At 36.2% G+C, this 144179-nt stretch overlaps 1 protein-coding gene across 1 annotated transcript; it reads left to right on the top strand.

The window, feature by feature from the left end:
- Positions 1 to 34668: 34668 nt before the first annotated feature.
- Positions 34669 to 137967, top strand: TTC29 (tetratricopeptide repeat domain 29). The gene is made up of 11 exons (XM_070948667.1): positions 34669 to 34757; positions 38222 to 38305; positions 51443 to 51666; positions 57277 to 57462; positions 67793 to 68005; positions 70147 to 70232; positions 102197 to 102288; positions 106586 to 106709; positions 109559 to 109796; positions 137613 to 137676; positions 137926 to 137967. Coding segments are annotated over exons 1-11 (1401 nt in total). The 3' UTR covers positions 137927 to 137967.
- The last annotated feature ends 6212 nt before the right edge of the window (positions 137968 to 144179 follow it).

Below are 144179 nucleotides of genomic sequence, written 5' to 3'. Positions count from 1 at the left end.
ATATACTGTAAACACTCAGCACTATTTGATGAGATTAAGCTGCTCTAAGACCTTTGGTTCAGAATCAGAAACATGCAGGTTTACATATAATTAATGTCTGTGAGAAATTATCAAACTCTGCCTGGCTCTCAACATCTACCAATCTTTGCTCTGATACATTATTTGCTTGCTTGTAGTCCCGTTCTCTCAGTAATGGTGGGGGGAAATCCAAATTTAGTCATTTCCTGTTCAATCTTACATTTCCAAAAGGATGCAAAACACTCAGCAAGTACTAGGAAAGTTTAAACTTGGCTAAACAAAGTCAATTTCAGCCATAAATTATTAATCCAGTCCTTTCCTAAACTTAGTAAGCCTGCTTCCATTTATAAAACCACGTTGGAGATAGAACAGACCACACATTTTGCTTAGATATTCTCCAAGCTAATGCTGAGTTTGATCCAATTCTGCACCATATGTAGGGAGCCAGGGAACTTGGGGAAGGAATCCAGAAACTATTTGGACAATGAGAGGTGCAAAATATGTACATATATGTTAAACTGGAGAAGACAGGCAGGAAAATATGAGAAACAGCCTCAGACTGACTCTCTCTGACTCCCTGGAGAATATGGCTATGCTATCTATTCTGTATATTGTTCATTAAAAATCCAGTAAAGCTATTATAAAAATACTTAAAGAAAACAGCGTTTGTTTTTTCAGAATGCATTTGCAATTATTACAATAACAGCATTCACATTATGTGTCCAGTTTTAGGTGGATAATTTCCATTTTAATTAAATCTCAACCATAACTACACATTACTAAAAGCCTTGAGTCTGTTTGATTGTAACTATCAATTGCGAGAAATAGTGCATCGTGGGAAATAATTTTTGAATCAACAGACCCCAAAGGGCTGACGTAAAGAATGCATCCAATATCTGGGACTCATGATTCCCATGAGATTAAAATTTGGCTAAATTATGGTTGCTTCAGTGCTGCCGGCTGCCATACTGCTACAGTCAGCTGCAATCATGTGATCATCATTTCCAATGCTTCTCATAACTAGGAGAATGAATGGGGAAGCCGGCAGGAAGTTGGAAATTGCTTCTGCTTCTACTGCTTTTTTGATTATCCAGGATCGTTCTGTTTCTCTGTTTAGGTAAAAAAATATCTCTGAAATGATGACACAACCGGTCAGGGGTTGCTTGGTAAAAGTTAAAGAGAAGTGAAATAAGGAAATATTTTCAGTTAACTCCTTCCCTATTCTCCTTTCCTATTGAGCAAATTATTCCGATAAATAATTTGCTGCATTGGATCTTAATCTTAGATTGAGTTTGTAAACAGAAGAAACAAAGAGCTCAATTTTATGAATTCTACATTTTTCCATAGTTTGTGTCTAGGGATATGATTCAAGTTTATTTAATATCATCAAAAGCTACGTATAAAGTAGACTTTGGCTTTGGAGTATATCTGTCCATTAGATAACTTAATACTAGGGATGGATCATGGTTATAATTCCACTATAAAGAGTTATAAAGCAGAGTTTTTCCTTTGCCAATATGCTTCCTAAATTCAGTCAGTCTAACATTTAGTATATAAGCCTAGGAAAATTTTTACTGATTGTGCGTAATAGATTGATTGGACAATCTCTGCTGCTCTTCCTTAAAGCATGAATATTTATTGTTATGTGGCAATCATTTGAGAGTCTGCTATTAATGTAAATGCAAAGAAGAGTCTGAATTGGAACCCATGATTCAAGATTGTTGCTAACCAATTCAGTAGTTTTGCATGATAAATGCTTTGTCACAAATGAATCATAATTTAAAAAATTAATTTAGTAGTCCTATTTATATCTAACTCAAAATTAATCCCACTAAGTACAGGAGAGCTTAATTCCAGATAGTGTATGTGTAGAATTGCAGAACGGATAATATAATAATAATAACTTTATTGTCATTGTACGTGTATACACAGTATACCCATACAATGAAATTCACTTAACACCCAAAGACCAGGTCCAACACACATAACAATCCCCAAACACACTCCCACCCACCACAATTCTCCACCCCTAACCACCCAAACATCCACACAACAGACCAAATAATGCTGTCCAACAGCTCACTGATGGTGGCCCTTTAGTTCATTGTTGAGTGCAATTATAGCTCTGGGATTAAAACTATTCAGAAAATGTGTGGTCCGAGTTTTAATTGTTCTGTATCTTCTGCTAGAAGGCAACAGTCCAAAAAGATTATAAGCAGGATGGGAAGAGTTATGCAACTTCCTCAAACAGCGAGATTTGAAGATATCGTCCAGGGCTGGTAGCTGGAGTCCGATGATATTCTGGGCAGTTTTAATGATTCTCTATAGAGCTTTTATGTCCACTGCAGAGCTACTCCCATACCATGCAAGAATGCCGTATTTCAGGACACTCTCAATGGTGCTGCGATAGTAGGACAGAAGTAGATGTTACATGATATATCTACATGATTTTAAAATTTCAGTTAATTACCTATCACAAGTCACTGAAGTCAATAACCAAAATAATAAAATTTGACTTCAATTAACAGAAAATATTCAGTTTTCAATTAATTTGAAAGACTTGTAGTCCTTTAATTGGTTTGATATCCTAGAACAGGATATATAAAAATACCAAATATCAATATAAGATTAAAGTAAAATATATAATAAAGTAGGGAAACAATAAACCCCCCAAATAAAATGTTTATTTGAGTAAAAATATTCTGCCCTAGTACCAAAAGGAACAAAATGTCAAAGCTAATCTTATCTCCTTTAGAAGGGTATTTCAAAATTGGCATTGCTGCCAAACAAAATTTCTTACTATATGCATGTAGTGAACTCAGTATGCACAAAAAGCAGCATTATAGAAATAACACCCATTATTTAAATCTCAGGTCATTTGCGAAGTGTTGACAATTTGGACTAATATCAAGAATAAATAACCAGCTAACAGATTTTTTTTTCAGACTAAGTGACAAATTAGAATTCTAGCAGGTCTGACTGATACCTTTAGGTTGCTAAAGCATTGAACACTGGAGCCAAATATGTTTGTGAAACCTGATATCCCTTCAGAGAGTAAATAGAAGTATTAGAGGCTGATGAATCCCTGAGAGACCCAGGCCTTAATACATAATATAAACCATAGCCTCTTCCATCTAGCTCAAGAGGCTCTGAGTCAGAAGTAGAAGATAGAAAATTAGGTAATGAACATGGTGAGGCCTTCATATACTCAGGAAATTGAGTAGCACAAAAGTGCAGGGTTGGGTTTCTTGAAAATAAGGACTGTTAGCTATGAATAAATCTTGATTGGTCTCAAGATTTCCTCTCTTGATTGGGAAGATATTAGTGGCCAAGGAACAAATTGAGCAAACTGTTAGAAAAGTATCTCTAGTTTAATATCTATGGAGTTATCCACATCACGGTTGTCCAAAGGTGTTTTTTCAAAAGGCAACTGGACTTTGTTTTTCCTTGAAGACATTTAGTTTCTCATCCAAGAAGCTTCTTCAGTTGACTGAATGGTGGAGAATGGAAGGATTTATATTCCTTGCAGGCATCTGGTCTTTAGCACTCATTCTGAGAATTGTTGAGGCCATTGATGTTTATCTGTGTCCTTAGGGTCACCTGAATAGTGCAAATGGGTGTGGAACCTTCTTAGAACTGCTAAAAGTCCATAGGTAACTTATGATTGTTTACCTTTGGATTTTGTACTGAAATTAACAGCCCAATAGTCCCTGGAAATCTTTCATCCAAGTACTAAGCAGGCCTGATCTGCTTCTTTTTGAGCCCAGAAAAGGTCAATTAGAATTGCTAAAATAGTAATTATAAAAGTACTGTGCTAGCAGCTGTTGTAGGGTAACTTGAGATAAGGACTCCAAACTGAGAAAAAATATTCCCCATTCATGTCTTATAAAATAATGGGTTGTGCACTGCAATGCATAATTTAAATATATAGATTTGAAATAACATGCAATAAAATTACAATAAGCAGAGATATAAAAATAAAAAAAATGATTCAGCACAAAAATACAAATACAAAAGCTTGCAGAACCTCAGATCTTGTCTTGTGCCTCAGGTATGATCATGCTAAGCAGTTGAATCTTTCCTTGACTTATAATGGATATAAACATAATTGGCTTCCTTAAAAGGTTGTAAATACAGAAAATTATAACACCGGATCCTTCTAATCACTAGGTGATAGAAGAAAGATTTGATAGAAATGGCCTATGCATTTAAGGGGTGAGTTTAGGAGTGGAACAATATTCTGAGCTGAAATTGCAAATCAGGAATGAATACTTGGTATTATCAATTCTTTGTGAAGTTGTTCAGAATAACAGAGGGACTATTCAAAGGAGAATCAATAGGAAAACTTCCCTGAAACAATCTATATTAAAATATTAGGAACACAAATAGAGTATATCTGGGCTCAGAGGTATCCCAGATGAAAAATACAAAATAAAAAGGAAAGAATCTGAAAGCATGCTTGAGGCAAAGAAGAAGTAAAATCAAGGGTGAGTTGGAAGAGAATAGGGTTTTGGTTTTTTTTAGTATTGCCTGAAATAGATTTTCTTTAAGACAATTGCCTGTGCTAGTATGCTTTTGGCCACCTATTTAGTTCCAAGTCAAATAAATAATGAAATAAAAAGTATAAATAAAATAGGTTGCTTGCAAGGTCTCTTTTCCCCTAAACATACGTTCTCAAGTAAACAGAATAAATAGACCCAAGTTCAAAATTATTTCAGAAAACAACATGTTGCCACATGCCATTCCTTCCAAGAATCCTCCTAAATAAACAGGGGATAGCTATGGTCATGTTGGTATCAATTCTGGCCAACTATGTTGATACCTGCAAAAAAAGTCTTCTCCCCCAAAAATGCAACATCTTGCAGTGTTTGGTGTAATTGGCCCTGGAAATCTGTCCATTTTTGTTTCCATTAAGCAGTATTTCAGGAATGTATTCAGGGAGAAAGTGTTCTGTCTACATTTAGCACCCAGTTACCACAACTGGATTGCCACTGCTCTATCGGAATGATAACTTAGGTCTTTCATTGCTGTATAATATTAGGTATGTGACTTGCTTTCCGCATCACCATTTAAAGATTTATGCACTCCTGACAGTTCTTAGAATGTGTGAATGATTTTAAATAGCAGAAAAAGATATGAACCCAGATTACGAATCTATTATAGCATAGGTATGAGGACGTTGAGCCCTGGGAAAGAGGAACATGCTATGACAAACGAGAAGTTGCTTTCCAGGACAACGGCAGGTAATAGATCAATCATTCCCACACAATGTTTTCAGATGCAGGAATGAATCTCAGATGGTTTCTGTCATTAATGAACAGTATAATGTGTAAAGCACTCCTATATCATATTTTTATTAGAAATTTTTAAAACAGATAAAAAATAAGCATGAGAATATATAGAAAACAACATGAAAATAAAAAAAGATAAAGTGCAATAAATAAGAAAACAAATGTTTAAAGAAGTAACCTCTGATTTTCCTTACGACAGTTACAAATACACTTGTCCCATATCAAAGTTATATCACATATCCAATTCTTCCTGTATTCAGCCTTTTTCAATCAACATGAAGGAACATTTTTCACAATTCACAATCTCGGAATTATATGGTGAAATGGCCCTTCTGTCTATTGATCCATCTGTCTATTGTAACTCCATTTCAAATTTCAGGAGAAATTAATACATTTCAGCAATTACATGTTCATCATTTGCACATAATTTTGTTTTAATTCCATTACATGTTCTGTTCCTGTTAATTTTGACTATATTAAGCCTCTCACTTTATTGTGGGTACGAAAACCATTGAAAAGCTTGCAATCATCTGTTTTCTTGATTTTAACTTAACTCCGTTTTTCTGTACTAGCAAGTCTTAACATGTTTTAATTTACCCATGGTCCTTTTTTTCTATAAACCTTCTTGTACTGAAGCCAATAAAGATATTTTCAGAAACAGCCTGTGTCTATATCTGTCTCATATTCTTAGTATGGTTCTCCTAACATAATGATTTTTTAAAGTCTACGTGTAAAGCACTCCTGAGCTAAAACATTAGGCGGTATCAGAAGTATTAAAACATGATTTTTCTTATGATCAGGTGGTTCAGAAAAGATGCTTGTATTGTATGTATCTTGAAAATAAATGTATCTGAGACTTAGTCAGCATGCAATCTTTTATCATTAGGTACAACTAAGATTTTACTTGGATTTTCCTCCCTCCTAATTTTACCGGTATGTATGCCAAATTTGGCCAATAGCTGCCAAAGCAACTTTTATGTTTTCTACAACCACTTTCCCTGTTACTCTCTTCCTATATTCTCATCTCCAAAGAGTTTTCCAGTTGTATTTCTGCTCCCCAATGTTTTATTTACACTCGAAGGGACCTTATGTTTCATGACTTTCAGCTGCTTTTTCAAAGCTCCAGGCTCAAACAGAATAACTTAGTATTAGATGACCTTTTGCACTGATTTTGCAGTCAAAGCTAAGGCTGTAGGCTGCCAAAAGCAGTCTCTATTATAGCTGTTCTCATTATATGTACTTCCTTCCCTGCACAGTAGACAACGACTTTCAGAATCATCATGCCATATATTAATGGTGATAAGAGGGAAATTCCAGAATAATTTAATTCTAGTCCTTTAGAAATCTTCATTGACTTTCATGTTCATTTGTAAAACAATGTTGCATACTCAGTCTAAATGGCATGTGCACAGAGGTCTACAAAATCAACATGCATTGGCAAAAAGAAATCTGATTTAACAGGCACAATGGGAAGAAGGAAAAGAAAACCCTTTTATTTTACTTCCTGCTGCTCCATTTTAAAAGATATAGCACTAATATAATTTTGCCTGATTTCATTGCAACTTTGTGTTTCATAAATATTCCTTACAAACCCTATAAACAGAAACATAAAGTTACAATCCATTTTAGAGAATATATATCTTTCAATATAACTGCATTTAAAAAAAATAAAACTTCAACCTGTGATAAGGACAAACTGATTATTCCTGGCCTACTATAGAACTAAGTCCTATTCATTTGGACTCAAAAGTCCCACAGCTGTGTTCACAACAAGCTCAATCAAACTTAGTTCCAAGGAAACAAATACATGAGATGGAACAAAGGTGGAATATAAATGTACTAACTAAATAAATAATACAGGGCTTCAGAACAAAGATTTAGAAGTCCTGGGAGGAACATATAGTGTGTGGTAATATCTGAAATAAGGGTCAGTGCCTGAAGTGTAGAAAAGGACAGATTCTGCATTCTAAGGTCCATAGTCAAGAGAATGGAATTTCTAGTTTACATTAATACTGGTAATGGAATAGTATTCTTCACCCACCAGAGGCTATTGAGTACCTAACTAGTGTGGGGCAAGCCATATGGCCTACATACAAGGTTCTAAACTTTAAAACTCTATTGCTGTTAACTCACTGTCCAAACACAACACTCTCCAAGCAACCACAAAAGCCTGTAAAGTCCCAACTAGTATAAATTCATAACAATAGCAAATATCACTTAGACTTATATACCGCTCCATAGTGCTTCATAGCACTCTCTGAGCAGTTTACAAATGTCACCATATTGCCCCCAACAATCTGGGTCAACTGTACTGACCTTGGAAGGATAGAAGGCTGAGTCAACCTTGAGCCGGTCAGGATCTAACTTCTGGCAGTGGGCAGTTACCTTGCAATACTGCATTCTGCACCACCACCGCTCCATATGGGTAATATAAATAACAGAAAACAACGTGTTCCATTCTGGTTTTCAGAGATCTTATAGACCAATTGTTGAGTGGTGAGCTATGATGCTTATTGACAATAAGCAATGATGAATGGCTGGGCTTTTAAAAAACAGAGCTATTACATTTTAGTATGTTGGAATATCTACTTGGTCTACTACTAGATCTACTAGAATGTATAAAGATGACTTCTTAGAGACACTAGAAAAACAAAAAAACCCAAATTGGGATCATTTTTAGACTTTGAGTGTAGAATATAAGAAGCCAGGCAGGCTAACTCATTTGTCAAGCAACAATATTCAACACCTACTCTTTTCTCATTCTTTGCCCACTCTTCTTCACATCACCAATGCCACAGCTTCTTTTTCTTACTTGTTGTCACCAGAACAGTCATCTGAGATGGAGGAATTAGCTTTAGCCTTTAGCCTGAAAGAATTAGCTTTAGCCTTTCCTACCTATGATTTCTTCCCGCTGCTCAGTTAGAAGCAGAACTTGGTAAGCAATTGAAGCAAAAAAAGAGAGCATATGGCTGCAGGGTGCTGTTAGTGAGCTGTCTGTAGAGGAAGGATCACTTTTGCCATCCTTCAATGCTATGCTGGATACAGAAAAGCATCTTTTCAGTGGTCAACTTGACAGCTCAGGAATCTGTCCATGGAACAAGAAAAAAAACTACCTTTCCCTCCACAGTTTGCATGAAATGGGCATTTTCTAAATGTATAATCAGCAGATCCGGAATTGAAGAAATATATCTGAGTTTAGCCCAAATCTGGAGACAACTTTAGAAGCAATTAAATTGTTGCTATTTGGGTACTTAAGATAAAGTCAGTAGCTATGCCACTTGTTCCAGAGTGTCCTTTATTCTATACTTGCACACTTGCTAATATATTTTATTATCCCTCCATGTTCTCTTATCCAAAGAAAACAAAAATATATGACAGTACCTTAAGAAAAGTCTCACTGCTCAGAGGGGAAAGACATACTTAGTCTTATAATAAACTGATGGCTTTAGAAAATGATGAGAAAATTCTTCCTTCTTGAAGACAACAGAAATGAACTATTAATTTTAATAGGGATAGCCGTTTTGTTCCTGGGGACATTCAATTAGTAAATGAGAAGAAAAGACAGTCTGACAATTCAAACAGAGAATTCTGATGATTCTCGGTGCAGTAGTAAAGCTTTCAGCTTCACGCTGAAAGCTTTGATACTTATCTGCACTTGCTTTTTTAGAATTTTAGAATAGGTCTGTGAGTGATCGGCAACCAGTCATGGGAGAATGAACATAGCAGGAAGTCTAGAAAAGTATGGACTTGGGGAGAACTAGGGAGTTTGTGCTTTTTCAATGAAACTCTGTACTTTGTGTTTCTGACAGCTTTCCTAGCAGTGGATGGAAAGGCGGCTGCCTAACTTGTTTTTCTATTGTCTGAGATAATGTATGAAACTAAAGAACATAGCTACACGTTTGTTAGACAGTAGTAAAATGATCAAAAACCTGTTTTGACTGGTAAATTGAACAACCGAGGAAGGAAATTACAAAGCAAACATTTCAAAAACCAAGCCTTCATTGTTGCAGTGCCTGAGAGGAAAGGAAAAAGATGTAATTTTGTCATGTAACAATTTATAAGACAATATATCATCATTTTCAAGATGGGCTTCATTTATAAATCTAAGAGTTTTCTCATGTTCTTTGGACATAATGGTGAAATACATCTCATGTATGCAGGGCAGAAGTAATGCAGGTGACTTAAGTCTGGAACCAGAAAATATTGATAGGAATGCTTTGAAGATATTTCCAAATACCATAGCATTATGATGGGAAAGAGAGGGGGAGGGAAGAAGGGAGAGGGAGAGAGAGGGAAGGAGGGAGGCAGGGAGGGAGGTATTAAATAGTGCCAAAGTGCAAAGTATAAGCTTGAAACAATACCAGTTAAGACTTACTTGGCCTAATGCTTCTATTTCCTTAGCAAAGTGCCGATATCCTCCAGCAATAATTAGAAGGTCCAAATTTTACGCCAATGAATTTGCTGTTCATTTACCAAAAGGAAAATTATATATTATAATTATACATTATATAATATTATATATAATTATAAATTATATCATTGCTATAACCTTTAGTTTGATAAAGAACTCCAGTTACACCACTTCAGTTCTTCTGAGAAACTAATCTATAATTTTATAGCAACAAAACTGAAGTTGCAATATTCTGAGATTCTGTCTTGTACTGTAACTTACTTTGCATTTGTATTTCCGGATATTCACATAACAGAACACTTAAGATTTACCTCTCAATATAATTTGTTATTTATTAGTGAACCTTGGAACCATGAGTTTTTCAGAAATAATAATAAATGTAAGGCTTATTCAAAAGAATGCTTACAGGGCAATCTAAGTCAGAGTTCCAGAGTAGCCAGAGTAGAACTCCATGAGTAAAAAACCTGGTTGGATGATCTTGTAAAAATGGAATCTGCTATGTTACTATAATTATGATGATCCACTCATTTTCTGCCAGCAGAAGGCAAAGCAATATTCGAGCAAAGAGACAACTGCTGTCAGTTGCTCCTGAGAAAATCAGGAGCTGGGAAAGCAGAAATGCAATAATTAAATCATGTTGCTATCACAGCCTTGATGACAAGATTGTATAAATTTAAGTGAATCATCTCCCCCTTGCCCCCCTACAAGAAGAAGGAGAAGGGAGATGTTCTCTAGATTGTAATAATTGCTGGTTGCTGAGGGAAAAAGCATCAAGGCCAGAGCAGTCATGGTTCCATGCAAGCACATCCTCTAATTATTGAAAAATCTGTGTAGAGTCTCAATGTTAATCAGTCTCTGAGAGATTTCAGCTTAGTTTTATGTGGTTAGTGTAGATTTATGGCACTTTTCTTTTCTGGTTATTAAAACTGATATTTCACAAGAAAAGATCCTTCTCCAGACAACTGTTAAAATGCAAAGTTTCAGTCATAAAAGAAAACTGCAGAATTATTCCAAGACTATTCCACAGAGGTACCAAATAAGGAGAATAAAACACATCAAAGGTGGAAGGAGGGGTTGAATGATAAAAAGAATAAAAATTAACTGGATATGCAACAGTTGGCTTATAGACCTCAAGTGTTGCAGTGTAATTAATTTCAATGCTTGTTACAATTACAGTAATAAACGTACCATGCACAAAACACAACATGAAGTGCATCATTATTAACAGATGAGTAACAAATTATAGTATTTGTATGAACATGCAATTGGAAAGAGTCATATTCTTTAACAGGATTCATCAGTTTGAATGATAGAATTTAACACTTAATTTATCAGTCTTACTGCTGTTAACATTAAATTTATGTTAATTCTATAAATTATAAAAATGCGTTAAGACAATGGATTCCTCATTAGTGTAGCCCCAAATGATGGGCTATGTTTCATAAATTGGGAAATAGTATCATTACATGATTTAATGATAAGTAGGAATCTCTTTTGTGTATTGGGGATGGGATTTTTATCTCTCTGCTGAGGAGGAGGAGAGAGAAACAGTAATTTTGGAGTTGATCAGGACAAAGTTGGGGGCTGCTGCTTTAGAGCAACAAACGCTAATTCTTGTTGATTAGATTCCTGCTGAATCTAAGAACATATGAACCAGTGGTGGGATTCAAATTTTTTTGTTACCGGTTCTGTGGGCGTGGCTTGGTGGGCGTGGCTTGGTGAGCATGGCAGGGGAAGGATACTGTAAAAACTCCATTCCCTCCCCACTCCAGGGGAAGGTTACTATTATATACTGAGGGTAGCAATAACGAGGCAACTCGGAACATCTAACTTCATTTATTTAACACTAGAACTGACAGAACAAACAGCTGAGGAAATGACAGCCTTTTATACCCGGCTGTCAAATTAACTAACCAATCCTCAAGCACGAAAACTCCCGCGCTTGCTGCAACCAATCAGGATGCGTGCTCCCGTCATCAGGCAGCGCGCCGGACACAACAGTTACTGCAAAATCCCATTTCTTACCAATCAGCTGGGACTCGGGAGGCAGAGAATAGATGGGGGCAGGGCCAGTCAGAGGTGGTATTTACAGGTTTTCCGAACTACTCAAAATTTCCGCTACCAGTTCTCCAGAACTGTTTAGAACCTGCTGAATACCACCTCTGATATGAACTTGGTGGTAAACATGTGGCTCTCCAAGCAATGCTAAATTATAGCTACTAATAATCCAGGTCAGCATGGCCCATATTAAGGGTTGTTGTAGACACAAATCCAACCAAAGCAGTTGTGATTTGTCCCTTCCATGGATCATCTGAGAAGAACCTAGTCTTGTACAGTGCTGCAACTGCAACATTCTAAAATTCTGGCAATTAATAATCTTGCTCCTATCAGCTCCTGAAACCATAGGACAGAAGCTATGGTTGCTCATGGAAACTCAGGGTCAAGCTACCTATGACACCCTATGTACCAGAGTCCAAATTTAGGGTTTTATAAAATGCAAATTGCTTTAATTAAGGTAGAGGTATCTAATCTACCAGAAAAAGATGTATGAAGAATAAGGGATTCTTCCCAACACAAATATTATATGTAGAATTATTAGAATAATAATTATTCTATTAGAATTAATGAATTAGAAATAATTTAGAATTATTTTCAGGATTATGGCAAGGAAAGAGAAGATTCAATGCTTCTCTACTCCTGCTGAGATCTGATTAATTATCTGATACAGCTTGGCTATTTTTTTTAATAAAATGCATGTTAGGTGTAATTATCACACGTAGTTTGGCCCTTAACTATATTGTCAGGGAAGAATTTGGTAGATCTAGCACAGAGGTGTCAAACTGGCAATCTGCAGGCAAGATTCGTCACGCATAGGTGATGCCCACCCCAGCTCCACAAAGAGGGAAAACATCATGAAACATCACATGACAGCAACATGATACAGCGAGTTTGACACCCGTGATCTAGCAGGTTGTTAGGACTTGTTGGTTGTGTAGCTTCAGAAGATCATGGATTCCAAGTGGAAGCAGGGACATACACAGCAATGTTCATTTCCTTTCTCCAAATTAGTATCTGAAAACCTTCAATTAAGGGAAACGGTTATTTTTTTTCCTGAATGTTGATATGGACAGCACAGTCTCTTGAACTAATCAGTTAAAATACACAGCAGCAATGATACCTCTGATATTAAAAACTCCATTGCCATTAGCATTGCCATGTTTTAAATGCATCAAACTAGTTACATTTTTTAGTTTATTTTATAAATAAAAAAGTATAGCTGAAAGCATAGAACAGTAAGCTTTGCATGACAAAAATGCTTGTTTCACGCTAAACAAGTGACTATAATTTAGAATTTCTAAAATATATCTTCAATGTTATTCCTTTAATTTCTTGCAGAACAGTTCCTCATAGTCTAGTAGAGCTATTCCCAATTCTCAGAAGAGAATAGAAGGCAATAATAAGTAAAAATAATGCTGTTTAATTCGATATCAAAATCAGTGGACAAAAATAAGACTAACCTAGGTTTCAAATTCCATTTTAACCAGAGATTTGTAGGAAATAATTCTAGCCTTAAACTAATTTTTTTTTTTTTTTGCAATATTCCAGCTGCACAACTACATTCCAATAGGAATCACGCAATATGTCAAATGGGAACCCATGGATTCTACCTGTGGCAGTTTGAACAAGGAAATGCATCTTGGAGACGGAAGAAATTATTTCCTCTGGGAACTGCAGCTCTGTTTTAAATGGGTCATGTGAATGCAAAAGTTGGAAATGCTGCACGGTTAAAAAGCAGTCCTATGTAACTGTGAAACTACCTTTGTTCCAGACACTCAGCTGTCAATAAAAGCAATCATTCTTTCCAACACTTTTATTATAGGAAAATAAGGTTTTATTCTTATTTTTATTCAGCACAAAAATATGAGAAATCTCACATTAACTTTCTACTGCAAGAAATGAGATTGCTGCTTTATGATACTTTACCTGGTAAACCTCTTTGCTTTAGAAATTTTCATTAATCCCAAGCTTTTTGTGCATAATTTATGTTTCTTTTGTTCTAACCCGTACCAGTTGGGCTTCAGGCAGGGGTACAGCATGGAAACGGCATTGGTCGCATTGGTTGATGATCTCTGGAGGGCTTGGGACAGGGGTTGCTCCTCTGTCCTGGTCCTATTAGATCTCTCAGCGGCTTTTGATAACATCGACCATGGTATCATGCTGCAGCGGTTGAGAGGGTTAGGAATAGGAAGCACCATGTTATGGTGGTTCTCCTCCTTCCTCTCCGACTGTTCGCAGTTTGTGTTGGCAGGGGGGCAGAGGTCGACCTCGAGGTGCCTTGCTTGGGGGGTGTCACAGGAGTCGGTCCTCTCGCCCCTTCAGTTCAACATTTATGTGAAGCCGCTGGGTGAGATCATCCATGGTTTTGGGGTGAGAGTCCATCAGTACGCTGATGACACTCAGTACATCTCCACCCCAGACCACCCCAATGATGCCCTTGATGTGATGTCCCGCTGCCTGGAGGCCGTGTGGGTCTGGATGGGGAGAAACAGGCTCAGACTCAACCCTTCCAAGACCAAGTGGCTGTGGCTTCCAGCGTCCCGGTAGAGTCAGCTGGTGCCATCGCTGACTATTGGGGGTGAATCTTTGCCCCCCACAGAGAGGGCTCGCAATCTGGGCGTCCTCCTGGATGCACGGCTGTCTTTAGAAGAGCACATGACGGCCGTGGCCAGGGGGGCTTTTTATCAGGTTCGCCTGATCCACCAGTTGCGTCCCTTTGTAGATTGGGACGCCCTACGCACAGTCACTCATGCCCTTGTCACCTCCCGGCTGGACTACTGTAATGCTCTCTACATGGGGCTCCCCTTGAAGAACACTCGGAGGCTCCAACTGGTCCAGAATGTGGCTGCGCAGGTGGCTATGGGCGCAACGAGTAACATCCCTCCTGCGTGAGCTGCACTGGCTCCCAGTGGTCTTCCGGGTGCAATTCAAGGTGTTGGTTACCACTTTTAAAGCGCTCCATGGCATAGGACCAGGATATTTACGGGATCGCCTTCTGCCACCAATAGCCTCCCACCAACTAGTTCACTCCCACAGAGAGGGACTCCTCAGGGTGCCGTCAGACAAATTATGCCGGCTGGCGACACCCAGGAGGAGAGCCTTCTCAGTGGGAGCTCGTGCCCTTTGGAATGAACTGCCCCCGTACTATAATACTGTACTGTACTAGTACGTACAGAGATACGTACTATCTCTGACCTCCGGGTTTTTCGCTGTGGCCTCAAGAACCTACTGTTTCGACAGGCGGAGCTGTCTATTTAAGTGGTTTTTAAATTGGAGTTTTAACTTGGGGTTTAAATTTTGGCTGAAACTGTTTAATTGATTTTAATTATTTTTAATGATGATGTCTGTATATTTATGTTTTTAATTTGGCTGTACACCGCCCCGAGTCCTTCGGGAGAAGGGCGATATATAAATAAAATTAACATTAACATTAACATTTTATTAGCTGTTATCTAGTCAGCTTGAATATTTTATTTCTCTTATATCTTATATAAATGTTGGTGCTTCACAAGATTTTGTTTTCATTTGCTAACTTGAGTATAAAGTAACATAATTCAATATTAGAAGCATATGCCAACATTCAGTATTCAGTTTTGCCTGTTGCTGAATTACTTTGTTTTTATTGTTTACTTGCTTGTTAATGTGCTAAAACTGACTTCATTCTGATTTTGCCATGTTCTTCAAAAACAAAATGTTAAACTCTTTTTTTTTAAGGACCCTTAGCCCCAACACTAACTGCTTAACAAGCATGACAGGCCTTAATTAGTTACAGGTATTTGTTGTGAGGATTAAAGAAGTTGAAATGAATAATCAAAATAGATGCTTTATACTTCTCACATTGAGGATACTGCATAAAAATATTTGTACAGGAGGAAAACAATATATACATTATTCTTCTATTCTGTGGAATAGAAAAGATAAACTGAGGAAAAGTTGTGGCATTATCAGCTGTTAAACACTGAAGTACCCAGCTTGATCGTGCATTCAGTCAAGAATCTGCCATTTTAGAGCAAGCAGAGGAAGCAGAGATGAAAGGATAGCTGTAGAAGTGAACCCAAAAAAGAACTGTAATCTGTAACACATTTCCCAGGGTAATGAACATAAAATGGGGAGTAGAAAACATTGGTATATAAACTTTTTTGAGAATTTGAACGCTTTACTATTACAAGTAGTTCATGACTTACAATAATTTATTTAATTACCGTTCAAAGTTACAATGGCACTGGAAAAAGTTACAACTGATCCTCATGCATAAATCCAATATAGCATTCCCCCAGTCATGTGATCAGAATTAGGTGCTTGGCAACCATTTTCTAGAGAGCACAATGACCTGAAAACATTCCATGGTGCAGTATTTTGTTGCATGTCCTATGATTATTGAAAGGTTGATTTAAAGTTTATATTCAAATGTCTATTAACATGAATGTATGTCAACCCTTGTTAGGTTATGTTCCATTTTTAAAGAGTAGTGATAGAGGTTTAGTAAACGAAGACAGTATTTTTCTTTGGTTATCTAATATCACAGCTTTTGTACACTGAGCTCATACATTGTTTGATGCTTATTAAAAGTTTCTAAAAATTAGGAAAGTTTTTTTCAAAGTGTTTATCTATGATTGGTTTTACTAATTGGAAAAATAATACAAATAATTTACTAATTAAATATAAGGCAAAAGCATAACACTTGACAAACAAGTAACAGGAAAACCACAAGGTTTTTGGCTGTCTTCAATCCTGCTAAAATACAAATTCAGCTTAACATGCAAAATTATTGGGTTAAACTAATTAAATATAAAGACTTTTGTTCTCCTGAGTGGGTAATTTGTATGTCAATTTTTTTTGTCTCTCATGGTTTAATTAAATGCTTGCCCCATGGCTAATCAGTATAATTAATAAAGCAACTTTTTCATCTGATATATAGAGAATATTAGGATGACCTCTGTTAAAATATGAGCAACAGATATATGGCAAAGAACAACAAATATTTTCTCATCCATAAGTATTACAATGTTAGGCAAACTAAGATATTCATACTGGAAGAAATATGATTAGCATGAGAAAAATAGCAAAAGTCACATGTATAATCTCAGAGCTTTAAAATGGCATTATATGTAGAAGGTCTGCAATTTAATATACAGAGAAAGTTGGTTAAAAAGTAATATTTTAAGATTCCAGTCTTTTAAGAATACAAATCTTCCAAAGCATATTCTCTTAATTTTTTTTCATTCTTAAATTAATATTTTTCTTCCCTTCCTTGTGTTCCTTCTCTGTCTTATTCCTTCTTTATAGCTAATCACTTTTTAACTTTGGTGTAGGAGAAGGCTTCCGAGAATATCATAGGCAGACAAGAAAACAAACAAATTGATCAATGAACAAAATAACCCAGAGTTGAGGCACAAATTATTATTGGGCTCAAATTATCATACATTGGATACATTAAATGAATGCTAGTTCTTTGGAGAAGGCTCTAGTGCTGGGAAAGGTAGAAAATAAGAGAAGAGATGGGAAAGGTAGAAAATAAGAGAAGATGATAACAAGCAACAAGGTGGATGGAGTCAGTTTCAGGGGTGACGTGTTCATTGCTGGAAGAATTGAAAAACCAAATTAGGGACAGATTGTCATGAGCAAAATTATATTCTCACTAAGAGTCAACATTGACAATGGAACATAACCGATCTTTATTGCTAACTCATCTTTCCTGATTTGTGATTGTATGCAGTAAAACATTTATTTTTCTCAATTGTTAAATTGGTTTCATTTAAATAGCTTAATTTATTCATTTTGATCATTTCACATGGAACATATTTTCAAAACAGTTCAGAAGTGGTAGTTTCAATGAAGGACATTCGAGCTGGAAAATAATAATAGTATGCTGGTGACAATGATTTTCTCAACGATGTTGATTCCTAGCATGTATTTGAGATCCTTCTTACTGGAAATTGTTCTTTATGATCCAGATAATGAGCTGCACAAGTTTATTATGATGAATGGAATGGAGTTCTGTTTTTAATAAAGGCAACCTGATTTTGGAATTGAATTCATTAAGAGCTTCCCTCCTTCCAGTTCTGTATACTGCTGTTCAATTTATTGTTGTTAGTTTTAAAGAGGGCATTTTTCTTCCTGCCATTAGAAAAATGTGCTTTTTTAACTACTCTGGGTAATGAAATTTTACTTACCTTTTCTCATTCAAATAGAACTAAAGAATTGGAACAGAGTATTTAAGCTACTGAGTCCAACTATTTGTTCAGTGCAGGAGTACAAATGAAAGCGTCTGAGATAAAATGGCTTCCAGTTTTTACTTGGATACATTTCGTGGTATCATATTACCCACCTCTCAGTCATCTTTTAAGACTTTAAAGGCTAAACATTGCCAGCTCTTTCCATCTCTTCCACAGAACTGAGTTTCTAATCTTCTGATCGTACATCTTGAACATAGTTTCTATGATCTATAGCATTGATGGCTAACCTTTTTGCTGTTGCGTGCCAAAAGTGGGGTGAGGGTGGGGGGGTTGCGCACATGCATGTCCACACCCATAATTCAATGTGTCATGCCCCCCGTGCATACGCGCACAACCCCGTGCAGTCCCTCTACTTTTGGCACGTGATGGCACGGTGGGCTCGGTAGGCCTGGGTTTTTTGCCCTCCCCAGGCTCCAGAGGCTTTCTAGGAGACTGGGGAGGGTGAAAACAGCCTTCCCCACCCCATTGGAGGCCCTCTGGAGGCCGGAAACAGCCTGTTTTCTGACTTCCGGTGGGCCCGGAAGGCCTGAAAATCAGTTGGCTGGTGCGCGCATGCGCACTGGAGCTGAACTAGGACAACACTCGTGTGCCCACAGATATGGCTCCATGTGCCATAGGTTCACCATCACGGACCTATAGTAATTTTTCTAAATCCTATGCTTGGAACTGTATTCTGGGTAGTTCCAGACAAAGCGGAACAATAGCTTCTTCCAATTTGAAAATCATATCACTTTTCATACAATTGGATTTACTTTTTTTTTTTTTTTGGCAGCCACATATCTTTGCTGTTTAGCTTGCAAAATTTCTTCATGCTATGGAATCAGATCTCCTTCACTCTACAGTACTTTTGTTTGATGTTTCTAAATGAAAAATCTTGCATTTTATTTCATTTTATTGTTTTATTTCAGTCTTCTAGGGAATTAGCTATCCCATTCAATTTGTGTTGTCTGAAAATTTGGTAAGCATTTCATTCATCTCTTCAACCAGGTTAATAATAGGAATATTGACAACTAGGACATCCCTATGTCCACATCCCTTTCCAATTCGATATGAGTACGCTATAAATGATTTTTCAGCCAACTATGTATCCAATGAATTGTTATGCTATCCAGAGTTTATTAAAATTATGGAATACTATTCTAAATTAGTTGCTGAAATAAATAAGTAAATCAATGTTTGTAGAGTCTATAAGCCTCCTACAACATCCTATATTTATTTATTTATTTATTTGTTGAGTATGTATTAGATAATATATATAAGTATAAGCATGAATGGAATACATAAAATGAATACAATTAAAGGGAACATTAGGACAGGGACGGTAGGCACTCTGGTGCTCTTATGCATGCCTCTTACAGACCTCTTAGAAATGGGGTGAGGTCAACAGTAGACAGTCTTAGGTTCAAATTTTGGGGGTTTTGGGATGAAACCACAGTCAGGTAGTGCATTCCAGGCATTGACTCTGTTGCTGAAGTTATATTTTCTGCAATCGAGCTTGCTCCTGTTTGATTTTTGAACATTTTTAAAGATAGTTCCTTACACTGTCAGTTTTTGTTACGAAGCCTCCTTTCTTTGAACTGGTTAATCCTCATCTTTTCTCATCAATGTGGCACTGACTGCTCCAGTCCTTTGACAACTGTTTCTATATCTGTTTCTATATCTTCACTTTTGCTTCTTAAGGCACCACCAGAAAGGCCTTTGTTTCTTCTTATTCCCTTCTCAGGCTGTTAAATTAGCCAAGTGCAAACACGTTAAAAGAAAAAAAATGGGTTAGGGATCTTCATTTAACATCCTGTACCCCACTCCAATTCCCTGATGAAATCCTGTACGCTCTCTCTTCTCATTATACTCACTCTTTTTGGAAATTGTCATACAGGTGGCTCTTATCCTCTAAAATATTAGTTTATGATGCTTTGTTTTAAAGTAAATGGTTTTGTGCTGTAAGCCATCTAGCACACAGTACCACCGATTAGCAATGGGAGGAAGGTGTTTGAAAAAAACTCTTCAAATAAGCATTGAGAGTTCTTGAAAGAACAATCTGTCCTTGTCTACTACATGTGAAGAGGAGAAAGGAAGAAAGCTTTTCTTTTTTCTCCTTTGAAAAAGGTTTCAAAGCCAGTAAATTCAATTCTAGTCCTCATCCTTGCCTATTTCTAGTTCTAGTCCTTATAGCTGCACCTGAGAGGATTTTCAAACAATTACATCTTAGTGTCTTTACTTGAGCTGAAAAGCCGTACTTACAGTTATTCACACCTTAGTTACTTATCATTTGGACCAGGGGTCTGCAACCTTGGCAACTTTAAGCCGGGCGGACTTCAACTCTCAGAATTCCCCAGCCAGCTTTGCTGGCTGGGGCATTCTGGAAGTTGAAGTCCGCCCGGCTTAAAGTTACCAACGTTGGAGACCCCTGATTAGGACTATTGCAATGCACAGTCTGTGCAGCTGCCTTTGAAAACCATTTGGAAAATTCACTAGTTTCAGAATAAGCAGCTCCTATGGAAATGGAGCTACTAGGTATTTTAACGCAACACCTCTGTTTCTGGAACTTCACTGGTAGCCATTATTTTCTGGTTGCAACCTATAAAGCCCTACATCACAGGAGACCTGAATGTCTTCAGGGCAGTCTACTACTCCAACTAGTTTCTGCCCGTCCAATAAGATCTGAAGAGTGCATTCTCCTCGGGGCCTTTCCTTAAGACAGTGCAATCTACAGAGATACTATGTATGAACCCATTTTCACGACCCCAGTCCCCTATCTCACATTTATGTACACCTGGAGATACCTATTAAGATTTTTGAAAGCCATTAAGACCTGATTTCCCAAAAGCTGGAAATTTAGCCGTGGAGAGTGTAGTCCCCTGCTGTAGTATAGTTTGATTCATCCTTTTCATACAAAAAAAAAAAAAATCATTATCTTCGTTCTTGTTATTTCTTTATTATTTGAATGCATATTTTAATCCTTTTGCTGGAAAAGGTTTTGTGAATTAGGATGGCACAGAAGACTTAGTAAAAAAAATTTCATCCACTTTTCATATGTAGTTCTTTGCATAGCATTCCTAAGGGAACGTTGCCCTAAACAAAACAAAGCAAAATGTTATTTTACATGCTTTATATAAACATAGGTATCATTAATAATAACACTGTATTCCTTTTTAAAGCCCGAGTTATTTAAATTTTGAAAAATATATAGCTGTTATAGGTCAGGGCTTGGAAAGCATTTATTCGAATTACTTTGCATTTCTTGTGATTTTATCATAAAAACAAAGTAAACACCCATTGCAAATACATAGAGTAAAAGCACTTTGGCCTATCTTGCCATTTTTGTTCATTAATTCTTGAAGTAGACCTTCCAACTATCTTGCCTAAGGCAGACAAAATCTCTGGTTCTTTATGATGAAGAAGGGAAGAACATTTTGAGGACAGACTATAGGTTTATAATTACTATTCATTTGTAAATTATTATATTTCTTCTTTGTTTCAGCTTTCCCTCACAATTTTGCTGTAAGTAATGTAGGTTATACTACCATTGTTAAAACAAATAATCCCATGATCTAAAATTAAAATAAATTGAAGCTTAGCACCAGATTTACCCTCACATATATGTATTATAGGCACACGTATGTGTATATAGATGTGGAGTAAATTGGGCAGAAACTAGCACATAAATGAATTCAGATCTTGAAAACTGTTTATTCATAAATTGCTTAAGACGAATTCTAGTCTAACAATATCAGCAATTTAAAGAAAGTATTATCTTCCTCATTGTTTAGAAAAAATAATAGCAACTTTATAATGTTATGTTCTGCATAAAAGAATAATTAAAATAAAACATCCATGGTATGCTTTCTAGGGTGTGTCAAATTTTTCAACTTACCATTTCCAAATGTTAGGAGTGCTCAAAAGTTGTGACATGCCTTGGGAATTGTAAATATATTTTGATTACTTTAATGTAATTTAGATGTGCTTGTTATGTAACTGCATAAATATCATAACTTTTAAACATTTTGTTTGTTTCATTTGATGAGTTCACCAAAAACAAAGCTCAGTTGTAAGGATGTCTATACTTCCTTAGAAAAACTTCTATAGATTATAACTTAGTTCAAAAAAGGCATGTGTATTTACAGAATAATCCATAGCAGGGGTGAAATGTAAAATTTGTTACTAATGGTTCTGTGGGCGTGGCTTGGTGGGGGGGTAATGTGACTGGGTGGGCGTGGCCAACTTTTTTTAAAAAAAACTTTTCAAAGCATTTTTTCTAATGCTTTGAAAAGCCTCTGCTGATCAGGCAACTCAGCTGGGATCGTCAGAGACTTTTCAAAGCATTTTTTTTACCACCTCTTCGGCCAAGAGGTTGCAGGAAAAAATGCTTTGAAAAGCCTCTGATGATCCCAGCTGAGCCGCGCGATCATCAGAGGCTTTTTTTTTTTACTTTTAAAAGCATTTTTTCATTGGAAGAGGTTGTAGAAAAAATGCTTTTAAAAGTAAAAAAAAAAAGCCTCTGATGATCGTGCAGCTCAGCTGGGCATGGGGGGGGCGCAGGGATTTTTGCTACCGGTTCTCCGAACCACCCACCGCCATGGCTACCGGGCGATCCGGTCCGAACCGGAAGCATTTCACCCCTGATCCATAGCCAAAATTATATTTATGTTTCCAAGAAGGAAAAAAGAAAACCATGTGACTAAAAAGAACAATATACATTTAAGTTTAGATGCTTATTTTCTATACAAATCCAGTAGTTTATAAATCAAAGAAACAGCACTGGCAATAGAATTGTTGAAAATCCCTGTGGATTTTGCACATTGTGAAATTGGTTTACTCGCTTCCCAATGTCTGTGCTAATATCATAGTATCATTTTCTGTCTACAGAATCCCCACATTTAACCCAATTATTTTAAGTTATATGGACAGAAATGAACTTATTTTTAAAAAAATTAATTAGCTGCCAATGCATACACTGTATAATAGAAGTTCCAGCAGTCAAAATATTTTAAAATATATTAACAAAGCACACAATATAGTAATTATATGTGTGTATATATAGACTATAATGAATATATGAGCTGTGGTGGCATAGTGGTTAGAGTGCAGTACTGCAGGCTACTTCTGCAGTACTGCAAATGGCTGCCAGCAGTTTGGCAGATCAAATCTCACCAGGCTCAAGGTTGACTCAGCCTTCCATCCTTCCGAGGTGGGTAAAATGAGGACCCAGATTGTTGGGGGCAATATGCTGACTCTGTAAACCCCTTAGATAGGGCTGTAAAGCACTATGAAGCGATATATAAGTCTAAGTACTATTGCTATTGCTATAATGTTCAATAATAATATACTATCAAATACTTGACCATATTAGATTCTTGATCAATGTGTTTGCTTATTCCAAAAGCAAACATATCAATCAAGAATCTAATCAGTAGAATGTAGTAGAATATAGATAGATTCCATCATCCATTATATTGTTGCATGCTAAGTAGAATGTGGATCTGAAATGTTGATGGGAGATTAGGTCTTTTTGCCTATTTTTCAATATTTTAATATTTATCAAATTTTATTCAGCTCCCAAATTATGTGAGGTTACTAATGTTGTGTAGAATGTCTGCTAGACAGTTTGAGAACCTGTTATCTGGAATATATGGTAGGGCTATGCAGAGTAAGTATCTGAAAGAAAAATGTTATAAAGCATTTAAGAGTGAACAAAAGCCTTTCTCTTCAAGAGAGACTCCCCTAGCTGCTTTGAAAGCCTTCCTGTTATCTGCCTGTTTAGGAGTTTGCACAGCTATTTCATTTTGCTGGTTGCTTTCCTTCTTCAAAGAGAGCTCCTTCATTTGCACTAACCATGTTTGTGAACCATAGGAAACCCTTCTATTTGTGTTTTTGAAGTTACACAGCTGTTAGAGATTTTGGAGGCATTAAGTTGTTACAGGTGCTGGGCTATAAGTCAGGCAAACATGAATTGTAATTCTGCCTTAGGCAGAGAAGACAGCTGGGTGACCTCAGGCCTAGGAAGAAGGAAGTGGCAAGCCACTTCTGAAAATGTTTACAAGAAAACTTCATGGATCTGTCCATGTATTTGCTTAAGAGTCAAAACTGACTTGAAGGCATGCACACGGGACAAGTGGCACTGCTAAACTAGCAATCTGTTTTATGGGAAGTTTGAGGAAATTGTTGAAATTGATACTATTTAGCTCTGCAAACTCTAGGACTCCAGGTGTCATTTTTTTCTCTACAAATATTACATTTAAAAATGAGTTTCTTTTGATCTTAGATTAAAAAGTCATTAAAATGATTTAAGATATACTACACATATCAAAGAATACTAAGAGTTGGTTGCAATTAGTTTGATATAGGATTTACCACTTTCTTCATTTGTGTCAGAAGCATCACAATTAAAATAAGGCACAGTATAGGGCATAAAATTTAAAATACAAAATTAAAATATGTACAAATTAAAGAGATTTTGCCCAGAAACTAGCAATATTAATTGCATTCTGTCACGCTTTCATGAGGTCCTTGAGTGTATGCTGATCAGGACACAAAGGACAGGTAATATGTATGTGATGTTTTCTGCATGTCACCACAACCGGAAAGAGCAGAATCCACCATTTGTTCAGATCATCTCTGGATCTTGCTGCACCCATGTGCAGTCTATAATATTCCTTGTGACCCTCAAAGGAAATGAAAATAGGACTTTGACAAAACAGGACAGGAAGAGAATTGCATTTTTGAACTTTGGTGTTGGAGAGGAGTCCTGAAAATACCATGGACAGCTAAGAAAACAAACTGATGAATCATCGAACAAATCAGAATCAGAATTTCTCACTCTAGGTACAAGTGACCATGGTCGATTTATCTTACTTTGGAGACATTATGTGAAAACCCAACTCTCCAGAAAAGGCTCCAGCACTGGGAAAGATTGAAAGTTATGAAGAGGGCGACAACTAGTTAACAAGTTTGAGGGAGTCAGTAACAGTGGCAATGGGGCCACTGTTGAAAGACCTGAAGAACCAAGATAGGAAAAGATCATCATGGAGAAAAATATCTGGTTGCCAAGAGTCCACAACATTTGGATGACAACAGTGGTGGGTTTCAAAAATTTTTTTACTACCGGTTCTGTGGGTGTGGCATGGCTTGGTGGGCGTGGCAGGGGAAGGATACTGCAAAATCCCCATTTCTTCCCGATCAGCTGGGACTCCGGAGGCAGAAAATAGATTGGGGCCAGGCCAGTCAGAATTTTTACTACCGGTTCTCCGAACTACTCAAAATTTCCACTACCGGTTCTCCAGAACTGGTCAAAACCTGCTGAAACCCACCTCTGGATGACAATCAGTAAAGGATCAATATATAACTGTTATTTAAGATAATAAAACATATAAAGGGTTTTTTCCCCCCCTTATAGAGGACAATTTACTGTTAAATAATTGGTAAATGAGAATAATAATGTAATAAACTGTTAAATAAGAAAATGTTGGATAGAGGATTAAGCACAAAAGATATGTAACCGATCAATACACTTTCTGTAATTGTAATGGATGATAATTTTTTTGTTTTAAGTTTTGTTTAAAAATAAAAAAATTATCTATCTATCTATCTATCTATCTATCTATCTATCTATCTATCTATCTATCAAACTGTTATTTATTTTACTAGACTTCTATGCCATGCCATCCATGCCTGACTCTGACCTCCTAGATTAGTATGAACATTAAAAGCTGAACGTAACAACACAAACACAAAACAAAACAAAACAAAACGCATAGTCATATACGCTGGTGATAAATAAACGCTGTTCATTGTTGATCGCAACTGAACCACACAGGTATGACTAGCGACGCTGACAACACCTCAAAGCAGCAGCTTCAACCATTTGAGGCACCTTCTCCGAAGGTGGACTGAGAGGTCCACGGATGAAAGGCGCCTCAGCGGAACCCCACACAGCACTGAAACAGAAGGCTCAGCTTGTGCTGGGCGGAGCGTTCGGGAGTCCCGCCCCCCCAGGCTCCGCCCCGCTACCATAGTAACGAGGAGGCGTCCTTCTTCCCCTAGGGACGCTGGCGATCAGGCCGGGGGTTCGGGGCAGCTCCTGCGTGGCCCGTTCCGCCCTTTCCCCGTCTTCTTCTCGAGTGGATTGATATAAACCGAGGTACGTGTGTGCCGGCGCAGCGTTTAGAAATGGGGTGGGCGTCTCTGCGCGTAAAGATCACTGTTGGTCAGCAATGCTCCTCCGCTTGTGCCCCGAGGGAAGAAGGGAAACGCGACGTGGAGCCGTTGTAACTATCGGGGAAAAGAAAGCATTGCTGGAGGAAGGAGGGAAGAGTAGCTACTGCAACGAGTGGCTTCTCTTTACTTTGAGGATTCGCGGCCTTGAGGCACCGGGAGCCGAGTGGGGTAAGCGGCTCCTTAATGGGGATGCTGAAGGCTTCTGGAAGGACGGCATTCAGATACTGCAAACACGCGTGGCGCCATTACAAACACGAAGCACCTTATCGGAGTTTCCACGAAGGAGGTGGAACTGCCAGCCCGGGACTGCGGCTCCTGAAGAAAGCGTAAAGGGATCGTTCTCAACTTTACTCAACTTCACTTTCCTAACGGTTGATTCCCTGAATTAAGGTCACCCACCGACCATCTGCACGGGATCTTTCCAGCAAGGGCTGCAATGCCTTTTCTTCTTCGTTGTAGGCAGGATGAGATGCTGACCAGCATCTTAAGGCGGCTGTCAATATTTTAAAAACATCTCCAAGCAAATAAAATAATACATATGGGGTGTTCCCCCCCCCCAAGGTTATATTTCGTACCCATAATCTTTTAAAAGAGCATTGACTGAAACTACCTGACTTATTGTGGTTTGCCTAATAAGTCAGTTGACGGGATAATTTTCAGCTCAGTCTTACTTAAGGAATGCACTACATTATGGACAATAGTTGCTTCCCTTTTGCCTATCTAACTTGTTCAAATATATGCCTAAACTTTGTTTATTTTATATTTTGGAAGGAAAATATAGAAAATGCTTTTAACTAGAAGTTTTTAGGAATGCGGTCTTCTTGGTATAAACTGAGAGAACAAGTAAAAGAGCAAAAGAACTAGACATCCCCTTCAGAGAGTCTCAATATCTCCCCCCCCTCTCTCTCTCTGTTGTCCATCTCAAATAGATGGCTCTAGGCGACTAACAATATTAAAAATGATAAAATACATACACAACAGAACATAAAACTCCAGCAGCTGGAAAAAAATGATAAAAGCCATAATCAAACACTCAACACAACCAAGGATCATGCTGATAACAAACCTTTCCCTTTGGCACAGTGGTTTAATTTCCACAATTAGATTGTCCCAACTAGAAGTTCAAACCACTAGCAATTTCTCAAGATTAGAACATGCAACATTGTCTTCAACCTGTCCCCAATGTTTTGAGAAGGTAACCTCCATCCACATCAAAAGGGGTGATTTCCATTTTCTGATAACACAAGTTGGGCTGTCCAATTTATCTGCTACACTTTATTCCATTGTAAGTAACTACCTCCATTCCAGCTGTGGCGGGAACAGTCCCTCCCCTTGAATTGCTCTCCTGAAATGAGTTGCTTGCCCCCCTTCTGATGATACTTTTTTTCTTTATCAAGTTTACTAAACTTCGTAGTATTACCAGGTGATACTGGCTGAATTCTAAAACCATTTGTTTGCCAGATGTCAACTACAAGAGAAGAGAATTAGACAAAAGATCTGTCAGTGAAAACCACCCATTCCTATTGAAAAGGAGCCATTTGACTGTAGTTTGTCAACTGATGTTGCATTTTCATGCTTTTGATATGGTCAGTTGTCTAATTAATAAAGTTAAACTAAACTACAAAGAGAAGCTATTGATGCTTGTTTTCACAACAGGAGTGGGAGGAAAAAAGTAGAGGGACAGCCACAAATTGGCCTGTGGAAACACAGCCCATTCAGAACCCCAGGCATCACTATTGACTAAGTAGAAGAAGATGTTGAAGTGGAATTTCTTCAGTTGACCTCATTTCCTGCCTGTTTATGCATATGATTGAGCAGTTTAAGGTTGCAGTGTGGAAAAGACCTAAGATACTGCCTTTATTACAGCCAGATATCCTAAATGAGCATAGAATGCCTTTTGAGATTAACATTTCTTCTTCTTTAATCCTATTTCTTTGTTTTAATGAAGAATAAGGCACATGTCTTGCTCTTTGCAGACCTTAATGTTATAGCTTAGTTTTATAATTTTAAGTATAACCTCACTGTATAAGAAACTGAACAGTTTGTTAGATGTTCTTCCCTTCCAGTGGTTTTTTTTTTTAATTTGATTTATATGCCGCCCTTCTCCGGAGACTCAGGGCGGCTTACAGTGCGTTAAGCAATACCCTTCATACTTTTGTATATTTTATACAAAGTCAGCTTATTGCCCCCACAAACTGGGTCCTCAATTTACCTACCTTAGAAAGGATGGAAGGCTGAGTCAACCTTGAGCCTGGCGAGTCGAACTTACTTTAATTGCAGACAGCTGGTGTTAAATTACAGTGCTTAGTCTGCAGAGCTATCCAGGCTCCATTGTAATAAAAGAGAAGTACTGAACAGTACAAGCGCTGTTTATAACCAGTTTGGTTTCTCAGGGGTGTGTGTAGGTGTGTATTAGCTTTAATCCAGAGATGATTTGTCAATTATTAGCAAAACATTACACATATTTTTAATACATGTGATCTGTTTCTCAAGTAAAGGTAAAGGTTTCTTTGTCCAGAAGTGTCTGACTTTAGGGCACAGTGCTCATCTCCATTTCTTGGCCAAGGGAGTCAGCATTGTCCATGGTCATGTGGTCAGCATGGCTATACACCAAAGGGACACAGAACACTGTTACCTTTCCACCAAAGTGATACCTAATTATCTACTTGCATTTGCATGCTTTTATCTACTTGCATTTGCATGCTTTTGAACTCTTTAGGAGGGCAGGATAATTTTGCTGTAGTAAAGTTATAAAATTGCTATGATTCCTATAAATTTAATCATGATAGCTACAGAGGTAATATTTAGACACTTCTTCCTCCAGCAAAGGGATAAAAATTGTCTTCCATTAAAGCATCAATGAAAACAATCTATAATAAAATAATATTCCATAACAAAAATAATGGAACTATAATAATGTAATAAGAATATTACTAACTTTAGTATACATTTATGAATGTAGGAACTTATTTCCCTTTGGAAAGAATTTAATCATCACAGGGACACTACTAAAAAGATCCCTACATTGTAAACCAAATTTATTAGGGAGATCTGGCTGTTTTTGTTTTAGGTGGGGGATTAAATTTTATTTTAACATATAGTGGGTCCGAGTAGCATTTTGAATAATATTGGATAATATGTTACCACTTTTAAATACATTGTATAGTTTGCCTATTCTGAGATGTTTACCTAGCTTTCATTTGACATCTTATATTTTATTTGACTTCATTAAACTATGGTATTAAAGTTCCTTCATTAGTCTATATTATTAATGTTCCTTTAATAATATCATCTAATTATTTGTCTATATCTTTTTCTATGCCAGCATTTGCATTTTAGTCTGAAACTGAATACATCATCATTTTTTCTATTTTGATTCTATCTCATGGCAAATATTCTGTTACATGGACTTTTCCTATCAGAAAAATCTAGATCAGACGGATTGTCCTGTATCTTAATAGTGGGCATCTGGTACCCATTTGGGACTAATAGAGCCACAGAAACAACTGATTTTGGCTTTAATTCCCATTTTCTTTCCTGGGAAATAATAGTAAAAGACACTTGAATGTTGCAGCACAATTATTTAAATCACTTAATTGAATTTATGTACAATGAATAGGTTTGCATGCTACTGTATTTGATTCTCTGATAGAGAAAAGAAATATGCCTTTTCCATCATCCATTCTAGCCACCCATCTTTTCTAATTATTCCACTGTTCCAGTGAAAAGAAAGATGGCCTTTGCGATATATGGTGAGTTCACAAATGAGGTCATACAATCTCTCTATCTTATGCTCAAGCCCTAAGAGAAAGTTATATATAGAGTAATCTTCTGGGCAGGTGGATGGCCTATTTTTTTCTCTGTCTCTTGGTATGTAGACTAATGGCTTTCTTTCTATAGTATGTGAGTCAAGAATAAAGGATGGTCAAAGGTGGAAACCACCAGTACTGACTTGCCTGGTCAGGTTTAGGGCCCTGTTAACTCCAAGGTAACACAGTAGAAAGCAGTAGGATAGCCTAATAATATTCTTCCACCTAGGAATATAGAATAGAATAGAATAGAATTCTTTATTGGCCAAGTGTGATTGGACCCACAAGGAATTTGTCTTGGTGCATAGGCTCTCGATGTACATAAAAGAAAAGATGCATTCATCAAGAATCATAAGGTACAACACTCCCAACACTTAATGATAGTCAAAGGGAACAAATAAGGAATCAAATCACATTAGGAAACAATCAATATAAATCATAAGGATACCGGCAACAAGGTTACAGTCATACAGTCATAAGTGGGAGGAGATGGGTAATAGGAACGATGAGAAGATTAATAGTAGTGCAGACTTAGTAACTAGTTTGATAGTGTTGAGGGAGTTATTTGTTTAGCAGAGTGATGGCGTTCGGGGAAAAACTGTTCTTGTGACTAGTTGTTCTGGTGTACAGTACTCTATAGCGTTGTTTTGAGGATAGGCATTGAAACAATTTATGTCCAGGATGTGAGGGGTCTGTAAATATTTTCACAACCCTCTTTTTGACTTGACATATTTCTTCCACCATCATTGGTTGGGGACTTCTTGGGTAGGAGGTCACAATTAGAGTGTCCTTCCTCCAGATTTGACTGGTGTGCCTGTTGCAGTCTTACTGATCCAGTAGAACCCATTAGGCATAGTAGTTTCAAGTATTGAACTAGAGAGTTCTAGTCATCCCTTAGATATGAAAGATATGAAAGTTGGCTGGATGACTTTGGGCCCAATCCATCTCACAAGTTGTTGTTATGGGAAAAATATAAGGTGGGAGTATTATGTACATTCCCTTTAGCTGTACAAAAAAAAAAGATGGGATATTATACAGGTGATTTGCTTAATGATCGCAGGTAGAACTGACATCATACATCGGTGTGGTGCTGTGAAATTTCACTTTACAAATGTCACTTAGAACTTCAGGCACAAAAGACCAAGTCCACATGCGAAGGTTCCATTTAGTTGATTTATTGCTAAAAACATACACACAGGAATCTTCTCAATTAACAGCCAGCACCGGGTTAAAGCTAGATAAAGATCAATAGCACTTGAGAAGGGCTGGACTTAGTTTACTTATCATTACCTAGGGATTCCAGGCCGATCTCTCTTTTCACTCCACCTCCAGTTCTGCCATTCCTTCTTCTACAGCAACAGAGTTGTTGCTCTCAATTGTAGTCAATAAGTGAGAACTACCTATGACAATTGGTTAGCTCTTCAAGTTAGTCCAGATAAGAAGCATAAATATGACTATTGTATTGCTCAATTTCATATTAATTATAGCAGAGTCAGAAATAAATATTACTCTATTGTAAAGTTACACTAATAGAATTTTCACCCCTTCCTTTTCTTTAACTCTCGGGAAAATTAGGGAGGGTTTCTTCTGAAATGCTTCCTGAATCTACTCTCCTTCTGTGAGCTGAAAAATCTTTTACATGCCAGTTGTCTAGTTGGCAGCTCTTTCTTCCATCTCCCAAGGTCTTTCCACAACCCATTACAGTACATAATACAAATATTATGGTTCATGCATCAATTCAGTTCCAGGTACTGGAATCTAACATATATACCAAGAATCCTAATTTTAACATGTCTAGCCTTTTATAATTTAACAGACATATTTTGGACTGCCTCTTCCAACGTGTATCAACCTAACTGACTAGAGCATTGAGGGAGAAAATCTTTATGATCCCACATTTCTGAAAATAAGGAGAGATAAGACCAGAAGGAGCTTAGTGGTATGTTTTCGCTGGTATTTTGGAAGGATTTTTCTGCACAGATCAGGATTATTCTTCCTATGGATGGCTTTCAGACTGTATTGAAAACAAGTTTTTTGGAAAGCACTCCAGTGATTTTCACCTACTGTCCTAACCCTATTGTCCTAAGGCCATGTAGAGCCACGAAGATTTGGGTTTACACTCCCATGCACTGGATTGTCATAATAGATATATTCTTTCTATGATGAGAGTATATATTATTATTATTACGAGCCTCAATTATGTGTTGCTTGTAACTTGCTTTTACCTGCTTATTTTGTTTGTGTATAATATGTTTTAAACCTTTTATTTTATTTTATTGCCTTTTATTGTTGTGTGCCATTAAAATTAAAATTATAGGGGGGTTATAAGTCTGTGAAATAAATATTTTTAAAAATCCTATTTTTCCTATTTTTCTATGTACACCTCTATTTCTGTCTCTCTTTGTTTATATTTTAGTCTTACTGTGGATGGTTTAATTTTTCTTTTCTTTTCATATCTGGTATACTATTGGGAGTTGTGAGTATTGCTGCAGGATATCAATTCAATAAATTGAATTAATAAAGAATATTTTAATTGAAAAATAATAACAGCTAAGAAATGTTGCTGTCCAGCTGCTACATGGTCCATTAGGATACTGAGCAAGAAGAATTGTCTAAATTACAATAGAAAATAAAAAGGAAAGGGAGAGAATGGCTGTGGAAGGAAGAGATTGGAACTGCCAGCATTCCCTAATTTCAGATAAATTTGTGTTGGTCCTGGAACCTGCCTGGAATTTTCTCATTGGAGAAAGATTTGCCAATTCTGAACTAAATATATTACTAATTTTACATACACACACACACACACTTTTTCCATCATTTAAAACCATATTTTTCTTCTGATAAATTTGTTCTATTTTTAAAATGAAATACTATATCTTTCCTTGCAATAGTTCTGACAATTAGTGAATATCCCTTTGGGATTTGTTGAGCTATATTTCTGCCTCTATTAAATGTTTGTGTCTTCAGGCCTGCCAACAGGATTTACAATACCTACATTAAACTAAATTTAAGAGTAAGGGTACTCCTGCTGCTAAGATTGTCAGATCACAGAGGTATAAAAGGAAGGAAGTGGCAGCTGCAACTTTTAACAGTACAAAGGATAAGCTAAGTATGTTGGAAAAATAGTGCAGTATCATGTATAAAAATAAAGAAAATCCTTTTACCATTTATGAATTCCAAAATGATTGACAAGTCTACTTTGTTTTGCTCTGTTGTTGATGTTATTCTGCTTAAAATAAATGCTGATTCAGTTTCATACAAGACTAATAATAATATTATCTTATTATTGCAGGGAATTAATTGATAATAAATACTCTTACATGCACTAATTTTATCCATAATTTGTTATTTTTAGTGATAGCTACAATTTAAGTGCAGATTTTTATACAAGTAGATATATCGTACCACAAATCACCTAAAATTTCCTTTATTTTGATCAGTGACCATTGTAACAAAAAAACCTAGACAAAAACAAAAGCAATACTGTAAGGCAACAGGGTAAATAATAAAAAATAATAATACAAAACCGAGATTATTGGGTCCTTGTGAACTCTTAAAATTTGGATACTTAATGTACAGATACTCATTGATTTACAGTCATTTGTTTAGTGACCATTCAAATATAATGACTTTGAAAAAAGTAACTTATGACCGTTTTTCACAGTTCTGACTGTTGCAGCATTTCCATAGTCATGTGATCAAAATTCAAATGCTTTGCAGTTGGTTCATATTTATGACGGTTGCAGTGTCCTGGGGTCATGTGATCACCTTTTGGGCCCTTCTGACAAGGAAAATCAATGGGGAAGTCAGATTCATTTAATAACCGTGTTACTAACTTCGTAACTGCAGTGATTCACTTAACAACTGTGGCAAGGAAGGTAGTAAAATGAAGTAAAACTCACTTAACCATTGTCTCACTTAGCAACAGAAATTTTGGGCTCAATTGTGGTCATGGGGATGGTAAAACAGACATTTATTAATCTTAATATATTAAATATTAAACTTAATAATAGATTAAAACTACAGCTCAGGACTAAAACTAATAATAGCAATAATATCAAATAAAACAGAGGAAAAAAATTGTGGGTTTGCTCATGCAGGTCTTTACCTGCTCAATTTTCCATTCTTCCATGATATATTTAAATCTTAATTAAGTATTGACAAATTTAGTTCTTAAGTACTGACAAAATTGATTTTATAAAAAACATTTTATAACTTTAGTTCTTCACTATCATAATTCTAATTCTAATGTAATAGAAGCTATACCTCAAAGTTCAACATGCTTCATAGAAAATGTTCGGGTTATAGAACTGCAGGGGAAATGTGTTTAAATGAATTAATTGAGAGCAAGGGTGTCTGTTATTTAGGAATGTCAAATGGATAAGAGGTTAGGCCAGAGGATGAATTTATATCTCCTTGATTATATTATGCATCATTTATACTATTAGTCAAATTGATGCTATTATATACCCAGATACTACAGTCATATCTTGTCAGATGGGATTTAAGGTGTCTTAATGTATGTCTGAATATTTATGTCAGCAAATATTTGGAATAAATTTGGAATGTCTATGCAAATTGAACTATCTGATGCTAATTTTTGAAATATTCTATATTTATTTAGTTTCAAGATGAGTTTCTTTCCTCGAATACCTATACAAAGTCCCAGATCACATCCAAGTATGGAGGATATGAGATGCACTTCACCGCCTCTTGCAAGGTATACATTTTTTTAAAAAAATTATTACCTTTCTTTTCAGTTCATTTGTGATTCTTTGACATTTAAAATTTAATAACAGAATAATTATAACACAGTAACAATCTTGCTAAAATCTACAGTTGCAAATAAATGTATACAGATACAAAAAAAATTAATATAGTAACCAAGTCAGTAAGAATCTAAATTATGTATTTTCATGCATCGTTGCGCCGACATTCCTCACTCTTGGGTTATCCTCTTTTCGATTGGTTCCACTGAGTGCTTGTCAAAATCTTTCTCTCCCTCTGCAGTATGGTTCCGCCCCCACCATCTGCACATGCTCAGTCTTTTTTCACTCAGTCGATGTGGTAGGACTGGAGTGCTTTCTATTGTAGTGAATTTGACTTATTATATTACTGAATACTTACATTTATAAATTTAATTGGTGTTTTCTAATCTAATAGAGGGCTGCTGTAGCTAAACATTATTCTAAAAGGAATTGCCTCGCAAAGATTTTAGGCGCTCAGGGGCTTCCCGTCGCCTTGCCGCTTATTCTTTAGCTGGCTTGACAGCACTATAAAGCTGAAATTAATTAATTATTTGCGGCACTAAGGGGCTGCTAGCCGCCTTGCCGCTCAATCAGCAGCGATCTGCTTTGGTTTGGATGCTGTCTCATTTGTTATTCGCCGCGGTGTTAGAGCTGTTAAAATTCAAAATGACATTTTGAAATTGCACTTGTTATAAATAGCTAGTAGTTATTAATAGTGCAGCATATTATGCTCTAGAGCAGTGAGGGCAAACCTTTTAGAGACCGAGTGCCCAAACCGCAACCCAAAAACCACTTATTTATTGCAAAGTGCCAACACGGCAATTTTACCTGAATAATGAGGTTTTACTACCTAAAATAATGATAAGCAATGCAGCGTTCAGAGTTCTAAGAGAAACGTGATAAGTGCACTTTTATGCCGCTTCATTTTTTTTTCTGCTTTTGAAATATTAAGTTTAGCAACAATATCATTTCTCTTTCCCTCCCTCTCTTTCCCCCTCTCTTTCCCTCCCTCTCTTTTCCCTCCCTCTCTCTCTCTCTCTTTCCCTCCCCTTCTCTCTTTCCCCCCTCTTTCTCTCTTTCCTTCCCTCCCTCCCTCTCTCTCCCCCTTTCTCTCCCTCCCTCCCCCTCTCTCTTTCCCCCTCTTCCTCTCTTTCCTTCCCTCCCTCCCTCTCTCCCTTTCCCTCCTCCTCTCTTTCCCCCCCTCTCTCTCCCTCTCTCCCCCCTCTCTCTTTCCCCCCTCTTCCTCTCTTTCCCTCCCTCCCTCTCTTTCCCTCCCTCTCTCTCGACCCCTCTCTCTCCCCCTTCTCTCTCTCCCTCCCTCCCCCCTCTCTCTTTCCCTCCCTCTTCCTCTCTTTCCCTCCCTCCCTCCCTGCCTCCCTCCCTCTCTCTCTCTCTCTCCCCCTGCGGGAGAAACACGATGGAGCTGGGCTGGGGTGACAGTGCACATGCCCATAGAGAGGGCTCTGAGTGCCACCTCTGGCACTTGTGCCATAGGTTTGTCATCACTGCTTTAGAGATTTAATTTACATTTTCTATTTCTTCAGACAGCTGTTATTGGGGATAAATTTTATTCCCTCATTTTATTTGTAACCTCTCCGTTGCAACTGTTGTTGATTGTGATGAATTCTATAAAGCCCATTATTGTGAGATTTGGGACAGTATTTTGAAACTTTACACGTATATACATATAAGTATTAAAATCAGATTGCTTTTATGTTTTTTTAGTATTGTATCTATATTTATACTGCATAAATGTCAAATCCATAGAACATCGAAAAATAATCCACATTTTCCAATAGAGAAATTATATAAGCCTTTGTACATTTCTTTGGAAATTAGAGGAACTGCTGACACATATCAAGTTTGCACTTTTTAAAAATGCTGTGTTGTAAGTTTTATTTTATAAGATTACTAAAAGTAGTTAATATTTATAGAAAGAATAGTTTCTTTTACTATACCAGTTGTTCGTAATGAGCAAGAAAGCGAAAATATAACACAGCTCATTTTTGCTATATTTTGTCAGAATAAAGAACCTTAAAATATGGATAGATGGGAAAGAGTAATAATGTCATACAGAATTAATATCATGAAACTTAGTTCTAAATAGATATAAGTCTGAGATTCCTTACCAATTTCTTAACATTTTTCACTTCAAGGAAGTTACACTTGGATCTTTTTTGAATTGTAAGACCATGTTAATTCTGAGTATACTTTATTAGTTTGATATATTTCCATATGTAAAGATCTATGTACAATGTTGTAATAATCTAACTGTGCAGATCTGATGGCAAATAAATTCTGTTTTCCTTAATTTGTCAATTTATGTTTGCATTACATACATACAGAGTGTCTCAGAAAATTAAAAATAAAGTGGAAATGGAAAAAGTCATACAGCATAAGTGCACAGGTGTCAACTAGAGAAATGTTTAAATTGAGCTATTTTTATACCCTAAGATGCCCAGCAATATGACTTTATTGCTTTAAGTATGCTTAACAAAGAACTGTAGTCTATTGGATATTTATGACTGAGATGCTTGTATTCATACATATTTTTATCTCTTATTCAGGAATTTATAGTAATCTATTTAAAGAATATAAACCTATGAATTTTGTGTAATTTTTGATTATAAAAACATTTTTTTACTTGCTATTCATGTTTGAATCTGCTACTTGAAGACCTATGGCCTCCTAAAGACTTAGTATGGCTACTCTGAGGGCTTCATATGACTCTGAAATAAGATGGGCAAGAAAATGATTAATATTTGCTACACCACCCATTGAGCTTCCATAGCTGAAGGTTGAGTTGCACTTGGGTCTTCTCAGATCTTAGCAATGTGTAAGTTACACTATTTCTGTCCAGGAAAGGTTGAAGTTAGCATAGGCCCTTGTTTTCACAGCAACCGTTTTGGCCTTTAATTAAGGTAATTTAATTTTAAAGCTATACATTTGCTTCTCGAAGAAAAATGCAATTTCATCTAGAATGAGTACATTGCTTGATGCCTTTTTTTCCCTTGAACTTGAGATCACCCAATAGGAAACCTTCTATTAAGATTTACACACATCCAATGCTCTGCCACTATTCTACTTTGTAATTTGTCTAAGACAATATCCTTTGGCAGTTATTTTCACTTAAGAAAGCAAATTCATTCTGCATGCCCTAGACAAGTATAATAAGCTTTGATAAGTGGACAATGAACATGAAGGCAGTGATTTTATCCCCCTAAAGCTACATTTATTAATCTACAAAAAGCAAAGATTTGAGATAGATTTGGATTAAAAAAATAAATTATATTTGTACATGTTTATAATATGCTTGAATTCATCAATATTTCAATACATACCTGCCTTTCTCTGAGCAAGGTTTAGTTCCTAATACATGGAGCATATTGTAATATTAAGCCATCTTTCAGTATTCTTTATTTTTTAAAAAATTTAGGATGCATCTGATCAAAGGAAAAAATGCCATAGATCGTTATTTGGCCATGCATATCAAAGGATTGTCAAAACAAGAGGCTGCTGCGTAAGTAAGATCTTTTTGAGAATTTTATCCTGCAACTTTATTATTTTCTTTGTTTCTAGTGTTATTCATTGATATCCGAAGTTCCTCGGGCAATTTTCAGAAGAACATGGCATTTAAAAATTAAAATTGATATTAAATAATTATGTTTCACACTACTTATCTTGCATATATTAAAGGTGTTAGATCAGTGTCTATGTTTGGTAAATGATTTACTGAACCACTAGTGCTTTTACAGCATTTGATTATCTATTAGCCATTAAAAACATATATTTTTCTTTCATGGATGTTTGCAAGCCGTTCAAGGATGAACTTTTATTTCCAAAATACAACTACTATTGCAAAATTGACTCTATGAAATTCACGAGTGTTTTGAAAGATAGATTTAAAAACTCCTAAGAGAAAAATAATTTCATGCAATAGCAAAATAGATAATGCATTGTATAACATTTTAAAACTGGGTGTACTGTAACATTTTAGTATTACTAATTTTCAAAAGTGTTTCTTGTTTGCTTATGCTATTAAAATTATTGCAGTAATTCATTTTCTGTTCAGAAATTGCTACTTTAGCCACTGATAGTCACTGCAGATTAAATATGATCCTGTTTTTAAGCATGCAAACTTGGAGCAGCTATTTTTTTATAGTCTCCTGAATTTTCTTTTTATGGTATTATTTTCATTATACACTCTGTCATTAAAAATAAGTCATTGCATTGTTTTTAAAACAAGCTGGAGTTTAAAGGGTACTCTTGAACCCTAAAGAACTTTCAAAAAGCTCTGAGTTGACATAATCAGTCATATAATAGAAAGCCATTTCTTTTGCGGATTATACAAGTTTTTTATGATTTTTATGAACTCCAATGCCAGAGCTTGAATGTATGCTTCTTTGGTTTCTGGAAAAATAACTTGCATGGGCCCATCAATAAACTATACAACTCTGGCCCTCTGCCTTTCCCCTCTTGCTTTTTTTGATAAGAAAATCTTTGATGGAGTCCCAAATGATTCCCTTTGATCATGCTTCAGGTTGCATATTATGGAGGACATAGGGCAAAAATGCTCTCTTATTTAGAAAAAAAATCTTCAAAGCTTTTGATGAGAGACTGCTAAGGGTACCTCTGTGCTAATACCTGCACCACATTGGGATCAACTATAGACTTGATTATCTCTCTATATTTTCTGGTTTTGTGAGCTCGCTTTATTTTTGACTCTGCTATAGTTTTTATAGTTGGAAATTGAACAAAAGTGATACATCCTTTGCCTTACTGTAGCTTTGTAATCTTTATTGGTGGCATTTTTCCCACTGTGGTAAATTCTTCCCTCATTCTATCTCCTAACCTTTATCATTGTCTCTCTCTACTCCCACCTATACAGCTTCAGTGTCTTGTTCCTATAAGCCTACTTTTTATATAACTGTTTAGAATATGTCTCTCCCACTTACCCAGTCCAGCCCCTGTAGCAACATGCAACAATGATCACACCGCTGAGAAAAGAATCCAATTGCAAAGTCGCCAATGTGCCATCATTTTACCTTCACAACTCATAGCTTTTTCAATTCGAAAGGCAAATTGCATCAAAGTGGCTGGGACATCTTTTGCAGGCTTCTCATCACAGCAGTGTCAAAATAATAATTTGGGGTTCCAACATGAGCTGGGGTTTCATATCAGACAAATAATAGTATGAATAGTTCCTAACAATAGACTGTAGTTCTGTAAGATCATGTCAGCCTTCACTAAAAAGATTTTGTTTCCTAGAAATATTACAGTTTACACATTTCTGCTTAGAAGTATTTAATTTAATGAGATTTATTCCCAGGTAAATAACTATAGGATTACAGATTTAAAACCATCCCTGGTAAATGTATTGAAATATTCAAACTCAACCTTTTTCTTTTTGCAAATAAATTATTCAAATAAGAAATGTATAGTTGTCCACCCATATTTTGATGCAATGGAGTAATAGATATAATTATTCTTCAACATATCTTAGCTGGTATATATTACACTCAGGAGCTGAGACTTCCAATTTTTAAAAACTTTCTGGACATTTTTCTTTAAAAAAAAAAAAGTCTTCACCCAGAACAGATTACACAATAGACGTGGAAAACATAACATCCAGTTTGTTACGGCCTGGATGTGAAGAAATAATAATAATAATAATAATAATAATAATAATAATAATAATAATAATAATAATAATAATAATAATAGTTGTTGTTGTTGTTGTCGTTGTTATTATTATTATTATTTATTAAATTTGTATACCGCCCTACTCCCGAAGGACTCAGGGCGGTGAACAGCCAAAAGATAAAATACATATAATACAAATGTTAAAAAACCATTAAAATACAATTAAATAATTTGGCCCAGAAAACAAAATATAAAACACCCCAAATTTATAAGACAAATTTAAAATTAAAAAAAATTAAAAACAGTTTAAAAAAGAGGTAAGGCCAGGCCGGCCTGCTGGAATAGGAATGTTTTGAGGGCACGGCAGAAAGCGCACAGGTGTGTAATACTCCGTATCTCCAGGGGGAGCTCGTTCCAGATGGCAGGTGCTCCCACAGAGAAGGCTCTTCCCCTGGGGGCCGCCAGTCGACACTTTTTGACTGATGGCACCCTAAGAAGCCCCTCTCTATGGGAGCGTACTAGTCGGTGAGAGGCTACTGGTGGCAGAAGGCAGTCTTGTAGATACCCCGGTCCTAGGCCATGGAGCGCTCTAAAGGTGGTAACCAAAACCTTGAAGCACACCCGGAAGACCGCCGGGAGCCAGTGCAGCTTGCACAGGAAGGGGGTCACATGGGAGTGCCACGTCGCTCCCATAACCACCCGCGCGGCTGCATTCTGGACCAGCTGGAGCCTCCAAGTGCTCCTCAAGGGGAGCCCCATGTAGAGAGCATTGCAGTAGTCCAGGCGGAAAGTGACGAGAGCATGAGTGACTGTATTTAATGAGTCCTGATCCAGAAAGGGACGCAACTGGCGAATCAGGCGAACCTGATAAAATGCACTCCCGGCCACAGCCATCAAATGCCCTTCTAAAGACAGCTGTGAGTCCAGGAGGACACCCAAGTTGCGAACCCTTTCCGTGGGGGCCAACGACTTGCCCCCAATAGTCAGTGATGGCACCAACTTACTATATCGGGATGTCGGAAACCACAGCCACTCGGTCTTGGATGGGTTGAGCCTGAGTCTGTTTCTCCCCATCCAGATCCGTACAACCTCCAGGCACCGGGACATCACTTCAAGGGCATCATTGGGGTAGTCCAGGGTGGAGATGTACAGCTGAGTGTCATCAGCATACTGGTGGTACTTTACCCTGAAACCACAGATGATCCCACCCAGCGGCTTCACATAAATGTTGAACAGAAGGTGCAAGAGGATTGACCCTTGTGGCACCCCACATACAAGGGGCCTCGGGGTCAACCTCTGCCCCTCTGCCAACACAGACTGCGACCGGTCGGAGAGAAAGGAGGAGAACCACCGCAACACGGTGCCCCCCACCCCTAACTCTTCCAGCTGGTGCAGCATGATACCATGGTCGATGGTATCAAAAGCCGCTGAGAGGTCTAATAGGACCAGGAGAGAGGAACAACCCCTGTCCTGAGCCAGAATTGTAAATTCTGTAAAATGGGAGGAAAAAAAATCAGATTTTAGTCTGAATAATCCTCTGTTTTTTGCTACAAATCAGATTTTAGCTACAAATCTGCATTCCCTTAGCTGAAATTAATTGACATTGAATTTCTTTCTCAGGATGCCCCCAAGCAATTAATCTATTAATGTGGATTAAACATTTGATAACTAGTCAGCTAAGACCTGCTCCATTAATATATTGTATATCTTTATTCAGGAGCTAGTCTTGTTGTCACACACATGTATGAATGTAAGATTACAGTCTTACTTGCCTTTGATAAAATTACTGTCTCCTATAGTCATCCAAGGTTCTTTTTGCTCAGTGCTGTCTTAATTACATTTTCCCTATTCCCAATGAATTAACATCTGTATCTTAGTTAGGTGCATTGGAGATATATAGTATAATATCCGCTAGTTTTTTGGAGCTTAAAAGGTCCTTAAAAGGACCGTGGGGTTGTGTATGAAGCCAGGAGATCCTCGCGGATGTCTGGCTACCAGTCCGTCTGTTACTCATTTAGCACCACCCAGGAGGCACGTGTGACTTAAGGATTGCCACGGACGAGAGTAACTTTGCTTTTTTTTCTTTCTTTTTAAATTGTTTTTATTGTTTTTAACCTGTAAAAATGAAGTGTTTTAATACTGTGTGTGACCAACCATACGCTAAATAAATAAATAAATAAATAAATAAATAAATAAATAAATAAATAAATAAATAAATAAATAAATAAATAAATAAATTATAATATCCATGCTGAATGAGTTCTCCCCAATCTTGGATGCTCTCAAAGTCCCTTCAAAAATTGCTATTATAATATCTGATATGACAGAAAGTAAAGAACATGTATACTTTTTAGGAATAAATTAGTATCTTGTGTCATTAACATATTTTGTCTTTATTGGGTTATTTTTCCCCTATAAAGGGAAAATGTTTTTTGAACTTCTATAAACTTCAGGATTCCTCAATTCTTGTACATTTTTGACTACAGAAAAATGTACAGTTTGTTTACTTTGAATCTATAGGATATTTTATCCTATTATATCCCATTCAACTCATTGTTGAAGTGATACTGTCCAGAAAAAAAACCATAGACTTCATTATAAAGGATGTATTATTATTTTTGAATGCATTCCAATGTTAATATTGTATATGTATATATTATTATTCTGTCTTAGTATTTTTTTAGTGATCTTGCTTGTTGTGACTAAGATTCTGTGTTTTCACTAACCAACTTTCTTTGGAAGTTAATGGCTCCTTTGAAACAGAGAAAGGAATACAGTTCTATTCAAAAACATGGACACTCTATGCCTTGGTATGATGTAATGTTCTTAAGAGAGTGCTAAGGAATATGATTATGGAAGAGATAAATAGTTTACTTTCTTTTTAAAAATATGCTATGCATTTTTGTAATATGGAATATTTTCTTTGAGAGATTAAAAAGTTCTAATCAACTTCAGTACATTATGTAGAAGTTCCATTTTCTAAACTCTGCAAAAGAAAGTTTCATATTTAATGGGAAATCATGAATAATTCCATTTATTATCTACTTCTTCCTTTCAAAGAAATGATCTGGATAAAAGGCGGGGTGAATAATTTCAAAAAATGCAATACATTTTTAATGGGAAGGTGCAAACTACAGATTCTCATGACTATTAGCAAGTGTAGAGGAAACAGAATTTTACTTGCAAAAACTCATCAGATTCTAGGAAATATGAAATAAAAGTCATACTTTAATAAAGAAGAGTATTGAATGTTTACTTATTTACATACATTGTTTTGCTAAGTTTAAGTCTATAGTTTGTTCCTTTCATTTCTCAATAGTTCATCAGTACTTGGCAGGGAATATAAGGACAAGTAAATAGCTGTGCTTTAAGTGTGCATAGAATACTATGGAAAAGTTCATTGTGAAGTGATACTAAATACCAGTAGGTATTTGCTTAGCTGGGAATATATAGAGTAAATTTTCTGGGCTACACAGAAATTCTGCTTTTTAATCTTCCTGAACTCGTTTGGACTCATTTTTGCTCCCTTGTATGTTACAAAAAGAATTCAACAGGAAAATCTAAGAGGAACTATCTTATTGGTGCACTGCATATCTAATACTTTTTTCTGTGATGTTCGCTTTACATAGTACAATAGTCCAAAATAATCCCCTTTTAAAAAAAAAAACAATACTGCATCTTTTTAATATAATGTTGAATTTCAGTGAAAGAGGCTTTTAAGGATGCATTGAAGATGGTGGGGAGGCCTGAATCTGTTGTAGGACCAGATTCCTGTTCTCATAACACTGAATTTAAACCATAGACCCTTTGTCCATCTTGTCTGCATAAGAGAATGTAAACAAGGACTTTTTCCAGAATTCATAGGAAACTATAATTAGTTAAATAGTTAATACCAAAACTGATACAACTATTTCCTCAGTGAAACAAAGACGTTTCTTTCTGCATATGAACCCCAATGAAGTGCAAGGCTTTCTTTCCAAAACCATAGTTTTTGAATTTTCTTTCTGAATTTCAGAGGGAGATTCCAATACGAAATTACTTAGAATTCATGATAGTTTTGGACTTAATTAAAATTATTGATTTCTTTTTGGAAGCATGATTAAATAGCCACTGGAAGGACTCAGTTTAAAACCTCAGTTTTAAACTATATTTTAAACTATAAACTCTATTTTGTAAATGAATTGCTAAATGAAAGTAGAAATACATATACCTAGGCTTTGCATAGAAATGTTCCAGAATAAGGCTGTAATATTACATACAGTTATAGAGAAGTAAAATAGATTGAATTTGGTGGGATTTATTATTTTCTGGAGATAGGATTGCAGTATGAATATTATACCATATATTTCACATTTTTTCAGCATTTTGAAGAGTTTCTGCCCTCAAAATGCTTTTCTCGTATGTGTATGTGTCTACCATCCATCTGGTAAATAACATGTAAAATAAGATTTAATATACAAAGCTTTATGTCACAATCAAACTTTAATCTTTCTTTTCAATTTTACAGAGTTACTGATTAGTAAATAAGTTGGGCTTCTTTTAAGTGAACACATTTAGAAGTACAAAACATTTGTCACATTAGGAATGAACAAAGCTGATTCTGGAGAAATATTTCCTGAAGTGTAATCAAAAAATAATAATACAGCTTCTTCTCACTGTCTCAGAGCCCTGTATATTTTAAATGGGCTTAAGATATTAATATACTGACTATTTTTCATACATATATCTCAGTTAATAAATTGCTACTATAGAGAGGTTTTTTATATTGTAACATTTATTGCTTTATGAAGTACTACATTTACTTATTTAATATATTGTATAAAGTAATACAGACTAAAATTTAAATTTTGGTTGAAATTGAGATTTGTTTCCCCCTGTATCTTGTAAATAACATTGTAAATAGGTACTTTAGGTAGGCGCAATAGTACATATGGTTTCACATAAACATTAAGTTTTCTATAGCCATCACGTTTCAGTTACTTAAAATTAGAACATTCTAAAACATGGATAGCAATAATATATATTTTGCTTGCATTGCAAACAGTAGATTGCTAAGATTATGCTTATGAAAGATGTCAATTTGGCATCTACATTTTGGTAGTAGTATTCTGCATTCACATGGTTACAAAAACCAAAATAGTTATAAGTATATTATTAATATCCATATTTATACATTTAATTCAAGTATCATTATCTTTCTTCTGAACCATAAATTAGGCTAAATAACCATTCAAGTTAATAAAAATATGTTCAAAATAAAATTTTATTATGCAATATTTAGAATTAAAATAAAAACAACTGGAATTACTCTATGCTGAATTCCTTACCATTTTACTAACTATCTTAAAACATAGAGACATTTCAATATTTTTGCTAAAAGTTTTGCTTTTTCAATTTTATATTTGTAAAAGTAAAAAAATACAATATTTGGAAAATGAAACTGATTGTTCACAATGAGAATAAATACCCAGTTAAGAAAATATCCAGTATATGTTAAAATATTTCATTACCTGATCAAACAGCTTATTACATTAATAAATATTTATTTTTTAAAATGCTTTAAGTAATACTCCTGCCACTAGACTTTCAATAAAATTTGAACAACAAATTCATTCTACTATTACATTTTTAGAAAGTTCTATAATATTCTGCAAAGATCAATCTACAAATATAACACTTATAAAGTTAAGGATTTCTTAGTGCAAGCTAAGAATTTTTTCCAATGAAAGAATATTTGTTACCTGACAAATATGTAATTCCTGAAATGTTGACTATGTAAGAACTTGAATAAATAATATGTTTTATAATAGTTTTATCTCGTACTTTTCTGCAGTTTCATAAGTATAGAAGCTTCAAACTTATATCTAATGACTTGGCCCAACTTTTTAAAATTAGAAAGTACAGCATTATCTTTTTATTGAAAAGTCTTACACATGTTGGCAAATATAAATAATTAAATTATGTTCATACTTGAAGCAGGGGAAAAGAACAACATACAAATTGCAATTAAATAGACAGAGTAAATAGCAGTGATTCTGTTTTGGTGATGCTCAACCCATTTTTTAAAATAATAAACTCTGAAGAGACTGGTATCAGATGTATTGACAACCAATTTGGGTTAGTGGTTAAGACACAAGGCTAGAAAGCAGGAGACCATGAGTTCTAGTCCTGCCTTAGCCATGACAGCCAACTGCGTGATTTTGGGCCAGTCTTTCTTTCTCTTAGCCTAACTCACAATAACTCAGGTTATTGTTGTGGGGAAAATAGGAGAAGGAAGTTGTATTGTATACGTTTGCTTTAAAAATAATAACAGTGGCATACAGATAAATAACATAAGTCAAGGGCTGAGATGCATCAATATACAATGAAATTTTAGTTTGCACAACTGTAAAGTAAAGTTTGGACAGCATATGAACTGCAATACACTGAGTTTTGACAGCATATTAACTATTTCCTTTGGACAATAAATCAGTAGTTGCCCATCCCAGCAAACACAGTAAGATCTTTATGAGAATATCTACACTGTCTGCAACGTGGCCTTTTTATTATTATTTTTACAAGTTTGCCATCTTCTCCATTCTAGAGGCTGACCAAGATTGTACACTAAATTAGAGTGGTTTCTTTATATATTTGCATTTTTAACTTTGCCTTAAAACTAAATTAGCAGGAACATCCACAGGAAAGTAATACTTTGAGTATCAGACCCAGTGTATGAAAACATTATATATTTGTTTTAGTTCCACAACTTTCATTTTATTTTGAGTATTGCTTGAATAGTAATATGTAACTGCAGTATTGCTATGTTTCCAGTAGAGGCCCCCAGAGGCCATTATAATTATTGAAAAACTGTTTTGGGAGACAATTTTTGTGAACATTAATTTCATTAAATGTTATTGATTTATAAAACATAATTTTAAAATGAATTTTCAACTTTAGCTGCATATTATAACTAATAGGATATTATTGCAATTTGGAAATGAATGTTTACCAACAGGACCATAACAGTTTATGAGATTTTAATAATCAAAAATCTTTTGCACGTACCTTGTGGTATATTACTTTATTTTTAGTGACAGCTCCATAAAGCTCTATAAAGTTTATCCTATTTTTGTCTTTTTATTAATTAATTGATAAAATGTTTACATGCAAATGTAAATTCTGATTATTCAAGAATAAATCAAAATCTAAAATTCATATTATGACAACGCATTTTATGACAAATATTTCACAGACATTGTTTGATTACAAACTACAACCAAGATTACATCACATTAATCAAAGTCTAAAGAAATAATATTTTTGCTTTAGTAATATATCTGAAACGTATCATAGACTGACCTCCCACATTACATAAGCTGTAATATGTTCATTATGTAATGTAGTAAATATGAACTCTTTTCAATTATTTAAGAAACTTTAGTTAAACAGATCCTGACAATGTGATGACCTTATCCTGACCTTAACCAATGACCTTAACCAATGACAGATAGGCAGCCCAATTTTAAGACAGTGTTTGCAAATTCAAGGTTACATGCTAATAAACTAGGTTCACTCATGTGAACAAGGTAAATGATCTACAAACAAGCATAGCTGGGTTCAAAGAACTTCCTAAATCAAAAGCAAACAATCAAACATAATAAATTGACTAGTAGTTGATCTATTAGGAGAGTGCTGTATTTTTTTAAAAAGCCAGATGATAGGTGAATATTAGAAAAAGACCAGGTTAAAAGAAACTACACTGAGACATTTTCTGTCTTATTTATGAATAATTTGTCCACCTAGTTATTTATGTTAAGGATGCCTTTTAAAGACCTTTTCTATTTTCTACTCACCGACACTTCAGTTTTGAAGCCAGAAGCATAGGAGGAAACTCCTAAAATTGTGAGATTTTCAGCTTGTGAGGTTTTACTTTTGGAATAAAAATTTTTTATGATGATCTTTCTCAGTGAGCACAGAATTCCCTTGCAGTGAGTTTAGGCTTTAATGGAACACAAAATAAAACACCAGAGTTTCTCCCAAAGGTGCTTTTTCAAGAGGCAACTGGACTTTCTGGTTTTTCTTTGAAGACATTTAGCTTCTTGGATAAGAAGCAAAACATCTTCAGAGAAAAGCCAGAAAGTCCAGTTGCCTCTTGAAAAAGCACCTTTGGGACAACCATGAGCTGGATGAGTAAGAATCTCCATAGACACCAGAGTTTCTGAATACCGGCTTTTTTCATCTTGCATATCTCCAACACTTTCAGTGTATTGCCTCTGATCCTGATGTATAGCAATAGCACTTAGACTTATATACCGCTTCACAGTACTTTACAGCTCTCTCTAAGTGGTTTACAGAGTCAGCATATTTCCCCCAACAATCTGAGTCCTCATTTTACCGATCTCAGAAAGATAGAAGGCTAAGTCAACCTTGAGCCTGGTGAGATTCGATCTGCCAAATTGCTGGCAACTGGTGGTCAGCAGAAGTAGTCTGCACTACTGCACTCTAACCATTGCGCCACCACAGCTCAGTATGAATATGGTTCCATATTTAATGTTTAATATGGTTCCATATTAAAATTATGGAACCATAACTGTGACTTGCATACAATGTTTGCTTTACAACTCAACATGGCTAGAAAACGTGGGAACTTCACAGTGACACAGTAGCTCCTCTGCTAAAGAACAGCCTTCCCTACCAGACATACCTTTTATGGGGTTTGGTCACAAAAAGAATGCCCACTCCCACTGTGTTTGTCTCTCATGCTTATTTTTTACACCTTTCTCTTGCAATTTTGACTTCTAGTTTAACTTCTTGTACTAGCTTGTACTATAAAAAACTATAATGGTTTGGTTCCTTTTAATCTATTCCAAAGTAAATAATTAATATTTTTTTATTTATGGTCTACAATTAATTATAAAAGCAAAATGCAAGAGATAGGCTGAGTAAAAAAAAGAGTATAGTTACACAAAATTACATTTACAGTATTTACAATACCAATTTCTTTGATATTTCTTACAGAATCCTCCATGTCACAATAATTAAATATCTGTATCTTTTCGACTTACAACCATTTATTTAGCAACCATACAAAGTTACAACAGTGAGTTATGACTGGTCCTCACACTTAAAACTGTTGCAGTTTTCTTTTTTCTTTTCTTTTTTTTGAATTTTTTTTTTATTTAAAACAAAAACCAAATATAAAATCACCATCATTCAAATACAATTACAAAAGTATGTTCATCAGTAAGAATTCTTTTGTGCTCAATCCCTTATCCCTAAATACCAATTATTTAATTTCTCTTACTTAACAATTTTATATGTTATACTCATTTAGCCATTGTCTAACAAAAGAAAACATTTCATACATTTTACCATTACATTAATTTCATATTTCATCTTTCATCTCCATACTTTATTATCTAGCCATTGATAAAATGGCTGCCCTGGTAGCGCAGCAGACTAAAGCAGACTAAAGTACTGTTATTAACATCAGCTGCCTGCAATTACTGCAAGTTCAAATCTCACCAGGCTCAAGGTTGACTCAGCCTTCCATCCTTTCTAAGGTAGGTAAAATGAGGACCCAGATTGTGGGGGCAATAAGCTGACTTTGTATAAAATATACAAAAGTATGAAGACTATTGCTTAACGCATTGTATGCCGCCCTGAGTCTCCGGAGAAGGGCGGCATATAAATCAAATAAAAAAAAAAAAAAAAGTCCCAAATCAAATAATATTGTTTATCTTCCTGTTCTCTAATTTCAAATGTCAATTTACTCATTTCAGCACACTCCATAATTTTTTTAATAACTTCATCTTTAGTAGGTATCTACTCAGTAGGTATCTACAGTTATCTACTCAATAGGTAACTGTAGATACCTCAGGAGGTAACTGTTGCAGTTTTCTTGTAGTCATCCAATCATAAATCCCTGGCAACATGCAAATATTTATGACGTCCTGGGATCACATGATTTCAATTTAAAACCTTACTAGCTGGCTTCCAGCATGCAAAGTCAATGGAGGAAGCCAGATTCACTTAATGACTGTATGATTCAGTAAACATCTGATGTGACTCACTTAAGGACCATGACAAAAGGGATAAAATTGTCATCATAAGCCAATTGTGATCTAGGAAGAAAAATTCAAAATTACTGCGATACTAGTAAAAGGGTTTTTTTACACTTTACATTCAACATTTACATTACATTGCATTGCATCTGTCTGAGTGGACTTTCCAAGATTTACAGCCCTTTTTAAAATCAATTACTGCTGGCTGATCAGTGTAATCCTACTTATTGCAGTAGCCAAATTTTGTTTTGCTGTCTTTAAGGTCAAAAGCCAAATTTGGATTCAACAAAAGAAATGCACCAGATTTTTTTTTTTAAAAAACTACCAATTCTTATTCTTAACTCTTTAAATCTTAAGTCTTTTATTTTTCTTTTGGTCATCTTTTAAACAATACCCAAAAAAAGTTTTCTCTTTTTTCCATTTTGTTTTTCTTTCTATAGTTTGGTAACATGACTGTAAATTGAATCGATACACTGAGAAATGAATGAAATGCTTTGTGCCTCAGTTATCCTTGGTAAAGTCACAGATGTGATTATCTGCAGTCACATAGGGGTGTGATTGTTCCGCTTCTCGGAAAAGTTGTATAATCGCACTATCTAATCTTGCTGGAGTTAATATGCCTCCGAGCATATTTTTATAATTGAAGAGACATCCTAGAAAATATACATCAGCAATTTTAAGAGTTGCTTTTTTAGTGAATTAATTCAGTTGACATTCCTATCTGATTTCAATTGCAGAAGATTTATAATGTAGTTTTGGTGGAACTAGAGCTACTATCGTTTTCATTTGGTCTCTTTCAAAAACATGCTAGCATTTTAAAATAAATAAAGAACTGGTATAACAACCACTGCATTACCTTTGCATTGTATTTGCATATTTAATCATATTCGTATATGTTGTGTGAGTTTTTCTTAGGGAGAAATGATAATCAAGAATGAAAAAAATTAAAACCAGCCTTTTCAAATTCCCAGTTACCGGAATTCATACAAGAAGAACATCTGCATAGACATGCTGCAGCAGGGTTATCACAAGTCTTTTGCTGAGCTCTTTACTCTGATAGAGAAGTGGAATGCCTTGAGGGAGGCTTCAGGGCCTGGGTCAGCCATATGGCTGGAAAAGTCCCTCGAGGAGCAGCCTGATAAGCTGGATCAGCTTCACTATTTCCTGACCAGAGCTGAGGCAGCCCAGCGATCAGGTAAACGGGGATTCTGGGTAATGGAGCAGCAATGTGTGCCTCAGGGAAGATTTCAGTTGTTTCATGTGTGAGTTTGAGACTCTTCTGGAAATAGAATTTTTCAGCTTTAGTCAGCTAAGCTGTATTTTTGCAGTAAATGATGTGGAATTCGAAATGATGAATCCCAACGCTGGAACAAAACATTCCGCTGACAAGATGAATTTCTGCAATGAAGTGATTAGGATGCCTTCGATGGATTCATGCTATCATCACTCAATTATCACTTTTCTTGAGAAGTCATTGTTTAACATATTGCTTTTTAAAATTTAAAACATCATAATATTCAGATAAATGTAGCAGCTTTTCAAATTCATTTCTTATACATGGCGTGTATTTCTTTATTTGAAATGTAAATTCTTAACGTGTTTCATTTAAGTTGTAATCCTCATATTCTTGTCATTGAAGATTGCTTTCCAGGCAGCATGGCTGTATATTGGCACACACCTTTAAATACCCTAATTTTAACAAAATATAATTCATGTCGATGTTCTGAAATAGGAGCCATAAGATAGGAAAATGTGAGAAGCTAGATGGATAACTGAGAAAACACATCAAGACTGCTTCTCTTGACAGAGAAAAATGAAGAAAGAAACCTCACATCATTTTGAAAAAGGCAATATGATTGTCAGTCCTGAAATTAAAATATGTAATGAATGACTAACGTTAGGCTTCAAATGAGAAAGAGAAAAGTAGATTGCCTACCACTAGTGTAAGGAATAGATAGGACATAATGCTAGTTATTATATGGGACCAGGAGCCCCATAGAAAATATACTGTATAGACAGGTTTTGCAAATTAATGTCAGATAGTTATCATTTTAACTATAAAACTAAATTCTGAATTTAAATAGTATAGAAACCAGCTACATTTCTGAAGCCAGGAAAGACTTACATACATCTGAATGAAAGACACAATTTAACTTGTTTCTCAATTTCTAGTATGGCACCCAGACTTGGCCTGCAAAAAAAAAATAAAAAAATAATTAAAAAATCCAGACAACCACTTAGGCTAAAGAAGAAATACAGAAACTATAGCTCTTCACTGCAATTTAATGGTCGTTTAGATTTTTGCAATCTAGATAAGTGTCTGTGATTCTAGATTCTGCAATTTGCAAACTTTTAGTTTCCCCAATGATTTTTCCAGGTGATTATGAAACATATAGAAGACCAAATTCTTTTAAGAAAAGTATTGTCTAAGTTATACCATTTCAGACTAAAGGCAGAGGAACAAACAAAAAGTAATAACTAAATTCTTCACTCCTTCCCCCATCCAGCAGCAAGGAATTGATGCATTGTGTGACTCTTGAAAAAAAGCATGAAGTTGCATGAAGAAAGGCCTGGATATTTTTATTGCTTTAGGTGCCCCTTCTTCTTTGGCACAAAAACATGCCCATGCCCATCTCAAGATATATGCATTGTACTCCACTCTCCTATATCTCTTCACACCAATCCTGTGAAGTAGTTGGGCTGAAAGTCATCGAGTGAATTGCTATAGCTGCAGATGGAGTAGAAAATGGATCTCTCTGGTCAAAAACATTTGCCACTATTTCTTAGTCCTTCCCCTTCCTTTTTCAGTTTTCAACTTCTGCCTGCTTTAAAACTAAACATAGATCAGCCCTCAGAGATCAGATAGACCAGTCCTGTCCTAGCCCTCAGGATATCATGTCTTTCTCTTTCTAAACTGTCACTGTCAGATTCCTATAACTCAATGGAGAAGTCAGTGGGTATTCTAAATTCTAAATTGCTCTGAGATGAGAACAATTATGCAACAATTGTAGTAAAAATAAAATAAAATATCAGTATAAATATGCTATGTGATAGAAGATCTTTAGTCTTATCATGGTCAAGAGAGAACACCAAACTGATGTAGCCCCCATGTCTCCAGAATCACAAGGAAAGGTACAGAACAAGGAGATGAGAAAAAATGAAGCAGGAATGAGAAAGGCAAGAGAAAGGCAAGAATATGTGACAAGCACTAATTACCATAAGAGTTTCTCAACATGATAATACCAGCCTCTAATAACTAGGAACACATGTGCAAGTTGTGCATTTTGCCTCAACATTGCCTTTCTCTCAACAGAGTGAGGCAAAATGTACGATTTGTACAACATAACATTTCTTCTGATGTTGGTGCAATGGCCAAAGTCTGCCCTCACTGTCTTGCATTTCTATTCCCTAAAGAAACCACCAATTTCTGCTGTATGGAAATATTAGGATAAGCAGTTTTCAGCCTCTATCTAATGTACTCCTGCAAATGTGTTCGGGAAGAACATCAGACAGTACAACTACTTCTTCCAAATGACATCATTTGGAGCACAAAAAAGTCCTCCAAACAAGGAATGGGTGGGATTCTTCTGTGATTATTCAAGAACAAATTTGTCATTGCATCTGACATTTAATTTCAGATTCCAACCAGCAGGCCAAAATTATTCATATTTATTTCATGGATTCTCAAGACGGAGGGAGGGAGGGAGGAAGGATTTCTGAAGCTCTCTGCCAGCTGAGTTTCCACAAGGAAATTTAGTGGGGAAGCTGGCAGGAAATCAGAAGTTGTTACCATCTTTTTTTTTTTTAATTTGATTTATATGCCGCCCTTCTCCAGAGACTCAGGGCGGCTCACAATGTGTTAAGCAATCGCCTTCATACTTTTGTATATTTATACAAAGTCAGCTTATTGCCCCCACAAACTGGGTCCTCATTTAACCTACCTTAGAAAGGATGGAAGGCTGAGTCAACCTTGAGCCTGGTAAGATTCGAACCTGCAGTAATTGCAGGCAGCTGTGTTAATAACAGGGTGCTTTAAACCACTGTACTACCAAGGCTCCTTTCAAGTCCAGTGAGGGTTTTTTATGATAAGTCTTACGTGGTCTTAATCAAGGGAGCCTCTTTCAAGAAGGCACTGAAGACTTAGCCAAACAGCAGGCCATAGTCTAGAAAGGGACAACAACTGATACCTAAATTTTATTAGGACATTAATATCCCCCCACTCCCAATTCTAGATTATCGTTCTCTCTAGTTCAAAAATATTAAATTAAAATCTTGGAATTTTCTAATGCCAATATTTTCAGTACTGTCTTCCAGAAAACATTGAAAAACCCTCTAGTTAGGAAAGTTATTCTTGCCTACACAACATCTTTACAGTATGGCCAGCAGTAACAGGGAGGAAGCAGATAAGAGCAGGCTATCTGGATTATCCCACTTTTTTCAGTTGCATTTGGTTCTTGAAAAGTGGAGGGGGGTGGAATAAAGTCTGCTTGAGCAAATACAATTTTACATTTATTATTTTCTTCCAATGGTTATTCTACATTGAAAGTAAGTAGGGCCTGCCTTCAGTGTAGTAATGATACATCGGAGATGGTGCCTAAAGATTTTTGAGAAAAAGACAACCCATTTAGTATGTACATTCTTGGATTTTTAAAACTGTTTTACTACTGTCAGTGGATAGTGTAGCTGTAGCATTTGTGATGCTGTATACTGACTCTTGGCCTTATATGCTATTAAGTTACTAGAAATATTTTCCCAGTTTACCCAAATATTTTCAGTTTGAACATAGTTTCATTTTGTACTACAAGTTTACCACACATGGTAAACTGCAGATATAGTTTAAGCTATATCTGCAGAACTATAAAACTGTTCATCTGTCAACCTTTCCCAAATCCTTCAAGGTACTTACTTGGTTCATCATTGTTGTAATGTTCTAATTCAAGATGTTTAATTGTAAAATGATCGGGGATTGAAATTCAAAATAATTGCATAGAGCAGTGTTTCTCAACCTTGGAAGCTTGAAGATGGATGGACTTCAACTCCCAGAATTCCCCAGCCAGCAGCGCTGGCTGGGGGATTCTGGGAGTTGAAGTCCACCCATCTTCAAGCTACTAAAGTTGAGAAACACTGGCATAGAGGGTTAGTGAAGAAATTGATTTCAGCTAATATATTTTTTAAGTTAAACTAAAACACTTTTGAGTGTAATATGGCCAATGCTTTGTGAAAGCAAAATTATTTCTGAGGTTTCTCTATTTTAAAATATAGTCATTTTAAAAGAGAATGTTTTAACATTGCTTTGCTTTATTCATGTGATTCCAGCCCACTTGGCCAGTTTGTGTCCAAAACAATTACATTGAAATGGTTGTCTTGGTGCACTGCTTATTCTTATTCACTGAGTGGGTAGACACTAGAATAGTATAGGGTCACATTAAAGTTCATTCAATCAAGACTGCGACACTAACAGTAACCAGCCTCAGGTCACTTTCATCTCTAGAGAATTGTAGGGTACTTACCTCAAGTTATTTACATAATTTTACTGAAGTTTATTGCTTTGCTATTCAGTAGCAAAGAGAGAATAATTTTAATCTCTAGATAATGCTTTCTTCAAATTAGAAATATTCCTTTTTTATCTTTTCCTCTTTTATCTGTTTCCAGGTAATATAGTTATAATATCACTTAACACAGTTATGATTTTCTGCTGTATCTGCTTGGTGAATAACTATAAGGACTGAAACTATAATATGGAATGCACTATGTAATATTAAAACCCATGCTTTTATATGTATGTGTGAATTTTCTTTTTTCTAAAATGGGTTTGTGATGGCACCATTTGATCCACTATTTAACATTGTTGACGGATCTTAAGGTTTCAATAATTTCTTGGAACTTTTATAGGCTAGTAAGGGACATAGCCTTAATATCCATGTCTATATGTTTTTCATATCAGATTCAATTCATAACTATTTAACTTTTCTTCTAAGTAATCAAGTTGATGTAGATTACTTTCATGGATGAAAAACAGCAGCTCAGATTGAAGCATTTTTCTATTAACTAAAAACTGCAATAGATTGCAAAAAGTATCAAGAAGAGCATATGAAGATTGACAAGCATGAGATCTCATAAATGCAAAAGAAAAAATGTGTGAGAAGATACATCAAAGAAGTGTTTAAACAATATGTTCTATTGTGGTAATAACACATTTCTTGTCATTGTATTTTGAATACTGTCAGAAGCTGAAAATAGGTAGAATGGCATTATAGACTTCTAAATATATACAGTAGCTCGGGAATTTGTTTCAACAACAGGTTCGAGTTAAATACTTGCCACACCTAAATCTACTGTATTTTGGACTGGGTGTAATTTTATTGCTGCTGATCCTACAAATGAGGAAATCATCCAGAGACCTAATAGATTTTGAATTAACTCCTTCCTATTTATTCTGTAGACTATTAAACCAGTATGAGGTGTTGGTGAAATGGGATACTAAAAATAATATCGGTCATATCACATAATCAATTGTAACAAGTGATGAGAGAAGGAAACATCAATAGGAACTGGAATGATGATATGTTAATTAAGGGTGTAAATAGAGAACTGCACAGAAGATATTTTGAAATATATATCAGCAAATGTTTTTTATAGATATCTGTGCACATACAATGCTGCTTATATACCATACAATATGTTATAGCACAAAATATCACTTTATATAGCTATAATGTTATAGTATGGCAAAACCTAAACAAAAACAAAAGTTATACAACCTGTTCAATATTATTAAGATATAATCATTTTCTTTTCATTGAAGAAAACTATGGAGAAGTTTATTCTAATCAACTGAACTTAGCCTATTGTTTCAACAAGACTGAAGACAGATGGTTAAGGAATTATTTCTATGAACAATGTTACAATACTGCTCAATTGATTAAAATTGATGGTGGAAGGAAAGAAGCTGAAGCACACTCTAATATGGGCCTTGTTTATGAAGAACAAGGTATGTATAGTTTTTATCATTTAGTCAAAATTATGATCACCATTTCCAGAAATCTATTCAGAGAGGGTCTCCTCATGGTGCCATCAGCCAAGTTATGTCGGCTGGCGACACCCAGGGGGAGGGCCTTCTCTGTGGGAGCCCCAACCCTGTGGAATGAACTGCCCCCGGAAATACGTAAGATCTCCGACCTCCGGGTGTTCCGCTGCGCACTGAAGACCCTGTTGTTCCGCCAGGCAGGGCTGTCAATATAATAATTTTAAATTGGGGTATTTTAATTTTTGGGGTTTTAAATCGGCCAAATCTATTTAATTATTTTAATTTTTAATTATTGTTGTGTCTTGTGTTTTTAAATTGGCTGTACACCGCCCTGAGTCCTTCTGGAGAAGGGCAGTATAGAAATAAAATTATTATTATTATTATTAATTAATTATTATTATTATTATTATTATTATTATTATTATTATTATTATTATTATTATTATTATTATTATCATCATCATGTACCATAAGAATATAGCACTAGATCAAACTAGCTGGTTTGATGTACTAAAAATAAAATTCTAGCATTTTAGCATTACTAAAAACTTTTGTATACTTGTTCAATGATTGCCTTCTTTAACAACCATTCATAGTTCTGACAGTAATGAAAAAGTAACTTTGCAGCCAATTGTTGCATTTATGACTTTTGCAGGGCTATCTAGCAAAGAAAAGCTGAAGTAAGATCATTTCACAATTTCACAATTTTGCTTAGCAGCCAGTTCAATTAACAACTGAATTGCTGGTCCAATTTTGATTACTAAAAAAGACTATCTGTATTTACAGAGATGTGGATGTTTGTTCTATGAGAAATTCATGATGTAGAATTAACCACTGCTTCACAATTCTAATTGTGCCATAGGAGAATTAAGACATACACAATTGTTACCCTCTATTTTTTTCTTCTTTAAGCATAGTTATGTTTTATAAGAACTCTATATACTTGATTTACTGTTGTGCTTTATCAATGGTATTTATAATTAAGAAAACTCTACAAGTAAACATGTAAATAATAATGGAATATGAGGCAATGTAAGATATTGCATTGGTTTGCTTTTAAAAAAATGTGGAATATTATTATTAATATTTTAAATTTTTCAACAGTTGTGTAGTCCTAAAACAAAGTTGTTCTTTCATTTATACCACTACTTATATGTTGATGATGGATAGAACAGATTTCTCGCTCTTCTCTCATTCACAAAGCTTTTGCCCATTTTAGCATCTGAGCTTCTTTTCTAAGCATACTGAGATCCCATAATTCCTTTCCCTACTGCCACAGAGTTCAATATTGTGAATGCTGAAGAGTATGCATAAAAGTGTATTGTGTTCAACATTTTTAGAAATGAATAGCTGAGAGCACGAAGGCAAATCAGACAGCAAAAAATCATGTAAACCTCATAGAATAAGCTAAAAACTACATATGGTTCTTTTTTAAGGCTAATATTACTTAAAGCTTTTAATAAAAATGTTATTTTTTAAAAAATAACATTTTTATTAAAAGCTTTAAGTAATCCCCCCCCCTCCATTCCATTGTAATCAATTCACAGAGATTGCCTGGACAAATTCTTGCAGTTTTCTTGGCAAGGTTTTTCAGAAGTGGCTTGCTTCCTTCCTAGGACTGACAGAAAGCGACTATCCCAAGGGGGGGAATCACTTGAAGACTGCTAATTTTCTATCCCCAGCCTCTTGATCAGGGGTTTTTTTTTTTTTGTTTTTAAAGAAAACTAACAGGTTTTCTCCTCAAGTGAGGAAACTGCTGGCTAAATCACGACAAACAAACTGGTCTTTATTTCAGATACTGTTAGTCATTTGAGGTGGACCAAGTCAAGGAACCAGCTTTTCTACAATGACTGGAACTCTTTTAATATAGGATACCATAGCAAGATCAACTTATGATTTGGCATTCTTTTACATTTTACATTTTCCTCCTTCTTAAAATTATATATGTCTATTTTAAATATTTGGAAAGTGAATAAAAAATTATTTTCAGGACTTCCATCCTTATAGCTTTCTGGAAGATCATCAGGACTTGGCTCTGTATCCAGGTACTGGGATAGAGCAATGAGAGCCTATGGATGGTTATTGGGATATCCTAGGAGATGACTAAGATGTTGGGTTTTTTAGTTCTTGGTTTTAGTTTTCATGATTTTATGGTTTTATGATTTGTAGTTTTATTGTTCTTGTGAGCCAACTGGAGTTGTACTCTAAGACAGCCATAAATATCTAGTAATCTTATCTATACCGTACTGTACTGTACTGTACTGTACTGTACTATACTATACTATACTATACTATACTATACTATACTATACTATACTATACTATTTATTTGTACATCTATTGCTCTTTGTGACAAGTAGGTGCAGAATGTCTGTGCAAAGTCTTTATATATTCCGAAGCTTATATATTCTAATAGCAGGCTTTTTAGAAAGAAAGAGAGAGAGAGAAAGAATGAAAGAAAGAGAGAGAAGGGGGGAGAGGGAGGAGGAAGGGAGGAAGAAAAGAAAAGAAAAGGAAAAAGGAAAAAAGGAAAGGGAAAAAAAGGAAAGAAAGCTATTTAGCCTGTTTGAACATTTGAACTTATTTCAGGCAGCAAGCCAAGGATTATTTTAAGAAAGTCTAGTTTAAACAAGAGAGCCAGTTTGATGTAGCGGTTGAGGCATCAGGCTAGAAACCAGGAAACCTAGAGCCATGAGTTCTAGTCCTGTTTTCAGCACAAAGTCCTGTGAATGACTTTAACTCACTTACTTATTATCAGCCTTAAGAAAAGGCAAGGGCAAACCATTCCCAAATTCTTGCCAAGGACACTTCAGGGACCAGTCCAGGCAGTCGCCAGGAATCAACATTGAGTCAAAAGCACAAACACTTCCAAGAATAAACCACAGCCTCTTTCCTAGAACTCTGGATTCTTCCCAAGAGCTGAATTTTCTTCACAATCAATTCTTCACTGAAATAGAGAGGAGGCGGGACTCTGACCATAGATACCAATATGGCATAAGTATCAATCTAAGGGGAAATTCGGTTGGTTGGGAGTTCTTTGTAGAAACTTAACTAAGTTTACTTCTTTTGAAGAAGCATGTTTGAGAAAGACACTCTCTTGGGCACATATAGTGCCAGCCAATCAAAGTTTGCTAACTGGGAAGCAAGTACTTCTGCTCAGTGGAGCCTGCTTCTAGGTAAGCTTAGTTGATCACATCAGCCAGAAGCAACAGAACCTGCAAAAGTGCACCAATCATATAGACTGGTCCTCCCAACAGCATGAAAATGATGATCTTTGAACTTTGATCATTATGGCTTGTACCCAAAGTGGGATGTGGGGGGCATATAATGCTGAGGTTATCTGCCACATCCAAGCAGATGCATTTCCTCAGGGTCTTTAGTGTTTCAAAACATTGAATTACAACTAAGCCAAAAATGTCTAATATCTAAAGTATTAACAAGTGAAATCTGAATTTTTTGCTCCTCTTCTCACATGTTTTTTTCTTCCCCCATTTCATTAGTACACAAATTGTTTCATTTGTGTACACAAATTGATTGCTTCCCCTGTTGCTATTAAAAGCTTGTTTATTGACAAACAATGTATGATTTACCAAAATTTAACATCCTATTTGCAGGAAGCAGATCATTTTATCTAGATAATCCTCCTCTGTTTATAGATCAATTATTGTATTATCTGCTCTAGATTCTTCATTTGCCTCTAACAGAGTGATCAGTAGTTCCCCAGAGCTTCTTCCTTTTTCCATTTCTGAAAAAGATTTACTCACCAGTCATCAGTTCTTCAGGATTCCTCAAAGATAGTCATAAAAATGGGGAGTTCTTTGCAAGAGTCCCACAGAATTCAAACTCATTACAAATAAAGAGGTACTCTCTGACCATGTTTGTATCAATTTCAAGTTTCAATCTAGCTCCTTCTTCCTGTTAATGAAGATGGAACAAAATAGGAGTTGAGTAGCTCTGCTATTTCAATTTTACCATTATTTTTCCATTTAATATTGCAGATAAATTGATATATATTCGTTATATATTAACATGAAATAAACATAACCCATTTTGTTATTAAGTTGGACATTTGAAAATAACAACAATGTGCACTTTAATGAAGTTTGTCCATAATTTTAATGCAATTAAAATCTTACCAGGCTCAAGGTTGACTCAGCCTTCCATCCTTTCTAAGGTAGGTTAAATGAGGACCCAGTTTGTGGGGGCAATAAGCTGACTTTGTATAAATATACAAAAGTATGAAGGCTATTGCTTAACACATTGTAAGCCGCCCTGAGTCTCCGGAGAAGGGCGGCATATAAATCAATTTTTTTAAAAAAAAAATTACCATTTGATTACCTATAATATATTTAATACATTTCTTCCTAGTTATAATGTTTGGTAGGTTCTTTTCTTGATGTTCACAAATAAAAATGTTTCCAAACAGTTTTAGCCAAAATGTCACCAGTTGCAACCCTTCCACTGAGAATCCCTCCCCCCCACTTCAAAAGAGGGAACATTTATAGAATCAACTAAATGTAGCTGGAGGCATATCTGTGTTTTAGTTACACCTACTAGAAGTGTTGTGCTTGCTTGCTTGCTTGCTTTCTTGCCTGTTTGATTGCTTGTATGTGAAAAGAATTGTACTGGCAGGCACTGTATTTGTACTTGCTCAAACTTGCATTTCTTAGCATATGCATATCAATTTTAATATATTTTCTAAAGCTGTATTATGTTATTGTTCCATTCGATGAGGTTTATTGAGTTGTTCATTGTTCTAAGTGTGATTTTCCCCCATGGTTTAGAACAGTGGTTCTCAACCTTCCTAATGCCGCGACCCTTTAATACAGTTCCTCATGTTGTGATGACCCCCAACCAGGGGTGGGTTCTAAATTTTTTTACTACCGGTTCTGTGGGCGTGGCTTATTTTGTGGGTGTGGCTTGGAGGTCATGTGACTGGGTGGGCGTGGCTAGCTGGTCATGTGACCGGGTGGCCGTGGCTATGTGTATGTCCTCACATTTATGCCCGTGCAGCATTCTTAACAACCATGTCACTCATTTCACAACTGCTTCTTTTCACCATGGTGATAAGATAGGGCAAAAAATGTAAAATGTGAGGATAGTCGTAAATTCGAGATCTGGTCAAAAGTGTGAGGACCAGTCAAAAATAACTTGTTCAGCCCTCTGAGTAGTCCATGTGCACAAAAGGACTACCCAGAGGGCTGAAAAAAGTGATTTCTGACAGGTCCTCGCACTTTTGACCGGTCTTCGCACTTATGACTGGTCATCATTTATGCCCATTGTAGCATTCTTAACAACCGTGTCACTCATTTCACAACTGCTTCTCTTCACCATGGTGACAAGATAGGGCAAAAACGTAAAATGTGAGGACAGTCGTAAATTCGAGGACTGGTCAAAAGTGCGAGGACCAGTCAGAAATAACTTTTTCAGCCCTCTGAGTAGTCCATATGCATAAAAGGATACAGCAATAGAGAGGGATGAAGGAAGGGAAGGGAAATTAGAGTAGGAGTGAGGGTAAGAGAGAGCGGAAGAGAGGAGGAGAAGGAGAAAGGAAGAGGAAGTAGGGAGGAGAAGAAGAGGGGGAGGAAGAGAAAGTAAGAAGGAAAGAAAAGAGAGAGGTGGTAGGTTTGAGGAGAAAGATTGCTGTACAATAAAAAAGATGAAAGGGAAGAAAGCCAACCCCAAACAAATATAAAAATATTAAGATAAAGAATGAATTGTTAAACTTTAAAGAATAAAAGAGTACAAATATGAATAAATAACAATAATTAGAAACACACATACAAACATACAATGTATTTTCTTTGAACAGAGTATTTGGCCGGTTCACAAATTTAAACAGTGTTTAGTCATTTCAATTAAATTTACAATTTCTATATTTCCTTTTTGCCATATTTATTCCTCATCTATTTTTGTAAAAAACCAATATTACCCTTCATCCTCATCTCTAATCTTAATCAAATTCAATTTTTCCCTTCTTTTCTATATTATACCCCTTCCCATTGTCATCTATTTTTATATCCATCCTCACATTGGTTAATTATGTAATATTACAGTTGTTTAATATAAATTCAACATTTTAATATAAATCAATTAGTTATATAACTACCTTTTTTGTATATTAATCAATATGAACATGAATATTCCAATTATTTCCATGCAATCCAATTTCTTACAAATCAATTTATTATATTTACCAGTAATAATAAACCAAATAATTTCCCCCATATATTCCTCCAAACCACAACTTAACCATTTCTGCTTTCAACACAATATACAATTAATAGTATCTCAATTATTACAATTCCTTAGTTAAATAGAGCTTTTTTTCTTTTGCGTTTTAAAATCTTGAACTCTCCTCTTTTTCCCTAAATTTCCCATTGTTTGCACCTACCTTTTTTGGTGAGGAAAAAGAAAAGAAATCTGCCTGCCTAATTTTCCAACATTGCAGCAACAGCAAAGCCAACAGCCTGCTTTACTTTCAGTTTTGTTTTTCAGCATAGTTAGGGGAAAAAAAATCTGCTCCAGCAAGCAACAGAGCCCTGAGCAAAACAGCTGAGAGCAAATCAGCTGAGAGTCGGGAGGTGATCTAATCAAGGGCTAATTAGCCTATGCTGAAGCTCCGCGGGCCAATAAAATTACAAAAAAACACCGCACCATTTGTTAAATTGCTGGCTCGCCCGCCCCTCGCCCACCACTATTTATTGGCAATAAATAGTGGTGCGGAGGGGTGGGGCAAGCCAGCAATTTAAGAAACGGTTCGGCCGAACCCCCTAGAACTGGCAGAATCCCACCACTGGCTATAGGGCGGCCCTTTGAAGCCCCGCGGCAAGAATTTAAACAGTTTTTTTTCCTCTAGCCATCAGCTGGGACTCAGGAGGCAGCAATAGATTGGGAGTGGGCGGGGTAAGCGAACGGCCGGCAATTCAACAGAGCAGAAAGTGAGGGTGAGTGAAGGCATGGGGGGGGTGAGAGAGGGCTTCGGCGACTCCTGTGAAATGGCCGTTCGACCCCCAAAGGGGTCGTGACCCCCCAGGTTGAGAACTGCTGGTTTAGTAGCTTCCTGGTTGGTTTTCTTTTCTTTTATTTAAATTAATCATAAAGTTGGTAAGTTCTGAGCTGTGGTGGCGCAGTGGTTAGAGTGCAGTACTGCAGGCTCCTTCTGCTGACTGCTGGCTGCCAGCAATTTGGCAGTTCAAATCTCACCAAGCTGAGGGTTGACTCAGCTTTCCATCCTTCTGAAGTCGGTAAAATGAGGACCCAAATTGTTGGTGGGGGCAATATGCTGACTCTGTAAACCACTTAGACAGGGCTGTATAGCACTGTAAAGCGGTATATAAGTCTAAGTGCTATTGCTATTCTAATATCTATATTTTATTTTTAAAAATACCTTTAAAATGTTTACTTTTTAAAAAATTATAAATATTTTAAATATGTAGGTGATTGTTATTAAGGCTGAGGTCAATATACTCTTTAACCAGTAATAATAACAACAGTAGGAATAACAACAATAGCTAAAACTTCAGTATTATACACTCTGGACCAAAAAATTAGGATTTTTTCTTAATTATTTAATGGAAATGTTACTATTAACATTTCTCAAAAATTTAAAATATTATTTAGTCACTCTTACATTTAGCTTTTTAAAATGGTATCATGTAATTATATATAATAATATGTGATTTATATTACAATATTGTAAGACGAACATTACAGAACAAACATCCCATACCTTTAAATTATCATTAATGGTTATATATAACTGATATTTATATAAAGTCTGGTTAAAAAAAGAAAATAGCTATTTGTGCTATTGCTAAAGCATGGAACTGAACTGGTCAGCAGAATAATTTGAGATTCCAGAATTTTATTTACCAGAATAATCTTTGAAACCTAATTAATAGCCTGCCTAATTGATACTATATTGATACACATAGGCCAATGAAAGATTCACAATAATTTTCTTACTGAATGCCACTTTTTCCAATTCAGTATCTTTATTTTTCTATATTATAAATTTGTGCACTGTTTTCTTAAGTGCAGCAACCCTTCTTTTGCTTCACCCGCCTTCAAGTAATCAATGTGCTGCTGAATGAGTTCATTTTAATGCATTCAATCATGCCTCTAATGTTTGTAGCTTACGGGTGCAAGCATCAGTAATGCAGGAATGTTATATGGCTTTAGTTTGGACCATTTCATAAAATATTCATGGAATCAAAAATGTGCATCAAAATAGCATCTAGGAGAATTACATTTATGTCCCTGCTTTTATGGCAGCTTCATGTTAAAACCCATTTGTGTTAATATCTAGTCAATCTCTCTATTCAAAAATAGTACAAAATTATAGATATTTTGTGCATCTCTTTTTCATTAATATTTGCCTAAGATAGTTTTTATTTAATACAAATAGAGTGTTTGGGAACAGTTTTGTAGAAGAATAAATGTAAGGAAGAATTGTATTATGAATACAGACAAAACAGTTGATTATGCATATCCATTTATTCTTCCAAATCAGCTAGAACATCTTTTATCTTAGGATATAGTATCTCTGTTATTGGCATATGATATTATGGATAATATTGCCCAATTTCTTACTGTAGAATTTCTGCACTTCTACATTTTAAATACTGTAAATTTATTTTGTCAATTAGATTAATCAAATGATAGACACTTTGTTAAAGATTACAGGTACTATAATATAAAGAGTTACACTAGTATCTCCCTATACTTTAATGATTTATGTTCTCTATTAGGTCTTCTGGTTAGGATATTTAACCAGGGCAAACGGCTGGTTCAAGTGTAAAATTTTATTATCCCTTTTAATCCCCTAAAATAAAATATCTGATCAAGAGCAGATAGGATTACTTTATTTAGTACTTCCAGATTCATGACTATATGAACATAGTAATTTATCAAAAATCACTCTTTTGAATCATTATGTATAATCATATTTCTTTCACAACATAGATATTTCTTATGTATTTCTTATACAATAATTTATTTAAACTACTGGACAAATTTCCTTACCCAAAAAACTATTTATGACTTTATTTTAAAGAGCAGCTTGCTTGGAATTTTTGTCAAACTGATAAAGCTGCCCATATTAAATTCTTAGAACTGATCCATTTAGCATTCTTCTTTTGAAGACATATTTTAGGAACTATATTGTTTGTAGTAACTTGCTTCTCTCAAAGAAACTAGACTTGACAAGGCTGGACAATGTTAATCTCAAACACTATTAACTATTAGATCAGCAGTCCCCAACCTTTTTGGCTGCACAGACCGGTGGCAGCGTGCAAAAGTGGCAGGCTGAGAGGATGGGTTTGTGCACTCAACCTAATCCCACCCATGTGCAAATGAAGCTTTATGTGCTTGCCCGCTGCTTACACAGCCCAGTTCCCAATGGGCTACAGATTGGTGCTGGTCCATGGCTCGGTCCGCAGCATGGGGTTGGGGACCCCTGTATTAAGTGAGGTGAAAGGACAGGTATCCCATGTTCTATATTGCCCTTTAACCTAAGTTCATTTGTCCTTCTTACTAGATTTTTATATCATGGAACTATAGAAAGGAATAACTCATGTCTTCCAATTCTGTGTTAAATTCATGATTAAAGTTTTGTATGCATATGGAACGGCAATATTAGTAGTTATTGTATATGTACTTAATGCAAAAAATTATTCAAAAATGCGAGAATATGAATTTAACAAACTTAACAAAAACAAAACAAATAATAGTGCTGATGATTTAACAATATGTAGACTGAATATGTTTTGGTCCTCTGTTCAGATTTTTCATCCTAAAGCTCCATGTATACAGCAGTTTATTGTATAATAGAAGTATCAGAGTGTTCTTTAAAAATATTTCAAAATGTTTGTGGTGATCTACAGGTTGATTTCTTTATTGATTTTAAATTTTGTATGTTCTGTTTTATTCTGGCTGTTCACCGCCCTGAGTCTTTGGAGAAGGGCGGTATACAAATTAAAACAAATAAATAAATTGATGAAGCTGTCTGAATTAATGGTATAATTACTTAAGCTACTTAAACCATTTTCTTAAAGCTAAAATAAATGAATCATAGAAGCCAAGTCTAATCTGACATTTCTAAAAATATTTCTTCATAATTTTCTTACATAAAATACTACTTTCTACAATTTCCTTTTAAGCGTCTATGGACATTTTTGAAAAATTATGCCTATTTGTTTTTCGGGAAGGGGTTTTTAGCTTCATTATCATTATGATTGTTTAATCAATATATAACATTCTACTTGATTATGAGTTGTTTTGTATTCTTCAGATAACTTCCTGAAAGCTGTAGAACATTATGAAGCATTCTATAACCTGACAGTAGGACGGACATGGAAAGATGATACAGGCCGGAATTTAAATTCACTGGCCTGTGAACATCTCTGGAGAATTTACACATTACTGGCAGACAAAATGCTAGAAAATAAAGAACAACAAGAAGCCATCAGAACTCTAACAAAAGCTTTAAAAATGGCAGAAGAAGGTGAGAAAGAAATAACATTCCTGCATTGCCTTTCTTTCATATGCAAGACTGGATTTTCTCCAAAAAATAAAAAAATAGAAGAAAAAATCACCAAGTGCTTGATGATTGTTTTCAATGAAATTCAAAACAAATGCTATCGATGTATTTCTAAATCTTATAAAACTGAAGTACCTACTTGTCAACAAGCAGGGATCCATTTATTTCAAGAAAGCTTTTAACTCTAAAAATGGAGTCATCCAGGACTACAACTTTTAAAAAATGAGTCCATAGTCAGAAATAAGGCCTCTGGCAACATTTTGGGTTGTGTTCTTCACTGATTTCGTGAGTGACACTACTTATGCATTAAAATAAGGTAATGAAATCTTAAGGTAGATGGCTCAAGTACATGTACATGTATAGATTTTTATTTAATGGAGCATCACTATTATGCCAGTACTTCTTAAACAAATGATTTTAATAATTAATGCAGTTACTGTAGTTTTAATTCTAGACATTGTCATATGGAACCTCTTTTTTGTAGTGCTCTTTGATACTTTTTAATTATAATATATGTGGGAATACATCAAGAGTATATATAGCATAGAACCTAGTTACTTGAGGGACCATATATCTCTCATAATATCTGCCTGGCCAATCCAGCCTGGCAGGATTGGTGCTCTTCAGGTGCCTTGACTGCTATCTATTGTGACCTTGGAAGCAGGCCTTCTGTTTAGCAGTACTTGTTCTCTGGAATGAGATTCAAATGGCCCCCATCCTACTGGTGTCTCAAAAGATCCCAAAGACCAACCTTTTCACATAGGGCTTTGATGAGTGTGATTGAAGCCCCAATGTCTTCATTTTCTTGTTCTTATCTGGGTTTGGTATCTTTGCTGTTTTTATTCCTTTTGTGTTGTTTTCTTGTTTGTACATGTTTTTAACCATGTGTAACTGTCAAGATTCCTTGGGCAACACCAATTTAATAAATCAAATTGAATTAGAAGTGTGTACAGTTATACCGTCTTTTCCATCTAATTGGCAAGCATGTTATAGATATAAGTCTACCATATAATAAACAAATAATACATGATTGATAATCAATTGTATCAATACAGCTTAAATATAGGAGGAAAACAGTGAACTCGGTGATAAAGAAATACCCTTACAATATTAAGTAAATTCTCTGAGTAATTTTTATCTCAATGATATACAGCAATTCTATTTTATCACTCTGGGATAGATAGAACTTTGACACAATTATTATCCAAGCCCTACCCATTCATGGATGCATTAATGGTATACATATGCATAAAACACTTGAGTTGCAGCGCAGAATTTGACATACACACCTCTGGACCAGTGGTGGGTTCCTCCCGGTTCCGCCAGGTTCCGCCAAACCAGTAGCAGTGACGATATGACATCACCAAACCGGTTCTGCCCCCCCGCCCCCGCCACCCACCCCCACGTTATTCTTACCTTTTATTTAGCCCCACCCCCAATCTATTGCTGCCTCCTGAGTCCCAGCTGATGGCTAGAGGGGAAAAAAAACTGTTTAAACTCTTGCTGCAGGGCTTCAAAGGGCCGCTCTACAACTGATCAGTGTTAAAAGAAAACAAATGAGTAGACCGGTGCCTGCAAAAATACATGAGTAGATCAGTGCCTGCAAAAATAAATAGGTAGATGGGTATAGCTCTGCAAGCAGTTAAAAGCCTGGTAGACCAGTACCTCTGCTAAATCCTAAATAATTGTCACATGACCATCAAGCCATGCCCACAAAATAAGCCACGCCCACAGAACCGGTAGTAAAAAAATTTAGAATCCACCCCTGCTCTGGACATCCCGGGCACAGTCGTAAATAGAAGGAGATTGTTATGGAATCTCCTGGTGAACATGTAACACTTACTCTTCTGGTTACCTTGCACACTGTTTGCCAGTGCCTAACAAATAAGAGATGTTTTTCTTTTCTATTATATTTCTCTGCCTGCACCTACCACCCAAAGCAAACACTTGACATAATATTTTATACAACGTTTTTTCCATATAGATAACATTAACATTGAGCTGAAAAGATGAGCTGAAAACAAAATATTCACACACAAAAAAATATCAGTGCCATTTAATTTGTTTTTATGCCTAATTGTAAAACAATATTTATTTCTATTTAGCAGAGAATTTGAAGATGGAAGGAGAAACTGCTTTCTGTTTAGGCATAGCATATTTTTCAGCCGGAGAATTACAGAAAGCTATGTTAGTAAGTCTAAATGATACATACTCTCTTTTATGGTTGTAACATTAAGTTGCTTATAGCAATTAAACTGAGATCTGAAGCATGTGTTGCAATATGAAATACTCCTATTCAGAATTCTACTTTCTGCCAGGCTGCCTTGATGAATATTGTTTCCTCATTATCTCTTAATTTTTGTGTGTTATTTCCCTCCAACACCAAACAGTCGATTGAAAATTCTCAATTGCTATAAGACTTTTGGTGTGTCCTTTGTTGGACTTCATCCCTGAGTACATCATCTTTCTGCCCATATAAACTAATTGACCACTTGGAGAAACAGTTGTAGAAATACTAGTAGCATTCTGCACTTTTTTCTCTTTATCTTCTGTGAAATACCGTATTGTTTTGCATGTTTCTATCTAGTGTGCATTCTGCTGTTTAGAGTGATATTCTTGGGCTTTTCATGACTCCGTTTCTCTTTTAGTTCAGTTTTCTTTCTCTTCTGATTGTAACCTGTGCAGGTCACCAAATTGCTCCCCATGACATTGGCTAATACATTACAGGATCTTAATTGTAGGTAGAATTAAGCAAGTTAGACTATTTTCACATCATGTTGTTTCCTAAGTAAAAGTTTATCCTTTTTCCCCTATATAGTTATAGAAATTGCATTCCTAACTTTAATTTTTCTCTCTATTTGTATGTTTTGCATTGTATAAAGTTGTTCACTATCTATTTCCCTTTCACCCTCTTATTGGAGTCCATACTGGTTTTAACATTTTGGTCTTGGTTTGCAGTAGAATGTAATATAAAGTTTTCTTGAAGAATTATGTGATAATAGTAGTTTTGCCTCCTGGCTAGACTTTATTAACCTGTTTCATTCCTATATCTGATATGCAGTGCATACATTTGCAAGTTTGTTTTTTTACCATGAAGTAAGCTTCTTGTCAGCACTTCAAGCTTCATTTACTCTAGTGCTGACATAAGAAGGAGAAGCGGAGGCGTCTGGAAAGGGATGTTTGACTTTTCACCTACTTATTTTCTCTGGAGATAATATCCCCTAGGAGATGAGATGGGAGGGGGGAAATTCCTTTGAGCTGGAGTGGTAGATTAGGGGTAGAATGACTTGGAAGATGGCCAATGAGTGCAGAGAAGTGGGGAACGGAAAGGGAGGGTTTTGGGTCTGGAAGTCAGTGTTGGCTACCATGAGCCAGGATCTAGAATGTCATGCTCAATAAATGGGAGTTTTTATCAAAGACTTTGTTTGAAATGCAATTTATTTGAGACGACCTCGAAACTTGACACTTCTTCTTTTCCTGGAAAAGGAAAAGAATAATCTATAAAGTAACTTGTCTGAAGGAAAAATGAATGACTGGAGAAACAAACCTTCCCTATTTGCTCAACCTATTTCCAAATTTAGTTGTTGAGATGTTGATTCTGTTGCTCTCTAAAACAGCTACAGATCACAAAGGCAACCACGTGGAGAATTTTCATTTGTTCAAGATCAGGACAATCTATTTATTTATTTAATTATTTTAAAGTATAGATTCCAGCCTTCATAATTATATAAAAATATCATAATAATTTTATTAACCCTCTATTGGTAAGTGCTTTTTAACTGTTTAACTTACTACCTGCCCTGGAATGATTGAGCAGAGTTTATGTTATTTTTATTGGCAATAATTGGTAATATACCATATTGCCAGCATAAATGAAAATAATTTCTTTACCCTACATTCCTTATTCTAATTCTAATATATATTCTAATATAAATATATATACTGCCCTTCCCAGCAGAACAGATAGGTTGGGTGTATTCCAGGACTCATCTCTTAAGTGTTGCCATCAGCAGGAGCTAGGAGAAGTGCCTTATGGAATATGTCTTCCCAACTGAGATCCCCAGGGATCTCAGAAGACACAGCAGGCTGGAAGGGGAGGATGGGAATTCACAAGCAAACAGGAAGGGAGCTATGGAGATGTTAGGGCACTGTGGTAGGAAGTCTGTTTTTTAAAAAATAGTGCATGATTCCTCCTTTAATCTATATTATTTTATTGGTTACTGCTGTGAGCCACTCAAGCAGTATAGAAGATGTATATTAAATACTGCATTTATTGCATTTTTGTATTGTACATAAAATTGGTCATATTAAATGTTTTAGCTGATATGGATTAAATTATGTGATTGTACTATCCAAAGAAAATATGTTGTTATATGTATTTTTGTGAATCACTAGGACAATAATGGTTTAAATTAAATCATTTAATATAATGTAAAATCTGATGCTTTGTTGAATGTGAAAGATAGCTACCTATTCTGGACTACATTAAAAGAACTAACTAAACCATAGACTGATGTGAAGCACATAATTAATTTGCTGATCTTTAAACCTATATAATTGGTCTATAAACAATATTGCAAATATTGCTCTTTACCTACTTTGAATTTGCCTTCATAACATTAGTTGTTGAAGTGAGATTTGAATCAGAACTGCAACCGAGGAAAGGATGTTTACCTTTTTTCCTTTGTTTAGCCTCTTCAGTGCCGTCCTCTCACAGCTGTTAAATTTCCTTTCAGAAAAGGAACAACTTGCCATTAATGATTAAATTCCTTACAGATAAATAAAAACATTGCAATCCAGTTAAGTATGAGCGAAGTAGTTGTCCTGTCTCCCATATTATAGTTCTGACCCTCAGTTATTCCCTTCATTGCTATTTAAACTGCCCGTATTTTTCGGACTATAAGACACACTTTTTTGTCTACCAAACGGGGCGAAAATGTCTGTGCACCTTATAGACCAAATATAGCTAAAGCTCCGCCCACCTGCCAGCCATTTTTTTGGCCTTCGCACGGCCTGTTTTGGAGCCTTTTTTCAGCCTTTTTCAGGCCTTTTTGGCCCATTTTTTAGTCTTTTTTCGGCCTGTTTTTCAGGCTTTTTTGGTCCATTTTGGGGGCTTTTTTCAGCCTGTTTTTATTTATTTATTATTTATTTTATCAAATTTATATTTGATATTTAGGAGCCTTGGTAGTACAGTGGTTTAAAGCACCCTGTTATTAACACAGCTGCCTGCAATTACTGCAGGTTCGAATCTTACCAGGCTCAAGGTTGACTCAGCCTTCCATCCTTTCTAAGGTAGGTTAAATGAGGACCCAGTTTGTGGGGGCAATAAGCTGACTTTGTATAAATATACAAAAGTATGAAGGCTATTGCTTAACACATTGTAAGCTGCCCTGAGTCTCCGGAGAAGGGTGGCATATAAATCAAATTAAAAAATAAAAATAAAAAAATGCCGCCCTTCTCCCGTAGGACTCGGAGCGGCTCACAGAATAAAAACAACAACAATAAAATAATGCTAAAAGAAGCCAATTTAAAATCCCCAGACAATTAAAACCTCACGGCAGATCAGGGAATTTGCTGAAAAAGCCATATCTTCAGGTCGGCACGGAAAGTGTGGAGGTCGGGGGCCGTCCAGAGCCAGGTGGGTAACCCATTCCAGAGGGTCGGTGCGACCACAGAGAACGCCCTCATCCTGGGGGTTGCCAGCCGACATTGTCTGGCCAACGGCACCCGGAGGAGGGCAGTCATTTGTGGGAGGCCGGTAGGAGGTAGTCTTGCAAGTACCCCGGGCCAATGCCATGAAGGACTTTATAGGTGAGTACCAGCACCTTGAAGCGGATCCGAAGGGCCACCGGCAGCCAGTGCAGCTCGTGCAGGAGAGGTGTTATACGGGAGTAACGGGAAGCTCCTGTAACAACCCGCGCGGCTGCATTCTGGACCAGCTGGAGCCTCCGGGTGCCCCCCAAGGGCACCATTTTTGAGGCTTTTTTGGCCCTTTCTTGGGAAAAAACGGGCCACAAAAAGCCTCAAAAACAGGCTGAAAAAAGTCCCCAAAATGGGCCGCAAAAAGCCTCAAAAATGGCCCCAAAAAGCCTCAAAAAGGGCCGAAAAAGCCCTGAAAATGGCCCAAAAAAGCCTCCAAAATGGACCAAAAAGAGCCACAAAAATGGGCTACAAAAATCCCTCAAAAATAGGCTGAAAAAAGATGAAAAAATGGGCCGCAAAAAGTCTCCAAAATGGGCCGCAAAAAGCCTCAAAATGGGCCAAAAAAAGCCTTGAAAACAGGCTGAAAAAAGCCCTGGAAACAAGCCAAAAAATGCCTGGAAAAGGGCCGAAAAAAGACCCGAGAAAAGGTAAACCAAAAACTTTTTTTTGTTGTTTTCCTCCTCTAAATTTAGGTGCGACTTATAGTCCAGTGCATCTTATAGTCCCAAAAATATGGTATCTTTAAACACAAAGGTTAGTTCTATGCCTAAAGTCAGGTCTTATTTGACTCTAACCACACTTGAAGGGTTAAACTCTTAGGTAATATATTTCATTCAGATAAATCTTTGGTTTCTCTATAAAATTGGTGTTATTCTTGTTGTTTTTATTATTAAATTATAGCAGCATTGTCTTGAATGCTTTTTATAACATGAGATGAAGAAAGTTAGATGATAGAGAAATTAAGATAATATTAATAGCACAAGGCTTAGAAAGATTGGGAAAGTAATAAAAGAAGAACAAATAGTGATGCTAGGAAACCATTTGTAGAAGTGAAGTTATTTTAAAAAGAAAGTGACATGATAAATTGAGAAAGAACAACATTTTCATGCTGAGGAAAGACAGCATCATGAGCAGGAAAAAGAGGAGATACAGTAGCATAAAAGGTAGTTCTAGCTGAGCTTGAACCGAGCAGAACCGCTCCCACAGAAAGGGCCTCCTCAGAGTGCCGTCAGCCAGACAATGTCGGCTGGCGACCCCCAGGGGGAGAGCCTTCTCTGTGGTGGCACCTACCCTCTGGAACGATCTACCCCCAGAGATACGAGTGATCCCAGACCTCCGGACTTTTTGTCGGGCCCTAAAAACTTACTTTTTTCAGTTAACCGGGCTGGCCTGATTCCATGTTGGTTTTAATGTTTGATACTGATTTTTAATTGAAATGTTTTAAATTATGGGCCAAATTTCATTTAATTATTTTTTAAATTATTTTAACTTTTGTGTACAAATGTTTTTATTTTGGCTGTTCACTGCCCTGAGTCCGAAAGGAGAAGGGCGGTATACAAATCTAATAAAAGATAAAAGATAAAGATAAAAGATAAAATTAGAAAAGAGGAAGCAATGAATGTCAAATGAGTATTTGTTGGAAACTTCCCCGGCATGCCAAGGTAGGAAACATTGATATAAGAAAATATTTTGACATGCTATCCTCTATAGCTCAGGTGGATAAGAACAAAAGAGAACTGGGTTGGGATGTAGATATTAGATTTGAAAATACTGAAAAACAAGTGTAATTAATAGGAATCATATGGGGAGGAAAAAAATCTGTTTTACCTGAAACTGCTGCATTGGGGGGTGGGGTGGGGGGGGTTTAGAATAGTCTCGCCAGTAAAGGAATACAAGAAGGAATACAATTCCTAAAGCAGTCCAGTCAGAAAGTGTGGAAAGTTATAAACCCAATATATCTGAGGGACACCAGATTGAAAAGGCTGCTTTAGAAATGTATCTGAAATTATTTATGCAGTATTTATGCAGAGCCTCAAGGTATATACAATTATAAGATATCTACATTATGTAGATATAATGTAGGAGGGGGGTTGTGGGGTTTTTTAGGGAAATTTTTAGATAAGGTTTTAAAGGTTTCTGGGAGGGGGGTGGGTTCGGTGGGTTTGGGGGAGAACCTGTCGGGGAGGAGGCCAGAACCGGCTGAAGAGCATGGCACTAGAGATGCGGGAACCGGGGTCAAGGTGGGGGTTAGAGCTTGTGTTATGGATGGTCATTACATCAGTACGGTGGGTGGGAGGGGCAGATATGGCGGGAGCAGGGGGCCACATCAGGTTGTGGGAGCACGCGCCCGCTGGCTCCAAGCGGTGGCGCGCTCCGGCCTCCAATGCTCCTCTCGTTCCCCAGGTTGCACAGACCCTCAGGCCCTGGGCCTTCGGCTGATGCTGTGCAACGCCCGGTCCGTGGTAAATAAAGCCCCCCTCATTTGTGATCTTGTTCAGGAGGGGGGAGCGGACCTGGCGGGTATTACGGAGACCTGGTTGGGCCAGGAGGGGGGGGTTCCCCTCGTTGAGATGTGCCCACCCGGTTTCCGCGCATTCCATCAGCCGAGGACACAGGGGAGGGGCGGGGGGGGTGGCGGTTGTCATTAGAGAAGGTCTTGGTTCGAGGGAGGTCACTGTTCCTCAGACGGCTGGTTGTGAGTCCCTCCTTGTGAAGTGGGGTCATGGGGTGCAGATGGGTGTGCTGGTTACGTACCTGGCTCCCTGCCACGTGACGGCAGCCCTGCCCGAGCTGCTCAACGTTATAGCCGCGGTGGCGGTTGACACCCCCAGGCTTATGGTCATGGGGGATTTTAACTTGCCATCCGTCGGTGAGGCGTCTGAGGTGGCTCGGGAGTTCATGGCTTCCATGACGGCCATGGACCTGACCCAGTTAGTTCATGGCCCTACTCACACGGGGGGAAACACGCTAGACCTGGTTTTTGTCTCTGGTCAGTGGTTGAGTGATCTTGAGATAGGGGATATAGTGATCGAGCCCTTGTCATGGTCAGATCACTCCCTCCTTCGCTTTGACCTTCGAACCGCCGCACCCCGCCGCAGGGAGGCGGAACCACTGAGGTGGTACCGCCCCAGGCGCCTGATGGATCCTGATAGGTTCCAGACGGAGCTTGGGCCATTTCCTGAGGCTCTGGCACACGGCTCGACTGAGGAGCTGGTGGCCGCCTGGGATAGGGTGGCCGCTGGAGCTTTGGATCGGGTCGTGCCGTTGCGGCCTCTGACCCGGCGTCGATCTCGCCTGGCTCCTTGGTTCACCGAGGAGCTGAGGGAGATGAAGCGCCGGAAAAGACGCCTGGAGAGTGGTTGGAGGGCCAGCCATTCTGAATCTGACCGAACACTGGTAAGGTCTCATATTAGGACCTACCTGGTGGCGATAAAAGTGGCGAAATATAACTATTTTGCCACTCTTATTGCGTCATCAGATAATTGCCCGGCTGCCCTGTTTAGGGTGACCCGCTCCCTGCTCCACCAGGAAGCGCGGGAGGACCCCTTGGAGGGTAGAGCCGAGGATTTTGTACAGTATCTGTATGACAAAATCGCTCAGATTCGGGAACATCTGGACTCTGACTGGGTAGATTCAGCGGGGAGGACAGAGGCAGGTCTTGTGAGTATTATCTGGGAAGAGTTTGATTGTGTGACGCCCGAAGACGTGGACAGGATACTGGGCAGACTGAGCGCAGCCACATGTTTACTGGACCCGTGTCCCTCCTGGTTGGTGCTGGCCTCTCGGGAGGTTACACGAGGCTGGCTCCAGGGGATTATAAATGCTTCCTTGAGTGAGGGTGTCTTCCCTGCTGCCTTGAAAGAGGCGGTGGTGAGGCCTCTCCTCAAGAAACCTTCCCTGGACCCGACAGTGTTGGCAAATTACCGTCCGGTCTCCAACCTTCGCTTCATTGCGAAGGTTGTTGAGAGTGTGGTAGCGCGACAGCTCCCCCAGTACCTGGATGAATCGTCGTATCTGGATCCGTTCCAGTCGGGCTTCAGGCCTGGGTACAGCACGGAAACGGCATTGGTCGCGTTGGTTGATGATCTCTGGAGGGCTCGGGACAGGGGTTGTTCCTCTGTCCTGGTCCTATTAGACCTCTCAGCGGCTTTTGATACCATCGACCATGGTATCATGCTGCACCGGCTAGAGGAGTTAGGGGTGGGGGGCACCGTCCTACGGTGGTTCTCCTCCTTTCTCTCTGACCGGTCGCAGTCTGTGTTGACAGGGGGGCAGAGGTCGACCCCGAGGCCCCTTGTATGTGGGGTGCCACAAGGGTCGGTCCTCTCGCCCCTTCTGTTCAACATTTATGTGAAGCCGCTGGGTGAGATCATCCGTGGTTTCGGGGTGAAGTACCACCAGTACGCTGATGATACTCAGCTGTACATCTCCACCCCGGACCACCCCAATGATGCCCTTGAAGTGATGTCCCGGTGCCTGGAGGCCGTGCGGATCTGGATGGGGAGAAACAGACTCAGGCTCAACCCATCCAAGACCGAGTGGCTGTGGTTTCCGACATCCCGATATAGTCAGTTGGTGCCATCACTGACTATTGGGGGCGAGTCACTGGCCCCCACGGAGAGGGCTCGCAACTTGGGTGTCCTCCTGGACTCACGGCTGTCTTTAGAAGAGCATATGACGGCCGTGGCCAGGGGGACTTTTTATCAGGTCCGCCTGATTCGCCAGTTGCGTCCCTTTCTGGATCGGGACTCGTTAAATACGGTCACTCATGCTCTTGTCACTTCCCGCTTGGACTACTGCAATGCTCTCTACATGGGGCTCCCCTTGAGGAGCACCCGGAGGCTCCAGCTGGTCCAGAATGCGGCCGCGCGGGTGGTTATGGGAGCGACGTGGCGCTCCCATGTGACCCCCCTCCTGCGCGAGCTGCACTGGCTCCCGGTGGTCTTCCGGGTGCGCTTCAAGGTTTTGGTTACCACCTTTAGAGCGCTCCATGGCATCGGACCGGGGTATCTACGAGACCGCCTTCTGCTACCAATAGCCTCTCACCGACCAGTACGCTCCCATAGAGAGGGGCTCCTCAGGGTGCCGTCGGCCAAACAGTGTCGACTGGCGGCCCCCAGGGGGAGAGCCTTCTCTGTGGGGGCACCTACCATCTGGAACGAGCTCCCCCCAGAGATACGGAAGATCCCGGACCTGCGCACATTTCGCCGTGCTCTCAAAACTTTTCTATTTCAGCAAGCTGGCCTGGCCTAACTCCCCTCTTTTAAATTCTTAAATTTTAAATTTTTTTAATTCGTGTTTTTATAAATTGGGTGTTTTAATCTGTGTTTCGGCCGAAATATTTAATAATTTTAAGGGATTTTTAATATTTGTATTGTCTGTATTTTATCTTGGCTGTTCACCGCCCTGAGTCCTTCGGGAGTAGGGCGGTATAGAAATTTGATTAATAAATAAATAAATAATAAATGTGTTTCCCTTCTTCTTTCCTTTCTCTCTTGCATCTTTTAGATTTGTAACTTGTGATGTTCGTTTAACACTTCATTTTACTGTGTTGGTGTCTTACTTATAAGGCACAGAAGAACTCCAGAATGGCTAACATAAGTTTTCTGATAACAGTTTCTTTTCGTATCTAAATGTATGACTGGTGTATGACCTGACTGTTTTGCCAATTTCCATATAACGGAGACAAGGTTGCGGCAAGATTTTCACCTTGGACTTCTTGGTTCACAATTTAAACTCTTAATCACTGCATTATACCAGATGGCAGTATATAATTTCTATTATGAAGATGCTGACACAGCTCTTACCTAACCTGTCTGTTGTGTACTTTGTGTAACTTAGCTGATCACAGAGACCCCATGGTAAATCCTTATCAGTTAATGCAGACAATGTTCCCTACATCATGCCCTTTGTTTAGTTTGTAAATGCTTCCATAAGCATTTGTATTTGTCCTCGATTATGTAGCAAATTATTACGCACTACTCAATTCTGAATTCATATCTTTAGTTAAAAAGATATGGTTTGGGCAATTTCAGGGAAAATATTATTTACTATAAATAATGTAATAATTTTAGAAAAGAAATTAAACTAGAAGGAATTCCCATATTAAGTTTTAATCATTGTATGTTCCTACCTACATAACTATTGTGCTGTTCCCTTTGTAGGCAAAGTGCAGAAAAAAAGTAGTTACCGAAAATACCTGGAAGTGGGACATAATAAAAAGAAGAAAAAAAATCTATCTAATCTAAGTTTACATCAGTACCATTCTTTTTCATACTTTATTTTCCTTGTAAGCCATCCTTGCTTTCATCATGTCCATACATTAATTCAAAATTGTCTTTTGTTATTTAAACTTCTCCCTCTTTTTGAGGGTATTATTAACTCCATCCAACCATACTTTCCTCCTTCCTCTTCTTTCAAACATTTATTTTCTAATTCTGTCTTTGTTCGTTTTATTTCTTCAAAGGACTTCAACGTATTTCTTTCATATAGGTCATCACTTTTGAATTCTATCCATATATGTTGATCACCCACTCCTTCTTAATTTATCTCTCTATCTCTTACTATAGACATACTTTCTAAGTATGCTCTTTTCACTGCATTCAACTTTTATGTTTCTCCTGACATAGGCAGTTGTCACTGCCATATAATAAACTTCTCTCAACCCAATTCTTTATATTTCTTCAACAAACAATCATTCCTTGAAACAGGTCACATACTACCCACTACTTTCTACTAAGATTTGCATAGTCTTGAAATTTCTCCATTTTCCCTTCTTTAGAAAATGTTTTACCAAGATATTTAACAATTTACTTTCTTATGTTTTTCTTTTTGCCTATGTATAATTTGCAATAACCCATATCATTTTTCTTTTCAAACACAACTCTTTGCTGCATTATACACTCTGTCTAACATTTTTGGCCAATCATTCATGCACCCAGCCAACAATACAGCATTATCAACATACAAACGTATATGTGCATTCACATCTCAAATAACACACCTCTAATGTCATCACAAACATTTCATATACATTTGTTCATAAATAACATTGAACAAGCAAGAAACATCTTGCATTCTTGGCTTATTCTCTACTGATTCCTTTTTATTTAAACAATTTAATATTGTCCTTCTTGTGACTATAGTATCTTTAGAATAGAACATTTCACTATCATTGTGAAAATCAAATTTATTACTTTACTAAGCACAAATCCCTAATCATGAACATTAATCCAAGTAGTTTTAAATCAAGTTTTAAGTTTATACCTAATCATCAGTAGTGACCAGTGCATACTATGTTAAATATCAATTGTTTTCATCTCTGCTGAGGACAAATAAGCTTTACTGTCAAATTAGAAAGGATTGCTAAAATGTATCTGTCTGTTCTCGGTTTAATTGTCCCTTTATCCAAGGGGAGCTCAGATGCTTAGAGTCAAAATCATTGCCTTCTGCTCCCAGGAGACTACTAGTTATCATTACTTGTAACTTACATACAATATAGCTACGAGCCTGTTTGCCACATGTTAATGTGTATTTCATCACTAGCTTCTGTAGCTTGCCAAAGGGTTTTGCCACACAGCGTGGGACTATTCAGAGATACACTTGGGGATCTCAGCAGTTATTTTTCTGCTTTGCTTTGAATTTTCATCATCATTTTCCCTTTGTTCTGTGACCCACCTCAAGTAGCCTCCATCTGGGGGAATCTAATGGGAGCAGATTTTTCAGATAACCACTGCCTCTGGATATTTTTGACTCTTTTTGTTATTTCATTTTTTTTACTTTCTTCCCATAATGCAAACAGTAGAGAAAGAACATGTTCTACGTAGTCCCCTGAGTTTATGATACAGCTTATAAAAGATCAAATATAGCCATTTTTATTTATTAAGTGAATCACTGATTATGGAATTGATTTTTTTCCCTTAAGGTGCTAACATTAAAGCACATGTTTATTCTTATTTTAATGCAAATGAGTTTAACTTTTGGTTGATAAAATATATAGCAAAGATAGGCAATTTCTTATGTGAGAATTCCAATCAATTGATTTTGGTAAATAATTGTTGAAAGTAATAGATTCTATGAACATTTGAGATACCTCTTTGTGTCTAAAACATTGGAAGAATTTGGTTAGTTTTTGTACAAAAGACTAACTGGAGATGTTAATAAAGTTTAAGCTTTAGCTTAGGCATGATTTGTTGTAGAGCAGGGGTGTCAAACTCGATTGCATTGAGGATCGCATCAGGGTTGTGTTTGACCTTGTGGGGGGCTGGAGTGGGCATGGCCAGCTTGACGTCATTCATTTCAGGGACGCCTGAGGTGCCCAAGCGCTCTGCCAGAGAAAACAGGCTCCCAAGCTCTCTTTTCGCTGGCAGAGGCACCGGGGGCCTGTGCTTTGCTGTTTTCAGGATGGCCCTGTAGATCAGATCTAAGCATCCTGTGGGCCAGATCTGGCTCCTGGGCCTTGAGTTTGACACCCCTGTCATAGAGTGCTCTACATCAGTGGTCCCCAACCCCCGGTCCGCGGACCGGTGCCGGGTCGTGGAGTACCTGGCACCGGGCCGCGCAGCGGCCGGGGGACATGAACGCTGCAGCGCAAAGGCTCCTGGGCCGTGCGCAATGGGCCGTGCGCAAAAGCTCCTGGGCCGTGCCTCCACCCCTGCGCGCGCTCAGCGGGCTGCGGCGATAAAAAGGTTGGGGACCACTGCTCTACATAACATGGCAGTAAAAATGGCTCCAAAATTTCAATTAGGCAGAATGTGGAAGTCCAAAACTTGGTGCTGCCAAGGCACTTAAAATTTTATGATCAGGTTCTATTCAAAGACTATCCTTCAAGAAGCAATGCCTTGTCAGTACTAATTCTCATATGGTTGAACTCTTTACTAGGTAAGATCCAATCAGGTCCCTATTAATGTTTTTTTTAAAAAAAAAATAAGCAACCCCTTTTTATTTAACCATTAAAATGCACTTTCCCCTGGCTTTATATAATCATGTATTGCATTGTGTTTGGTTACTTATTATATTATAATTTGGTATATTTAGATATTTTATATAACCCTTATGAACCACTTTTAAAATTGATGTGAAGAAGTAACATATACAGTTATTAAAGGCTTGGTACTAAGCAGCTAATCTCGTCCTTTCACGCCACAGTTCTATTACGTTTTCTCTGCCTTTCATTTTATGCCTTTGTGACAATCACGAAATTGTGAGTTCTGAAAACTCTATGCTTAGAAATTCACATGTTCTAACTAACTAGTACAAGTAAAAGCAGTAACTATGGATGAGTACTTAGACAAGTCCACTGTATTATAAAGGACTTAAGAGGATATTGAAGAGATACATGTCTATGCTCAATTTATTGTGACTGTCCAATTAAACTCATTAGAACATACTTTTAAGTAGATACATATAGGATTATGCTATGTATTAAACTGCTTATATTCATTTATTCCCTTGAGGCATGTGGCCTCAAATGTGTTTCTTATATTTGCATTTTTTTTTCTGACATAGTCATGCAGAACACAGTGTGGTCATGTATAATTTAACACAAGCTGTATTCAATTTACGGTTGTGCTTATATTATCACATGCACTTTTAAATTGCATCTTTTAACACCTGATAAATAAAAGACAATATAGATACTTACATCAAAATCCAGTAAAATTCTTAAGTTTTTGTTCTGATCACAAACATGTTCATACTGCTTGAATTTCATGGTGGAAGTCCAGCAATTAATATTTGATGACATATTTTCAGAATTTATATGTTGTCTTTCCAACAATTAATTAATTTGTTACAAATAAATTAATACATAATTATAATCAATTAACTGATTAATCAATATATACTTACATAATTAATTGCAGATCTGATGAGAAATTGGTAATGAACTGTGGAATTAATTGAACAATCAGTATTTATAATAAAAGCTTTTATTATTGCAAATTGTAACACAATAATTCAGTTTTCTGTAGTATGAAATTAGATAGCAGCACTGAAGAAATATTGTCAACATGTATAGATGCACAGCATCTCATTATACATTTATATGTGAAAATGTAGAGAAAAAATTAACCAATAAAATTATATTTATATTTACATGCATTTCTAATAATGGATTCAGGCTGCACAAAATGGTTGAGGAATAGGATTGCTTTTTTCCCTATTTATAAACTGCACATTCAGTCAGTTGTATCTATAGTATGAGTTTCTTTTAGCCACTTATCCAATATAAAGTTGATGAAACCTATAGTATTTAATGGCTATTAAGTAAAAATATATAAGTAAAAATCTTTGACTATCAAAGTATGTCACAGACTGGAAGATTACATATAAATAAATAAAAATGTTCGTTTTTTGCTAATGCAACAATTTCCACTTAAATTTCTTATCATTCCACATGCAGTTTATGTGAAAGAATATCATCCTTGTTACAAGGTGTACAGTATCGGCATATTAATTCAATAAGGCACTCCAGATATCTAGAACACATTGTTGCTAATCAAACGCATGCATGCATTTCTACTTACTCAAATCTCCAGTCATCTTACATTTAGCTCATTGTTATTTTTTTCCCCTTGAAGATTTTTCTCGTCCAAAAATGCCCTCTGTATGCTTATATGGTTTTTATGCAACATATCTTACTGAAGAATTCAGTCCTATAATCCTCATCCATTCTTCTGTCTTTGCACTGCTTTCAGGATTGTCACTGCTCAGGACTCGGTGCCATTCTGGCTTGTTTTGTCAATAACCATTTATATGTTGCTAGAATAGTAGCAACCATTACATCTGACCTCCCTGTTTCATCAATTATGGATAGATTATTGGATGTGAACATCTGCAAAAGCTCGCTGCTGAATTCACCTCCTGACGGGGATTAGATAAAGTATTAAACTGTTGTTTATTGTCAGGCCAAACATTTACTGAGAAGCCAGGGAATTCCAAGTCCAGCAGATTCCTATCAGCAAATACCAAAAATTGTTTACTATTGCTACTGCTTCCCATAAGATCTTTGGCATTTATTATTTACACTTATTACTAGTTGTTATAACATACTTGATAAAAGCTCTTGGCAGGTTAGCATTGTCACAGCTGCCAGAATGGAAGACATACATAAATTATGTTTGTTTTAAATATCCTCTACAGAATAGCAGATTGTCTTCAGACTATTGCACTGGTTATAACTTAAAAATATTATATATTCCCCACATTTTTTAATTTGAAAATATTCAATTATATTGTAGTTTTTTTTTCCACGTAGAAAAGTATGTGCCAGAATTTGCTTTTATTTAAAAAAATTAAAATGATTTTGTCTGGAATATTAATATAAATAGGAAGACCTACAGATTGCCACAACCAACCTTGATGAAGAAAAGGGCATGTACCCATCCAGAGAAAGTGTATATTCCACATCAGAAGTTTATATAGATGCCAAATAATATGGAGATATGATGGAAATTTTGGGGCATTTGCCAAGAGAGTAACAGAGTTGGAAGGGACCTTGGAGGTCATCTAGTCCAACCCTCTCCTCACGGAGGAGACCTGCACTAGGGATACGAACTGCCAAACTGCTGACCTTTCTGATTGACAAGCTCAGTGTCTTAGCCACTGAGCCATCTAGTCAGGCTTAATCTGAAGTCTTGATTAAGTGATTAAGTCTCCTTTTGGGAAGCCTCCAGATAGATAATAGTCAAATGACTGCATTCCAGGCATGATACAAAGAACACAAGATCCTGAGTCACGTCTAACAATGCAGCCTGAGATGAATTTTGAACTTCATCAAGAATAAAAAATTTAGCACCTTCAGAACCACTTCTGAGACTTCACATGTTTATCCGAGATTGGCTAGAGAACAAGGTGGCAATACACTGTCACAACAGCAATACAATGGAATCACTGTCTTATACCAAGCCATCCAGAACAAGAAGCAGTCCGTTAGGCCTTTGATAGGAATGGAATGGAATGGAATGGAATGGAATGGAATGGAATGGAATGGAATGGAGCGGAACGGAACGGAACGGAACGGAACGGAACGGAACAGAACAGAACAGAATTCTTTATTGGCCAAGTGTGATTGGACAGACAAGAAGTTTGTCTCTGGTGCATAAGCTCTCAGAGTACAGACAAACAACAAAGTAATATAATCATAAGATACAAATAGGAGAAGGTAGTAGGAAAGATTAGAAGATAATTGCATAAGAAATAAACTTACAAACAATCATAACCTTCCCCCAACAATAAAGTTTGCATCATTCCACTAAAACGGATTATCTAGATCCGTTCCAGTCGGGCTTCAGGCCGGGGTACAGCACGGAAATGGGATTGGTCGCATTGGTTGATGATCTCTGGAGGGCTCGGGACAGGGGTTGTTCCTCTGTCCTGGTCCTATTAGACCTCTCAGCGGCTTTTGATACCATCGACTATGGTATCATGCTGCGACGATTGGAGGGGTTGGGAGTGGGGGGCACCGTGCTGCGGTGGTTCTCCTCCTTCCTTTCTGACCATACACAGTTTGTGTTGGCAGGGGGGCAGAGGTCAACCTTGAGGTGCCCTGTTTGTGGGGTGCCGCAAGGGTCAGTTCTCTTGCCCCTTCTGTTCAACATTTATGTGAAGCCGCTGGGCGAGATCATCCGTGGTTTCGAGGTGAAGTTCCACCAGTACGCTGACGACACTCAGCTGTACATCTCCACCCCGGACCATCCCAATGATGCCCTTGACGTGATGTCCTGGTGCCTGGAGGCCGTGCAGATCTGGATGGGGAGGAACATGCTTAGACTCAATCCTTCCAAGACCGAGTGGCTGTGGTTTCCGGCATCCCAGTATAGTCAGCTGGTTCTATCGCTGACTATTGGGGGCGAGATCTTGGCCCCCTCAGAGAGCAACTTGGGTGTTCTCCTGGATGCACGGCTGTCTTTGGAAGATCATATGACAGCCGTGGCCAGGGGAACTTTTTATCAGGTTCGCCTGATACGCCAGTAGTGTCCCTTTCTGCACTGGGATGCCCTGCACACAGTCATTCATGCCCTCGTCACATCACGTCTGGACTACTGTAACACTCTCTACATGGGGCTCCCCTTGAAGAGCACTCGGAGACTCCAACTGGTCCAGAATGCGGCCACGTGGGTGATTATGGGGGCGACTCGGCGCATCCACGTAACACCTCTCCTGTGCGAGCTGCACTGGCTCCCGGTGGTCTTCCGGGTGCAATTCAAGGTTTTGGTCACCACCTTTAAAGCGGTCCATGGCTATACGAGACTGCCTTCTGCCACCGACAGCTTCCCATCAGCCAATACGCTCCCACAATGCCAACTGGCGACACCCAGGGGGAGAGCTTTCTCTGTGGGGGCACCAGCCCTCTGGAATGAGCTGTCCCTAGAGGTTCACATGATCCCCGATCTGCGTACCTTTCACCGCGCCCTGAAGACCCTTTTGTTCCAACAAGCCGGGCTGGCCTAATATGAATTTTATAATGGGTGTATGTTAGTTTTTAATTTAATATATTCGATTTTAAATTGTTTTTAAATTTTGTAAATCTATGTGTGTTTTAATATGGCTGTACACTGCCCTGAGAAGGGTGGTATAGAAATCCAATAAACATAAACATAAACATATAAACATAAACATAAACATAAACATAAACATAAACATAAACATAAACATAAACATAAACATAAAGCCAACTAAGTATTTCATACATAGGCAACAGTAAATTCATTATAAGAAGTTTTAATATGGCATGTTTATGTAACAAAATGAGGTAGCAGAATTCTGAAGTGGTAGAATGACCTGAAGTATGAATGCACAAAATGGAAAATGAATTTTGAGTTTGTAACAAAATACTGAGACTAAAAAGTTGCATCAAATTGGTTTGAATTGATTACAGTTCAATCAAAAAATGCCAGGCTTATATGGGCATCCCAAGTTCTGTCCCAATTTTAAATTTCAAACATTTGTTACAGCCAAAACTCTGAGGACTCACAAGAAGTTTCTACAATGACAAAAATTCAAATAACCACTAGTTTTAATAGTGGAACATTTTAGTCTCCTTATTAGTACAGGAGTTACTAGCTAACATTGTTGCTCTTTCAGAAAAAAAGATGTGCTACCTATCATGAATAGAATATTAGACTTTAAAATTCTAGACTGTCAACAATTCCATAACTAAAAACTCACAAACAAAAACATTCTATTTTTTAACATTCTGAGATGGTATTAGTACCTGCCTATCAGTTCTGGAACATTTTTTTTAATTGAAATGAGCACACAGAGAAACTTCATGTATGTCACATTAACATACTGCATATTCTAGGAAGTGCATATCTTTATATCTTTGTAAATGATTAATCAGAGAGTAGAGTTGTGAATGCATCTATAAAACATCCTTGCTTTGAGAGAGTGCATATCTTTCCACATGACTTCATTACATTGTATTAATAGCCTCTTAATAAACTTAACACTTATTTCTCTCCTTAGGTCAAGCTTGTGTAGTATAGGACTTAATATTGGATTAAGAGTGGGTAGATCAAGGGTCATAATTTCACTAAATCACTGGTTTCACAGTGTGAAATTTGACTCATATTGCACTATACCACAAACTGGTTATATTTTTGCAGCTTAGTGTGTTGTGGATAGAGATATATATATATCTCTACAGAAATATATTTGGTGTCTATTTTATCTTATGATGTCTGTTGGTATATTAGACAGATGCAAGGATGCCATATTTTACTTTATATATGTGTGTGTGTGTGTGTGTGTGTGTGTGTGTGTGTGTGTGTGTCCAAATTTTAAAGTTTCCAGATACCAATGATTAAAAACATGAGCTTTCTATATCTGCAAACAAAGATCTGATTCTGTTTGTACCTATCCAAAATAAAATTCTATTTTTTACCTTTAATTTAAATTAATGTTTGATTCAAATGTTACTGTGCATTAGTTCCTTCTCTAAAAGTAGTATCTAAGCTATGGCCACAGAACTATTTGATAGAGTTTCAAATATTTCAAATATATTGAACAATATGCACCCAATAATGTTTCATTTAATATATCATACAGTAGTTGAAAAGATATAGTTTGATTGGTTAATTTTAAAAGTTTGTTTTATTTATTTAAAAGATTTATATGACCTCCCATTTTAAGCAACTCTGAGCAACCACAATTAGTTATGTTTTCTTATATAACTAAACAAATGTTTGTTTGTTATCCCATCTTTATTACTTTTACAAATAAATCAAGGTGGAGAATGTATCTACAACATATCTTCCTCCTCCTGTTTTCCCACGATAGCAACACTGTGAAGTGGGCTGAGAGAGAGTGACTGACCCAAAGTCACCCAAATGGTTTTCATGGCTAAGGTGGGACTAGAACTCAGAGTCTCCCACTTTCTAGTGTGGTGCCTTAACCACTAGACCAAACTGGCTCTGAAGTGTTAAAATACATTATATCAAAGTAAGCATATTTCAGGTTTATGGAATAGAAGGTGCACCATATCTAACTCCTCTATTCTGGAAAGAAATTATTTATGCCTGGTTGTGAATACCCAGCTACAGGCCTATATTAAAAATGCAAATTCAATTTTTTTCAGTAAAGGGTTTGACAAAGTAACAAGGGTTTTAAATCAACCTAAAGAGGATATCCAGATACAAGCAATGGTAGCTAAACCAAGCTCACAAATTTGGTTTCGAAACTGTGGGTTTGTTGGAGAATGCTGAAGGGTATATAAATTCTACAGATTTGGAGTTAACAGAATTGATAAGTGATGAACTGGGCTTTCTTAAGAAGATTCATGGTGATGTGGTAATGGACTTACTATATATCTATCTGGAAAACAATTTGGACTGGACTATTTTGGAAAAATGGATCAATAATAGAGGTTTATGATTTTGGGGAATAAGATACAATTGTTGTGAAAGTTTTCAATTTTCACAACTTAATGAGAAGTGTTATTGTTAAGAAGCAAATTGTTGTGACCTAGGCTTACTAAGTCATTACAATACACAATTAATCCCAAACAAACCTATTGTATTGTAACAGCTGAAAATTATGTTCATTCCCAGCTGAGTCCCAATTAGTTGCAAAATAAGTCCTTCGGAAGAAGTCCTTCGGAATAATCATCAACCTTTATCTTCTTTGACACCCTGCCAAAGGCCTTACTTGGCAAAGCCACACGAAGTTCAGAAACAAACAAGAGATGCCGACTGGAAACAGAGTTAGCAAAGTTGCTTTCCTGCAAAAGGCCCAAGTGCCTTTGTTTCTCTTTTAAGCCTTATGGGAGGGGCCAATCATCTCCTGCCCCTTACTCCCGAGTGGTCCCATTTGCTTTAGCTGCTCTTGCCTTCTGGCAGATCCATGCATGTGTGCAGTAGGAACAGGCTTCTTCTATTCCTCCGCCTCTCTGCTGTCTGACTCTGGGGACTCCAGAGTCCGCGCATCACTCCCAGATGGCCCTGGCCCCATCTCTGCCTCTAATGCAGAGCCCTCGTCCAGGCCTTCCCCAGACTCCAGGACTGGCCCATGTTCTTCCCCAGTCTCACTGTCTGATTCCGCTGCCAGCTCCGCAGGCTGCTGGCAGCGGCGGACCACAACACAAATGAGGGTATTTGATTCTGGACAGATCAGAGATAAAGACCATAGTGATGTATAGTATGAAGCTGTTGTAGATTTTCTAAGAGTTAATACAATAGTATATTGTTAACAGAGGACTTTGAAGTTTAACTTTGCTATTAATTTTGCTATTAATTCACCTGTTAACTACTTTACCTTTATATATGGTAGATAAATTGTTGCAATATTTTCAGGATCAGACTCAATAAAGATAATAGAAGTTAGAGATTTAAATATATCTCTCTTTAATCATAATAGGCATTCTATATTCGCTGAATATTCAAGATAGAAGCAAGGAAAATGGGGAGGATGGCTCCTTATATATACAAGGGGTGGAGCCAGGAATGGGAGTGGTAAATTATGAATACATTAAAGTCCAAAGAATAAGTTAACCCCTGATGTTCCATATATACATTATTTACACATTAGAGAATAAGGCATTTACATCTGACAAATCCCCCTCTAAATGCCGGTTCGTTATACAACACCAGTTACATTCAGATTCAGGACAATATAATACATATAATTTAGAAGTTAAATATTTGTGTTGTTTAGAAGGTAAGGGTTTTGTTAATATATCAGCTAATTGTTCAGAAGTATCACAATGTATTGCTTTGATGAATCCGTCTTGAGATAGTTGTCTCACGTGCTTAAATTTTATATCAATATGCCTGGACCTTTGTCCAATTGCATCGGATCTAGATATTTCAATGGCCGCTTTATTGTCTTCATGCATAATAAATGGTAAAGTAGGTTTCTTCCAAACATCTGTGATCAAATCATTGAACCATACAAGGTTATTTGCAGCTTTAGACAAGCAAACATATTCCGCTTCTGTGGTAGAAGTGGCTACCAGTTCTTGTTTACCAGTATACCAGTAAACTGGACAATCGTTCAATAGAAAAACATAACCAGAGGTACTCTTTCTGCATGATGTATCACCAGCCCAATCTGCATCAGCATAACAAGTAATTTTTGGTTCTTTGTCATTATTTGGTTCCAATATTAAACAAAAATCTAATGTACTTTTCAGATATCTTAAAATTCTTTTGACAGCTTCCCAATGATACAAGGTTGGTTTGCTAACATATCTTGACAATAAATTGAGAGGTAATGCAATATCTGGCCTAGTCCAATTAGATATATAAAGGAGTGAACCTATAACTGATCTGTAAAATGTGTTGTCTTTAAACTCAGGGGAAGATTCATCAGTGTTTCTAAGAAAATCAGTTTGCATAGGTGTGTCACATGTTTTGGCATTATTTAAGTTACATTTGTTTAGGAGTTCAATAATTTTATCTTTCTGAGTAAGTTTGAATCCCCTTTTAGTTTTGTTAATTTGTACACCAAGGTATTTATTCACTCTACCTAGTGATTTCAATGAGAAATGTTCGTTTAACTTATTTACAAAGATTTCCCTGCTCTCTTTATGCTTTCCAATATATAAAATATCATCCACATAAATTAATACAAATTCAATATGATCATTACTCTTTTTTACAAAGAAACAGTTATCAGCAGTGGTGGCGTTGAAATCCATGGTCTTAAGTACTTTTACCAAACAATCGTACCATCTTTTGCCAGATTGCTTCAATCCGTACAGACTCTTATTTAATAACCAAATTTCGTTCTTATTAGTGTATTGACTGTGTGGTGCTCTTACATATATTTCCTTATCTAATTTTGCGTGTAAGTATGCAGTCTGTATGTCATATTGAAACACGTCCAGATTGAGTGCAGATGCTACTACAAGAGCTGTTTTGACACTCTCTGTTCTCACTGTTGGTGAATAAGTGTCAGTATAGTCTTCTGGATACTTTTGTGCATAACCTTGTGCAACTAGTCTGGCCTTGTATAAGGTATTACCTCCTTCCAAATTCTTAATTTTATAAATCCACCTGGTACCTATAATTGTTTTATCCTTAGGTGCGATCGCAGGTGTGAATACATTTAATTCTTGTAAACTTTCCATCTCTTTTTCCATAGCTAGTTCCCATTTTTCTCTTTCTTCACGGGGAAGTTTCAATACTTCCTCATATGTATTAGGTGTTATTTGTTCTCCATCCATATGCATTATGTAATCTTTGTATTTATTTGGTATTTGGTTTCTATTGTTTCTAATATTTCTTTCAGGTTTGCTATGGTTGTCATGCAAATATCTGGCTTCCTTTTTTGTTAATGTGTCTGTCTTTATTTTATGCTGACTATTTGTCCAAGTTTTGGTTTTGTTCTTACTTTTGTTAATATTTTGATTTTCTGTTGTTCCTTCCTCGCAAGATATATTATCTTTGCTTTTATTAGGAAATATTTCATTAAGGTGCAATTTAGACCAATTGGCCTGCTCATGGAACACAGCTGTTCTGGATACTATAAATTTGTTATTATTATCAATGAATCTGTACCCTTTGGTTCCAGTTTCGTATCCCATGAATCTTAATCTCCTGGATACGTTTTCTCCCTTTCTTCTCAATTGTTTAGGTATGTGTACGTCTGCAGTAACTCCAAATATGTGCATGTGTGCTAATTTGGGTTTTCTATTGTACATCACCTCATATGGTGTCTTATTCACAATACTGGACCATGTTCTATTTTGAGTGTAATTTGAATAATGTAAGGCTTCTGACCAAAATTGTTTGCCTAAACCAGCATCCTCTAATGTGCATCTAATCATGGTTTGTAGTGTGGAATTCTTTCTCTCTGCAATCCCATTTTGAAATGCAGAAAATGGATTGGACGTGAAATGTAGCATCCCTCTATCCTTTAACCATTGGGAGAATTCTTTAGACATGAATTCACATCCCCTATCTGTCATAATTTGTTTTATTCTGATATTATGCTGTGTTTCTATGCGTTTGTAGAATTCCTTAAATTTCTGAAAGGTTTCATCCTTGTGCTTTAATGTGTAAACAAAACCATAGCGACTGTAATCATCCACTATTGTTAGGAAGTAACGTTTTCTATAGGTAATTGATGGAGTTAATGGACCAACTAAGTCCATATGTACCAAATCAAAAATATTGTTAGTTGATCTGTTAGATTTTTTTGGTCTGGGACTGGTTTTTAGTTTGGTGGATTTACATACTGAGCATTCCAAATAATTTTCACAATTTTTTATTTTGACACCTTCTGCGTGTTCAGTCATTTTTTGTACTACGGGAAAGCTTGCATGTCCTAACTTCCTATGTAAGATGTGAGCACACTCATCATGAATTGGTTTACCTATTTTTGGTTTCTTCTCATTGTGTGTATTTTTGTTATCATGAGTTATTTTACATTCATCATTGTCACTGTTACTGACATTTTCATCATCTGCTTCAATACAATCTTCCATATTTGAATCAATGTTATGTAACCATCTTTCTTTGGTTATCAGATAGGGTAGACCCCCTTTTATCATCACAGTACCTACATTTGTTTTGTTCTTTTCTATAGTTGCTTTCCCCTTTGAGAAAACTATATTGATGTCAGATTCTCTGCTTAGTTTTATAGCACTCAGTATGTTGTGAGGTATTTCTGGGATTAATAATACCCCCTCTATTTTCCCTAAACCAGGCAAGGTCACATTTCCTCTGCCTAATACTTGAACCTTTTCTTGATTAGCTACCTTTATCACAAACTTATCTTCTGTAAATGAGGTTAATATACTTTTGTTGTTAGTGGTGTGATTTGTTGCACCAGAATCAATAAGCCAATTATTGTTCTCATCTTGTTGTGTTCTGGTGCTGTCTTGTTTATTTAGCCCATTTAGTGACCCAGATTTTCTCTCTTTTGAATTTTCTCTACCCCCTCTACTTTCTCTGTAATTTGGTGGACTTCTATATTTGTGTCTATCTGTGGAAGATTGTCTGTAATTGTATTTGCTCCTATATTCTGGCCTATGTCTCTCCCTTGGGACTTTGGGACAGTCTCTTCTACTGTGTTCCCTGGATCCACAATTGTGGCATCTAAAGGCCTCATTATATTTATCTTGAAAGACTACTTTCCTAAAAGATTTGTGTTCTGTTTGGTTACTGGAACGATTTTTTCTTGAATTGTCTTCTGCTATCAATTTGTTAGATAGACTTTCTATTGATAAATATCCCAAATTAATGGTATCTAAGTGTGACATAAAGCTATCCCATGATGGATCAAGTGAATTGATAATAACACTTTTCATTGTTTGATCTGAAATCACTTCCCCCCTCAATTGCAGCTCAGCTCTTATTTTGTTTAGATTTATCAAATGCTCACTTATAGAAACCCCTGGTTTCACTCTAGAAGAAAAGAAATCCTTAGACATTCTTGTGGTTGTGGCTACGCTATCGCTGTGAAATAGATTAAACATGCATTGAATTATTTCTGATACAGTTAGGTTTGGTTTGATGCTATGATACATTGCAGGAGACACGCTAGAAATTATTATGAAAAATGCTCTATGATGTAAACAATCTATTTTTAAAGTCCAAGGTCTTTCAAGTGCAGGAAATTACAGAACGGCATTGGGATGCTTGTAACGAGTCTGCGCGGTTCTCTGGCCAGTTCAAGTCTTTCGGGGCCGTCTACGTAGTTTTGCACATGCGCGTTGCTCATTTCTTCTTTGGCGTCGTTGTGGAAGGTTCTCTCCATTTCAGCTCTCTCGATCCGCTCCTCTTCAGATGAGTCGGTCTCTGGCTCGGTTTTTGGGGCTTTGGTGATGGCGACGGTTCTTCTCTTTCTCTTGTGTGCGCTGGCACTCGATTCTGTCTGCGGTGTAGGACGGAATCGGCATGGCTCTCTGGGCTCGGGTGTCGTCGTTTTCGAAGTCAGGATGGGAGCGTGCAGGTCTTGAGTTGTCGGTTTGATTTCTTGCTTCTTCGTTGATGTCTTGGAGATTTTCAATCTTGGCCCAAAAGCAGCAAAAAGTGTTTTCATTGCTGACTTTACTTGAGACTTTGTTAAATCGTCTTCACTTTCTGATTTTGGTTCATCTGAAGAGTTTGAGACTTCTTTTTCACTTTCTTCGTCTGATAGCGTTTTTCGCGCCAGAAATTTTGAACTGAGCGTTTTGATTGGCTCTGCTTCACTCTCTTTTGAAGTTCGTTGAAACCAAGATGGCTGCCATTCAAAATTTCGCGCGAGGTCACATCTTTTCTTTTTTACAACTATTTTCTCAGTAGTCATTTCACTCACAGTTTTTTGATCTTTGGGTTTTTCTTTAATGACGTTTTTCTCTCTCGCTGCTCCGCTGTTCCTCAGCATCTCCTGGAGGTCCGCGATGAGGCTTTCATCATTCTTTTGGCTTTTTAGTATCTTTAATATCTCTGATCTGAGTTCGTTATTTTCTATCTCAATTTCTTCCTGGTCGTTGTTTTCACTCATCAGTTCTTCTTCTTCAGTGGTGTATTCTTCGGATTCTCTCGAAATCGCATTAGTGGATTCGTTGATCATCTCTTGATCAGTTTCTATTTCTTTGCTGTAGGCCCTGGTGTTGGGCCTATCTTTCTTGGACATTTTTAATTACTTATTGAGTCAATTAACCATCCTCTGCTACCAGCTTGTTGCAATATTTTCAGGATCAGACTCAATAAAGATAATAGAAGTTAGAGATTTAAATATATCTCTCTTTAATCATAATAGGCATTCTATATTCGCTGAATATTCAAGATAGAAGCAAGGAAAATGGGGAGGATGGCTCCTTATATATACAAGGGGTGGAGCCAGGAATGGGAGTGGTAAATTATGAATACATTAAAGTCCAAAGAATAAGTTAACCCCTGATGTTCCATATATACATTATTTACACATTAGAGAATAAGGCATTTACATCTGACATAAATGATAGATCAAATTGGTTGCAAATAGAGATAAAAGTTTATAAATTAGGGGCCTACTTCGCAAGGGAGCAAATCTGATATTGTTCCAATATATTTATCAGTATTCAACTAGGGGGGAGATAATATAAGTATATGTGTTTTTGTCTTTCAGGTTTTTTAAGTACATTTTTTTTCTTTTCTAGTATATTTTGTCTCTCTCTTTTGTTTTCATAAAAAAATGGGAGTTTGTATTTTGTCTTAATTTTCAAATAAAATATTTTTTTTTATTTAAGATAGATTGTCAAACCAGAATCTATGAGGATCATAACCTCATAAGCATCAACATAAAAATGTTGGTGTTTTTATAGCACCAAATAATAAATACACTGCTGTGGAAATTCTTACTTTATAGTTAAAAATCTAAATCTCATCTTTTAATTTACTTTGGATATGAAATTGGAAACATTCCTAGTGTAATTTTCTGTGAACACCTTATATAGATTTGACCACTTCACTTCTAAAAGGATGCAATAAAATTTAAAAGAGTAGAAAAATCTTTAAAAGAGTGGAAAAAGGAGCAGATATGTTATCTTCATTCAAACAGATGTTTTCTACACAGGCTATACCCCATCTGTCAAGGAGGTTTTAATTTCTGTACACATAACAAAGGGTTGGACTTGATGGGCTGAATGGCCTCTTTCAATATTAAGACATTATCAAATAATATTGGAGGTCTATTTGAACATTATTCAGTTTATACAAATGTATCAAGAAAGCACAATGTGTATGAAAGAAATAGGAACTTTTTGTCTATGAATCTCAAACTAGAACCAGGGGTGAGCAAATGAAGCTAAATAGTGAAAGATTGAGAGTGATCAAAATAGTACTTCTTTCTGTATAGTTAAATTACAGAATCCCTAACCACAAGATTACTCAAACTTTTGAGGAAAGGGCAGCTAACCATTATTACTATATATTACTTCAAGTCACAGGTAATATGAGAGAGTTGGAAACTATTTTAGAAAGGACAAAACAGTCAAAAACAGGCATTCATAAAGATATCATAAAAATATACTTTAAAGTAGAAGATAAATAGTATACAGAGTGTGTGTGAGTACAAGTGGATTGCAGCTGGCAATTTCTACATTGGTTTTTATATAACAGAAGGGAAACTCAAGGTCGAAGATGGTGCAGACAGATTTATGGATATTGATAAAAAAAAAGAATGTTATCCTATGTTATCTGTAAGACAAAGCCCATAACTGCAATGTTGGGTTGACGCTGACCTCCACTTTGAAGTCTGACCTCTGGAAATACATATTTAATGCTAAGACAACATAAATACAATTTAGACCTACTATTGGATTAGAGTATTCCAAACATTTTTTCAGGGCTTTTTGTATCACCTCTGTCTGTACTATAGATTTTTATTTTATCTTATTCAATTGGAATGCCCTGTTTTAATATTTCTTATAATTTTCTTCACTAGTAATATATTTCCACTGTAGCTTTCACTCTAGAAGACAGATTAGCTGACATTTATGTATATGGACTTGAATTCATTTTATTTTAATCCACAGACTTCCATTAACCGTGTAAAATTAAATAACCTACTATTACAATGGGGGGAAATCATATTGAATATATATATGTATGTATGTATGTATGTATGTATGTATGTATGTATGTATGTATGTGTATATATATATATATATATATATATATATATATATATATATATATATATATATATATAATGCTGAGATTTGATTGAAAATATATGCATCCATTTTTCATCTAGGCATATTCTTAATCAAGTGGAAGTTGATATTTATTATATTAGATCCATCACCTGTATATTTTTTCCACAGAGAGAGAACATATTCTAGATAACATAATTCTCTTGCCTCATATTTTCACAGCAAAACTAACCATATGAAAAATATCTTTGCAAATACAATGTGGGAATGTTGTTGCCCTTTGTACAAAATCTGTTCCCTATTGCCATGCAAAGATAATTCTATTATTGCAAGGATTATTTCAAAATAATCAAATAATCAAGGATATTTCAAAATATCCTGACACATTCTTGCAAATGTCATCCTAAGAAGAGGAATAGTTTAAGGGAAAAGAATCATAAGATTAGAAAGAAAAAAAATGTATGCACTATACAACATTAACTCAGGAATCATCATTATACTTATAGTGAAATAAGTATAAATATGACTAGTGATTATTGCACAAGAACATTTGCCTTCATAAATATTTTTATTACAAATTTAGAAAAACTTTAGATTTGCACTAGGATTTTTTTTTATTCCACATATAACTAAAATATAGATCCATGACAAAAGAAAATCTTTAGATTTAGCGAAGTAGATGTTTGTTTCTAAACTTGAATACAATTTGCAACGGCTTTTATTCTTTTTCACTTTTAACAGACATAATAAAATTAATTTAAATAGACACCTATTAGTAATCATTTTATTTAAATTTATTAACAATACTGGTTGTCACTCCAAACCATGCTAATCCACACTGATTATAAGATGTAGATAAGAAATATCCTACATTTAATTTTTTTTTAAATGTACCCAGGATGTACCCAATATAAGATTATATTGTACATGCCAAGAAAAATGAATACTGTGCTTTTCATATAAATTATAGAGTATATGGTTCTAAGATGGGTTAGAATCTAACATATTTGTACCTAAACAGTCACAAAACACTAAGGTAAAAATATTTTTCTTCTTATATCTATTTACCAAGATATACTTCTTTCAAGCTATTGTGTACATTTTAATACTTTTGAGTTGGTTTTAGCAAGCGGTAATGTAAAAGATGGTGCATAGTCTTGCCATGGTTTCTTATCTCTGATCTAGTGGAATCTCTCTGTTAACCAACTTGATTCTCAAATGCTCCAGTGCAGGGGTTTCTAACTGGGGTGTGTGTGTGCGAGGTGGTGAGAAAACTTGGGTTTAGAAGTTTCAAAATTATAGTGTATATGCATAATTATATATGCATATAATTATTTACTTTTGTAAAGGGTGCGAGAATATATCAGAAGCATTCTAGGGGTGCATGGTACAGAAAAGGTTGGGAACCCCTGCTCCAGTGGACACAATGGAAATTTAGGGCCCTCCAAATGACCCATTCTTCTCTTGTTATATCAGGGAGCTGCTATTTCAGGTTAGTGCCTATGCCACCCTTTTGCTATATTTATTACCATATTTTTCGGAGTATAAGACGCACCTTTTTCCCCCCTAAAGGGGCGTGAAAATTTAGGTGCGTCTTATACACCGAATGTAGCCCCGCCCACCCACTGGCCCCCATCCTTTGGCCTCTGCCTCGCAGTAGTCACCTCCTTCAAGCAAACAGCAAGAAAAAACAGCTCCTTTCAGCTTCAGCACAGGCTAATTAGCACGGCCTCCCGACTCTCCGCTGATTTGCTCTCAGCTGTTTTGCACAGGGCTCTGCTGCTTGCTGCAAAGAGGTAAATTGCTGGAGCAGATTTTTTTTTTTCCTTGTGCTAATCAAGCTATACTGAAAACAAAAATGAAAGTAAGGTAGGCTGTTGGCTGTTTGCTGCAACGAGGCAAAATTGCTCAGAGGCAGAGGGAGATTTTTTTTTTTCTTTTCCTCACCAAAAAAGGTAGGTGTGTCTTATACTCCGGTGCATCTTATACTCCGAAAAATACGGTAGTTATGTCTGCCATAGGTCTTCTGTAACAGAAATAAGTTTGGCTTGTAATGCTTTTCACTCCATTAAAAAAAGCTTTTGAATTATCACAAGCGTCTCCATTTGGCAATACAGTTATATAAAAGATATCCAGTTGTATAACAGTCTTTTAGTCTCATTCTCATTCACTATGGTTTTCTAAATGTTTAGATAGGCTACTGTATTCCAGGATAAATATAGAATGTATAGGTAGTCCTCAAGTTACAACAGTTCATTTAGTGACTGTTAAAAGTTACAATGGCATTGAAAAATGTGACTTACAGCCATTGAAGCATCCCCATGGTCACATGATCAAAATTCAGACAGTTGGCAACTGACTCATATTTATGACGGTTGCAATGTCTCGGGGTCATTTGATCACTTTTTGCGACCTTCTTACATGCCAAGTCAATGGGGAAGCCAGATTCACTCAACAACTGTGCTACTAACTTAGTGAGTACAGTGATTCACTTAACAACCATGGCAAGAAAAGTCATAAAATGGGGCAAAATTCACTTAACAACTGTCTCACTTAGCAACAGAAATTTTGGGCTCAATTGTGGTCGTAAGTCAAGGACTATCTGTATTAGTTTTATGGGCATCAAATAACATATGGTAACTCAATGGTAGCAGGTCAGTTTAATATGAAAGTGGCCTTAGGAACACTAGAACAATAGGATTAGAAGAAGCTGTATAATAAACGAATGTTCAAAGATTATTAGATACTTCAGGCGCAGCAGTTATTTATTCATTTATTAATATAATTGCTATACTGCCCTAAATTCACAATTCATTAAATGCAATAATAATTCACAATTAAGGTTTTACTAACAACAGATAAGACTATTTTGAGATGTCAATTTCATATATATTTTTTTAATAAATCTGACCTGCCATTACTATAGTAATTTGTGGTGAAATATTAGAAAAAACAGTCTGCAGGATATTACAATTTATTCTGGATACTGTTTATACTAAAATGTGCATATCATATATGTCTATAACATAAACAGGTGTTGTAAACACTTAATATTTTCTTAAAGGCTAAAAATGTAGAACAAAATGTCACTTTGCATATATGTTGGGAGGTGTGAATCAAATCAATTTACTTTGAGATCCAGAAGAGTATATTGAAATATTTCTAATTCTTATCTGTATTTTGGAAAATAAATATCTTTTTGTTGGTTGAGTGATTCAAACTGACATGCTATATATTAATATGCACCCCATTGTGCAGACAGGGTATGTATATTATTTTAAATCATGGCTTGTTTAGTAATAGTATTTACTATAAATAGTATTTATGCTATAAATTAGTGTAGCTGTAAATTAGAAACTAAAGAAACTCTTCATGTTATATGGAAATCTAAAACAAAACAAACTATAGTATGACTTAACATGTTCAACGAACCCAACCATACAGGTATACAATGAAGGTTGCAAATATTATTCCAAGTGACCTGATTGAAATCCACTTTAGCTTCTTCAGTGTTTATAGAAAAATCTGAATGATTTATCCACAGTTCTAATTGAGTTTACTTTGGCTGAGAATGCTTGTGGTTCACACAGAGTATACCTATTCATCCAGTCAAGCTTTATAGTTTGCCCAGATTTCTCACTGTAGTCTTTTTAATCTCCTATTCCCCATTAAACTTGGAAACTGACATTCACTAATCTTTTATTAAAAATTTGCAAAAAAGGATTTCCATAGATAGTCTTTGGAGACTTGTGTAATAGATTGGATCAAAGTATCATGAGAAGTAGAAGAAAAATTGAAATGTCATTATATATACACATTTTGCTACTGCTCATTCAAATGCATGATTTTAAAAAGTAGAGCATAGAGATGATGGCAGTGTTTTAGTTAAATTAAGATAATATGTTTCACTACAGCAACTTTACTTATAGAAGTGGTGATACTAATTGACTGATTCCAAAATTAACTAAACACTTATGTAAAGAAGTATATGTAGTATATTCTGGATAGAACAACTTGTTTTCAATATTATTTTTCTTTAAATTATGTACAACATATTGCAACTGGTTATTTTGGACATAATTTGAAAACTTCTAACTGTAATTATTGCTGCAGCACTGCATATATGGGCAAAGATGATGTACTTGTAGGAGCCCAGTAAGAACAAGCATTGAAGTGTAACTTGCTTATAAATCAGAAGCCATTTGTTAACTTCCCTATAGGCTAGTTAGTATGTGTATGCATGATTTTTAGACTGAAGTGAAACCATTATAATAAAATCCTTAAACGGATATTTCCAAATATTAACAACCAAGTTACCTATATGCAGCCCTAGGTGTGGTATCAAAGCAGAAATAACTATTTTATCTTCTTTTCTTTTCCAGAAGTTAAATATTTGTCTGAAAATAACCAAACAACTGGAAGATTATGTTGGACTAGCAAGAGCATATCAAACAGTAGCTCGTGTCCTTTTAAGGTAGGTTGACATATTGTCTTGCTATCATTTTAATTTAATTCAGCTTTGGAAATTGTAAGACATTCTGGTTTTGTATGACTGGCAGGCTATATTGCATTTAGACATCTTAATTGTAAGCATCTAAAATTAAGATACCTTATGGTTTCTTTATACATAATATTATTTTGCAGTATTAAAGAGAATTGAAAGTTACATTATTTGTGCCACTCAGAAAGCTTAAGCCGCAAGTGAAAAACAGAATATCCTGCCAAAACCTGCAGATTAAACAATATAAAAAATTATGTCATGCTTCAATGAAAATGTTATGATATATTACTTCCAAAATTATTCTTTTAAAACTTAGATTTTACTATTCTAACTTACTTTTTCAAGCAAAAAAGTAAAGTTTGGTTATTCATGGAACAACAACAACAAAAAAAAGCTAGAAAACCTCAAAATCTGTGAACAAGCATAGTAATTCTTGAATTTCCATGACGTTTTCAGATACATTGTAGTTTTAAATGTGGGCTTTTAGTTAAGAAATGCCTACATTGGATTTACAGGTTATATAGTACTCGGATAAGCAATATCGGCTTAGTCCACAGATAAACAAATTGTCTTCAGTAAGGTGCAAAGGTGGTATTAAATGTTTAGAACACAGACATTTGGTAGGAAGGGAGATTAGCAATCTATTATTGGCGTCTAACTTTAGAAATATAAAATCCAGCTATTAGGCTATGATCTTTAACAACATCAATAAACAGGATTTCTCCTTATGTGAAAAACAGAAAAACCAATTTATTAGGTGTTCTTTTCACCTCACTGGAAGCTACATCCGTATCTTTTTTAGGGTTGCTTTCCATTTGGCAGGAAGAAAGCAATGATACCCAGAAATGCAAAGGGAAACTAGGGGTGGCAGTTCCGCTAAATCTTCACTTTGGGAATAATTGAATCATTCACAACCATTTGCTCATTAGACAATACTAATCATTCTCCCAGAAAAAGCTGACTGAAACGGTGCAAATCTTCAGCAATGAACTTTGCAGAGGCTGAGTGGACAGATTCCTTTGGGACTCTGTAGACTTCTCAGAGCCTTTAATTATGAGTTAATTTTTCACTGCATAACTACAGTTCTTTTATGCTGCACAATCTAAAAAATATCTGTTATTTACCATTAACATGCGAGCATTTTATTACACTTTCACAGAATTAATTTTAAGGTAGTTGATATAATGATAATTGTTATTACCATTTAAATTGTCAAAAAAACCCCACCACCCTGTTTTCTCTTTTATTGCTTCCTTTTATTTTTAATTCATACCTGTTTACCCTCAGACTTAATTGTGCAAATGCATGATTCATTTCAGAGCACTACGTAAGTCCTATTGAAATAAAAGAAGTTGGTACAGAATGATATAATTGCACGTAGTGTATACTGTATATTTGTGTGAATTAAACTTCTTTTAAATTATGGAGATTTAGGTTTGGAATTACATCATATGCACAGATGCTGATGCAACTTTTGTTTCAACAGAGAAACTGCATTTTTTTAGAACATAACGTCTCAAATTGAACTGAATTTCATAGTTCTAAAGTCCCATAAGACCTCCTGATTCTTTATGAAAGGATCTTGGATTTAATTATTTAAATAATTATTTAAATTATTAATTAAGCTTCCCCCCCTTCCAAGATTTTAGGATAATTCCAAATGCAATCGTTCAAAAATATAGAAACTTCTTGGGTCGAAATGTTTGAGTCATACTGATTTGTGCATATAAACTTCTGTTTTATTATACTTAAACTAGAGTGGTAAAATAGGATGTTCAATGACTAAAATAGATTTAACAGATTGTTTTTTCAAGTTTTTCATAAATATTGGTTGGATTGGGAAAGTGTTTCATATGAATGCTTCATACGGTGAGGCATTTATATCAAATAATTTAATTACTGTAATACTCCAAAAATAATACCATTTTGCTTAATTATAAATTAATTAAATAATTATGAATTAGTCATAATTACCTTGTGTATATAAAGATGATCCATCTTAGTAATATAAATAGGTCACACAGAAGAACTTTCTACAGATCTAGTTTTATTGTAAAAGTATATATTGAGTTTCTCAACATATTCAAAATGTTTTTATTTTTAAAAAGTACTATTTATCTTCAAAATTTACAATTATTTCTAATCACAGTATTGTGATGTTGGCAGATGATAGATAGATGGATGGATGGATGGAAAATGGATGGATGGATGGATAGGCATAGGCATAGGCATAGGGATATACCGTAGATATTTCTTATGGCAAATAACTTCTGCATTCTAAGTTCATATTTCACTGAAACTATGGTTTCACTGATTTAAGAGGTAGATTATGTTTATCGCTATATAAAATAAAAGTAAGTGTTGTTTTAAATACAAGGTAGAATCTAAGCAGATTATTATTATTTAATGCTATTTGTTTGCAGAGTTTGATTCCTCCTTTATTGTTTTTCAAACTTCTTCAATCTTATTTTAATTGTGTATCAGAGTTTTACACTCATGGCAGAAGAAAAACTCTGTAGAAGCATATTTTGATTATTATTCTCATTAATTCCTTCCCCCCTTTTTTTTAATTTTCAATTTGCTTTATTGAAATTGAATGGTCCAGTAGCATCCTTATTTTTTATAATTGAAAGGTGGAATCTAACTGGGCAATCTCAAAAAGTATCCAAATATCCTCAAAAACATTTCTATTAATTCATTGCATTGGAAAAAAAACTTTATTCATTTTCTCCTGTCACTGGTTCCATTTGACTTATTACTTTCAGCTTCTAACCCACAAACATGGTGGCACAATCAACAACCCCCTTGGTAGCTGTTTCATCTCTGTTCTATTTTATTTCTTCACTCTGAGTAAATGATTAAGATTTCATGCATTGGTTCAACCAAAATCTATGTTCACTCAACCACATCCTTTATTGATTACTTCTACTGCAAACAGTAGGCCAAGTGTGATATACATAATTGGACAGTTGTCAGGGGATGTGGGTGTTAACAGTCCTGTTTTCCCAGTTGGAAACTGGAATCACCTTGATACACAAATATTCTGCACAGTTTCATTCTCATTCTTTGGACCGAAGAGTACTTTCCTCAGAATATATGTTTTTAACTCTCTAAGGCCTGGTTGAATGAATCTAGTGATTATACCATATAATATGTTGTTCAAGTTGCACCTGTGCACTGCATATAGAAAACTAGAAAAACTGGAATTAATATTTGTATAACATTTTAACCTTGTTCTTTAACTTCTATGAATCAGTTCAGTTCTTCTGTGTGGAAATGTTTGATTTCTTCCTCTTTCAAAGAAAAAATAGCTTTCAAAACATGGCTCTTCTTTAAACTTTAGAAACCCTTTGACATGCAGTAAATGTTTCCAATGCATTTTATATCCTCATAATATATGATGGCCTTTTTCTTTCCAAAATGTAATAAAATAACATCAAATCAATACATTTTATTGCAAAATTTTAAAATACATTAGTTTTAATCTCATGTAATTTTTAAGATACAGTTGAAAAATGGAAATTAGTAGAATTTACTTTTAGTTATAGATAGCATTATATCTATAACTGAGTTAGATACTGAATTAGTTTGGTTCACTTTAATCACGTGAACATATTAAAAAACAGTATTAGAGACACGTAAAGACCTATGTTCGCATGCAAGATTCGAGCATTATACATTTTTATTTTTATATCTACTGTTTTGCTCCTATATTTTAAATAAAAAATTCCTTTGCAATTACAAATAGATATTATTTTTCATATTACTTTTATATTAGTGTAGAAGTTGTGGTTTATTTGTAGCTTCATATTTTAACATCTGAACCATTGCATTAGGCACTCAGGTTAAAGGCAAGTATTTAAGTCATGTTTATTCACAAACAGGTTTGGCTACATTGCAATCCTGATAGGAGAAGTAAATATAGCTTTCTTTATTAAAAACATGCAAAAATCTTCTTGTTTGTTTTCCAACATTAAACTTTTCTTTGGGAAAGCTCTGGATAGGTTTTTTTAAACTGATTATTGTAGATGATGCATTTCAAGTGAGTGTAACAATGGTAGGTAGTATAAGATTATCAATTAAAAAGCAGTTATTAGATCTTGAAATAATCTGTTCTATAGCAGTTGCTGCAGTTTATCATTTTCTTCTATGCTAATCTCATATCACTGTTAAAAACAAGGTTACCTACACATATTATTTGGTGGATCTTCAGTTATATATTATTCTTGAGTAATATAATGAATTTCTTTAATAAATATTTTGTCCTTAGTCAGGGGAAAAAAGATGAAGCTATTAGATACTTGGAAATGTTCATGGACATTGCCAAGAATATTCAGCAGAGCCAAGGTCTTGTGGATGCATATACATTCCTCGGAAACATTTACAATGAAAGTGTAAGTATTAATTTAATAACATATCATATACTATTACATCAGTCAGCAACAGCATTAATATATATATGTAATGTTAAAACATTTTACCACCACACATCTGCAATCTGAATATATTGTTGCTGAATTTTCCTATTTTTTTACTGCATTGTAATAATAACAAATCCTAGAGATTGTACACGTTTTTAAATATTTCAGTTTTTATGATATTTGATTAAAAATTGGCTCAATATTTAAAAGGGTACTATTAAGTTAGGCACTTCAGATCACCGTTTCTAGTTCCAACAAAGTAGTGAACAGTGTGTGCAGTATATCAAAATTGTTGCTTTAGGCTGATATTATGTGTATGTGTGTTAATTAAGACTGAATTTGCCTCAGTAACGTTTGGCTATATAGTGATTTGTTCTAGTTCAGGTTATTCTATCTTATACTGCTGCCAAGAGTTGTTTGGAAGCTTTAATTTCTGCAGAACAAAGCTGCTGTGATATAAGCATATGAGATAAATTCAGAAATTTCTGTGCCAGTTCCCAATTAGCTACTGTATTTTGTCAAATAAAAAAGGAGGTGGAAGGGGAAAAGAGGAAAAGTAACAAAACAAAAATTGTGTCTGTGGTCACGTTTGTGATCTTCGGAAAGCAATATTGAGAACATTCATATTCAATATATCTATCCAAAACAATAGTTTTACAGATCAGAGTAATCTATAAGATTTATGTTGACAAAATTTTAAAAATTGACCTAGATTGTAGATACTTTTCCAAATATATTTTTGTTACATTAATTGTTTAATTAAGGCAGTTTCCAATATTTTTCAGTTCCCCTGATCCAGTGAAATAGATATTTTGGTCATCCAATGTTTTGCAATAATATGAACTGAAGGAAATTCTAATGTTATGTTTGCCTATGTGCATAAGAACTATAGATATTAAAGGATTTATTATGAAGGATTGTTGAACAATTTTCCAACTTTTTTCAGTCAAAAGTGTTGACTAATTGGACATTGTCACAAAACTTGGTAATGTGGAATGTTTACAACCACTAATACAATATAGAAAGTTTGTGATTTATTCCATTCTATTTTAATAAAGCATAATATCCATATGTTTTATCTTCATAGTCATTTTTTTTTATCACTGGTCGAAATCAACCTGTGCCACAAAAAATTAACAGACATTAATTGAATTCAGTATCCTAATTATCTTTCATTTTTAAATTTTTTTCTAACATTTTCAAGAGAAATTGTGCTAATATGTATAGAAAGGTGAAATTGATGTACAATTAAATCAAGTATATACGTATATTAGCATACATTAGTGGTATTGTTCCATATCAGAATAGCATTACAGAATAATAGAGTTGGAAGGGACCTTGGGGGTCTTCTAGTCCAACCTTCTGCCCAGGCAAGAAACCCTAAATTATTTCAGACAAATTGTTGTCCAGTCTCTTCTTTAAAATGTCCAGGATTGGAACAGCCACAGCTCCTGGAAGCAACTTGTTCCACTGATTAATTGTTCTAACTGTCAGGAAATTTCTCCTTAGTTCTAGGTTGTTTTTCTCCTTGATTAGTTTCCATCCATTGTCCTGCCTTCAGATGCTTTGGAAAATAGATTGGCCCCTCTTCCTTGTGGCAGCCCCTCAAATATTGGATCACTGCTATCATATCATCCCTAGTCCTTCTTTTCATTAAGCTAGACATGCCCAATGCCTGCAACCATTCTTCATATATTTTAGCCTCCAGTCCCCTAATCATGTTTGTTACTCTTTTCTGCACTCTTTCTAGTCTCAACATTTTTTATATAGTGGCGACCAAAACTGGATGCAATATTCCAAGTCTTACCAAGACTTTCTAAAGTGGTATATTGTGGTAGAGCGCTGAGGTTGCTGAAGGATGATCTTATCTGTGTTTTATTGTGAGACTAAAATAAGCAGGAGATTTACTATCTAGAATATAAACATTTTTGGTTCCCACAGGCTTTTTCCATTTGAAATTACTTATACTGTTGTGTTTAATTGCTGGCTTGAATAGTAATTTGACTTGATAATGTTTTATTTATTGTAATTTTACTCTTTTATATTTTATATTAATAATACTTGAACTGTTTGATTAACAGATCATATAAAGTGTATTCTATATTCATTCTACTTTATTATATTACATATAAATATAAATAAAATTATGCAGGAATAGTTTTATTTATTCAGATTAGAGTTAATAATTTTTCCAAGGAATTTGGGGAAATATACTGTATATATTTCTTTTCTTTCTACATGCATTATAGTCTTTTTAGCAAATCTTGACATAAGTTGAATGGAAAGGTATGATTAGTCTAAGCCATCACTGATCAGTTGAGATTTGAACCCATGGCCAGCACTCTAACTTCTATTAAGAGCACTTCTCTTCTCTTCTCTTCTCTTCTCTTCTCTTCTCTTCTCTTCTCTTCTCTTCTCTTCTCTTCTCTTCTCTTCTCTTCTCTTCTCTTCTCTTCTCTTCTTTCCCTTCCCTTCCCTTCCCTTCTCCTCTTCTCTCCTCTTTCCTCTCCACTCCACTCTTCCCTACTCCTTCCCTCCCTTCCTCTCCTCTGCCCTTCCCTTCCCTTCCTTTCCCATCCCATCCCATCCCGTCCCGTCCCATCCTATTCCATCCCATCCCTTTATTTTCCAAAGGTCATGACATTTAAATAACATCCTAAAATCCCATTCCTGAACAATAATGATGAGATTTACTTCAGTTTTAACTTCATATTTCTTTCCTCACCCCCAACCATTGCAATTCTTTATTGGAATCATTGTATAAATAGTTTGGAAGCTGCAAGTGCGAAACTGGAATGTTGAAGCATGTTTCTTTTTTCTAGGGAAATTACAACAAGGCCTGTGAATATTTCAATCTGGCTTTTGAAGCAGCAAATGCTTCAAATCTCTCCGATTTGGCCCTCATGAATGAAATAAAGGTATATTGTGGCATTGGAAAAGCTCATAGCTTGATGTTGAAAGTTAACACTCATATAGAAGCTGCAGATCCCATCAACCTCGAGTGCCTGCTGGACTGGAAAGAAAATAGAAGTGACACGTGCAATGACCCTGTTACAGTAGGTAAGATACACATTATGAAACGCATTAGTGTTGCATTGTCCTTATGGTTAAGTCATTTTTTTTGCATAGTTTTATTAAATTACTTGCTGAGTTAAACCGATTGGTATATCCATGTCTCTATGGAGGTAGGATATACTATTAATTTGTACCTTTTATTAAGCATTCTTTAACAAAATAGTAGGCTACCATTTTCAGCTGATATTGGCTCATTTTACTGCAAACATTTAAATTGATAGATGGGAGAATTTTAAAAGAGTATGGAAAAGAAGATGTAACTATTTTTGCTCTCTGATAATTAAAAAATTAATTTTAAAACATTGTAATTTTAAATTTAGAAAAACTAGCTAAAAATTATTAGATGATATATTGAAAGGAAATAACAAATTCATTAAAACGTATTGTGATCCTTCAATACAGTATTTTCAATACAATACAATGCAGTACAGGTAGTCCTCGATTTAAGACCACAATTGAGCCCAAAATTTATGTTGCTAAGTTTGTTAAGTGAATTTTGCCCCATTTTATGACTTTTCTTGCCACATTTGTTAACTGAATCACTGCAGTTGTTAAATTAGTAATATAGTTCTTAGTGAATCTGGTTACCCCGTTGACTTTACTCGTTAGAAGGTTGCAAAAGTGGATCACGTGACACTGGGACACTGCAGCCGTCATAAATGTGAGTCAGTTGTCAAGCATCCGAATATAAATCACGTGATCGTGGGGATGCTGTAATGGTCATAACTGTGAAAAATGACCATAAGTCACTTTTTTCAGTGCCATTGTAACTTCGAATGATCACTAAATGAACTGCTGTAAGTCAAGGACTACCTGTACATTATTTTAATACTTCAATACATATTTTTGATTGGTTAATGTAATTTACAATTGAAACAACTCAGGCATTCATAGATTTGCAGCATCATATTGGAAGAAAGAAATAATTAAAAAAATATCTCATCAGTTTTTGAAAAAAGAGGTGTCAACTTGCAAAGCATCCCTGACCTGCTCTTGAGTTGCCATAGGCAAGGGGCAGGGGTAAAATGCTCCTGGTTTGGACCGGATTGCCTGATCCAGTAGCGATGGAGGCGGGTGGTTCGGAGAACCGGTAGCAAAAATCCCTCTCCCCCCCGACCAGCTGAGCCGCACAATCATCAGAGGCTTTTTTTTTTTACTTTTAAAAGCAATTTTTCTACAACCTCTTTGGCTGAAAAAATGCTTTTAAAAGTAAAAAAAAGCCTCTGATGATCGCGCGGCTCAGCTGGGATCATCAAAGGCTTTTAAAAGAAAAAACCCCTTTTTTTCTTTTAAATGCCTTTGATGATCCAAGCTGAGTTGCCTGATCGTCAGAGGCATTTAAAAGAAAAAAACCCCTCTGACGATCCAAGCTGAGTTGCCTGATCGTCAGAGGCATTTAAAAGAAAAAAAGTCTCTGCCGATCAGGCAACTCAGCTGGGATCGTCAGAGCCTTTTGAAAGCTTTTTTTTAAAACATCTTCCCCAAAGAGGTTGTAGAAAAAATGGTTTTAAAAGTAAAAAAAAAAATTGGCCATGCCCACCCAGTCACATTACCCCACCACCACCAAGCCACACCCACAGAACCGGTAGTAACAAATTTTAGATTTCACCACTGGCAAGGGGGATGGGAAAACTAACTTTGCAGCTGCAGCGAGGGAGCACTTCAGTCAAAACAAAAACACATTCCAGCCATCTCTCTGTCAAGGCCATCTCTGTGGTTACCCACAGTGGCCAGAGGGAAGTGATCTCTACAACCCACAAAATTGCTTCGTTGGAGAATGTGACTGATGACACACCTTGGGAGGAGGGAGAAAACAGGTTTAGAGCTGGGATGTAAATTAAGTGAGGTCAGAGCTGGCTTCACTTGGAACGTGCCGACATGAAGCTCCTATTAAATAACAGGCTTTCTTTTGAAGCTTGGCTTGAGGTTCAAGATTTAATTAGGGCATCAATCAGAACCATGACAAGAGGAAGTAGCATTGTTCTCCTATATGCTAGAACCTATTGCAGCATATTTGGAATGATGTGCTAGAAATATTTTCTAGAAATTAGTATCAGGCTACCTTCTCACTAGCCTGAATTTTTTTTATTGTTATTTTTTAGATATTTTTATCCCAACTTTCTCCCAATCTTTTGGTGAATGGGAGAGTTTCTTGTCTATGCTTAGAAGGCAGGCTAGTCTATAGTTGGATATTGTTTACATAGTCATTAGTAACCACATTATCAGTAAACAAATCCACATTCATACCTTTTTTGCAATATGAGAGTAATTATTAAATCATTTATACTGTAAATGGTATACCTGTATACCTTGATTTACAACAGCTTGTTTAGTGCATGTTCAACGGCACTGAAAAAAGTGACTTATGACTTTTCACACTTATGACCATTGCAGTATCCCCATGACCACATAATCAAAATTCAGGTGCTTTATAACCCCTGCAGTATCCCAGGGTCATGTGATCACCTTTTGTGACCTTCTGACAAGCAAAGTCAATGGGGAAACCAGATTCAGGTAACAATGTTGTCAATAATTTAACAACTGCAGTGATTCACTTAACAACTGTGACAAGAAAGGCCATAAAATGGGACAAAATTCATTTAACAAATGTCTCACTTAGCAACAGAAATTCTGGGTTCAGTTGTGGTCATAATTCAAGGACTACCTGTATACTTTAGTTTTGGATTATAGGTATTGCATACGTCCACTAATTACTTCTCTGATTAATAAGATTAATATGATTGAAGTTGATGTTGCTTCAGTGAAAGAGTTTCTTCAACCAATCATAGTTTTAAATATTTAAATAGGAAAATAATATCATTTGCCAGTAACTCATAACATTCTCCTTTTTGCTAAAAAGGAAAAAGCAACTTACTTTCTTTATGTTTTAGTTCATATATATGCTTTATATATATATGTATGTATGATTGTATGTATGTATGTATTTTATAGAGTCTGCCAAATTTTAATTCTATGGGAGTCATGACTCCTGGATTTTAGATGCAATCTGTAAGTTAGCCCATGTCAGATATCTTGGTTGAAAAATAGTTGCCCTGCAGTGCCCTGTTTTCTGCAGTTATAGGTTACACACAGAAAAACAGGAAAGCTTTAGTACCCTGTTTCGCCTAAAATACATTTATGTGTGTGCCCAATATAAGCCCTACCCACAAAATAAACCCTACTTAAGAGCCTGCGCAACTGGCCGGCCACCCATTCCATCTGGTTGCTCATGGTGCCACGGCCACAAGGCGAGACAGGGTGCTGGTGGAGCTGTCCCATGTGCCCTGCACCGGCTTACCTCAGGGCCCCCGCAGTTGGGTCATCAATGTCCCGACAGCTGCCTCGCAATGGCAGCATCAACAGCCATGTGCAACAGGAACCCACATAGTCACTGGTTCACTTCTTCTGCTTGCTCGTGGCCAGGAGGCTGAGTGGTGTGTTGGTGCCACGGTGATCTGTCCCCGTCCCCACACACACACACACAGCCAGCCGAGGGTTAAGGAAACACTTTGGGACGCACCCAGTTCTTATCTCCCTCTTGGCAGCGATAGACACACCGTCTGCCAAGGGACTTTATTTTCACAAACAGACAGATAAGATACGAATGTTCAAGAAAGTCCAAACAGAAATAATATTCCTCCCAGCAGTTCCGGATGAGGCTTTAGTGACTGTCCAAGGTTTTGCTTTGTTCGTCACAAGGATCCTTTGACCACTACCCTCTATTATATAGTCTCTGGGGTGTGGTCCAGTGACTCAGTTCTAATCCCTAGCATGCCTCCCAAGCTGCTGCAAACGTTTATCACGCCTTCGGAGGCGTGCGTCCAGGAATGATGTTTCATTATCACTTTGATTCGAATCAGCTGTCTCCTCTCCCTCGGCCGGCACTTGAGACAATGCCAGAAGGGAGGGGCCTGGAGAGGGAGGCCTGGCTGACTCCTCTTCCTCATGCTCGGAGCTTTCTTCCTCCGATGGGACAGGCTCAGAGGGCGGGGCCACAACACACGGCTGAGAGACAAGGCTCATGTTGGGATATGGATGGCCTGGCTGTGGGGGCCCTGAGGTAAGCCAGTGTGAGGTGTGTGGTTAAGCTCCATCCCCACCTTGCCTGGTGGCCGCAGCACCAGGCACATCGCTCAGTCTCCTGCTCCATTGCGGCCATGAGCAAGTAGAAGTAGTCTGGTAGCCATGCAGGGTTCTGCTGGACGTGGTTGTTGAAGCCGCTACCATGAGGTGAGGCAGGTGTTGGGGCATGGGTGGCCTGGCTGCTGGGGCCCTGAGGTAAGCCGGTGCGGGGCACGTGAGGCAGTTTCACACACACCCCGCCATGCAGCAGCAGCACTAGCACCCCATGCGGCCTCCTGCCCTGCTGCGAGCAAGCAGAAGTGGATCTCCTGTACATGGGGGGAAAATGATACACACCCACGAAAATAAGTCCTAGTGCTTATTTTGGGGCCCAGAACAAAATAAGACCTGGTCTTATTTTCGGGGAAACCCAGGATAGTATATAGTTTGGGAGATATAGACCACATAAACTAGTGTGAAAATAACATTTAAAGTCAATTGCAATTTTCATTAAATATTTTTTTGCAACTGACTTTCAGTTTCATTTCTGAATTTTTATCTAGACATACTGTAGCTCATCCCACTTACCAGAAAACGAAAAAATATGCTGGATTTCTGGGAGAAGTATGGCAAACTGAGACAGCTCTGTGAAAGTAGCAAATGACCACAATAAAAACCAAGAAACGTCTGAGTAGACTGGTTCCTTTAAACTCTCCAAATAAAGAGATGAGAGGAAGTCATCCACATATGCTCCAGATGGCTGCTCCCTACAAGGAGACTGGAGGATAGCAGTTTTCCTTGCATTTGAGTGCCAAGAGATAAGGAGATTAGCCAACTTGCTCACAACCATGGCAGAGATTTTAAAAAGAAATCAAATTTGTAAACCTCACTTTTTAATAACTTTTGGAAATTACTCATTAATTCTTCTGAGCTAAGACCTTCAGAATAAGTTTGAAAACATATTCTACTCTCCATTTTCTCTTCTGTCTTAAGTTTAGTTTGATTATTATAATCAAAATCCTTAATAAAAATTATATATAAAAGGAAAGAAAATATACTCAAGATACTGCTGCTGCTATATTGGGGTGGGAGGAGAGATTTCTAATGGTCCAGCAAAATTATGAAGGAAAAACACAATTTTATATTCAGAGGCATGTCTTGGACTCTATTATTTCACTATGTGTTTAAACATTACTAATTATTAGCCTGATATTTTGTACTTCCTTTTTGTAAAAAAAAAAAATAGTTATTCTCATTTTAATTATAATATGTCCTTTTTGCTACTTTCTTGTGAACATTAAAACATCACCTATCCTTTTTTATATCTTGTAATTAAATACTTTATCTTTACATTTTTAAAGTTCTTTCATCTGTTGTATGCTTCATTTATAATTTTGTCTTTACATGGTGGAACATTAGTACATTTCTTTAGTAGTTTGGTGCCCTCTGGGTGTGTTGGCAATAAACACTAAAAAAAAAGGAAGAAATGAAGAACAAACTTTTCTCCCACTTCTTTCTGAGGAGCATGTCTTTATAAAGTCTAATAATCCACAGAGAAAATGAAAAATAATCCAGAGGGAAAGCAAGGAATGACTCATGGCCATTTTCTTTTTCTATTTCTGCTATTCCCTCTTTCTTTCTTTCTTTTTACATTTCTTATACTTATTCCTTCCCCATCCTTTGGCAAAAACAATAATCAATTCCCATTTCTTCTCCTATACAAATTACTTTGTCCTCCATAATAATATCTTCAACCAGTTCATTTCTTTTACATTTTTCTATTCTTGAGCAACGAGGGATGTGCTTCTCTTTTGCCCATGATGGAAAATGTAAGAACATTCATTAGAAAGAAGAGTTTAGATCAAATGCATGGAACTCACTCATTTGGGCAGAGTAGGAATAAGCTCATCGAAACAATTGGGCTAGCCTTTCTGTACTTTCATTTTGTAGGACTTCCACACTCAACATTTAACATATAATTGATGGAATGGTTGATCTATGTGCAAAGAGTACAGGCAGTAAGAGATGTTCGGAAGCAACTATAGAGGATTCAAACATAGATCTATAGAAACATTTGAATTGGCCCAAAGTTTTGGACAGATTATATTGTCTAATCATTATTGGTTAGGCCTTTTATTAAAGTGATATCCATGGCTAAAGATTCTAATGTCCTCATTTATTTCAGAAAATCTCAGGCTTGTTCCAAATGACTTAGAACATTTTTGAAGAAAAACAAACTAGAACACAATATTGTGAACTGTGCTTTCCCAGAATGAGGCTATCACCTTACATCTGTGAAATAATAAATACTCTGCTGCTGCCCACTAGGCCATCTCCAAACCCTAAACCAGTTTCTTCCTGGTATTTCAATCCTAGAGCACATTGGGTGATATTTAATATTTAATGATGCCTGTGTGTTGGAGTGAATGCACAATGCACACATATATTTTATTTATGTCTCTTTTATTATATAAAAATTATATTGGATGAACCAAAACAAGTGAGCTGGTTATCTAAAATGTGATCTCCCCAAAGGCCTTGTTAAGAAAATGTAAATTTTAGGTGATATTTTTTGAAAGTCAAGTCACCTGGGCCAACACATAGCTGAGATATCTTACAATTACCTACCTACTAATTTCTTCATGGTTACAGTAAAATACGTGTATGCATATGTTTATAGAAAAACGCTGGGTCCCTTTCTTTTAACATTTCATACTAAGCAAGAGACATCACACTTTTCATTTTCTGTATTGTTAAACTCTGATGGGAATAAAAGTATCAGTTGTTGCCTTTATGCACAGTTTGTCAAGAAACTAATTGCAAAAGAATAGCTAATATTAATGTAAAAAGCAACATGTGAGGTCAGGTTTTTTTATCCCCTGCAAAGATCGAAACCAGAATCAAAAAAGTGTAGATAGAAAATGTAGCTGATCTGTAAATAAACTTTTTGTTTCTTACATTATAGTACATAATTTATATAAATTAATGCCTAATTTGATAAAGAATGCTCCAGCAAAATTAATGTTAGCATTCTCCCATAATGTAAATTAAACTAAATTTTGCTGTGATAAACATTGGGTGATTCGATTATGCACAGAAAATCAGAATCCCGACGTGAGACGCCAACATTGATTGCTGATCTTGCATGCTATTAATTACTACTGGAAACATTTCTAATTTTCATTTTAGATATATTAAAGAAGAGATGCCCTTGCAGAATAAAGTATCATGGAAACCATAGGGTTAAAGTGGACTGTATTTTAGGCTGTATTCAGTTGACTTGCTGTGTAGGGAGAGACTAAGCAGTCCTGGCTAATGACTTGTAGGTACTGAATCCTCAGGTCTCTCAGGTGGTTTCACTCGACCAGTTTCAGTAGAATGATGAAAAGACTGAGATAAAATAAACTGACAGTTGCTACTCATCGCAGGCAGCAAGCTGTACCCCAGCAGCTGAGACCCTAGGAGCCCTCTTTTTAAAACAAAGGCTTGCACTGCAGTGAGCAATGAACTCCACATACAAAATTTGAAAAAAAAATGAGAGGGAGATTGGCAGCTGGTGGCCATAGGAGGAGGGAAAGAAGGAAAACTGTGAAACACAGCAATTTGGGGCTAATTAGAAGCCATTCCCACCTACTTAATACCAACCCGTTAAGCAGCAAACACTTATTCATCTTACTCTCACTGCTTCACATGACATTATATTCCAATCAATACCCTCCCACTGGCTGACTCAGTGCCCACAAATGAATACATTGCAGTTCAAGAATGCAATAATTGAATTGGGGCAAAAAAAAAAAAAAAATTGGAGCTCTTACGGACCAGATCTATTCTTGAAGATACTAGTGTAGTATTTGTAGAGCTTGGATAAAGAAATAAATAATATTGGCAGAAATTGGCAAGCAAATATATGTTCATCTTTGTAGCTAAATAAAATTAGAATATTCCTATTTATGTTATTTTTTTCTGACAAAAATGCTTTAAATATAGATATCTAGTAAGGCTTTCCATTTTATACATTATACATTATACATATGTAAAAATTAAATTTGTATTTCAGTTTATTCAGGTTGGTAATCTAAGTTCTATTAAGAACCTGCAAAGACTAGTGACAAACTCACTTTTTTTTTCTTATTAACAACTAGCAGATCATCCTGTAGTAACAGCTACATTCTGCTTGTCATCGTGAAAATTATATTGTCTTAAATCTTGGCTTTTTTTCATGGACCAAGGCTCACTCTGTTGCTGAAAGGATGAGAATATGAGTTTGGTTTTTCTCTAAGCCCCAATGCTTTTTCCGATACTGCTAATGAGGGCCTGCCAAATCCTCACAGTAGTGTACCTCTATCTACAAAAAAACCTATTTTTCTGTCTCCATAAATTATGGTATTTTACCGTATTATTACTGAGAGAAGAAAAATATGAATCAATTATGCTTCACTACATAATTATCTTGTGTAATCAACAAAATTCTTCTCCCTGCCATCGTTTTCTTGCGAATTCAGATAACACGCCTGTATATGTTTCTCATGTTGATCTAGCACCATAGCCAGAGTAGAAATATCTATTGCTGGATATTAAGGATTCTTTGGACAGGCATAATCATCTCAAACAATTTAGCCCTTGACTCCAAAGTTATAATCCTGTTAACAATCTTTAGAGAAGGTTTTTTTTTTAAAAAAAAAAAAAATCACATAGCAGTAATTATTAAATGTTTCACTTCCAACAATGATTCATGTGTATTATCTTAACTTTCAGATAAAGTAGTGAAACTGCAGAATATTCAGACTAGTTAATCTAATTATTTATATGAAAAATATAGAAGGCATTTTTCTAGACTGGAAAATGCTACTGGATAATGTTGCTTTAGTCATCTTGTGTTGACTTCAGAATTATGGTGAATATGCACCCATCCATCCATCCATCCTAGGTCTAACATGAGATGGGAGCATAGACATCTGCAGGGGTAAAAGATAAAGAGGAAAATAAGTGAAATTGTAAAGCAAATCCATTTTTGTATAGTTGTGCATGAAATTGTGAAGTAAGTATGAAGAATGGAACTTTTGTGATGACACTATTTGTGTCATGGTATTAATACTCTTTCTTCACTTTGGCATTGTTATGGTTAGGAATTGATGGGAGTTCTTTGGCAAGTTCACACATCAAGTGTTCTTCTGCTCTACTGTTCATGTTTATTGTTTTAAATGCAATATATTACGTAAGGTAGATCTGTAGTGTCATAAGGCTAGACTGTTCTGACTCATTACAATGCTGAATGTAACTGACAGCGGTATAGAACGTATCACAAAGCTAATTACTAACTACTTATCCTAATAGTAACAGTTATGAAGAATGATCTGCCAAGCAAGCAGAAAAAGACCATAATTATATGCAATTTGCCTTGAAATTTCAAATAATAAAATGCTCAACAGAAGAAAACATATTTCTAAGAGGAATTATGTAATTTCTAATTTAATTTTATATACTTCAAATAGGATAATCACTAAATATAGCTTCCCCATATTTTCATTTATCTCTAATTTATTTTAAAACAATATTCTTGTACCTACAAAGCACAAGAGATTTTACTGCTCTGTTCCACAGAAGACTTGCTTAGGGACAGTATGGAAGAACAGTTGTTGAGCTTAATGCTGCAAGGCTTTAGATGAACCTGCTCCCAATCCAAAATTTCCCTGTATTTATTTTCAGTGGGTGATCTTGAACTCTAACAGAGTAAAATTCTTATTTTTAAGCATTTCTTCCCTTAACCATTTTTGGTCCAAGCTAATATATCCAATCATTATAGTCTCACCTTGTAGGTAAATTGCTAGTAATTTTGCTTGCAGTTTTTGCATCTTTTCTACCTCCATAATGTAGCTTTCTACATTCTGTAGTGACTAGAATTGGTACAGTACCACAAGTGTGATTTTACTATAGAGCAATATACAGCATTAGCATACTGGTAGTTAACTTTCCTTTAACTTTCTTTTCTGAACTGAAACTATGTGGACAGATAGTTTCATGAACTATCAGACTATCTGCTATAATTGCAAGATTCTTTCCACCAGTCACTGTCATCTCAGATGCAATTAATGTAAAGCTTGGAATTTTTTTAGACCAATATGCATTTGTTAATGAAGTTTGTCATTTTTATACCCATTTATCTGATTTAAAGTAATACTTTTGTAATTCTCTGCAACCATACTTTTGCTTTATCACTCTGAACATTTTATTCATTATTATTCATCATCGGCAAACTTCACCACTTCTCTGTCTTCTCCTAATTCGAGGTCATTTATTTAAACATTTAAATGCTCTGGTCCATAGTATTGTACGTCCTAGAATCATACTTTGTATGTCTCTCCAATTAGAAAATTTTGCTTCTTGTTCTTTAACTAATTACTTAGTCTATGACAGACCATAATCTGTTATCCTACTGAGTTTGCTCAGAAGCAGTTGGTGAGGGACTGTATCAATTTTTTTTGAATCCAAATGTACAATATATGTTGGATCATCCAAACTACTAGATAGTAAAAGAAAAAGATTTATCTCTATAAAAGCTACGACAGATTAGTTTTCACTAGTTTTCAAGACTTCTTCTATATATTTTATTTTTTCCTACTAATCTGCCTCCATTTTCTGTATCTTGATCTATCCTTTTTTAAAAATAGAAGTTACATTAGTTAATTTTGAATCCTCAAAATCAGATGCCCGTTTTAAATAACGTTTGGTGCTTTTTTTAATGATAAGAGTTCACACAATAATTTGGCACAATCTCTTATACTTTGATTCATCTTGATTCCACTTAACCATATTTCATGGCAAGGGGAATAACAGTTTTTGAGGTAGAACCTTACCATCTATGGCAAGTGTTTGTTTTCTGTTGCTATCTCTTTAGTCTCCATTCTTTTGACCCAAAGGTGCTTTTTCAAAAGGCAACTGAATTGTTTTTTCCCTGAGGAAGAAGAAGATGTTTTGCTTCTCCTCCAAGAAGCTCCTTTGGATTGTTCTTTTCTAACAGGGCAGCTGCCAAATTTTCCTCCCTACTTGTTCTGCTTTTATTCAACTTAATATGTGTCCTGTTATATTTAGTGGACAATTTTAGTTCCACAGTTCTAGTGCTAGGACATACTTAGCCATCTAAATGGGAAAATATAATGGGGAAAATAAGAATATAGTACTTTCAGACATGTATTTCATATTTGTGGGCAGATAAATTTATCTAGAACAAACAAAGCTAACAAATAGGAAACATGTATCTGAAAGCACTATATTCTTATTTTCCTCATTTTTTCCCCATTGAAATAGCTAAGCATGTCCTAGGACTTGAAAAGTGTTGCTCATCATAGTGGTTTTCTATATATGTTCTGCATTTCATAATGCAGTTTATTTACAAAACATAAAATATTCGTATTGCTATTGAAAATAGCAAAAGGTGGATGTCTTAAGACAAACAATAAAAGACTTGAGGTATATGTAAAAACAAATATGCAACTTAAACATAGGAAAAGCTAATGAGGTTTTGAATAAGAGCATTCAGGTTGATTGATACAGTAATTTTAGCTTTTGTTATAGCAAATATTTAGCTCATTATCAATTTTAATAGCATCTTGTAGAACAAGCCTTTTTCTGATATGCAGAAAATACTATTAAATTTCTTTGCATAGATACATTGTTGTGACATGCAATAACTACTTGAATATAAAGGCGGATTAATAATTTAAGAGGTGTTAACAAATTAGGGCCATCATTAAAAATACTTTGAATCATTTTGTAGAAAAATCAGATTGAGATAATGCTTTGCTCTTATGATAAAGAATTACAGCATTAATTCTGCAAAATGAACTTATTGCTCCTATTTGTCTCCAAAACCCTGGAGCATTAAAAGACAGGAAGAATGAAATGATCATTGCATTTTTTTTCCAGGCATAGCAGCTCTAATATTTCCATCATGGTTTCATAGTTACAATAGGTTCCACAGATGGTAAAGGAAAAGCCCACCAACATCATTTTTTCCTTTGTTTTCCTATGCCTATTTTATGAAATCAAGTCACAGTTTGTAATAACATATTGGGAATTTTGCTTGTACAGCATTCTATGCTGGATATACACTGACATTTCTTTTCCTTTCTTTTGGAAATAGCAGTTGTTTCAGATTATAATTTACTTAGTTTTATTTGCATACCTTGCCCTTGGGAATATATTCCTTCAGTCAGACTTTCAAATCAGATATGTTTTAGAACTCAGTATTTATTATGTATTAAGAAAGAAAATCAAAAGCTATCTTATGTTGAGAGAGATTATTGTTCTATATACCCTGTTTCCCCCAAAATAAGACATCCCCTGATAATAAGCCCAATCGGGTTTTTGAGCGCATGGCAATAAGGCCAAGCTCTTATTTCAGGGTTCAAAAAAATATAAGACAGGGTCTTATTTTCGGGAAAACATGGTACCTTGGTAACTAATATATTGATAGTGACTTTGTCTTGTGGAAGCAAGTAAAGCTGTTTTTTCTTGCATCATCTGCTGCCTAATTCCTTCAGCTCCAGGGAACAAGGCCTTTTTTGTGATGGCATTACATGCCTGCAATGCTCTTCTCGCAATATTCACCTAGTGCCCATTTGTTTGTTAAGCCTCAAGCAATTGTTATCTCATTCCTATTTTGTCATTTGATTAAATGCTTCTTTTTTGTTTTTTGTTTTTTTTGTACTTGTGATTATAATTGATTGTGAATGTTTGTAATTGATTGTTTTTATTATTGTAAAAATAATATGAATTACCCTTGGCAAATATCTCCTTGATTTACTAGGCTCTCATATGTGTACAGAGAGTTTGGGATTATTTTTTCTTAATTCAGCATTTTTTGAAAAGGTAAGGAATAATGGAAGAGATCTTTGTAGTCACTTATCTGCTTAAGTAATGTGGTAAATAAATAAATAAGATCTACAAAAATGAGATCTCTGCAGGCCAAGGATACATGTTCTTGTCAAGCTGGAAATTGCATTTTTATGTACTGAAATGAATTGAAAACCTGGGATTATAACTGAATAAAATTTGCCTTTTGAAAATTTGCCTTTTGAAAGTAAATATGTTTTGAAAATGTAATCTGTTTTAAATTCTATTGATAAATCCTGCTCACAAAATATAAAGACTGTTAAATTATATGAGTGGAAATCACATGCTTTCAATTTTTTGGTATTATGTTTATATAAATGCGTCTTCCTCAGTTTGAAATATTTTGTAATTTAAGTAGTCAAATAATCCAAATAATCCAGCACTTTAATAAATACTCAAGTCTTGAAATAAGAATTTATATTAGAGACAGTTTTTGTAATTTTGGAGTAGAGAAGTAAATATCCTATTTTTAACTTCTTTAATAATTGGTCTTTTGGACTTTAATATATAATTTATGTTTGCTGAATATTGTATTTTGTAAATACGTACTGTGATTTATGTGAGAATTCTAAAAACTGCAGATTGGGAAATTTAAGAATAGAAGCAAGAATATATTAGGGCTTTCAAGATACCAGTTCAATTAATTGGGGTGTATTTTACTAAATACTGGTATATTATATCTAATTGCGTCCAATGAGATCAATGATGAAAAAATTTAAAAGACTGAAAATTGAAATGCATCAGATTATTAGCATTTTTAACCACTGTTATTCTTATGATCAGCAGGAATATATGGAAGGCTTTCTGCTACAATAAAGACAGTAACATTACTGAACCATTTCCAAAAAACAACACTGCAGTTTATTTTTATAGCTTTCTTTAGCTAAAATGTCATGCAAACTGTTCTTCAGGGAGTAGTCAGCTAAGTTCAGTGAGCTTTTTGGATAACAGCTTTGTACATGTGCCAAGTATTTTTTTAATGTGGAATATTGCACAAAATTCCTGACATATGTGGTTCAGACTTATCTTACTACTCTAAATTCCCAAATAACTAAAAATGCTCATTACAAGGCAGGCTATTGTGATCCCTGATGCATCAGATCCAAGACCTATAACTGTACACAACTAGTTTTGCAGCTCTGAGAAAATACATTCTTTTTTATTATTATTTCTCTATCTTGAATTTCGCTATCTTCATTTTAAATTTGCATTAAGAAATATCACAGCTTCCTCCAAGCCTTCACATATATTTTTTTCTGAAAATTCATTAATTCATATTTATTGTAAAAACAATGTATTCAAGTTTATAGGTAGTCACATCCTGTCTAGTGCCTTTCTCAATATATTTGTGAAAAATATATTCCATATAGTCTCTTCAGCGGGAAAACTTTAAATTCCATGACTGGAGTTCCTGAAATAAACTGTAACCTTCAGCAGTGGCCCTAATGGACTTAAATTAAACTATAGCTTTCATCTGTCTAGCTATCAAAGCAACCTAGTAAAATTTAGTAAAACCCATGTAAAATTTAACTGGTTTATATGGCTCTAAGGTAGGAGCATCCTCTTTCATTCACACATTGGTTATCTGAAACCCTAAAAACAAATCAAGCTTTGTTTAGAAAAGATGCAGTTTTAAAGAAGGCTGTAATATGAAATGCTTTAATTAATATTCTCTTGTCAGTTACAATTTGAGAAGTTATACATCAATTCCAAGTTTCTTTTGAACTACACTACAGTCCAAAAGTGTGTCCCAATTCATCTCCCTATCAGAGCAGCTAAATTTGTGGACAACATATGTTGTTTATTTTATTTTCGCATGGATCATGTTCTCAGCTAATAAAACAAACAAGCCGCTCCTCCAAACCCAGATCGTTTTATATTTTTCTCAGTTTTTTACATCTTGTCATCTTTCTCTCTCTCTCTCCCTCTCTCTCTCTCTCTCTCTTCTCCCCTGTCCCCCTCACTCCCCACCAAAATAACTAGCACTAGGTGTGGGGCAAAAGTACCAATGAGCAACAGCCATCATTTATAATCCATCTTTTGTGGAAGGCATTTTGGATGAAATTGACTCATTTGCCAAATTCATAAAACTGGAATAGAGGAATTCCCTCATTCTAGCTGAGGATATTGCTGTAAAGAAAAGACCTCAGCTGCTTCAGAACTAGGGCTCTTTGCAATATACCTCCTGTAATTACAAAAAGCATTTAGACAAGTTTCTATATTTAAATTTTCTTTGAATATTTGGATGAGATATATTTGATTAAAACAAATTAAGTCCAAAGTTTATTTATATTTTTAGAGGCATGTTTATAAGTATCTTAGAGGTTACAGCTGAGAACTCCTATATCAAAGCAAAAAAGTTCCAGGTAAAAACTATTCGGCATATTTTTCTTCCAATAAAGTATCACACCACACATATTTCACAAACATTATTTGATTCCAAACCATGCCAGGAGGCTTTTGGAATTGATGATGGCATGTACAGCAGTAATATCATTTGTCAGATGTCAACTAAGATGTTTCTGTCAGAGGCTGGATCAAGACAGAGCTGATAGAAACACATATATAGCAGATAGTTAAAACAAATTAGGGATTTTATTCCTGATGCTATGATACTTATCCTAATAAAGTAGCATGATTTAATATGAAATACAAGTGAAAATATATACAAAACCAGCATGTGTTTTTATATATGTACAGTATATAAGAGTATAAGAAATAAAAGAAAGTGAGGCTTAACTTGCTTAATATTCCTACCTCCGAAGCCTCTTTGCCTCACTTTCTGCTTGTATTTTATAGAATAGAGTGGAGTGGAGTGGAGTGGAATGGAATGGAATGGAATGGAATAGAATAGAATAGAATAGAATAGAATAGAATAGAATAGAATAGAATAGAATAGAATAGAATAGAATAGAATAGAATAGAATAGAATTTTTTATTGTCCAAGTATGATTGGACACACAAGGAATTTGTCTTGGTGCATACGCTCTCAGTGTACATAAGAGATTTTTATTATATTTATTATTATATTTTATTATAGCTACTTTTCCAACAATTCTGGACAGCTCATGTAAAAAGTTAAAATCTCGGGTGTTTTCCCGCGTCATTAAAAGTCTGTAGTTAAAATGCTTAAAATCCTGGCTAAAATCCCAGCTTAAAATCTGGGATTTTGGAGGATTTTAAGCTGGGATTTTAGCCAGGATTTTAAGCATTTTAACTAACAGACTTTTAATGACGCGGGAAACACCCGAGATTTTAACTTTTTACATACACACACCTGCGAAAACTTGAGAAGATATATGTGTGTGTGTGTGTGTGTGTGTGTGTGTGTGTGTGTGTGTTTTCTGAGGTTTTTGCCGGTGTTTGTATGTAGGTCTTTGGTTATTCGGCTTTTCTCCCATGTAAAATTGGAAGTGTCTTGGCGACGTTTCGATGAAGTCTCATTTGTCATCTTCAGGCTGGTGCTTTTGGCTTCGTGCTTCTAGGAGCAATGTGTGATCGCAGCTGTTTCTTCCTTTTCACTGCCAGTGGGGGTGTGAACTGATTGGGTGGGAGCTTGGCTGTGTTCTGATTGGATGGGGGTGTGTTCTGTTTGGGTGGGGGCTTAGTTGTGCTCGGGTTAGTCTGAGTTGCAAGGGGATTTGAGCTGGTGAGCTGCATTGGTGTTGTTTGGCTTCACGTTCGTGGTCGTGCCACATGTTCATGGTGGGTGTCAATCTGCTTCATGTATGGATTGGAGGGGTTTAAAGTGGCTAATGATGCAGCTGCAGTCTGGCTTCTGGTCCGTGGTCATGCCTCATCATCGGTGTGGGTTTGAGTCTACTTTCCACGTGGATGTGTGGTGGTGACATCCTGTGTGGCCCTCATGAGTGTGGGTCTGGTGTTATTCCTCGTGTTAGAGACTCGTTAGTCAATAAGGGCGGGTTTCCAAATGGCTGGTAGGCGGGAGGTATTGTTGTGGCTCCGTTACCTGAGCCTGTGTCATCGGCAAGAGAGGACTCCGAGAGTGAAGGAGAGGAGTTGGCAAGGCCTCCCTCTCCAGGACCTTCCTCTCTGGCAATGCCTTCGGTGTCCGCCGAAGGGCAAGAGATAGGGCTGGGGCCAAGCACGTCCATGCAGCCACAGGTAGACAGTGAGAGAGTAATGAGTCTTGGCTGGATCCTCGGCAGCGTTGCAGAAATAAGCGCACGCAACAGAAGAAAAGGCGTGCCAGAGATTAGGCTGAGTCACTGGACCACACCCCACAGGGTATAAAAGGGGGTGAGGTGGCCATTCAGACTCTGTGACGGACAAAACTAACTACTATCGAGTCACAATGCATCTTTGGAAACAATATTATCGGCCTTGGATTTATTTTACGAACTGGACAATTCTTGACTGTGGGTATTTTGTTTATTGAGTAAAGTTCTTGGCAACCAGCTACTGGGTTGCTGCCAAGCATCTTACCGGAAGAATTGGTTGTCTGCCAGTTTATTTAACCCCCGGCTGTCTGTTTATGTGCGTGTGTGAGACAGGGACAGAACAGGTATCATCTCCTTTATTCATGCTGTGTGGGCATTTTTCTATCTCAATGGCTTCTCTGATTATTCTGTTGTTAAAGTGTTCAGTTTTGGCGATAGTTCTGGTCTTTTTAAAGTCAATTTCATGTCCTGTGGCTTTAAGGTGTTGGACCAGGGAAGAAGTTGGTTCCTCTTTTCTGACTGAGTTCTTGTGTTCTTCAATGCGTGCACTTATTCTTCTGTTGGTTTGTCCGATGTATGTGGTGGGGCAGGCGGTGCATGGGATTTCATATACTCCTTGATTTTCTAACTCAATTTTGTCTTTGGAGTTTCTTAGGATGGTGGATATTTTTCGGTTTGTGCAGAATGCTGTCTTGATGTTGTGTTTGTGGAGGATCTTGCTGATTCTGTCTGTGGTGCCTTTTATGTATGGGAGGAGGGCTTTGCCGTTTTCTTGTTCTCTGTCTTGGATTTTAGTGGGGGTTTCTTTTTGGATTAGGTTGGTGATCTTATTTCTTTGGAATCCATTGGATGTTAGTACGTTAGTGAGAGTGTGTAGTTCGGTTTTTAGGTGTTGTTCGTCAGCTAAGCATTTTGTTCTGGAGATGAGTGTCTTGGCTCAAATCCCCCTGCAACTCAGACTAACCCGAGCACAACCAAGCCCCCACCCAAACAGAAGACACCCTCAGCCAATCAGAGCACAGCCAAGACCCCAACCAATCAGAACACACCTCCACCCAATCAGAACACAGCCAAGCTCCCACCCAATCAGTTCACACCCCCACTGGCAGTGAAAAGGAAAAAACAGCTGCGATCACACATTGCTCCTAGAAGCACGAAGCCGAAAGCACCAGCCTGAACATGACGAATGAAACTTTGTCGAAACGTTGCCAAAATACTTCCAATTTTACGCAGAATAATATATATATATATATATATATATATATATATATATATATATATATATATATATATATATATATATATATATATATATATATGTAGGTCTTTGGTTATTCGGGTCTTCTCCCACGTAAAATTGGAAGTGTCTTTGCTCCTGGAAGCACGAAGCCGAGAACACCAGCCTGAAGATGACGAATGAGACTTCGTCGAAACATCGCCAAGACACTTCCAATTTTACGTGGGAGAAGACCCGAATAACCAAAGACCTACATACAAACACCCGCGAAAACCTGAGAAAACATATATATATATATATATATATATATATATATATATATATATGTGTGTGTGTGTGTGTGTGTGTGTGTGTGTGTGTGTGTGTTTTCTGAGGTTTTCGCGGGTGTTTGTATGTAGGTCTTTGGTTATTCGGGTTTTCTCCCGCGTAAAATTGGAGGTTTCTTGGCGACGTTTCGACGAAGTCTCATTCGTCATCTTCAGGCTGGTGTTCTCGGCTTCGTGCTTCCAGGAGCAATGTGAGATCGCAGCTGTCTCTTCCTTTTAACTGCTAGTGGGGGTGTGAGCTGATTGGGTGAGAACTTGGCTGTGTTCTGATTGGGTGGAGGTGTGTTCTGATTGGTTGGGGGCTTGGCTGTGCTCTGATTGGCTGAGGGTGTGTTCTGTTTGGGTGGGGGCTTGGTTGTGCTCGGGTTAGTCTGAGTTGCAGGGGGATTTGAGCCAAGACACTCATCTCCAGAACAAAATGCTTAGCTGATGAACAACACCTAAAAACCGAACTACACACTCTCACTAACGTAGAATCACATCCACTCGGAAAACCTTGGTTTTTAGAAAATAGATACTATACCTTTACAGGGAGGATACATAAGATGTGGGTGTGGCTTACTGATGAAAGCAAATGAGCTAGAAATAGATCTATATAAGTCTCCCACCTAGCAGGAAGAACTTGCTGGCTACCAGAAAAGAAAAACACCCAGAATCGAGTGGATGTGATTCTACTGAGCTAGGGCTGCAGAAAAACCTTGGTTACGTAGGGAAAACCTGGCTAGAGGAAACACACACACACACACACACACACACACACACACATATATATGTATATATGTATATATGTGGTATATAAGTAAGTGCTATTGCTATTGCTAATAAAAAACCCATATAATCCAAGAGGCTTCACTCACTCATGTCAAAGGCTTGGGGAAAGAACCAAGTCTTCAAGGTACTTCAAAATTCCAGCAGGGTAGGGACCATCTAAATCTCAGGGGAATCTCATTGCAGTGGGCAAGTGCTACTACAGAGAAAATGTGCTTCCAGGATTGTGGTAGATGGTATTTTTAATTGAGGTAATACACAGCGTTCCAACCCTGCCAGATTGGATTGACCAGGAGATACTGTGGGAGATAGATTTGAAACAGATGTCAAGCAGCCACAGTTTATGCCATGAAGAGCTTTATAGATAACAACCAGTACCTTGAAGTACACCCACTACTGAGAATCAGTGCAGCTCATGAAACAAAGCTGTTACATGAATATACTGTCCATCACTGCCTATGCCATTGCATTATGGACCTGCTGAAGTTTTAGGTGGTCTTTAAGGCAGCCCCATTAAAGCACATTTCAATAGATAAATTGAGGTGATTAGGGAATGGCGACTATATGAAGGGCCTGTCATGTAAGAAGGCACAATGTGTGTACCAGATCATTGAGCAGGAGCTGTCAATCCAGGAAGACCTCCACATTGTACAATACTTTTATGCATCAAAAGTTAAGGATTAATGGAGAAAGACCAAAAAAGAGCTATGAGGGAAAAGGTTTTAGGCGGCAACCATACAGAGTGTAGAATTATCACCTAGACAACACAGAACTGAACTGAACTGAAACTTTACAAATCTTTCAAAACATGTTGTGAATGTAGACTAACAGCTATGCCTGTCTGTCAATCTACATGATACCAGGCTGTCATTCTATATCACTATAAATGAAAACAGCTTCTCATGCAATACTGCTAGTGCACATCCTCATAAGGGAGAAATGCCAAGTTATTTACAAAATGAGATACTCCAGCTTTTCCTCTATCGGAAATAGAAGAGTTGGTCATTTAAAACGTTAGACAGGATTCATCAGAATAGCAATAGCACTTAGACTTATGTACTGTTTCACAGTGTTTTACAGCCAGGGCCGGATTTAGATGAAAAGAGGCCCTAGGCTATTCCACTTATGAGGCCTTTCACCTATAGTGAAAGTGTAATTTTAATTTTGCTAACAATTTGAATGTAGGCCCCTCTTGATTTTGAGGCCCTAGGCTGAAGCCTAGTTAGCCTATAGGAAAATCCGGCCCTGTTTACAGCCCTGTCTAAGCAGTTTACAGAGTCAGCATCTTGTTCCCAACAATCTGGGCCCTCATTTTACCACTTTAGGGAGGATGGAGGATCTTAAGCAGTTGAGAATCAAACTACTGGCAGTTGGCAGAATTAGCCTGCAAAATTGCATTCTAAATACTGCGCCACCACGGAAGTCTGTGAATCAAGGTTAGAAAAAGCATGGAACTACATCATTCCCTACAACCTCAGATTAAACTTTGGAATTTGCACAAATCTCTGGGAAGTTCAGGTAAGTGAAGAACTTTAGAAAATTGCAATCTCTGTAGAAGCACTTAACAATATTAAGTCAAAAATTTTCACTAGGATTTTTATTTCTGTCTATGTGTTGTGCTGTCTCACCACAAATTCCACGTTCTCATCTTCTACACTGCCTTAATATCTAGATCAATTTGAGAAGTCTTTTTTTTCTTCCCTCACAATTGATAAGGTGAGGTAGTCACCTCACCCTACACATCACCAGATAAGTCACTTTTCAAATAAGTCAACCTAACCCAAGTTGGAAACTGTCACGTTTCAGTTATTGGGGTATGCAGTGATTGCAAATTTACTTGTTTCCTTCACTTATGTTAGAATACATTTTCTCCAGGCACAGTATCCATTCTTCTTGAGGCACAGATGTAAGACAGGTCACCTTTGTCATCCAATCATTATCAAAAAATCTCTCTGCTGTTGGCTGATTTCAGGTAATGCCACCAGAGGTATTACTTTCATCCTTTCTTCCTCAGTGCATATTCTTGTCACTAATGCCTTTAAATCTGAATCAGGAGCTTATTTCCATGCTATTTGCTTGCTGTAAATTTAAAACACATTTCACCCTTTGTCATTCTACCGACAGATCTTGTATATATCCATTGAGGTCACCTTTTTTAGTCTCTTTAGTTTTGAAGGTACTTTAAAACAAAGCTGTCACCATAGCCAAGCTAGAAGTATATAAAGTAAGATGAGACAAAAGTACACCTTTCTTTTAAACTGATGCCAAAGATTTGATATTGGTCAATTGATCCACACCATTTCTACCTTGGCATTTCATGTCTGGTAGTGATAATATTTTTGCAGACCAGTTTAGTCATAATCAAATAAACACCTATGAATGGAAATTGTATCTGTCGGTGATTGCCTTCATCAAATTATGCAGGGCAACTCAAGATTGACCTATTTGTATTACCAGACAAATGTAAATCTTTTGCCGGAGGATTGTGATAGACCTCCAGTTCTTTGGCAATATCTTCATTTTGTTTCTTGGAATAGACTCCTTTTTTACATATGTACTCTTCTGATCAAAATACTGGTGAAGATACAAAAAACTGGCAATCACAGCCACCTTATTGTTCCATCCTACCTATCTATATTCCATGCCAATCCATTTCCTCTCCATTTCTCAAAAATTTCTATTTAGATCTAATTCCTGTACCTTACAGGACAGAGGATTCGCTTTCTCTGATAGCTGTGTGTTATTTCAGTAGGAGCTTTAGCAGAGGCTTAGGAACTCAATTACCAGTTCAAATGGGGAGGGGGGCGGGAGGGGGGAGAATCATTGAGAATAAATTCCATATAAAATTGACCAAATCACAAAACATTGAATTTTCAAAAAAATGGAAATCTTTGAGGTTTCGATGGAATACTGCTACCACAATAATGCAGGATATAAAATTAAAACTACCAAAATTGGAGTAAGCAATTTTTACCTAAGAATTGGAGTAAGCAATACATACCTAAGAAAAATTAAATCTTAACTGGTTGTTTGGACAGATTCCCTAAACAAACAGTTAGGGTTCTGAATATCCTCAATCCTCAAAAAATTACCTTGTTTGATAATAATATAAAACATTGCAGATATTTATAATCTGATTACCAAGAAAAACAATGGTTTCACTCAAAATTAAAAGGTAGATAGGGGAGATTATAATTTCTTCCACCAGCACCAAGCAAAACATCTTAAATTTGTTTACTAGAGTTTGCATCTGACAGAATTTCTGAAATAAATCTTTCTTCATCCCTTTATTTTATCTTTTTTCTTCTTTCCCCTTTTCCAAAATGAATCTCTCTCATTCTCTCTCTCTCTCTCTCTCTGTAGAGAAAGAACACAAACATACACAATTTCTTGAGTCATAAAATTATGCACATATAAGTCTTATACACAAAAAGCTTTTAACAGAAATTAAAACAATAATTTTATAATATATATTTTACTTTTATAATATATATTATAATGTATTTTATTTGAGGATAGTAGGACCACATCTAAGATTTTGACATTCATTTTATATAACTCAATTTGCCTCACTGCAGACTACATGATTTCTTAGTTTCTGAGTTATTGTTTCAATAAGCATAGATGCAAATCATATACGTGATATTTTTATACTAACATATATTATACTAACATAGAATGTATGTTTAATACATTGCATAGAACTTGACCAGGATTGACATAATTCAGATGACAAGAACTGTATATCCTATTGCATTTCTGTTTTTCATTAACTCAAGAGAATAAAATAAAATATGGGAGAAACATATCCACCACTTCACACAGAAATTTTCTTTATACAGCTGGGCTTTGTACAATTCTCATGAATTTCAATGGGTAGGAAAACTACCCAGAATAATGTTCCTAACTTTATTCCTTCTATTGATCAATATATTGTGTCTTATTAATTACTAGGCATATAAATATTATTAATAACTTGAAAACAAATGCTTTAGATGATGAAGTAAATGGGCTTTATAAAATTTTGTTATAGAGGCAATGTTTATTTGGCACATTCTCTTAAAAAAAGAGGACACAATGAACTGCATAAAAAACTGTGTCAAAATTACAGAATAGGGCCCTTGGTAACTAAAGTAACATTTCTTCAACAAATCAAATCGTTTTCTCAGCTTACATGAATATACAGTAGCTATTACCTTAAATTTAACCTCAAAATGAACACAAACTCACTGTAGAGATATGAAGACCATATTGTATCTGTGTAGTCTGCAGAGATTTTCTTCACACAGCTTTCTGTGCTGAAATATATGATACACTTGAAAGCTAAGGAGATTGCTTCTGAATAGACATCACAAAGGTTGATTACATTCGTATATCAGTTAGCTAAACCCTGCAGGCTATTATTCCATTAGATGTGCTTGTCCACTTTTGCACTGTCAGAAAGTTGATCATTTAATACAAAATGCCCATATACAATGTTAAACTGTAAGACGTGCTTTTAAAAAAGCACAAGACCATGTATTTAAAAATAATCTTAAAATAATAACTGTTTGGGTTGCATCTTTAAACATATGTATTTTTTTAAAAAAAAAATATTGCTTCCTTTTTCTTTTTTTTTTTTTGCCTTTCCATTTTTTAAAAAAACTCAAAGTGGGCAATTGCTAGGTTTGAAGAACCTTTACATTTTAATCTATAAGGAGTTGAAATGTGAGTTGAACACCCTAGAAATCCTGAGGGCTATAATGGCTGTCAAAGTCTCCAAAACAATTGAAGCTATTATAACAAACCCTGAATTCCATGACAGAATGATTAAAACCAAATACAGGTGATTCTGAGGAGAGGAGAGCAGAGCAGAGCAGGACTTGAGTCTTACAGCTTTCATTTGCTTTGTAATCTGCATCTTTAGAAAATATTAAAATGTTGGACTTTTAGTCCTGAGACTGGAAAGCACTAGAGGCACAAATTCTGAAAGCCAGACTGTTACTGCTACTGCTCCTGCTGACTAGGCTGTTGCAGCTGAAAAATATTTTGCAATGAAATTTTTATATTGGTGAACCCCAATACAAAATGTTCTTATCCGCCACAAAAAATTATTTTAAAACTACACAATCATTTTAATTTCTCATAGATTTCCCTAAGTCTTGTTTAGGAAATACCTTTTATGACAACCAATACATGTAGAGAGAGTGAAAGCAGATAACTTATGCATTTTATATACATAAAACAGAATTCCTTTCACTATTTTGCTCAAGTGATTATTAGGACAAATTTCTGGAATCTGCTGCTTCTTCCTTGTATAATTGGGTTTTTGCTCTATCAACCTCTCATACATGATCTGATTGTAGTTACAGAATTAAAGGATAGGGTTCTTAACCGAGGGACAGAAATTTCCAAGAACAACTCTTATTTTGATCAGTAAGCTAGACTTTATGAAGCTCAGCAGGAAATCAGTTCAGTTTGGAATATACACAAACAAATCAGCTGGATAAAGGCTGAGAAACTTCAAGTCACAGCAACTCCATAATAAAAAAAAAATGCTAAGGCTTATTTAGCAATATCTAGAAGGCCTTGTTTCCTTATCAAGTAAGAAATGAAACAGAATTAATGAAATGTAATAATACTTCAAAGGGAGGCGTGATGAAGGACACAATGCAGTATCTTGTAGCATCAAGATTAAGACACAAAGTGAAAGACAGGAAAATGTAGAAGATTATTGAACGTTTCCTTTCTTTCATTTTTAAAATTAACACCTCCCAAAGAAGTTGAAGAATACTCATGAATTATATTTGTAAGCATGGAAAATTGTTTGGAAAGGAATCACTAAAAATATTCTCCACCTTCACAGCTTTCAATGCCCTATCCAACATAATTCAGTAGGACTCTCAACCCTTTTAGGATGTCAAGACAACACTGTGTAAATGAACAGGAAATTTATTTTCAAGAAAAGTCCTTAAGCTATTTTGTTCCAACTGCTGTTGCTATGATTGTTGTTATTATGGTTGGTAACACCGTCAGATAGATAGTTTAGATTGGAGTTGGCATTTGCATCCATCTATCAAATTCTTCCTAAAGAATTGACTGCATCAGCACCAGTTAGCCATTTGAAAGTTGTTAGTAAGCAGTAATTGTCCTGTATTTGCCAGGTGATGCCCCTTTTGTTGGATTGTTCATTACCAGGTACGTTTTGCCAAATGTTAACCACGCTTCCATTTCATCTCCTTGCAGTATGTTATTAAACTTCTTGATAGTGAGTGGGTGTAGACCGGTTAGGTGTTTCAACAAAAAACTATGCAGTTCATCTTCACCTGATGCCAGTCAAATCAAGATTTTCCTTGACCTTTTCTGCACCATTTCTGCTATTCTTTCATTTCATGTTCTTTTTTATTTATTTCCTTCATCCAAGCTGTACATTTGTTGCATTTCTGGGGTAGTCCCAAAGCTGCACTCAGAACTTCACTGTTTCTTCTTATGTCAACTCTTGACTGGTGTCAGCTCTTGACTGGTTTACTGCAGTTGTCCCCATTTATGGATTGCTAGAAACTGATTTGACAGAAATTGAAGATTCTGTCTATAGCATACAATACAAGCTTTGTATCTGATGATCTTCCTGGCTAGAGCTGTTATTTGCTCTGTATTGTTTCCATTGCTTCCTTAATCTCCCTTTCTAGATGATATTTCTTAATCGGGTATTCTCTGGTCTTCTTGTTCTTCAGCTTCTTTTCTTTCATTTCTCCCAGCTTGCTTACATCTACTCAATCTGCTCCATTTCTGAAATACATTTATCTGTTTGTTGCTTGGAGCATTCCTGTCCATTTGGGATAGACCATCTCAGGTTATTGCAAATTAACCTCAATAGCTCAGTAACTACTTTGAAGAAGTAGTATTGCCATTTCAAATGAGATAGTACTTACCATGCACTCTAATAGTTCTATACCTCTCTTTTTCAGCACTGCTAATATAGCATCACAGTGTTATATAATCTTTGCTTTATATAAAGAAGATTATTGGTTTGAAATATGGCGCAAATACTTTTATTATATTTGTTTTTTTGAATAACTAGTTTTCACACAGGATTTTTTTTTTTAAGAAAACAAGTTCAGGAGTTTATTGTTTAAATGCTTTTCTGTTACTTGAAAGAGAAGAGTTTCTCCTTTCCCAGATCTCAAACAGCCAAAACAATTTTTTTTCTTTCCATTTATTTCACAGCAATTCTGTAAAATAATTATGTTGCGATACTGTGACAGTCCCAGAATCACTCAATAAGCTTTTGACACAGTTTTGTCTTGAATCTGGGTCTTCTCTGTTGTTTTTCAAAACATTAACCACTTCACAAACTCGTCTTGAGGGCCTATTATTTTTAATTCATTAGTTATTAGTAAAAATTACAGGTGACTAGTAACACTAGGAGTTTTTTTAATATCAGTTCACCAGTAGTACTGACAGAGAAAGTTTTATTTGTCTTCAATTGATTCATATGAGAAGTGACCTCTAGTTTATACTCCCCATAATGGTTCTTCAATAGGCTTTATATTCATAATACCTTTTAGTGGTCGTAGTCAGTGCTTGGATAAATCTTCATATCATTAATTCAAATAGTAAATGGAAAACCTTCATTGTTTATTGGAATAATAAATATGATCTTATTAGCTATATTTTATGACAAGTGCATAAATCTTAAATATATATAAATGTATAATGTTATCTTTTTAATAATTTAATAAATTATTTTTGGCGCTAAAGATTCTTAAGCTTGAGCTCAGCCAATTTCATTACAACCTAGTTTACTATTATTGTCATGTCAGTTGCCCACAGGTATGATCATGTTTGCATAAATCTTACGTCTTGACCGAATTGTGTTCAAAATATGACGTGTCTAGAAAAAATGGAATAAATAAATATATGTACCTGATTAAAGATATATATTAATAATGATGTAAATACTTTTACTTGATATAATAATGTTGCTCTGAATTATCTCAATGTTTCTAAAATTACTTGTATTGCAGAAGATGGATTTTGAATCAGTTTGATAACCTTGAATTCTGTGAGGTCTGCCAAAAAAATTATATGACTGTGACATTCCTTTCCCTTTCCATTGGCATATATCTGTTGCTGATAAATTGAATGTGTTGAGGACTGTTGGAAGGAATACTTTATAAGAGGCTTAAACAAATAATGACAAAGGGTTTCCCTTGAAAATGAAACCCTGATTAAAAAAATATTGTAAACTGTGCAGGAATAGCACTGGTCTGGAAGGGGTATAGTCACCATTCACATTGTGCCCTGTAATTTACTTAGGTAGATGTTACTGATCTATATATTTCTAATTTTTTAGATGCCCAACAAGAAGAAAAAACTGAAGATATTAGCTACATTCCAACACCTGAAACAACTATCTGGTACAATATTTTGTATATCTTGCTCTACTGTATATCCAAAATACATTTAGTTAATGCTTGTGGAAATAATATAATCTGACCTTCAATCAAATGTTCTTTTATTATATTTGTGTTGCATCCAATGAAATTTTATTCTTGATGAAATGATGAAAGTTAGTAATGTATTTTAAACATTACTAGTTTAACTGAGTTTTTCACAGTTAAAAAGCTAAATGATTAATTACATTTCACTCTTTTTTAATTTTGCAGAATCTATTGAAGAATTTCTAAAGCTGATGAATGAATATGAGGAGATGCTGGTTCAAACATACTTTGAAATGTTAAAATCGGACCAAATAAACAGGCTAATCAAATGAATATTTTAATATGTTTAGCTTTTGTATTCGTAATACAATAAATAAGTTCCAAAAATTTATTTATAAACATAGTTGACTTTCTATCCCATGTAGTTAAATAACTGCTCTAATTCCTATTAAAATAAACTAATATATTAAAATTCAACATCTGACATGACTAATATTTATAGTTTTCTTTCATGCTTTATTATTTCATTTATTAGAATCATAATTGAGTGATATTATTAACAAAATGAAATCACTTTTCTTATATATATTTCAGTTAAAAAGTCTATTTTTTAATGTATTTTTGTGAGCTTGGGGACTTTATATAACGATTAACATAGTGAGTTAGGAATAAGCCAATCATGTCATAACATATCAATACATTTTGTTTAAGGAATCAAAAATGTCCTATAGAGTATTCCAATTTTAGGTTAATTTAAGACAATTAAGGCATCTGCCCTGTGGGAAAACCTGTGTGGCTACCATTTGCTGGCATTCTGGAAGACCTTAAAGACTTGGCTATCCTCGGGCTAGGGTGAATAGAAGAATAAAATAGAATTAGAGTTGGAAGGGACCTTGGAGTCCAATTCTATGAACTCCCTGCTTAGGCAGGAAACCCTATACCGGTGATGACTAACCTTTTCTGAACCGAGTGCCCAAAGCATGTGTGTACATGCGCGAATGCATGTGCATGTGCCTGAACCCCCAAAATGCAATCCACTTGCGGCCCCCATGCATGCAGCCCTTCCCCCCACATGTTCGTGGACCCCTGCATGTGCCCCGCCCCTCGTATGCATGCATGGCTCCCCACACACCCTGCCTCCCACGCATGCATGGCAGAGACCCGATGATCAGCTGGCCGGAGGGAGGCACACATGCATGCGTGGCGGAGCTGAACTAGGTGACAGCTCGCGTGCCCACAGAGAGGACACTGCATGACACCTGTGGCACACATGCCATAGCTTCACCATCACGGCCCTAAACCATTTCAGACAAATGGTTAGCCAATCTCTTCTTTAAAATTTCCAGTGTTGGAGCATTTACAACTTCTGGAGGCAAGTTGTTCCACTGATTAATTGTTCCAACTGTCGGGAAATTTCTCCTTAGTTCTAAGTTGCTTCTCTCCTTGATTAGTTTCCACCTACTGCTTCCTATCCTGCCCACAGGTGCTTTGGAGAATAGCTTGACTTCCTCTTTTTTGTGGCAGCCCCTGAGATTTTGGAGCACTGCTATCATGTCACCCCTAGTCCTTCTTTTCATTAAACTAGACATACCCAGTTCCAGCAACTGCTCTGTATATGTTTTATCCTCCAGTCCCCTAATCATGTTTGTTGCTCTTCTGTGCACTCTTTTGAGAGTCTCAACATCTTTTTACATCATGGCCACCAAAACTAGATGCAGTATTCCAAGTGTGGCCTTACCAAGGCATTATAAAGTGGTATTAACACTTCACGTGATCTTGATTCTTCCCTCTGTTCATGCAGGCCAGAACTGCATTGGCTTTTTTGGCAGCTGCAGCACACTGCTGGATCACATTTAAATGGTTGTCCACTAGGACTCCAAGTTCCCTCTCACAGTTACTACTATTGAGTGAGGTACCACATATACTGTACCTGTGCATTTTATTTTTCTTACCTAAATGTAGAACCTTACTTTTTTCACCACTGAATTTCCTTTTGTTAGATAGCGCCCAATGTTCAAGTCTGTCAAGATCCTTCTGTATCTTAAGCCTATCTTCCGGAGTGTTAGCTCTTCCTGCTAGCTTGGTATTGTCTGCAAATTTGATGAGGTTTCATCTATCCCTTCATCCAAATCATTGATGAAGATGTTGAAGAGTACTGGGTCCAAAACAGAGCCTTGGGGCACCCCACTGCATACTTCCCTCCATGTAGATGGAGTTCCATTGAGGATTACACGTTGAGTGCGGTTGGTCAGCCAGTTACGGATCCATCTGGTGGTGATGCTGTCTAACCCACATTTTTCTATCTTATCAAATAGTAGGTTATGGTCTACTTTATCAAAAGTCTTACTGAAGTCCAAGTAAATTATGTCGACAGCATTCCTCTGGTCTATTAATTTTGTCACTTTGTCAAAGAATGCAATAAGATTTGTCTGGCATTAAATGTTTTTCACAAACCCATGTTGGTTTTTGCTTATTACTTTGTTTGCTGCTAGGTGTTCACTGATTCGTTGCTTGATTATCTTTTCCAGAATCTTTCCTGGAATTGAGGTCTGGCTGATAGGTCTGTAGTTTCCTGGATCTGGTTTTTTTTCTTCCTTTTTTGAAGATGGAAATTACATCAGCTCTTCTAGTTCTCTGGCTGTTCCCCGGTGCTCCAGAATCTTTGAAAGATATAGTTCAGTGGTTCTGAGATCACTCCTGCCAGTTTCTTCAGAACCTTGAGGTGTAATTCATCTGGTCCTGGTGATTTGAACTCGTCTAGGGTGGGCAGGTACTCACCATTTTCTTTCCTGTTTTGACTTGTGGTCCTAATCTGTTTTTTTGTGGTGCTGTTTTTGATAGGTTGGACTGTTTTTTCCCTTTGTGTAAAGACAAATGCAAAAAATGAGTAAGTAGTTCTGCTTTCTCCGTGTTGCTTGTCACCATCTTGCCATTTTCTCCTACCAATGGACAAATTGTTCCTTGAATTTTTTTCTTGTTTTTAATATGTTGGAAGAAGCTTTTTTTGTTATTTTTACTTTTGTCACAAGCCTTTGTTCATTCTGAGCCTTAGCTTTCCTCACTTCATCTTTGCAGGCTCGGGCTATTTGCTGATATTCTGCCTTAGTTATTTGCCCCCCTTTCCACTTTTTATACTTGTCCTTTTTGTCTTTCAATTTATCAGACAGTTCTTTATGCAGCCATGCTGGTTTCTTTTGAGAGCTGTTATTTTACTTCTTCATTGATATGTGCTAGACTGCGCTTTTATAATCTGACTTTTCAAAATTTCCCAAGCTTCTTGAGTTGTTTTCCCCTTGAGGATTCTCATACATGGAATCCTTCTCAAGCTGTCTCTAAGTTTATTGAAATTAGCTCTCTAATTTCAAGAGTCTAGTTTGACTTTGTTCTATTACTTGTGCTTGCATAATGTTGAATTCTAATATTGCATGATCACCCCTCCCCCCAAGGTTCCTGTAGCTTCAACACTTTCTATCATTTCATCTCTGATAGTGAGAATTAAGCCCAATATGGTTGATCCCCTTGTTCCCTTCTCTAAATTTTGGGAAACGAAGTTATCTGCTAGGTTTGTCAGGAACCTGTTTGATTTTCCACTTGGTGCAGAGTTTGTCTCCCAGTTGATGTCAGGGTAGTTAAAATCTCCATTACTATTGTGATGTGCTTCCTACATACTTAGTTAGCTGACTAGCAAAAAGTTCATCTATTTCCTCTGTTTGGTTGGGTGGCCTATAATGTACACCTATGGCAATGTCATTTCCCCCCTTTTACATTGACCCAAATGCATTCAATGCATTTCATCATTGTTGTGCTCTATTTCTGTAGAGATGCAATTATTTCTTATATAGTGCAACTCCACCACCTCTTTTATTTAGCCTATTTCTTTTAAATAATTTAAATCCCTCTAACTGTATGTACCATTTGTGGATTTCATCCCATCAAGTTTCCGTAATGGCAACAATATCATATCTGCCTTCATTTATTTGAATTTCTAATTCACCCTAGTTACGCTTTATACTCTGTGCATTGGTGTATAGACATTTGAGTCCATTTTAACTGACCCTGTGTTTACTTTCTACATAACCTGTGTTGTTCCCTATACTGCCTTATCACCTGTTTGCACATGGTATGGCACTCACTAGTAAATGCTTTTTTTTTGCTTGACAGCAAGGTTGATATTCTTACCTGCACAAACATCTATGTTACATGCACTGATAACCCTATTAATTTTAGATTGCTGGGGACAGAAATGTTCTGTATTAATTAATTCTCTGTCCCCGCTATTCAGTTTAAATGTTTATCTAGAAAATCTGTGAATTTAATGCCAAGTAACTCAGTCCCTTTCTTTGATGGATGCATACCATCTCTTTTGTACAGTTTTTCATTGGACCAGCTGCAGACATCATGACTAATATAACCAAAGCCTTCCCTTTTACACCATTCCCTTAGCCACACATTAAACTCCGCTATATGCTGGCCTTTTCCTTTTTGTTTCCTTTTTGAATGAAGTCCTTTGTGGCATATGTTTTGTGTTGATGGCTGAATTTCCATCCTATTTATTTATCTTGCATGATATTGTTTAATTATTTTGGTTTTGTTATATTGTGAGCAGTCAGGGTCATTTGAGAGTGAGGCAGGTCCTAAATAAATACTGAAGGATTTTTGCAAACCTTGTGCTACAGATTTGGCACATTTAGTCTTGAGATTAATAGAGGTTCTTACATGATCATTGCAATGGTGGGTTTCTACTGGTTTGCCCCAGTTTGGGTGAACTGGTAGTGGCGGTGGCAGAAGGCTCCGCCCACCTACCCGGATGACATCACAGATGCTCTGCGCATGCACAGAACCTTTGCATGCGCAGAAGCGCCATGCACGAGCAAAGCGCACGCACGCTCTTGCACTCACAGTTCCAAACCGGTAGCAAAGGTAAGTGGAACTCACCACTGGATCATTGCATTTATTACCAAAAGTCTCTTCTATTATTGGTGGAAGGTAAGAATATTTAATCTCTATTTCTACATGTTTTTTCTTCCAAATTATATAAATATTCAATCACAGAGTTCTTTGTCATTAGCTAAAAGTTCCATTTCTACAAGTTGAATCAGATCATGGTAATAATAAAAATTATTTTTAGTTCTTTTAAATTTATTTCTTTGATTTCTATAGCTGCCTATCTCAACAAGTAAATCTGTAATTAATACAGAAGAACCATAGTTCTATTAATAGGAAGAAATGCTTCATGCTGCAGGGACCTAATTTCTAAATATTTTAGTGTAAGTTAATAAAATCTCTAGCTCAAAACTACATTATATGCATCACAGTATATGAAATTTTAAAGACAATATAATGTGCTAGACAATCTACTGTAAATTACTCTTGTTGTATTTGTTCTTCTTTTGAATTTAATTTGTTTTTCAAATTATGATGATGGTCTAAAGAGCTATATTATGCTGCAATTTAACCAGTGGGAATTAAATAAAATAAAACAATCACCCTTCCTACCAGCTTTCATATTTAGATATATTTTTTGCTGCTCCAACATTTTCATTTGGCATCAGAATCAAATTTCATATCTTCCTGGGCATATTGTTGGAATGACACGTGCTCCATATCACCACTCTACCAATTAGACTGGCATATAAACTAACCACTGTATGGTTCCTTTCCATGTGATCTCAATGATTAACAACCCTTAGCACAGCATAACTGCATTGAAAAACATTGGTACTCCTTTAGAATAAATAGCCTTCAGTTCTGACAAGGATTTTATATAATTTGCAGAGTCTAATAACCTGAATATTTTGCTTTTTCTTCTTCCAGGATATACTATGAGAAAATGATATTGCCAAAATATCCCAAATCTTACAATACGTTAGGAAACAATGATTGAAGAAATGTATACACTAGTAATACACCTAAGTGGAACAGGGCCAGATTTATTACTTCAAAAATTTGTCCTGGCAGATTGCAGTTCTTGGAAAACTCTGAACTAATCTAAACTAAATGCTCTGAGAAGGATGTAAATATTAAACATACTCCTCATGCATATTTTTCAATAATGGTAATATAAACTGCACAGCCTTATAAAAATCTATAGGCTCCTTTCTGATTCCATATAAAGTTTAAGTATTTACATGTGTACTGCACAGATTTCTATTATTTACAATAAATAGATTCTTAACAAGGACATGCTTTCCAAAAATTATGAGAAATCACTTTTTGTGATACACAAGAAGCTTGCTTCTCCAACTTACAATTTCTTACATTTATAATATCCTGATACTAAAGCATCCATCACCATGGTTTCTTGAAAATTCTCATATAGCACAACATTGATCTATGCTTTGTCCTCTTACCCAGGCAAAGTCTCTTTGATTACAGTCAGACTTACTCTGAAATGACATATATGTATTATTATTGTGTACTATTAAAATTCAACAATTTTTTTGTTTCACAGAAGAAATCAAAATGGTGATATGAAGGGT

Source organism: Pituophis catenifer, unplaced genomic scaffold (assembly GCF_029215685.1).
Source record: "Pituophis catenifer annectens isolate HBS135680 unplaced genomic scaffold, rPitCat1.0.hap2 SCAF_8, whole genome shotgun sequence".
Classification (NCBI taxonomy): domain Eukaryota; kingdom Metazoa; phylum Chordata; class Lepidosauria; order Squamata; family Colubridae; genus Pituophis; species Pituophis catenifer.
Note: the sequence above shows the minus strand (reverse complement) of the source record. Positions and strands in the feature narration are given on the sequence as shown.

Excerpts from the sequence above, each read along its gene's own strand:
- TTC29 (XM_070948667.1), top strand. The coding sequence starts at position 34,669 with ATGAGTTTCTTTCCTCGAATACCTATACAAAGTCCCAGATCACATCCA. Across the intron at positions 102,289-106,585 it reads GTAGCTCGTGTCCTTTTAAG|TCAGGGGAAAAAAGATGAAG; the intron begins GTAGGTTGACAT and ends TTTTGTCCTTAG. Across the intron at positions 109,797-137,612 it reads CAATGACCCTGTTACAGTAG|ATGCCCAACAAGAAGAAAAA; the intron begins GTAAGATACACA and ends CTAATTTTTTAG.